Raw genomic sequence first — 107,763 nt, 5'->3', positions numbered from 1 at the left:
CCTCCCAGACTCCGTCTACTCTCCTCTCCACTCCCCGCCTACTCTTGTTCTTATCTGACTCTCGACGTTACTAACCAACCGGTGAGGCACAACGGTGCTTCCTTTTGAGTGCTTTATCATTCTTTTTTCGATATCGAAACACAGCTCTTGATAGCGACCAGCCTTGCTTGTCTGCCAACCTTGATTTTTGTAGTCTGTTTGCTGCGCCACTACCCTTAGCACGATTGGCTCACACGGGCTTGGCTTCACTCCTCATCAACAGGCCGCACCACCTCACAGTTCTCACCTGCATCACGGCTTATCACGCCCCTCGCTTTATCTGGACAAGCCCTCTCATTGTATAGTATCTTTTCGCCGGTATCTTTGACGGTTCAGCTGTCGTCCGACCTTGTCTGCTCTCGCCTATACGTCTACGCCGTGCAACTAGCATGGGCTGCATCGTTGAGCCCCTCCACACTTGCTGTTGAATTTTGTCTTTTGGTCTCCCTTGTCCTTGGCTCACCCGCGCGCAAGGGATGCCTTCAAGTCTCGAAAACTAACGGTATCGGCCAAAGGCTAATACATTGCCTGATATTTTCCATCAAACTCGCCGCCTGCCACCCTTGCGCCGTACTGATTCCAGTACCGAGGCAGAACCGCCATGTTTGACCATGATGCGGACAAAATCAGGGCGTCTGGATTCTCTCTCGATGCCTATGACAATATGCGGCAGCACAACTATTTTTCCTCGGGGGAGGATCTAGGGTCTATCGCTCCATCGCAGCTCGCCAAGATGCCTGACGATATGCATCATCGGATAGATTCGCATGCGATGGACTGGACGCCAACTCCAACAGGCCATGGCTCTCATTTCCGCAACCAAAACACATTTCACGACCAAGAAGACTTGATCGATTTTGACGAGATTCCCTCAGCTCATCCCGAAGCTAGCGGTGTAGGACGCCTGGTGGCTCAGTTCGAGCAAAAGGATTATGTGCCCCCTCTACCGCCGAGGCCAATCGTCAATACTGCCCCCAGCCCGGCGGAAACAGACCCGTCAATGACCAACTCATCTTTCTCCTCATATTTTAGCAGTTTGACCAGTGCAGCACACGCCAACCACGCACAAAGCCCTGTCGGTAGCCCTGTTGACTCACACTATGGCTCGTTCGGCGACGTACTCTCAAGGATCACAAGCCCACAGGATATCAACAGCATGGAGTCAAACTCGCCACTTCTTACCTTTGGAACGTTCCCAAACGCGCGGATTGCCAGTCCCCATATCAGTGCCATTCGGGCTCATGTTGCCCCAGGGATATCACACTTTTCGGGAGAGAGTGTGCGGACTCCCATGGTTGGAGAGCCTAAAACAATGCTGGACGCCGAAAGCATGAATACCGATTCCAATATGTTTGGCGATGTCGAGCGAAACATTCTCACTTTTTTGAAGTCGGAAATTGATCCCAACAACCGCCAGCAAAGCTTACAGCCCACACGGCAGGAAAACGAACAAATCCAGCATGGCACTCCTCAAATTTCTCAACAGGCCAGTTTTGCGGCAGCCCAACAAGTTCACCAGCAGCTCAGCCGACAATTGAGCAACAGAAAACAGCCGGCAGTACCTCAACCAGGCCAATTTAATCAGTCGATCCAGTCTACTCAGCTGGTCAAGCCAACTCAGCCCAACCAATCAACACAGCCAGCTCAACCGAGCCTACCTTCACAACCAAGCCAGCCAGCCGAGCCGGTCCATCAGCTTACCCGCCAGCTGAGTGCGGAAAGTAATAATCAGTCGGTCCAGCCGCAGAAAAGACCATTCAAAGGCTCATTTGGGAGCTCAATCGCTTCCGGAACTCCAGGTTTTTCCATCTGGCGGCCTCCATCCTCACCAAAGATAAAGCAAGAACCATCACCCGAGAGCCCTGTAACGTTCTCTAGGAATTTGTTCGAGAAGCCACCGATTCCGCCCAAGCCTAAGCCGAGCCAGGAAACACATCAGATAACGTTAGATTTTAACTCGCCCGCCAAGGACAAGGGAAAGGCCCCAATCAAACCGCCCAAGCCTCCGAAGCCGCCTCGCTCAAGGTTGCAGCCACCACCGAAACCTCCCCGTCCCCAGCTTGACACCAAAGCTCTCATCACCAGCCCTGGCAGCGAACAAGCACCACAGACGCCCGCAACCCCTTCCACGACTGCAGATGTGACTTCACCTGGGCCCTCGGTAAGATATCTGATAAAATAACCCTTCGAGTTAGGGCTAACATGCAGGAATAGTCCTTCAGGCAGGCAGTCTCCGCACTTCGAGGTCATGGTTTGCGTCCAGGCAGAGAGTTGGTACCTGCAGAGGTCTGGGAGCACCACAAACCAACCATTCGCTCCCTATATTTGGATGACCGCAAACCTCTCAAAGAAGTCATGTCCATAATGGCGGACAAGTACAGTTTCCAAGCGACGTGAGTAACACTCAAGGGCTGTAGAAGCAACTGGCTAATATACTGCTGTAGGCCGAAAATGTACAAGACACGATTCTCACAGTGGGGATTCGTCAAGAACAACACCGAGGACGAAGTAAAGAGACTCTTGTCAATGAAGTTCCAACGCGATGCCGAAGGCAAGATTTCCGAATTCGTACGCAATGGCCGGGTAGTGAACCTCGGCACCTATCTTAAGCGTAAAGGTGTCACAGAGTACGACCTCATCGACTTTGAACAGCCTATTGATCTGCCAGCGCATATCCGCTGTCGAACACCAACGCCGCCGCCGCCACCAATTTACTTCCACACCCCCGAGCTGGTCCGGGCTCAGGAAATCCTCGTTAGCAATATTCGGAAAGCCTTTCTTCAGTGCCGCCAATTTGAATCTGAGATTGGCACACAAGTTGGTTGGACCGTGGTCCAAACATGGGGCGCGTGGTCTTCTGAAATTCTGCTGGAAGCCAACTTCTTCTTCGAGGCTTTAGATACCGATACTGGCGGCCAGAGTCTCATGCGGGCATTCAAACAACTGGAAGAAGACCTGAAAACGCTTTCGCCCCTAGGAATCTTTGAGCTATTGACCGGCATGGCAAACCGTGACTTGGGTCTCGTCTCCTCGCTCTGCAAGTATCTCGCCGCGCACTCGACAACCAACCTGGATCGTAACCATCCTATGCGTCTCATTTTCAGTTGTTTATACGAGGTGCAACAGAATCATGGCGCCGCAGTTCTGTCAGAGTTGCTTTGGGGCTGCTCTCCGTTGTTTGCCAACGAGCTGGAGGCCATCTATGGAAGACGGCATCCGTACGTGGTCCGCGCCTGGCTCGATCTTGCGTACTTCAACAACCACGTAAACTTTGACCGGCTTCAGAAGATCTCTCTCGAGCTCCGCATTGTTCAAAAGCAGCTGGAACAGAAGAATGGCGAAACAGACCCCGAGGTATTAATCGTTCGCTATGCGCTCCTTCAACTAATGTACGCGACGGAGCCCAAGTCGGACAATACCAAGCATGCCACAACCGAGCTCTGGGTGACACTGAAGAGCATGAAGGTTCTTTGCAGGATTCGAGACTCCAAGTCGAATGCGTACTGCTACCACAGCCCAGTGCGACTGAGTCCATGGACGAAGCGCTGCCGTCGGCGCTACGATGCTGCTGTGGCCATCTTCGAGGACCACCTTGGTGTCAAGCTGCATCCGTATTTCGAAGAGGACCTTCATACATCGCTGCACGAGCTGGATTCTTCGGATTCTTGGGCTACAGCGCTCGAGCAATCAGGCGGCAGCAACCGATTGGGCTACATCTGAACCAGGCCTTGGATACTCAAAGGCTGTGCTCGTTGCCTTGTGCAGCCTGATATATACAATTTCCTTACTACCCTGACGTCGACTGCACTTCTCATCAGCATACTTGGTTGAAGCGTCTTCCTGTCAGGGGATTCCGTGTTTGATACGACTTGTTGATTTTGTTCTTCGTTTTGCTCTTCGCTTTCGAACGTTGCCTCTTTTTTTTTCTTCCTTTTTCTTTTCGCGCTGAATATTGATGGAATTGGTGTGGACGCAGTTACATCGCGACCCTCCTCATTTCACACTGTACAATTAGTCTTAACATTTGATCGCGAGCGTTCGAAATGAGAAACGATACCAACCTGGCGGCGGGCCAGCTTCACGAGCGACAGCATAGCTATTTCTTTCCAATATATTTTCTTGTCGGGGCAGCAGTGGGTGGACGGATAGCGGAAAGGGGAGCATTATTCGGAGATGGGGAGGCGACCAAAAATATCATGAGGCTTTGCTGTTTTCTTTTCTTTGCCGATTCGGCAATTTGGCACGTTACTAGCACCTGCCCACGTATGCACATAATAGTATCACGTGTTGATTTCTAAAAGAAACAATAAAATCATACAATAATTGCGAAAATCATGGCAGTGAAACAGCTTCATTGCTATTTCCATATCTGCCATCACATATGCTGTTCTCCTGTTCTCCTGTCCGAGGTCGTAGCTTGTGAGGAATCATTACTTAACTGCATTTTTTGGTGGTGGAGTGCCGACCATGGCAAAATTTGGGCATGCACCTTGGACCCCCTGGCAACACTGCGCCATCATGTTGACCACGCAGTCACGTCGTGCTTGCCCTAAATTAGTGATTCAAAGTACCTGCAAGAGGCTCTCTTCATCCTACAGGACGATCAAAGGTCAGTCTGGCCCCCCCGAAGGCTCCCTCTGTCGCGCAACTCCTCACCAAGAAGCCTAGAGTTCGACGTCCTCTTTCTCCGCCAGCAAGGGGTCAAGTTTCCGAAATGGCACCTCACAGCACCCATCAGACGTGACACCCGCGTCAAGCTGTCCTATGGCGCTTCTGTTTCTTCGTCGGACCTGATTGGCAAGCAGATCCTGGGCCGCACCGTGGACGACAAGGGCAATGTCGTCGCTATACATGAGCCTACACTGGCGAGCTACATTGTCAACAGCGACAGATCCGCCACGCCGGTTCGTTGCCAGACAGCCCCCTCCCCCTCCTCACTTGGTAACTTTTTACATTGACTTCTTTTCGCTTCTAGATTTACCCCAGCGACGCCGAGACAATCGTGTCGCTGCTTGACCTCAACCTGAACCGTCCCGGCGAGGACGGCGAGGACGGCGAGGAGGGGCAGGACGACGGCCCCTTTGAGGTCTTTGAAGCCGGCACCGGCATGGGCAGCCTGAGCCTGCACATTGCGCGCGCCCTGCACGCCGCCAACCCGCCCGTCCCGCCGGCGCTGCGGCACATCCTCCGCAGCAGCCCCCTGGCGCGCAACGTCGCGGCCGCGGGCGGGGTGCTCGAGCTCGCCGCCGGCGAGGCCGCCCTGCTGGCCGGCTACAAGGCCTCGCGGCGCGCCGTCCTGCAGACGCTCGACCGCAACGGCAAGCACACGCGCGCCGCGTACAAGATTGTCCGCAACTTTCGCCGCGCGCAGTACCTCGCCGACGTGGACTTTCACGTCGTCGACAGCGTGGACAGCTACGTCTCGGCGCGGCTCGCCGCCTCGGGCGGCCGGCCCGTCTTCTCCCGCGCCGTGCTCGACCTGCCGGCCGCCCAGCAGCACGCCGGCAGGCTCGTCCAGGCGCTGCACCGCAACGCCGTGCTCGTCCTGTTCAACCCCTCCGTCAGCCAGATCGCCGAGTTCCAGGCCTGGGCGCTCGAGAGCAAGGCCCCGCTGCGGCTGGAAAAGGTGCTCGAGCTCCCCACCACGTCGACGGCGGACGGGGTGCGCGACGGCGGCTGCGGCGGCAGACACTGGGATGTCAAGATCGTCAAGCCCAAGCCGGTGCCGAAGGAGGTGACGCATGTCGAAGATTTGGAGAACGAATCTGCCGCAGAGCAAGAACCAGTCGTGGTCATGCGGCCCAAGGTCGGCGGGCGGGTCGCTGGCGGTGGCTTCATTGCGGTGTATCGCAAGTGGCCGGCTGAAATGAGCACACCGACCGAAGAACCCGAAACGCAATCAGAAGCGTAGAGGGCCAAGAAGGCTTCAAGTTAGTCTTGTATTATACTCTGTATACCATCGAATGTAATAAATACACAGCCACATAGACAGTTGCATGATTAAGAGAGAGATTGGAAGAAGGGACTCAATGTCAAATGTAAATGACCGCCTGCTAATTATGCCAACGCTATCCAAGCAACAAAATAATGTGATGGGGGGGTATCTAAATGCATATAGGCCCAAACAAAAACCCATCTCGCCCAAAGAAATTGCCTGTTTTTAGCCGCTCCGTTTCATGCCATCATAACGACGTAAGTCCGACGATATACAGAGATGTATATATCCGCTGGCAAACAATATGCAACAAGAGAGAATTAGGAGCGAAGAAAAGAAAAGAAAAATAAATGAGAAGGAGCCAAAACAAGCGCAAAAAAAGAAAATAAAACCAAACGACAAAATCACACAAAAGTCGTCAAGCATCCAAGGGGCGTTGGCAAGAAAAGCACAATGCCCAGCACGGCTTCAAAAGCTGCGCCCCTCGGTGCTTGCTCGAAGCAGACATGCGTAGTAGCAAGCAAGCTCACGAGATTGGAGGGGCGCGCCAGGTACTGGCGGCACCTTGACTGAGGGGGAGAGGAAACCGGACCAAGCGGCTCTCTGCCAGGCAAGAATAGAGGGAGAAATGAGAAGAGAGAGAGAAAAAACGGATGGCGTGAGAGCGACATCCTCGTTCGGGCGTGAGCCCTTACCGCTCTGAGCGTGTAATTGGCAGAACTACTGCTGCCAAGGTCTTTTTTTGGGGTCAAGGTGTTGTAACAACAAGATGTCGCTGCCATTGGTAATCATGAGAACCAATGGAATAGCTTGCGCTTTTCCTGCGACATGTCTCTAAGAGAGAAGTGTAAGGGAACAAAAAAAAAAGGTAAGAAACTGTTACAGGCTAGTAACTCGGTCCGGTGCACGAGCGCAGCAGACAGTGAGCTTCAGGCTGGTTCCCAATTCTTGGCACTCATTCAGGAGTGCCTTGTCGTCCCATATGCTCTTTCGGCCTTCCCTGATGCCCGCTGCATTCTCGTAGCAGCGCGTGTACCACCAGCGGCCTACGCGGGTCACCATCTTGGTGATGTTGGCGTCTGCGGCTGGGCCATTCTCTTTCATCAGATCCGAGAGGCTAGCTGGGGCCTGTGGCTGCGGCTTTTTGCCCGATCCGCCGCTGCTTCTCGGCTGGATGATGGAGCTTGCCACGGGAACTCCAACCTTTGCTGCACGGATGCCCGAGAAGCCTCCGCTTCCAAGCAGCTTCACCAGGATGTCGGCGGCAGAGGCGAGGCTCGTCGCAGGCGACTGCTCATGAATCCTCTCCTTCAAGTGCCGCATTGTGCGACGACCTCTGTTGCCCATGTTGTTCAGGTCAAGATCGAGAATGGCCAGCTCCAAGTAGCCCCCAGCCTTGAGCACTCGCCGCGACTCGGCAATGATGTTGCGATAGTGTGACTCAGGTGCGGCGACTGGAAAGCGATACACAACCGAGTCAAAGCTTTGGGGTGCAAAAGGGAATTTGGACAGATGATCGAGATATTGGACCTGATGATGATTCGGCGGACTCAGGAGAGCATTCGATTCCCCCTTCTTAATATTCTCTCTCAGTGGAGCGCGGGGAGAGAGATTGTAAAAGTTGGCCTTGGGGTAGGTCTCGGCAACGTAAAAAGACCAGTCATCATTTCCAAGTCCGTCAATTACCAAGATTGAGTGGCGAGCCGCGTCAGAAGAAGAGTCTGACTTGTCTGCGATCAATTCATGGCGGATATCACTGAAAAGCACGTGCCCGAACGTAAGCCACTTGCTGACAGTCATTGAGCCAACACGAAGGTTGACTTGTGCCAAGGGTGAGCTATAGTCAAAAGAACTAGAGCTGCTACCTGAAAGTCGTGTCTTAGTAGAAGCAGAACTGTGGCGCCGCGATCCGCCAGACTCAGCACTCCTTCGATTCATCCAGAGACTTTCATCGCCAGCACCGAGAGAGGAGTGGTGTGGTTGAAACGCCGCTCTAAGCCTCTCAGTCATGTCGGCGCTGCAGTAGCTTGATCGCGACATCTCAGAGAGCATAGAAACCTTCCTCTCAGCAACAACAGGAGACTCCAGTTGGAATGCCTGGCCGAGCTTCTCTTGGTAGGTTTCCAGGTGGAAAGGCGTTCCCTTGGAAGACGTTGTCGATCGCCTGAGACGCCCTGAATCAACTCCCAGGAGATCATTGTATTCATCCCATATCTCATCTTCCACGGGTGGATCATCTGGTTTCGGAATAATGGCAGTAGCTCCTGCAAAGCCGCAGAGCCCAGATGATGTAGAGCTTGTGCAAGCCGTTCCGACTGAAAATTTTCTTGGTGAAAATGATAAGAACTCTCTCTGCGGTGTGTCGTCAATGATGCCACTGTTGGGATGAAGGTTTTGTGAAGTAGTCAGTGTAGCGGTACTGCCACCTGTTGAGTCCTCCGTAATGAGTCCAGAACTAGATGTTGAGAATAGCGGATCAAGACCACGCGCGATTGATGCGGGTTCCTTTGACTCTAGAGGATCAGGCTGCTGCTGCAAACTTGCTCTGAAGGGTCGAGAAAAACTTCTTGGGGAGGTGGGGTTGTGATAGCGCGTGGCAACTTTGGGAATGCGGCCAACTTGCTGAAGTCGACTCGGCCTGCGAGCTGGTATTGAGACATCTTCGTTGACAGCAAGTGCCAACGTAGCGGTAGTTGTGGTGCTGTCAATAATAGGCGAAGGGCGTCGAAGCTCAAAAGAATTGGATGCGATGTGCCGTGGAAGAACATTGGCAGCATACAAGACGTCGTGAACTTTGGGGTCCTCGGCGTCTCCATGCTCAGAAGAATCCATGATTGCATAATATGGAACTGAGCGTTTATCGACTTCCACTGTTGTTACAGTTGCGGCAACAGTAGCACCTAAAGTACTGTCAGGCTCTGGTGTATTCTTCGACCGTCCGAAGAAATTCCATTTGCGCGGCGAGCGTTGCTTCTTCTTCAATTTGCGGGGAGCTTGTTGCGAGAGGATAGAATTTTGAGAATAATCTCTGTGAAGTTCCAGATGAGAGTCATCCGATAGCACACTGGTATCAATGCTGGTAAGAGGCGATCCCGATACACCTGATGTATCGATCGGTTGCGGAAGCCGTAGTGGACTATCAGGCGCAGTTTGCAATCTCTGGACGGAGCGGCGCAAGGCCAAGGTCGGTCGTTCGATTCCGTCTTCTGAGTCACTGCTGTTATAGAAGCGATTCTCCCTGTAAGGTAGTAGAGATGGTTGAAGTTTAGTCGAATACGTGGTGAGCTCTCTGTCGACAGGTAGAGTATTGTTGTCTGTCGGTGACGATTCGGAGCTCTTGTTCTTGTTTTCTACTACTCCACCGCCCGAAATGATGACCGGGTGCATACGTTCAGCAAAGAATGAGTCTTCGCTCGCAATTGTTTCTTGCGACGCCTGCGGCCCAGCGAAATTGTAAGTGTGAGTCGCGCCACCACTTCGACGGCGCACAGCCCCAATCTTCCCATAGCCTTCATGGCCTGTACCAGCCGCGGGGCCTTTTCTTGCAAGTTTCCGTGCTTCCTTCTTTTCGTCTTGATCTTCGCTCGTCTTCCTGCGCCCAAAGAAGTTGAAGCGGCTGGTCGAGGATTTGGCGCTTGAAGTGGACTTCGCAGTGTGTGGCCTGGATGACGTCGCAGTCTCCTTTGCTGCTAGAAAACTACTGGTATCAATTGGGAGGTGAGATATCGATGCATTCTTTGGAGGTTTGATTGGGGAGGACGACTTCCGGGAGTGGCTAGTAGACGCACTGCCTCTTCTGTCACCTAAGCCGGGTCTGCTACCGCGCAAGTTGCTTTGAATGACTGGGACGGGGTCGAATAATTGAGATTTCAAGTCCGGAGTACCTTTACGGCTCGGACGAAGAGGTATTGGTGGTCGCTGAGGTGGGGACGTTGTCCCTTTTCCTTTGTTCCCGGTGTCGAATGTCTTTTCCGATTGCGTTGCGTCTTCCTTCGTCCTTCCAAACTTTTGGGACGACTTCCTAGGCGGTGGGTTAGGAGGCGCTGCCGCAGTTTTTCCTGAGCGTTTTTGGGGTGTGCTTCGCCCCCCATCCCTGACTGTTGAGCTTGATGACGAGGAGGTAACCGATTCTCGAACCGCCGCTAGACCCCGAGGATCTGGAGCTATCGTATCTGCGTCGGGAATGCTGCCAGCCCGTCGACGGGTAACAGGAGGCCTGGTGTTTGACGGGCTAAACTGCTTAGGTTTTGTGTAGTAGCTAGGACGGCTCGGTACAAGTAAGCCCGGTGATTGCGACGAAATTGAGGTCGGTGTAGTGTCGCGGCTGTACGGGCCTGGTCCAGGAGACGCGGAGAATTTAGTTGACGGGCTGGCACTGACCGTACTTAACTGCGAACTGCTTCCTGAAAATACTGCACTAGCAGGAGTAGGAGGTGGTAAATCATGCGTTGAAAGCTTGTACAGGCCATCGGTAGAAGGCTTGCGTGCCCCCAGTGAGCTTTGCTGTTCATGGTTGCGATAGCGGTCCAATTCCGGGTAGATGAATGGTGATTTTGGAGTTGCTGATCCTATATCTAGTGACTTCTTCGAGGTGACTGCGTCCAGCTTTGTCGGCTTCGAGCCAATGTCGAGATAGATATCAAGAGCTTCGTCAATCGATGCCATAGACTGTCTTTTCGGTGACGACGAAACTTGGCGGGCGTCCTCCATAATTGTGGCGTTGCGAGACGAAATCGATTTGCGCTTGATAGATTGCTCCCCAAGACTCTTCAAGCTACTTTCGTAAGACATGCCGGAGGAAGACGAGTCGAGGCTGCCTTGGGTGCGACTTCGCGAAGAGGCGGAACCAGACACGCTGATGGAGGGCATTCGTCTGGGTTCATGGCTCTGCGGCGGAGAAGTCGGAACTGGCAGTCCCGACTCGGATCTTCCTGCTACCCTGACCAACTTATTTGGAGCTCTCGACTGCTGTTGCCTGATCTTTTCCGGCTTGGTGAGAAATGCTTCACGGGTCGCATGGGAGTTGACCGGTCGGGGTAGACCTCCTGTGGTGAGGGTCTGCGTCCTCCGTGACCGAACGCCATCAGATGGATTAGCAGGCAGGCCGTATCCCCCAAACTCTCGCTTGAGAGATGCCATGGTGGTGGTGCATCAAGCAAGGAATTTCTAGCAAATTTGACTCATAGTCTGTGAGAGCCTGCTTCACACCACTGCGTATCACTGCGCGGTCCGAATAGTGGCGTAAGGAATGATTGACTATGACTTCCTTGATGGCTCGCAAGAGTAAAAGAGACACAGAGAGGTTCACTCCTAAAGGGTTGCTCTTTTGATGCAGGTCGTTTGTTGTTGGTTAACAGCGGTCATGGGACTGTAACCAGACCGTCAGTATCCAGTTGCTGGTAAAAGCTCTGTCAAAAGCCGCCAGCAGATATCCAAGTGGTGTATCTCAGACGGAAAGATGTTGTGAGAGACTGAGGATAGGACAAGTTGATTTTTTATTTAACTGAACTGGCACACCAACGGTGAATACGAAGGAGTCCTTAGGTGGAGGGGGAATCGGCGCGAGGTGGTGGGGAGCGAAAATCGACAGTGTGCGGGTAAGCTGACGGGGCCGGGGACAGGTTAAAATTCCCTTTTGGCCGCCTCGAAAAGGGAAACAAGGGTACTGAGGCTCCCAGCGTGGTGTAGAAGAATTTCGAGGTTGTGAATGACGGGAAATAGACGTGACAAAAAGAAATCAGTCTGTAGAGTAGTACCCGGAGACTTTGCTTGATCGTATTCAGGTAGCAAGTTTCGCATGTAGTCGACAACTTGCAACCCTAATGACAAGAAGAGAGGAAGAAATGACAACGGGATATCAAGGTGGTGTGGCGACCGGAAAAGCCATGGTATTTAGACGAGTATCAGGACTGCGGGAAAACAGTGATGTGGGCGAAGGCAAGAGGCCAGGCGTGGATGGACGTGACTGCACCTATACTTACACCTCTAGGATCTGGTGGCGGCACTTGAAAACACGTCCAGAGGTGTGCAGAACTTTGCTCTATTTTGGCACAAGGCCAGCACCCCTGGCCGCATTTCCCCAGGCAGAGCGCACCCCTCTATGGCTGGAGTCGCCGAACGCCATAGGACAAAGTGCCAACTTCGGCATAGTATCAGTATGAGCAAGCAAGACCACGACCTACAGAGAAATCTTGTTGGGTGGACGGGCGGGCCCCAAAGCAGCCACTTGACAGGCGAACTGCGCCGTGGTGTCGGTGGGATCCTGCCCATCGACCTGCATGGGCAACTTGTCCTATGGGAGGGCGATGGTGCCGGGATGGTGCTGTAATTGGGCATCAACACGATACGCCCCCCCCTGCAGGCTTGAGGGAGCGGGCCATTGTCTACCTGTTGCCTCTGGTGCTGAACGCGCAACCACCAACTAACATGCGGCGCCCATGGTGGGCCTTGGAACGAGGCACCAAGGAATTGGCACTGTTAATAGCCCTGTTGTATGACCAGAATATCCACGGCGGCTGTTTGTGGTCCCTGGCACCACGGCAGGGAAGGAATGGCCCGGCGGGCTGGCCCAGAACCTTAGCTTATTAGCCCAGTAGGGTCTTGTACTAAGTAATGGAGGCGTGCTTTAAAAACATCCTAGTTGTGGTGCTTTTGTGTGGTGTCATGGTCCATGGCGGCGCGTGGGTTGTGGCCAGTAGATGGTAGTTGTGTGGATATCACTTCCAAAAACCGGAGGAGTGATAACGTTAGCCGGACGCTAATAGACCGACTCCAGGACGGCCGACAGGCTCTGCGGCGCCCTGTAACGTACACTGATCCCGTCCTTCGAAACACAGTGGGTGACAAAAAGTATGCACGAGGCCTTCTCATACCTCTCATCCGTCCTTGACAGGAACCCCGGCGTTGCAATGATCGAAAAGATGATTTTTCGGCTTTGGACGACGCCCGCCAACTGCTTGCAATGAGTTGGATGCTGCCAAACGGTTAGCAGGATATGCGTGTCTCGGACATGCAGCTCTGTATGTCTCACTGATTGCCCTCCGACAGGACGATCTGGCAAGCGAACTGGGGAATGGCGCAGTTAGTAACTAGCGACTAGGGAAATGGCGCCCGCCACAAATGCTCGCCCGCTAACCGTCGCGCGTCAACTCGTTGTGGTGGTGTGCCGAGCACAATGGCATTGAAGTTGCAACTTACCACACTGTGGTTGACATCAGAGCGGTTGTGCAGCACTGACTAGAACCAATGGGTCAGCAAGCTACCATGGCGCCGACCAGCACGCGTTTGTCTACTGGTACAAAGCAGATGCGTGCAGCAATCGAGGTCGGCCATGCAATGCAGCCATATTGATCCGTATGGTTCCGTAATTGCACGGAGCCAGCCTCAAAGACATGCTGTGCCCTACTAGCGCAACACGGCTGCGGATTATATTGCTGCGAGCTTGGAGGCCGAAGACGGCCAAACGGCCGTACAGGGGGGCGGCTTGATTGTGCGATTGGTGTTGAAAAGCCTTCAGCTCGGGGCCAGAATCCACCAGAAACGGAGATGTTAGTTAGTGATCGTCGTGTGCTTCCAGTTTTGACCTGCATGGCCCGCACGATGACCTCGTCAACTCGTTACTCAGTACTTAGATTACCTGTCTCCGCCAATGTCAGTGAGAAGGGAAGAATGAATTCGAGAGTTTTGAAGGCACGTCATATATGATGAGGGAGTGTCAGATATCACACCCTCTATAACGCGGACTCGAAACCCCAGCTAAGTTGCACAATGCACAGGGAGCATCTCCCGTCCTACCCAAGGTGGTGGGAGAGGGAACAAACAGTGAAAAATCTGCGCACACATCACCCACTTTGCTTGTCTCCTTTTTCGTGACAGTCCCGCGCCATTTGGCTTGAATCTGGATAGCGGCAAGCAATTGGTTGAAAGTCTGGCAGTCCAGAAGTGTAGCGCCACTACGATTGGACAATAATTGTCCAATGGCACCGCAGTGCTCTGGCCTCTGATACCCCTGCAAGGCATTTAAGAGAATAGCAGTCGGCAGCCTTTCAAGTCCATACCAGTAATTCGTTTAGAGGAATCACTCGTGTTTCTTTGTCAGTAGCAAGAGTAAGCTGTTTCTGGGTCCAGATTGATGGCATCCTGTACCGCGGCAGTGGTTGTAGAGACACACCGGGGTATAACTCCCCACGGCGTCAATCACTGACTGCCAGATTTGTCTGAATTATTAGACATCAAGCTCATTCTCAGTGGCAAAAGTGCCACGCTGTCAGGCGTTTTTTACCGAGCTCGTGCAATTGGAAGATGTGTTGGCACTACGCCGTTGCTCAATGACGGGACTCGACGATACTATTCTTGGATGCCGCTGATATCGACCTGGTAAGCAAAATTTTGCAAGGCAGTGCTGCAGTAGATGCATCCCTGGGCGGAAATGGCTGCAGCCAGCCTGCCAAGCTGAAAAGCCTGCTAAGTTGTAAACCATGTAATACCGCTGCTTGCATCGTGGCAGCAGCTTGGTAGCCGCGGGCTAGCTAGTGCATCTGCGAGCCATATCGATGCCGTAAGACCTGCATACTTGCAGATATGTGAAAGCCTGACGGAAATGGAAGCACGGCGTTGGAATCTGTAGCTGGGTTGGGCATTAAGAGGCAGCCAGCTACTTACTTGCAAAATGCAGAAGCCAGCAGTTGGCTGCTTCGCCACACACTGCCACACACTGCCACACCCGCTGCCCCAGTGAGGCTAGTGACGTGGCAGGGTCAACGCCGCGAGACGTAAAAATGGCCACAGCGGGCTGGTCCGAAGCTACTGGCAACAGAACGTCGCAACGCCTGCGAACTAACAAGAGGCTAGTGAGGGATGGCAATTGGCGGCTCCAGAGGCCCATCACAGACAGAGACACGTTTCAATGGGTAATCGTAGATCTCTCGTCTCCACGTCTCGTGGGTCGTTGACGATGACGCCGAGCCAAGTACGAAGTCTTCCTCGCCGCCTACTCCTCGCCCGGCGCGAGGTCACCCGACGTCTCCGACCGCTCTTTACGGCGTCACAGCCAGTGGCCATATGACATCCGACCCGTCGGGGCCATGGCGGGGTCGCCTTGCCTGCCTTGTTGCCCACGTTGTGTCCTGGACCGAATGAGTATACCGACCAGTCGAGTAAGCCGACGCGAGACAAGGCAACCTGGCTACGGGCAATCCATCTTACGTTCTGTATCCCAAACCTCTGGGCCGCGCTGCCCTTTCAGCCAAATGCTTTCTGACGAATCGCGCCGTGCAGAATACGTTCCTACTACCGTTAGCGCCAGTCAATTACCGCGCCTAGAGCTTTTGTCAGGGACGCTGTCTGGAGGGCAAGTCCGTCCTGCAACGCCATTGGCTATCGAGAGAAGCTGGGCCAAACCCCGACAGGAGCCTCACGTTGCCCTCAGACATTGACTGGTCAGCATTTGTTACTCGCCTCTCCTCTTTGCCCCGTGCGTGCGAAATAGTCCACGTGCTAAACTGCCTTGTTTTGTGCAGGTCGGTTGGCTTGTTGAGGAGTGCACCCGTGATCGCCTCTGCTGACAATGATGAAGCTCGCCTACCAAAGGCTCACAATGCAAATGAAAGGTGTATGTTTCCTGCAGCGCGGTCCAACCCCTGCTCCATGAACCAGGGACTTCGAAAGACACCCGGTTACGATGCTTTCATATCTATCAATGTCTTGGCCACCACTCAGTACAACGCCTCTCACAAGCTAGGGCTTGCGTGCTTGGTCGATGATGGTCACCTGGCCACGCCTATCATCCATCGCAAAAGCGTGGACATGTCTTGCGCTGCCCTTGATTCATTACCCTATCGCACATTTATCACGCCTGTTTCATTTCCACTTGCAAGCTTTGGCCACTTTTATCTACACCATTTAGGACCCTCGAAGCTGACAGTGGTCTGGTTGGCTGTACCATTGACTACCTGGCGAGCCCTGGCAAGCGGCAAAAGAAGTCATATGACTGGTGTACACCGTCATAAGAACCCTACAGGCGATAACTGGCCACAAATTATAGTTCGCCAAGACTACTCGACTTCAGAGGTCGCCACGGTTTTGCGTTGACATATCGTTCGAAGCAACATAACCGTGATTGATGACTGCGAACTCGATACTGCGCCGAGTCTTGTTTTGGGCTACCCTCGGCGCGTACCGCTCGCATCTCATTTGCCGAAGGATCGACTCAGCTGGCTCCAGGAACGCTAAGCTACCGGAATCACATCGGGGGCTTGGATGGCACATCTGGTCGTCAAGGAGCGACCACCGTGGTCATTTTTTATTGTGCTCGGCTTCCATGTATGGCATGTGTGTGCCAAGACGTGATCGCTCGCAACACTAGCTGGGCAGATTTTGTAATGTAAATATACCGTTTGAAGGTTTGCACGGCACTCATTTGGGAACCCGTGGCGTGTCGCATTCAGCTCCATCTTAACTCCGATCCTTGCCCTGGTCACCGTAGTGGGTGGTGGGTAAGGCATGCAGCCATCCTGTGTAATGAAAATGGTATACGGTTTGACTTGCACGGTAGTAAGACAATCTATGCAGTTGATTAATTCTCATATTACACCGCATACAGCCGAGATGAGATGTAGGCCTCGATTGAGGACTGCTGGGAAAGTTGGGCACCAATGAGCCATGCAGTACGACTGAACTATTGGAAACGTATGCAGGTCTGCCCGAGATTTCATCGATTCTTTATCTCGTAAAAACCACTTGGGGAATGGTTTCCGTAAAAGTCTCGACCCTGGCGGAGGCTCTGCATTGCAGGGTGGTGACTGCAAAACCATATTTGTAGTTTGCAGATTACTATTCAAAAGTCATTGAACGCCCACCCTCCTAATTTATCAGTATTCCTTGGGCAGCAGCCAGGTTCCGACGGGCTCGAATCTTTACGACTATACAAACGTTGGCGCATTCAAAGCGCCGTTGCGAGAACGTAGACGCAGCTGAGATGGCAGGCGGATTCACTCGGTATATGGCCAAGCCCAGTGGCCAAATCCGAAATGGCTCAATTCGCATCATGTCGCTTTCACTGAAGATATCTTTGGCGAATTTTTACTTGTTTTTTGTGCTTTTCGAATCTATTCTCTCACTATTCTAGACAGTCGATTAAGCAGTAGCGAATCGAGCAGCGCGCTTCTCGGCCTTGGCCTTCTCACTCGGGTCATCCAGAATGCCCGAGCCCTTTGCTCGGGCGTCACCACGGCCGCCGCCGCCGCCGCCGCCACCCTGACGCCCGTTGCGGCCGTCGCGGCCGTCGCGGCGATCATTTCCTCTGCGATCTGTGCTCTGGCGTTTACCGGGACGCTGGCCGTCCTGTTGCTGGCCGCGCCCGCGTTTCATAGAACGCTCCGGCAGAGCGGCATCGAGGCCAGAGACGTCGTTGTCCTCGAGCCCGAACCGCTTGGTGCGTTCGGCACGCTTCTTAGCATCTTCGTCGTCCTCCTCGATGCCGAAGCGCTTCGCGCGGTCGGCGCGCTTCTTGGCTTCCTCTTCCGCGGTCGAGGAAGAGAGGCCCATGGCAAACGAGGGAGCGGGCGCCGCGGGCTCAGCGGCCGTAGCAGCACCGCCCTCAGCAGGTGCGGCTGCGTCCGCAGCAGCATCCTTGGGCGTGGCATCGGTGGCGGGGGCAGGCTCTGTCGTAGTAGCCGGGGCTGCGGCGGCAGGTTTCGCGCCTTCGTCGTCGCTATAGGTGATTTCATCATCTTTGCCAGCTGTATGAACATGTTAGTTCAGCATCACATTTGCGGCGCGAACGCGTCATGAGATGCCGTGATGGCGGCGCACAAGATCGACCGCCGGCCTGTAGCCGTTTTTTCTTTGGTGTATCGCGCGATCCAACGTACCAGGTTTGGCCTCAGGTTCGCCAGCAGGTTTGCTGTCCTCCTCTTGAAGACGAGCAATCAAATCAGCCTTGTTTCCCGTCAGGGGAAGCTTGCGCTCAGCCAAGAGCTTTTTCAACTCTGGCACCTTCATAGAAGCGTAGTCGGCCATGGCGACGATGATTGTCGATATGCTGTGGTTCGTGAAGAAGGGTGTTGCGGTCGCGAGACGAGGGAGCGCGCAGGCGCCGTTGGTGGAAAGCGGCGCTGGTCGGGTTGCGCGTGGCCGCCGGGATCAAGAAAATATCAGCTACTGCGAACGTGTGTGTATGCGCTTCGATGGATCGTGGAGTGAGCAACGCGCAGGTATGGATGATGCTGAGCAGGATTGGTGATGGGTTGAGATGGATCAAGATGTCGCGCGCGCGCGTTGCTATGAAGCTACCCCAGTCGCCCAGCGAGCTGACGCTGGCGGCGCTGGGTGGATACAAGCCGCCTCACGAAAATTAAGCCAATCAATAAGTACCTACCTGTCCGGCAGCGCGCCGATGCACAACAAAGTATGGACAAGTACTCCGTACACAAGCCTCATACCAATAAAAAAAACATTTCAAGAACGAGTATTCCGTTCTGTATTGGTTGTTGGTGTACGGATTACATTTACAAAGCTGCGCCCTCGTACAACAGGCAGCCATAAGCTCAACCAGACATTGCAGCTGAATCTGAAATATATACAATATGGTGACATTAAATACTGCCGACACCCCAAGCTAACAAGGCAACTGCTCCATTTCAAGGAGTTATAAGTGAATGTAGGTATTGGCGGATACGCTCGGAAATTTCACAAATACTCAGTAGCTCAATTCCGTGTTTCTGGAGGCACGATGCTGAAGCTCGAATATCAACCTCACTATAGCCCCTATATAGGGGCCATTGCCACCCCACCGTAGGTCGAATCTGGCCCAATGGAGCAGCCTCCTGTTTTTCTAAGGAGGTGGGAGGCTTGCGCTTGCGGGCTTGCGGTAGCCCGAAGGGTCCGTCCAAGTTACAACCTCGAAATTCCACGGCGCACGACTGAACCCGTTTCAACATCCCATCTCCCTGGCCACTCTCGCATTCTCTAATTTTTTCGCATTGTCATCGCTCGCTGCTCACCTCGTACAAACAACCGCTCCGACCTTGTGAGACGGACGTCTCTACCACGATGCTATAGTTGAGCTCGGACGCAGCCTATCAGTCCTTTCACACGAGATCGCCACCCGTAACGGCGTCTCGCGGCAATCGCATTTGCTGTACAGTGACGGCAATAGTGACGGCACATTTTCTTATTCCGCCTGCGTCTCAATATCGCAACTTCATCACAACATGACGCGGCGTATTGTGAGCCTTCCGCGCCCCATCGATACCCCCCGAAGCGTCAGCAACTGACTGTCCTCGACAGGTTCGCAATTTAATACAGCTGACCGCAGCGGCAGTGTTTACTGTCCTGGTTGTGCTCTTTCTCGACCGGAGCTACAGAGTCTTGCCGGCGTCGCTACACAACTACCTACCGACACACCACCCTGGCCATGTCGTCACCGACGTGACGCTGGTGACATGCTCGACTGTCAACCCGCTCTCGAAATGCGACCTCGACCCCAACAAGTGGCATCGCATCGACAAGGAGCTTTTCCTCGGCCGAGCGTGGACTACCAAAGCTTACCTTTTCGTTAGCCGCAAACACGAGGAGGAGTTGACGGAGAAGGACTACGTTGTCGTCGATTTAAAAGTCGGCCCGTTGAGGCCCGAAGACGAAAAGCCAGATTCGCATGCGGCCTGGGAGTCGCGACCCGGCGGGATCTGGGTCAAACGCACCTCGAAGAAAGTGTCAAGTGACTCGGATGAAGCCATTACAAATGTTGATGTCCTCTTTGGCGACGATGCTGTCGAGGCCCGCGACGGCTGGGCCATCCGAGGTACACCGCTTCAAATAGACTCGAGCGGCACCTTCCACTCTGCGCACGTCACCGTCCGTCGCGGTGCACCGGTTGAGCTAAAGAAACCGAAGCCTCGCATCCCGGACAGTGGTAAATTCAAGATTCTCCAGATTGCCGATCTCCACCTGAGCACAGGCGTTGGCCAGTGCCGCGACGTGTTTCCCGAGCTTGCCAAAGGCGAGAAGTGCGAGGCTGACCCCAGAACACTGGAATTCGTTGACAAGATGATTGATGAAGAAAAGCCCGACTTTGTAGTTCTCAGCGGTGATCAAGTCAACGGCGAAACGGCGCCTGATCCTCAATCCGTAAGTTCATTTGCACGTGTCAAGAGACAACATCAAGACTAAACAGCGAATGCTAGGCCATTTTCAAAATTGCACTTAAGCTAAAGGAACGTAAGCTTCCCTACGCTGCCATCTTTGGCAATCACGACGACGCGCAGGCCATGGGCCGCGAGGCGCAAATGGCCATCATGGAATCTCTCCCATACTCGCTCGCCACCGCTGGACCGGCCGAAGTTGACGGTGTCGGCAACTATTACATTGAAGTACTTGGCCGCGGAAGCACTGACCACTCTGCCATTACCATTTACTTTTTCGACACGCATTCCTACTCGCCCAATGAGAGGAAGTTCCCTGGCTACGACTGGGTCAAGCCCAGTCAGATTGAGTGGTTCAATAAGACTGCCGACCGTCTTGTCAAGCCTCACTCCGAGTACACCCATCAGCACATGGACATTGCCTTTATTCACATTCCCATCACCGAGTACGCCGACTTCAACCAGACCTGGGTCGGCCAGTGGCGCGAAGGTGTGACCGCACCTGTATACAACCCTGGCTTCGGCGATGCCCTCGTTGACAAGGGCATCCTCATGGTCAGTGCAGGGCAGTACGTATCCCCTTTCCGCTGCTCCCTTTCGCCGTCCTCCATGTAGCTTACATGCTTCCAGTGACCACTGCAACGACTACTGCATCCTTTCTACAAAGGGCGAGCGCCGCGACCCGGCCATGTGGATGTGCTACGCCGGCGGCGTCGGCTTCGGCGGCTACGCGGGCTACGGCGGTTACTTTCGCCGCGTGCGCCTATACGAGGTCGATGTCAACGCAGCCCGCATCCTCACATGGAAGCGTGTCGAGGCGGGCCCCAACATCACAGCCCGCATCGACCAGCAAATAATCGTCGATGCCGGAAGGGCCTACCCCGCGCCTCTGCCCCCGGCCCCTCCCCCGGCCGCCGAGACGGAGCGTCCGGTGGATATTGCCGGCTCATGACGTAGATGAGCAGAGAGAAAAAAAAAGAAGAGAAGAGAAATATAAAAAAAAACGACTTGAAAATTGCATTTGCAGTTGGAAGAGGCAGATTGGGTGAGCATAGTCAAGTTTGAACGTTGGTTCAGCCTTTTTCTCACCTATGGTTGAACCGGGAGTAGGATTGGCTTTTGAAAGCTGGTTTTGTATACATGACTGCGCTCTCTTTCTGATCCAGCCATTTCTTCTTCCTCTTTCTTCTTTCTCTGCCTTTTCCTTGTTCCAAAATCATTTCACAGGTATCGACGGCCAACAATTCCCCCTCTTGGTTTCTGACGGCGTTTTTTGGGATTTGTGATGACCTGGAGTTTTTTCTGTTTCTTTGTTATTCTTTCATCTTTTTTCCAGGATTTGCAGAGACAGATGAGGAAGATGGTTGGTGCATAACTCAAATTTCTACAGTTCCAGATTACATATCTACGTATATTCATGCCTGTCTGTGGCGACTGTGGTAAGTAGTAGTAGCATGGTCACATCTGCCTGCAGTGGAATGAGCAACACGGATGAGCAAGCAGCGATTTTTTTTTATACATCTTCTTCCCCTTCTCTTATTGCAGTGATTAAAAGTGTAGTGCCACCTTACTAGTGCTTGTCACCCAGAGCGTCATTTTCATTTAGGTCCTGCGTGCCTGCTAGAATGGAATCATGTGTCAAAACTCCCTCGCGGCTAGGTTTGCACGGTACCTCGTCGCCTGCTCTCGTGTAACAGGGCGGTCACAGCCGGAATCTTCTCTGCACGCTCCGCTTCGAAAAAGACATTCACCTCGTACATCTGGACCACGTCCGAGACCGTCATCATCAGGCTCTCCTCCGAGTACAAGTCTCGCGCCGCCTTTTTGATGCCCACCACTTCGAGGTACAGCCGTTCCGCATCCCGAAAGGCGCGCTGGCGCGTGGCGTCGTGCAGCACAGCTCCGCGCGCCTCGGCGGCGTGCTGCTCGGCGCTGGCATTATGGCTTGACCGCCGCCGCCGGCGTGATGGCAGCGAGCGCATCGTCGGCGACGACGACGACGACGATGACTTGGCCGCCGCGCGCAGGGAAGCGAGCCGCTCCTGGAGGAACCGGCCCTGCAGGTGCAGGCTGCGGGCCATGTTCTCCATGGTGAGGACACAGTCGGGGTGGGCGCGGCCAAGGGTGGGGGAGAGCATGTCGAGCGCCTTCTTGTACTTGGCCTGCGCGGCAGGGTACCGAGCTAGCAGGTCGTCAATCTCGGCGAGGCTCTGGATGGCGAGAGCTGTGCGCGGGTGCTTGAGGCCCAGGCAGCGGGTCTTGATGTCGATGGACTGCGTCAAGAGCGCCTCGGCCTCGTCAACGGCGAAGACCTCTCTCGACATCTCGGCCAGGTCGTCGAGCGAGCCGAGCGTCATGGGGTGACCGTGGCCAAAGATGTTTTGGTACGAAGTATACACGCGGCGGTAGAGGACGTGAGCGTCTTGCACCCTGCCCATGCGGCGCAAGGTGTGGGCGAGCATCTGGATGGTGCCGACAGTTTCGGCGTGGACCGGTCCGAGGGCTTCTTCCTGCTCGTGCTCGAGGACCTCAAACTGGTCCTCGGCCTCGCTGAACTCGCCGCGTGCGACATTCGCAGTGGCCTTGGCCAGGGCAACACGGAAGCTGAGTGCTTCGTCGACAGATTCCAAGTGAAGGGTGGTGAGAACTTTGATACTTTGATCCGTCTGGCCGCATTGTTCTAGCAGTTGACTCAGGGAAAGAGACGTCTGGATCTTCTCCAGGGGTTCCATAGAGTCGGCGTGTTGGAGGGCCAGCTTAAAGCAACCAATGGCTTGAGCAACAGCACCTTGCGTCATGCACACATTCCCAAGCACATGCCACGAAACGCTTTCTAGCTCAGGGCGCTCCTCCAAGGCAGGTGAGCAGTCATCAAAGCAGGCCTTTGCGTGTGGTGCCATGGCACGGCCAAATGTGTGTACCTCTCTCAGGGTAGATGATGCATCGCTCGCTTTGCGCACGCCATTGACACAGACATTGCAAGCAAGCCACGCATGCTCCGCTCTGTCATCTTCCGCGAGATTATTGCGCACAAATTCGCGAGCATCCGCGTCCATCATGAAGAATGTCGTCGACGTGGAGCTCGTTGACGTGGGTGAAGATGACGCATCAGACGCAGAAGAAGGTTGCGAAGAGTCACTAGTGTAGACAGGATACATAAATTGCTGCTCAATGAGATGTTCCAGCACATCATCAAGACGCTTCTCCGTTTGAAGCGCTTTTTCATAGTCAGTTCACGTACTCATTGTTAGGGATTCGCGTCAACTCACATTTAAGCTCTCCAGCTGATTTGTTGAAATGTGGAGGTATGCAATCAGCATCTTGTAGAGATCTGAGAAAAAGCGATGCGGGAATTGGAGATGACGAAAGCAAGGCGCTGATGCGCAAAATGAGGCTGCTCGCAGGGTGTTGGTCGATTGTAGAGCCGAAGACTCTCGGGTGTGGCGTGGTCGCATGGATACGCTCATAGTCCGAGACGAGTGTCTTCTTCATACGGAGAGTCGACGCAGCCTGCGCTATGCTGGCGGGGTGAAAGTCCAGCCTCTGGGTCAGTTTCTTGGCCGCTGCTAATTTCTCACCCTTCTCAAAGGTCAGACAACCAGTGCCAGTGCTGAGCAACTCCAGAGCTTGATTTTCACTCATAGGCTGTACAGCTACCTTGCTGCCCCAAGTACAGGCCTTCTCCTCTTTGGAAGTCAAGATCACTCGGCCAGACAGCGTGAGAGGGATGAAATCTTGCACATTATATATCGGCTCGACCCCATCAAAGACGATGAGCCACTGGCTGTTGTCTGGCTGCATGAGCCAGTCCTTGACGGCTTGCACGACAGACATGACGCGCTTCTTGTCAAGATGCAGAATACTTTTCGTGTAAACCATTTCAGAGACACCCATCAGACCAAGGCGTTCTTCGACCTTGTCACGCGACATTTTGCCCAAGTAGTACGTGACAATATTGTTGGCAAAGTCCAGATAACTGCCTGCGGCCGTCTCCCAGGATTCGGCCCACACCCAAAAGACAAAAGATATATCATTTCGATGAAGCTTGGTGTAGTGTTTTGCAAGGGTTGTCTTCCCAAACCCAGACTTGCCCCACAGATGGGCGAAGCGAAAGGAGACTGATCCTCGTTTCGGGCCGGGATTAAAAATGCTGTTTATGTTCTGCATGATGTCATCACGAGGGACGATGCATTCGGGTTCATTTGGCACTTGATAGGGCACCGAATAACCCAAATGGCGAAAGTCGATGAGCCGAACTTCGGGGGCATTAGCAGAGCGATCAGGTTACGAACCAACCTCTCACTTACGATTCGTCACATCAGCTGCCTTTCTCTTTGCGTCCATGAAGCCAGACTTGATGCCTGTGCTTACCATCTCGCGGAACCTGTCGATGAATGACGCGTAATTCGCATCGCGGCCCTCGAAGCCGATGAGGTCCGAATGCGAGGCGACCAGGCCGATCTGGGCGCCGTCCGAGCCCGTCATGGAATGCTTCTTCTCCACGACGAAGCTCCCGTCCGACGTCTTGGTCTCGTAGAAGGCGATCCTCGGCAAGTTGGCGGCGACGCATTTGAAGGCGCTCATCTGCCACTCGAGCCACTGGAGGTCGTCCGGGCGGACCCGCATCGGCGACGCGCCGTCTTTGTCGGGGCCCGACGTCCTGCGAATGACGTGCGCCAGCGGGGAGGGCGACGAGGGGCGGCCCGGGGCGATGGTGCCGAAGAAGGCGACGCCGCAGGTGGACAGCTCGACCTCGCGGAGGAGCGGGTCGGTGGCCTCGGCGGAGAGGATCAGGGCCCGCTTGACGAACCAGCCGCCGAGGCTGTGGGCGATGAAGAAGAGCGGGCGGCGCGAGGTGCCGTCGCGCCGGCGCAGGGCGCCGAGGCTCCCGTTCAGGCTCAGGGCGCCGCCGTCGAGCAGGTGGCAGACGATGTAGCGGTAGCCGCCGTCGCCGGCGGAGTAGTTGTACGTCATGATGCGGGCGCGGGGCATGTCCGCGCCGAGGAGCTCCTCGAGCCAGGGCCGGGACGAGCCGGACCTGGGATCCCGCGTGGTCCAGGCCCGGAAGCCCTGGTCGCCGAGGCCATGGACGGCAACGATGCTTTGCCGTCGCGGTCTGTGTTAGCGAGGTCGGGTTTCTCGGATAGCTACCGTGCCGCCGCCGGGGGGGGGGATGTCACACGGCCGTACTCACTCAATCTCGGCCTGCGAAGGATCCAGCACGACATGAAGGCCGGGTCTGTCGCCGCCACGGCGCCGTGAGACGGATCCTTTGACGCGGTGTATGAAGCCCCTCAGCGGTTCGAGGGCGTCCGCCATTTTTTGTAAGACGGTCCTATTCTCTGCTTGTTTCGATGGGGAGCGTGTGTCGACGACGACTTTGGTTCAGAGCAGGGTCCCAGCATCTAGATGTGCAAGGTGCGGCAGCGGTAGGAATGAAGCACCCCCGAGGAGACGTATAGGGCTGCAGGAATATATATATACATGGCATTTTTTTTTTCGGGGTGATTCACGAGCAGGCTGAGCAGAAGAGATCCCTCTCCTCCCCCCCCCCCCCCGGTAGGCCAGCTGGCTAGGGTGAAGAGAAAAGCCTGGCGCGTACTCCGTACAGTGGCTGCACCAGGTGGCCGCATGTGCATCCTGTCAGGCGGCACCAGCTCTAGGCCGGGCTGGTGGTATGTCGCGTTACTGGTCCGCTGGCAAAAGGTGGGTATTACACTTGGTAGTTGGTGAAGTATTTTGGTATATAGTATCCGTAGTTCGACATGATACAAGTAGGCGTGCGTCAAGGGTCAGTGTCAGTTGATGTGTTTCGCGAAGCGCCGGAGAATTTATTTATGGAAGTGCGCCTCGGTATCCAGGCAGAGTTTATTGCCACCTTGGACTTTATATTTTCTTTATCCGAATTGTTCTTGGTGCTCAGGACAAGACCCTTCGCGGGGGCCGTTTTGGTGCTGCAGGGTAAATGACTACACATGACGTTGCCCTTTGCAAGAAAAGAAGTCGTCGTCTTATTAATTATACAAGACTTTTTTTTTTGTTTTGACTCGTGTCAATGGTTGGTGTTAATAATAATTCGCTCTTCCTCAGTACTGCTACTACGTCCATCATCTTATTTCTGTTGTCCACTTGTTGTCGTCATTAACCTACTGAACTTGGTGAATCTGATGATGCCAATGATTCGTATAACCTCAGCACCATGTCTTTTTTTTTTTTTTTTTTTTTTTTTTTTTTTTCATCTTTTGTCATTGTATTCTATTCATTCCGGTTCCTCCCACGCTCTCACAAGTTCACAAGTATAAGAAATACAGACTCCAGGAAACTGCGTAACAATGCTCGCAAATAAATAATGCCACCAAGACAAAGAAACATGGTATCACGACTAATAATAAAGCAAACGCCTACATAGAAAGGGGGTGCCGCCCACCCACCCCACCAGCCGGTACACTCATGCCTCGCCACTCTACCCAACAACTTCAACATCAAAGTTGAGCTCCCGCACAATGGCCTCATCAAGCAGGGACCCAGTCGATCTCCGCGCCATCGAAGCGGTGTCCTGCTCCGACGCGGCCGCCATCATGGCGGCCGCGGGGACCGAGCCTAGGAAGGGCTCGACCTGACCGGGGACAGGCCCGTCCTTGATCTCGGGCCAGTAGTCGGAGCCGTCGTGCACGGAGAAGCCGTGCTTCTGGCCGAGGAGCATGGCGCGCAGCTTGGCGCGCTTGCCCGTCAGCTTCTCGAGGCGGACCAGGCGGTACCCTATGAAGACAATCATCTCCTCGTCGTACGTGACAGAGGAGCCCTTCTCGCGGGCGACGTGGAAGCTCGCCTCGGCGCCGACGTCGACGCCCACCAGGCTGGGGTCCAGGGGCACCTTGACCCCCGCGCCGGCGCCGGCGCCCCTCTCGCGGCTCTCCGTCGTCTCCAGGTTGGCGACGGTGACGATGTCGGTGACGAAGTAGCCCTGGTCGTGGTTGCTGCGCAGCAGCGCAAAGAGCTCGTCGTAGTACTGCTTGTTGCGGAGCAGCGCCTTGAACTTCTCGCCGGGCGAGTCCATGTGCCACATGCGCGCCACGGTCGCGACGTTGGCGGCCTTGTTGGCCTGCGCGCGCTGGGCAAAGAACTGCATGATGTCGTTGAACGAGGCCGACACGCGGGCGTCCTTGATGCGGTTCTGCCAAAAGGCGACGTTGCGCATGCGCACGGGCTTGGGGTCCAGGTCCATGACCATCTCCTTGGGGAGCTTCTCCGTCTGGTAGGGTATGTGTCGCTCGGTGGGCAGGTTGGGGTACTTGACGACGCTGCCGATGAGCTTGTCACGGTACTCGGCGGCGTCGAGTCGCGGCTGCACGAGCCAGAGGGGCTTGATGTCGTGCGACATGACGGATTGCTGCCTTGTCCGGGCTTTGCGTGTTGCTGTTGCTGCTGTTGCTGTTGTTGCTGTTCTTTTTTGATTTGCTGGGATTTGTACAATTCTTGTTTTGTGGTGATTTCCGTCGAGGATGCGCGAGCAGAGACCTTTTGTTATATAGTCTCAGCTGATTACTTTTTTTTGTTGTAATAGTTTGAAATTTTGCACAAAAGTGAGGGAAGCTCTAGTTGCCTAGAATATACAAGCTGTCTGTGAACAATGTGAGATTGAATGGGTGGCGCAAAGCGGCAACCAGTCATATGCGTGCTGCGCCACCAAATCTCGTCCCGTTTTGGCCTAGGAGATCAGCCTTGCGCAGCCCCCATGTGTGGCTTGGTCAGGGCGCTCGTTGCTCGAGATTTTGAATGACTACCCAGATTTCTTCACTGATTGACTCGGTATTGCCATTCTACTCTGTTCGAATTTCTGGCTTTTCTTATTTCTTCGAATGCTTATACGTCTTTCTTACACAAGCTTTCGTTAACCAATTAATGGTATCCGTGACAGGACCGTCTTCGGTACACCCCGACGGTCATCGCGGCCGTCAGAAATGAAGAATGAAGACGAGAAGATGAAGCAAAAGACCTGTACGGAGTAATGCTTGTGGATTCCACCATTCATGCATGAATTTGCACCCCTCTGCCCCTCTTCATGTAGATACGATGACGGAATTTATTCTCTTGGCATAATTGCCGTCCGAACATGTCCACCCCCGAAGCCTGGGTCTACGATACATGCCTTGACAAATTAATGTTGACGCTAAATTTGATAGATGTATGGCGCTGAGATGGTATGCTTGATTTTTAAACGGACATTTGAGCCTAAATGTTGCCTTGGCAGACTAGCAGTGACAGTCTTCAGTCTCGGCCCAAGGCCGTGGAGACGACACTTATGGCGGCATCGACTGAACTCTGGCATTGCGGCTGTGTGCTGTTTTGATCTTGTTGCACGTGGAAAGCATATCGGCCACTTGGTAGGTTATAATGTGCGCTAACAAGTGCTCAAACACAAGTTGACAGCGTATACCAGTATAAGTGCAGGCAGAGATGGGAGGGAGTGGAGCGTGATATGAATCAGTGGCGCTTTGGTGTCGGGCGGGTTCTGGGGCAAATGGGGCACAAGAGAGAAGTTTCTCGAGCTAACTACTGCCTTTGTTGGGTGTTGGTATGATGCGACGCGAGATGGATGGCTACCAACCGTCACAGTCTCGCCAAGGATATTTCAACAAGAGAATGACCGGTCGAGACTCGACTGCCACTCTCTTCCTAGTTAGTGGCGGGCATCATACTTGTCGCCGCTCTGTTCAAGTGCTCAAAAGTACCAAAGTACGGAGGCAAGCACCTACTTCCTGTTATCAGGTTATCCAAGGTACCTACTAAGCCAGGCTTGATACCTTAGGTACCTACTGTAGGCAGGAAGTACGAATAGCTTACCTGAGTAACCCTACCTGACGTGCCGACCTGGGTAGGTCCGGGTATTACAGCGCATCTTCCCAGTCTCGGGACCCCTAAAAACTAGCAAAACGCCCCAAAACAAGGCTCGTCTCCTCCCAAGCAGCCCCCAGGGCGTCTGCCCGCCCGCCAATGACATCAGCGCTGCCCCTCAATGCCACCCCGCCGGCCCGCCTCGTTAGGCAGGTACCCACATCACCCTAGCTTCGGTTGCCTGCAGAGACGGGGAGAAAAAAAAATTAGACCGGGGAAAAGAACGTACCAGTAAAAGAGGGAAAAAAAAAGTTGTTCACCGACTGCCACCTTTTCGACGCCGCAGGTGTAAAACTCGGCCCGCCAACCAGAGGCGTCCATATCCACTTGTTGTTTATGTCATGAAGAGGAGTAAAACAAGTCCCAAGGGAAAATTTTTATTCTGCTGCTTGGCTGGTGGCTTTTAAAAGTTGAGCGAGTCCGCTGTCTGCCCTCTCCTCCAATCTCTCTCCCCCTCCATCATCACACTTCTCTCTCTCTCTCTCTCTGTCTTTTTGTATACTCCAAACCCGCAGCATTCCTACACAATGTCGGACGACAAGATGGAAATTCCCGTCTCCTACAGCAAGCTCCAGGAGCTTGAGGATGACTTTGAGGAAGTCGAGGTTGAGCTTCGTACGTTTCCCCAACAAGCGAAATAATGATAATAATAAAGGTATAAATCACCATCGTCGACTAACACAACATACACACATAGTCCGCCACCAGGCCAAGCTCACTGGTGATCTCTATGAGAAGCGCGCCAAGGTCATTGCCGAAATCCCCAACTTCTGGCCCCTCGTCCTCGAGCAGTCCCCCTCGGACATTGACGAGTACATTCAGCCCACCGACTCGGCCGTGCTCCTCAACTCCCTCACCGATCTCTCCGTCGACCGCTTCGAGCTCGCCTCGGGCGGCGACCCCCGCAGCATCTCCATCACCTTTACCTTTTCCGAGAACGAGTACTTCTCCGACAAGACGCTCGAGAAGAAGTTTTGGTGGCGCTGCGCCAAGGACGGCTGGGCCGGCCTCGTCTCGGAGCCCGTCAAGATCAACTGGAAGTCCAAGGACAAGGACCTGACCCAGGGCATGCTCGACCTCGTCTGCCAGCTCCGCGCCGCCGAGCAGGCCGCCGGCAAGAAGCTCGACGACGACGCCGAGCCCAAGAAGTCCCTGATTGCCCAGATGGAGTCGAGCGGCGGCATCGGCGGCGTCTCCTTCTTCGCCTGGTTCGGCTTCTGCGGCCGCAACATCTCCGCCGAGGAGTCCAAGGAGGCCTTCAAGGAGGAGCAGGCCAAGCGCCAGAAGCGCAAGGCCGGCGAGGAGGTCCCCGAGGACGACGAGGACGAGGATGACGACGACGACGACGACGAGTACGAGACGGAAATCTTCCCCACCGCCGACGACGTCGCCGTCTGCATCGCCGAGGATGTCTGGCCCAACGCCATCAAGTACTTTAGTGAGTTTGCCACAATTTCTTTTTCGCCCCAAAGGCTCGAGCAACACGGGAGAAGGGAAAATAATGATGCTAACGGTCAGATCTTTTAGTCACCGCCATGGAGCAAGATGCCCTCTCCGACATTGACTTTGAAGAGTCTGACGAGGAGATGGAGGAGGCTGACGGCGAAGAGCACGCCTCCAAGAAGCGCAAGGCGTAGAGGATCTGCCGCGATTCTTGATTGCAAAAGGAAACGAGTATTTGCAACGCAAAATATAATGATGTTGGTTTAAAATTGATGCCCCTTTTTTTGTTTTGGTCAGATACCCGTGTGCTAGGACACACACACACACACGGTCCAAACACAGATAGAATAAAGAATACACGCTGCTGCTACGAATACAGTAATTGAGTGCGATTCCTGCAGTGTTGAAAAGACAAAGACGATGACTAAAGTGAGCAAAAAAAACCATCTCTAGATGAGTCTATATAAATGGAACATGGCTTCATTTACTCTGTTTCATTTAATACATACATTACGTCTCTCACGCACCCTAGGCCGCACCGGCCTTGGCCTTGAGCTCGTCCTGCGTCCGCTTGGCCGCTGACCAGTCGATCTTGCCGCGGCCCTGGAAGACGCCGAGGCGGTCGTACAGCGAGCGGGCGCGCAGGTACGGGTCGAGGTCCCAGAAGTTGTCCGCGAGCTGCTGGGCGACGGCGTCGCGCTCCTCCTGGACCCTGGCAACGGCCGCCTTGTCGCCGCCGGGTCCGGCGGCGCTGATCCACGCGCGCGTCTTGTCCTCGAAGACGGCGACGAGATCCCTGCGGCGCTGCTGCAGCGTGTCGCGCGTCGCCGTGTCCTCCATCTTGGCGTTCTCGCCGTCGGCGGGCGGGACGTACTCGTACTCCCACGGGTTGGTGCCGCCGAGGTCGCTCACCAGCTGCTCCGGCGCAATGTACTCGGCAATCTCCTTGGGCCCGTTGGTGAAGTGCACCTTGGAGGCGACGACGGGGTCTAGCCAGCGCTCGATGATGCGGTAGATGCCTGGAAGGGGGGGGGGCAGAGGTGATTAGTATATGAGAGAGGGGGAGACGGAGAAGAGATGTGAGAGATGTGAGAGATGATGACGTACCGCCGAATCCCCATGGTGCGTTGTGGACCAGGATGCAGCCCAGAGACTCTGGGTAGTTGGCCTCGAAGCACTGAACCAAAAACTTGACGGGAACATAGTCCATGTTGGACAGAGAAAAGCCCGTCAGGTCAAAAACAATTGTCTAAGAAGCCAAGTTTGTCAGTTTTTTTTTCTTTCTCAAATACACCTCAGACCCCCCGGATTTTCCTGCATCACTTACACCCATCTCCTGGGGCGCCTGCAGCGACAGCCGCGCCAGCTCGATGCTGTAGACGGTAAACTTTTCGAGGGCCTCGACGCTCTGGTCGGCGGCGCGGTGGCGCGCGGCGCGGATGTAGTTGACGGGCCGGCCGTCGCGGTCGACGCCGTGGAGGAAGCCCTTTGCCCAGCGCATCTGGTTGAGGAAGTCCTTGCCGAGGGCCTGCTCGCGGGAGCCGGCGGCGGCGTGGGCCTCGCGCTCGAGCGCGACGCCCTCGCCCTCGCGCATGAGGACGCGGTCGACCTGCATCGTCTCGGTGCGCCAGCGGAGCGACTTGGCGAGCATGACGACGGCGCGCATCACGTTCCACTTGCGCGCGCGCAGGAACCGCAGCGCCAGCGTGTCCGGGTGCTCGTGCTTGACCGACTCGACAATGAGCGTCCGCGCCGTCTCGGGCGTGTACACGTCCAGCGCCTCCACCACCACCTTGAGCAGCTCCTCCCGGTTCGGCTCGTCCTCGGGCACCAGCCTCTGCAGCTCCTTGACGCAGTTGGGGAACTTGGGGTGCGTCAGCTCCGCCGGCCCCTTCTTCTTGCCAAAGAAGCCCCAGCCGCCGCCGCCACCCCCGGCGGCCTTGGTGGGCGTTTCGGGGACGTCTTCGCCGTTGGCTTTTTTCTCCTCGTGGATGCGCGCCTCCGTCTCGTACAGCTCAAGCACTTGAAAGGCAAACGACCACAGCTGGCGCAGCTTGTCTTCCTGCTCGTCTGTCAGGTTGCCGAGATGACCCGGCGCGATCTGTTGGCCGTTTTGCGACATGGCTACTGTGTAGTTTTGTTTCCCTTTGGTGTTTGCTTGGGGATGTGGTAAAGGAGGGAGGGGAAGCGAGTTGGTTGTTGGCTGTGTGAGCCGGTTCTTGTCCAAGGTAAGCCGGGTTACCGCAAGCTGTATGCCAAGTCTATTTTCGCAAAAACTCGTATCAATTCAACAAAAGGCCAATTCGAAAAGGCAGTCTTGTGCTAGAACGAGGAGACAGGGAATACAAAGGGGAAGAAAAGTAAAAGGGCCAATGAGCAAGGTTTAATACCCGTATTAGATTACCTACCCTCCTCTCCGCGTCACATGTGGCTCGTGACAATGGCTTTCTTTAGCGAATAATGAGCACGTCACCAAAATTCCCACAAGGCTAAGCCTCTTTCCGGGTACAGAGCACGTTCATGCAAGCCCTGGTTATGCAGGTTGCTCCTCCGTGTCCGCTCAAACCTTACCCGGCCACGTATGGGCCATGTCACCTATGTGCCCGTGCCTAGGGACAACTTCTCGACCCCGCGTTCCAGCGCCGCACTAGAACATCATTTGGGTCAGGTTTACCCCGCATCATTGTTGGCCCTTTGGGAGTTTTTCTCAGTTTCCCCTGAAGTTGGCCGTGCCCCCTTGTTGTGGCTGCACTTTCGACAAACTTTCTCGACCAGTCCACATACGTGGGGGGAACAGGGCTTGGTAGGTTCGAGTCTTGCCACATGCAAACAGCAGCGGACGCGGAGTCATCAACGCCGCTGCTGGCGCTCTTGCTGCCGGTCCAAAATGTGCATTCGTTTCCTTCTCCAATGTGCCGATGTGTGGAGGCCGGTGCTGGTGCCCCTGCGCACGGGGGTGGCGTTGCCATGTGTTGACGCTGTGGTAACTATGCTGACGCTGTGGTTACTATGCGATAAGGAAAAAGGCCCCATAAGATCGAACTGTCCGGGGTTGCGCGCACAGTGATCGGCGTCTCGGACAGCCGGTTACCTCGGCACACTGGTCGTCCTGGCCGCACTACGGATTACAGGCTTTAAAAAAGTTGTTCCTTGTATTACCGCAGTAAGGGGGGACCTGCATCATTGCATAGACAGAGCCAGATGCGATTGAGACAACGCGCGTTCAGGGACAACAGGGAATAATATATGACAAAGAACTGCCGACGCTGAATTTCTTTCTACCGAGGCATCAAGTTCGAGAGACTGACTACGTTGCCGCATATGCGATACAAATTACTCCGTAGTGACTGAACCAACCAACGGGCGCGCCCAGTGTCTCACAAACCGTCGGTGACTTGGCCTATCTGATAAATCCCCCACCAACAGCGGTTGATAGGCCAAAAAGAGGGAGAAAATTGACTCGCAGACGAAAGGAGGCCTCTCCTATGAAGATGACTTTATATGTAATCATTTGCTCTACATTATAAACAACGTTAAATCATAGGCTCTCCAATTATAGCCTATCTCAGGTCGGCTATGGCTCATCTCAGCTTCGGCTGCAGGCCCTCGGCTGTCTGGCCCGAAGATGCTCACAACAGACCAATGTACTGCTACTACGCGCCCAAGAATCATGTTGTTTCGAGTATAACTCGAAAGAAAACCGGTTCGGCTTTATTTTGACCATACTCGTCGCATGAATGCCAAGTTTGGATGACAACCCTGGCCCAGCAAGAACGAATCAGCCAATCGAAGTTGGCGCATTTTAGTAGCTCACTGCAAAGTCTCAACCGTAAAAATAAACAAGTCATTTAACATCTTTATATCCGCAGTAGTCATAGACTTTCGAAATATTCCAAGGTTATTTTATTCTACGAAGCTTCACGCGATATTATGTACCTACTTTTGCTCCGTGACCTAAAATCACTTGTTATACGGTGAGAGAGCAAAAGTATAGTACATACTAAGTAGAGTGCGGTTCATACTTACCTCTCCATGTAAAATGAACCAGACCGACAGGATGAGGTTGTACCAAGAGTCCTCCAGCCTATAATAGCTGTTCCACTACAGGCAGAGAGATAGGGTAACTACATAGTTACGCGCTCTATTTCACACTCAAAATTGATATCTTGGAACGCTTAGTAGGGTAATAAAATATAACATCTTTAGATACTTATTCTCTTATAAATAAATCTATAATGAAATAATTGTTTATACATATTTATAGATAATTAACTAAGAAATACTCTTATATATGGGCAGTCTCCGTATTTTGGGCACGCTGAGGCCATCCTTTACAACGATATCGGTTAAATGCAGCGCCCCACCTGAGGGCCCAAAAAGACCCACCTGACCCCTCCAAAGCTTTACAACCATCAGACCCTCAAGCTCCGCGACAACACCATTCCTACTTCTACCCTTTCCCTCCAGCGTCGTCTGATATTCGAAGCTTCACGGCAAGAAATGGCTAAACTACAGATACCCTCACGTGAAGTCATCGAATCTCTTTTCACAGTGGATAGAACCAGTTCCCACGGCTTGGATTATAGCGACCAGATTTGGGTAAAGTACGGCTTGACAGTGAGGTTGACAGAAGCCGCGATGCAACAATACGTACATGAGCATGCCGATCCTCGCGTCGTCCGCGTTCCCAAAGTCTTTGATGCCTTTACAATAGCTCGGCCGAAAGGTGGATCTGTGACATACATTGTCATGGAGAATATCAAGGACGATGATTTTGCGGCATACGGCAAGTGGCATCCGCAGGTAGCGGAACAGGCATTAGAGCGAATCGCAGACGCAGTCCGTCATATCTGGAACATCCCGCTACCACCCAATGCCACCATCGGGCCGTTGGGACAGCAGAGACCAGTGGACAGATTCTTCTCTGATTGTGGGTCGGACCGCTGTTTCAACAATGTTATAGAACTAGAAGATTGGATAAACACCAAGTTGGAAAAGGGAAGCTACCCTGATCGCGTTATACTGCAAGGAGAGCGACTTTCCATATGCCATTGCGATCTTACCCAATTCAACATCAAGATGGGTGAGCCAATCGCTATTATTGACTGGGGCTTCGCCGGCATCTATCCTCGCGCTTTTGAAGAATTTGCTTTGCTTCACCAATTTAATCTCAGAGGCCGGAATTTTGCGAAAGCGTTACACAGACAACTTTTCGGACCAAAGCTGTCTAAACATATGCGGGCACTGGCTCTCGCGGCAAGATTTCACGCGTTCAGCTGCTAGTGAGTTCTGAAATCTGAGTAGGTCTGTCGGTAGACGACGCTGTTCGACTTGCCGACGAAGCTCAGTGGCGTCAGCATACTAGGTAATATATCCTCTTAATTCCGGCTGCAAGCCATGCGGCAATTCACCAACGTAGCCGCCCGAAATAGCTCCAGCTCTCGGGTATTTGAAGTCCACATAAATGCATATCAGGAAGACCTATGGACCGAATTGCCATTGCTTCAAGGGTGCAGTGGAGAAATTGACACAAACTACCCCAGACAGTACGAAGAGTCTACTCTAATAGTAGCTTTTCTGAATGCTACTCAGTCAGTCAGTATACTGGCACTGGTAGAATCAATCTGCTCTCCCGGGATTAGTAGGATCCGTCCAGCCCCTGCTAGCGCCTCGCCGCTTTGCGTGCCCTCTACTTGGAAGTAGTTGCCACACACCTGGTTTATCCGGACATGACGGCTTTGCGGGGCTTGACTCATTCGCCCGACTAAGTAATTGGTAGCCCTGCCAGACAACCCGTGCGCTCCAATTTGCATCCATCAACTTTCCATCGCCACATCTGGCTATACTGCATCACGCCCCCCTTCAAGGTCGATTGTGCGAGCATGAATTCTCTCTCCGCCCTCCGCCCCGCGGCCCGCCAGGCGCTCCGCACGCAGCAGCGCCGGACGCTGTCCGCCTGCGCGCGACGCTGCATGGCCACGCCGTCCGATGCTTACGGCAGCGCGCGAATGCCCCGGATGCAACCCGATGAGGAGCCCACGGGCGAGCTCGCGGTCGGTGAGCTGCAGGGCGCCAAGTTCCGCATCGAGCCGCTGCGACGTGTCGGCGAGACGGACACCACAAAGCGAGCGCGGTTACTCTGTATGTTGCCCCCGGACCCTAACCCCCACCCGCCTAGCCGACGAGTTTAGAACGAGAGAGAGAGAGAGTCAGAGTGAAAGAGAGAGAGAATGGTTTGTACTAATCAGAGCCGGCAAAAAATACAGACCAGTCCCGAAAGCGCGGCATCCTCGAGTCTGATCTCGTCCTGTCCACCTTTGCCGCTCAACACCTCCCCACCATGACGACGGCCCAGCTGACCGAGTACGACCTGTTCCTCGACGAAAACGACTGGGACATTTACTACTGGGCGACGCAGCACGAGCCTTCGTCCTCGACGAACCCGTCCGTCGCGACATCCTCGGCCTCTGCTGGCGCGGCCACGCCTGCCGAGGTCGAGGCCGCCGCCGCCGCCGCCGGCGAGCCCGGCCAGGAGAATGAGCAGGGCGTGGTGATGAAGCGCCACCCGGCGCAGGGCGAGTGGGCGCAGACGATTGGCACGTTCAAGCCCGCGTACAGGCCAGTACCGCAGCGCTGGAAGGACAGCGAGGTGCTGGCGCTGCTGCGCGCGCACGTCCGTGACAAGAGCGTCGACGGCGGTGACGGCAAGGGCATGGCTTTTATGCCGGCCCTGAAGGAGTCGGACTTTTCTTGAGGATGCGGGAAGGGTGTGGGACCTTTCACTGTTGAATTTGGGAGGTAAGGCTTCTCCTCCCAAGGGGGAAAATATGGACGACGGATGCAGACGAAAGCCTTGTATCATAAAAGAAAACGAATTTAGATGTATTACCATTAGACTTGAACTTTGTCAAGCGAATACCAAGACTCTCAAGCAAGTATTGCCACAGCAGATGTTATTTTTGCTACTGATCTGTCGGACATGCATTCGACTCGTGTTTCTCCTACAATCGCGCTCGCCGCTCGCCGCTCCTGCTCTTGCCTCCGTTCTTACGTGGGAACTAGTCTATGTGTGTCAATACTCACACCGCAAGACTCATTGGAGAAATCTGTGGATTCGGTGAGTCGATCTTAGCTACACGATTTGTTTAGAAATCAACGGCTATCGACCAGCCTCAAAAATTAACGCCGTGTCACTGGCACGTTGTCGATCTGTAGCCGAGCTCTTGGTAGGGCTGGAGTCTAGTCGGCACTCGGCCGCTTCATTGCCCGACCAGATGTCGGTCTCCGACCAGTGTGACGGCCGCCATTTCTAAGCATGCTTTCCTCATCATTGCAAAGCAAAAAAATATCTTGCCACCATCTTTCCACTAGTTCCTGTCTGCGGAACACAGGGCCACTTGGCCTCTTCTTTTCCCAGCATCGTGGCCTTACCACTTGTTCTTTTCGGCCACTGTGCGCGTGACGATGACGATGACATGCAACCACATCGGTATCTACACCGTTCGGCTCCGACAACAACAAGTCAGTCAGTCGATGCCAGGTATATTTGGAACGGGTATATGCATCCATGCAGTGGCTGTCGTCATGAGCCAATCCCCATCGCTCATTTTCCAATTCTAGCGTAATAGTGCTCCGCATCCCCCAAGCTCTCTGCGTTGCCGCTAGGAAGCTTCCCCAGTCCGAACGCTACACTGGCTCGCGAGAACAACACAAGTCGCCGTCTTGAATCATTGGTGCCTACCGGTCTTCTAGCCGTTCGAATCGGACAAGCCATTCTTTGCGCAAAGTAGCGCTCTCGACCGGTACCACTTACCCCGGAGCTGCCCTCTCGGCGCATCGCAGTCTCGGCGTCGCACTATCCCCGCGACCTCCGTCACGCTTGTAAGGGCTACCTAAGTACTCCGTAGCTAGCTACCCATCTGACTACACTAGGTAGGTAAAGAGAGAGGCCAGACGCCCAAGTAGCACACGTAGACTGCCTCGATGCGTTACGCGGGGTCACGTCCGCACATATAAAGATATCCATGCGTCGCTCCCTGCTGCGGGGAACAGTTGCAGAATCGCATCGTCTGCTCCCGCGCACAGCGAATCGCACTTTGTTACACGCATCCCCGGCAACGGCGAACCGCAGACAGCTCTACACCATGGGCTCCTCAGCAAACATTCAGATCCGCGCCGACGAGACGGGCCTGCTGGGTATCAAGCAGACGCCCGAAGCCGCGGCCCGGATCAGCGCCCTCCTGCAGGAGGACATGGAGGTGCGGGACAGCCAATCGCGGGCACGACGATGTGGGAGACTGGCAGCCTGCTAACGCTGGACGCGATAGAAACACAATGTCTTCTTCAACGAGAGAGGATACCACAACCATGTATGAAAAGCGGCGCTTCAGATGCTGGTCTGGCTGGATTCGCTAACAGGAAGAACCCAGATCGTCCACCACCTCCTGGCTCTTTATAGCACCGGCGCCACGGCAGAGGACATCCAGCGCGGCTACGACAACAACAAAACCTATCAACTGAAGCGAAACGAGCAGGGCGAAAAGGCCCTGCAGGCCTTGCGCGACAACTATGACGAAGCCACCAAGGAGTTCTTCGGACGCGGCCGCTACTATGGCGACTTCCTTCGCTTCTACCAAGGCGAAATCGACAAACTCGGGTGGCAGGAAACCGTACTCAAGTATCTCATCGGCAAGGAACAAAACTTTCGTCGCCTCTTTGCTGGTAAAGGCCGCTTCCCTCCTCCCCAATATCCTCTAGAGTAACTGTCCGCTTCCCGATTTTCCGTCTTCTGACACATACACGGCTAGGTCTTCTTCACCCCTACCTCCAGCTCATGTATGGCCTGGAATGGGCCCAGCCCGCGCTCGTCGCCGAGGGCCTCGCGCAGACCAGCATCCACCGAGACGCTTACGGCGAGCTCTTTGCCGCGGTGGACGAGAGGGCGGCCCGGCAGACGCCGCCCGCGGCGCCGCGTCACCTCGCGGACCTCTACGACACCATCGCCGCCGAGTACCCGCACCTCGTGGCCGAGCCGCGGTGGGAGGACGGCGACGGGAGCCAGACCGCCGTGCTGGACCGCATCCCGGACCAGGTTGCCGACTACCTCGCCGCCAACGTCGCCGTCAGCCTGGACAGTTTCGACGAGCAAGTCGACTCCATGGTGCACGCGTCGGCGTACTTTGCCGCGGCGTCCATCTTTCACCCGCCGCACAAGCCCAAGTTTGACTTTTTCATCATGCAAGTCCCCCCCCCCCCCCTCCTCCCTTCCCCTTCCTTTATCAACTGCCTCTTATCCGGCCCTCTCATCGCAAAGATTCCCGTTTCTTTATTCATTTTCTCTTCTTCCACTAACACGAAACCGCGGCGGGGCGGCGGTGCGCGCGACAGTCATCACAACAACCTCTCCCCGGCGTTCCTGTGGCTCAAGACGCAGGACTGGATCCCCGCCGCCGCCAAGGCCCGCCTGCTCGAGTGGAAGCTGCGCACCGGCATCCTGACGTACCTCTCCCGCGGCAGCCCGCGCCTCGACGTCGACGCGCTGCGCCGGTACGTCCCCAACGACATCCGGACGGGCCGGGCCGCGGCCATGGTCCGCACGCCTGAGGAGCTGCTGCCGCGCCTGCACGCGATCCCGGACGACGGGCACGCCGTCAAGGTCGCGCGCGCGTTCCTGCTCGCGCAGCGGGCCTCGCGGCCGTACCTCGAGGGCGGCGGCGGCGGCAGCGGCAGCGGCGCGGCGGCCGACCGGCCCCGCCCGTCGTGGATCCGCATCGCCGACGACGAGACGTGGCTGCGGGCGCACTATGCCTTGCTGGACAGCGTTGAGGGCGCCGACGTCGACAACGGCAAGGAGCCGCGTTGGGTCCGCTCGGTCGGATTCGACAACGCGTGGGACAACGTTCCCAAGCTGTAAGTGCAAACGCGTAACCCGTCGTATCCGTTGCATTTCGGGTCTCATCTCACCCCGCGATAGATCGTCCTCGGATTCGCGACTGTAGATGTGGCACACGATATGAAGGGCCTGTAACTGTTGGGTATTCAACTTTTTTTTGTATTGCATCAATAACGCCCCAAGATTGCTCTATGAATACGACTATGATTGTAAAAAAAAAACCAAGAAAAACAAAAACTCACCAGCCAAACAATAATAGCGTGATGAAAGTACATGTCAATAGATCTTGCCATCTACTCCAGTCCAATCCATTCATCCTCATCCTCGCTAGAGGCTTCTTGGTCGTCACCGTTCATGTCAACATCAATGCCAACCGCTTCATCGTTCTCGCCCCCCGTCGTCAGCGCCTTCTTGTCCGCGCCCTTGGTGCCAGCCTGTCCGAGCAGATAGTCGACCATGTAGACGTTTTCGTCCGCCAGACGCTTGATGTCGTCGCGCATGCGGTTGACGGCGCGGTTGACGACGCGTAGCTCGACGTCGACCTTGCCGCGGTTGGCCGTGAGCCACGCCCCGTGCTTATCGACGAGGGCCTTGATCCAGAGCAGGCAGAACTCCATGTGCGGCGACTCCTCCGTCTGGGCGGCGACGAAGCGCAGCAGACGCGGAACGTAGACCACGGGCAGCCCCGCGACGGCGAGGCCGACGTCGCCCGGGGGCACGGCCTGAAAGACGCGCCGGACGAGGGCGCCCTCGTTGAGTCGGAACGCCATGACCAACGCTTTGAGGTAGTCGCGCTCATTCTCGAGCACCGCGAGGGTCGATGCGGGCGTGATCTCCATGTTGAGGTCGAACGGGTCAAACTGTACCGTCGTGTCGAGGCTGTAGATGAGCAGGCCCTCGGTGGAGGCGGCGCAGAAGGAGGTGCCTGCGGGTGAGAATGCGATGCCGCTGACGCGTACCTCGGGAAAGCGTTTGCGGGCAGAGGGGTCACCGCCGCGCTTCGAGCCTGGCAGTCCCTCCGCGGCGCGTGCTGCCTCGCGGTCCGAGATTTCTTCGTCATCTATATCGGCCGCCGTGCCGGCCTCGGTGAGGAGCTTGCTGTTGAGGAACTCTTGCGTGCCCGAGAGCGAGAGGTTGACGCTGACGGTAAACTTTTTCAGGAGCACCATGGTAGTGACCGAGTACAGGCAGATATATTTGGAGTTGCCGCCGGCGAGGATGCAGCTGCCGTCGGTGCTGTACTTGATGGAGTTGTAAGCCTTGGTGCCGGCGACGTTGGCGGCTGTGCGGCGGTCGGTAATTTTACGACCCCCGGAGGCGTCGCGCCGTCCGTCGACACCGGCGACCTGCTCAGCCTCCATGTTCCAAAATGTGAGCTGGCCGTCCAGCGTGGAGATGGCGAGCTGCAGCGAGTCGGGGCGGACTGCAATGTCGAGGACGTCGGCCTGCAGCTGCAGCGGTTCACTGGTTTGCGTGCGACTAAAGATGGACCAGATGCGTGCGGTGCGATCCCAGCTGCCAGAGACGAGAGAGTCGCCGTTCGGCGCAAAGGCGAGCGACGAGACGGGCCCCTCATGCCCGGATAGCTGGTCGAGTAACTGGCCCGTCTGCACGGACCAGATGTGAATGTCAAACGAGTCAAGGGAGCCGGCGGCGACGACCTCCCCACTAGGATCAACGGCCATGCAGGAGAAGGAGAGCCGTGTAGGCGCCGTAAAGGTGCGGAAGTTTCGGTAGCGGATGAGGTCCCATGCGCGGATGGAGCCATCGAGACTAGATGTGAAGAGGACATTGCCCTTTTTAGCAAACTCACAGGCCGTTACTCCGGAGGTATGCTCCGTGAACGTGACAATGCAGAAGCCAGACTCGATATCCCAGACCTTGATTTTGCCGTCATCAGCTGTTGTAACGATCTTTGTGCCGTCGGGAGAGTAGACTAGCGAGTTCATCGAGTCAAAGTGACCTTGCTGCTTAAGAATATAGGATTCAGACTGCCACTCCCAGACAAGAAGCTGGCCGAGCTTAGAAGCGCCAAAGGCAAGCCACTCGCCGCTCTTGTTGATGGTGACAAAGTCAATGTCATTTTGTGAGATGCTCAGCTTGTGGATGTTGTTAAAGTCGGGCATTTCGTAGAGCCCAAAGAGGCCGTTGGAGAAGCCGGCGACGAGCAGGTTCGAATCGGGGTGGAACGAAGCGCAACGAACATGCGCGCTACCCTGCATAAAAAAGTGTTTCTGGACAATGCGCCAGTGCATATCGGAATCATCGTCATCGTCCATGTCCGCGTCATCGTCTTGGACGCGGTTGAGCGGCCTCACATATCGCCAGTCGAAAACAGCGCCATCCTTACTAACTGTGTAGATAATTTCCTGGTTTGCAGAGAACCAAGCGCCAATGACCGGTTGCTTGTGGCCTGACAGCACAGTAGGCGTGAAACCCTCCTCGGCGCCGACGCTCCATATCCTTGCCGTAAGATCCTTGGAGGCTGTGAGGAAGAAGCGCGAATCGCTAGACCACTCAATGTGTTGGACATCGTCAAAGTGCCCCGTATGCGTGTGGTGCTTTACAAACGGCGCAAACTCGAGTTCGCCGCCAGCGTTGGTGTCGGGCGTCGAGGGCACGTGCCAGACTTCGAGTTTGCGACCAATCCCGGCAGCAAAATAGCGACCGGACGGTGAAAAAGAGAGTGCCGTGATCTTCCCCTTGAAAGAGAAGTGGTATATCGATATTCTTCGGGGAACGTTTGTCAGAATAGCGTGCCCATCTTCGTCGACTGTGAGGAGGAGGTTGCCGCGCGGTGTGAGGCCGATGCGGGCAATATTTTTGCGATGCGCAAAAGGAAGGGTATATGATTTATTCCTGGGTCTGTTAGGTTCGCCAGCTCGATTTTCATGTGCGTGTGTACATACTCGACGAGGTTAAAGACAGTCACCCGGTTGCCGACAGGCGAAAAGAGGTGGGTGCCGTCGGGACTGTAGAGCAGATTGCCCTGACAGTACACCGTGCCCAGCAAATTTGAAAACTGCAAAAGGTGAGTAATTAGTTATAAGGATTCGTTCCAAGTGCTTCATGGCAGCATACCCTGAAATCGGTCTTCATTGTCGGTAATCGTCCATTATTCGCAAAAGTTACAACTGCGCGTCCAAAACTTTCCAAGCTGCGAAGCTTATCGATAGGCCACCAAAATTTTTGGAGGGACCGGCCATTAGTTATTCCAGGTGAGTGACTGGCGCCACCCACTTAAGTGCCTAGCCACTGGCAGAACTAGCCACAGCTGCGTCCAGATAGGCGGTGGGGCGCACTGACCGCTCTGCTGCGTGCCAGCGCCCAGCCGTTGCTAGGAAAGGGGGGCCGTCTTGTGCCTGCCTGGTGGACTATCGCACCGACCAGTGATGCCCGCAAGCCCCCCCGGGGACGCACCCAAGACCAGCAATTTGGTGGCCACGACCCCCTTGATGCCCCTGAACGCCCATCCAAGCTCCAAACCTCCTCCACCTTTGGACCATCCTCCCAAACGCACTTCCTGATCCAATCGATCTCAGCATTTGCTAGGCGGATATCTTGGGTTGTCGTCCTCCGCTGTTGTCACCTTATCATCTGGTCACACTTTTGACTTGTTTCCTACTTCTCTATTCACCTCCAAACAGTTCAACCCTCACCATTTCCAAGATGGCTCCAGCCAGCGCCGAGAGTGCATCGCCAATTGGCATTGCCAATCTGCCTAATCAGCGTCACAAGATTGTCGCCAAGCGTGGTGCCGGCTTCACCATTATGGTATGACAACATGTTTGCACGCACCCGTACCTCGATCTGCGGGTAGAGGTGCACCTTGACCGTTGGCCGTGTCATGCTAACACGTACGCCATCAGGTTGCTGGAGAGTCTGGCCTCGGAAAGACGACTTTCATCAACACGCTGTTCTCGACCACCATCAAGAACTATGCCGATCACAAGCGTCGTCATCAGAAGCAGGTCGACAAAACTGTCGAGATCGAAATCACCAAGGCCGAGCTTGAGGAGAAGTTCTTCAAGGGTACGTGCTTGCCTCCGCGGTAGCAGCCTCCGCGGTAGCAGCCTCCAAACGCTAACGAATTTATTTGTAGTCCGCCTGACCGTCATCGACACTCCTGGATTTGGAGACTACGTCAACAACCGTGACTCCTGGATGCCTATTATCGAGTTCCTCGACGACCAACACGAGTCCTACATGCTTCAGGAGCAACAGCCCCGCCGTCAGGACAAGATCGATCTCCGCGTCCACGCTTGCCTGTACTTCATCCGCCCTACCGGCCACACCCTCAAGCCTCTTGATATTGAGGTCATGAAGAGACTTTGCTCTCGTGTGAATCTGATCCCTGTCATTGCCAAGGCCGATACTCTCAGCCCTGCCGACTTGGCCAAGTTCAAGCAGCGCGTATGTTAGACATGAACGCGGATTATATTGCCGCTGCTAACTTGTCTAGATTGCCGCCGTCATCGAGGCGCAGAATATTAAGATTTATCAGCCCCCGGTTGAGGAGGACGACGATGCTGCTGCTCAGCATGCGCGTAGCCTCATGGCCGCCATGCCTTTTGCTGTGATTGGTTCTGAGAAGGACGTCAAGACTAACGATGGACGCATCGTCAAGGGTCGCCAGTACTCTTGGGGTGTCGCCGAGGTGGAGAACGAGGACCACTGCGACTTTAAGAAGCTTCGATCCATTCTGATCCGCACCCACATGCTCGATCTCATCCACACCACCGAGGAGCTTCACTACGAGGCCTACCGCGCTCAGCAGATGGAGACGCGTAAGTTTGGCGAGGCTCGCCCACGCAAGCTGGACAATCCCAAGTTCAAGGAGGAGGAGGAGGCTCTTCGCAAGCGTTTCACCGAGCAGGTCAAGATTGAGGAACAGCGCTTCCGCCAATGGGAGCAGAAGCTTATTTCCGAGCGCGATCGTCTCAACAAGGATCTCGAGCAGACTCATGCTCAGATCAAGCAGCTCGAGTCGGAGCTCGAGTCCATGCAGGGCAGTGCTGTCCGCAGCCACGGCCGCCGCTAAATTTGTGGCGGACGCTTCACGTCTTTCCTGCAGAGCTGCTCATGTGCAGTCAAGAGACTGCCTTTTTTCGACCCACGCTCTTGTTCTGGGCTAGTGGCTGAATAGGCCTCATAGTACCGACAGAGGAATAGAGGCATGGATATTATTGGCAGCTGGTTCCAGTCTTAGTGATATGGTGGTCTGCCCTTGATGAATGGCACCTTTTGATTGTGGAGGAACAGCGCTTACTTGCTCGCTGTTGGGCCTCCTTGTGGAATTGGCCATTCGGGGCCAAAAAATTAATATGTCCCTTAACGAGCAAGATTTGTTGTGGAAGTTTTGATAATGTAGCCTTATTTTATTCCCTTTACTGATTGAAATCTCGTATATTCAATTCGCGTTTGCTTGTGATGATGAACCAGAATTTGATGGCGGCGTTTGCCCCCGCGTAAATGCTACAAAATATACCGACAAAGACTCCCCGAATACCTCGAAATACAATGCAACATGACCAAAAGAAAGAAACTCCTTGCCTCGACTAAAATGAGAGAGAATGTGGGTAAAGAAAAAGTAGAAATCAAAAGAAGAAGGAATAGAAACCACCCAGCTACTCGATTCGAAAGGTACTTTGTTCCGAGGTGAAGCCTGAAGCCCATTTGGTCACCGGAGCAATTAGTTCACGCGATCTCTGCAGGCAAGAGAGACGGTGCCGTAAGCCAAATGGCCAAGCAGTGTGTGCGAGAACAAAGAACCAATACACAATGACATCCTACGACTCTAACAAGTCATGGCCGCCAAGCCGCCCACACAGGACATATATACACAAGACGTTGGCAGGGCCCAAGCGCGTTCCGGTCAGTTTCCCTTCATACGGCATCCATGCTGGCACGCGTCGTGAGCTGTTCATTCTTGTTACCGAGACGGGAGATTTGCAGGAAGGCATCGACGCCGTAGCCCTCGAGGCTGTGGACGTGCAGGCTGCCGGCCCAGTACTCGGCGTAGACGCGGCTGAGGGGCAGACCCATGCCGAGGCGCAGGTTAGGCGGGCGGCTGGTGAGGCTGGAGAGGGAGTTTTGCTGGGACGGCGTGTGCGGCGTGGCGGTGGTCAGGGGCTGTTCCTGGGGCGAGGGCGGCGGCGGCGGGGTCGGGTATGAGGGTGCCTTGAGGTCGGCGCGGCCGAGCTCGTCAATGTGCAGCTCCTGCATGGTGGCGGCCATGCGGGGCACCTGGCCGAGGTTCTCGAGGCGGTTGGCGGACTGGGGACCTTTGGAGAATGACCATAGGTAGGGCAGCTCCTCACGAGGGATGCCGCCGCCGCGGTCTGAGATGCGGATAATGACGTGCTCCTGGGCCTCGCAGATGGTGACTTCGATTGGCGGCGGCGGCTCGACTGTCGTAGGGTTTTCAGAGGCGGCTGCCTTTTCCCGAAGCTGGGCCTGGCGATCAATGACAGCCTGCACCGAGTTTCGGAGGAGCTCGCCGATGATGTACTCCAGATGACTGAGTATGTAGGGGAACGAGGCGCCGAGATGACCGTCGACGCGGATAGCAGGCACCTGCGCGTCGGGCCCGTTGGTAGACCGGGCAAGGGCGGTGACGGCGGCAGCGCAGCGATCTATGACCTCGCGAGCCTGGCACTTGATGAAAACTTCGCCGATAAAGTCACTCTCAGAAAGCTTCGCGCCAGGAGAGAAGTGCGGCGAGTGGTAGGTCTCGGTGAGGGAAAGGTGCTGTTCAGCAATGACGCGACGGGAGATGCGCTGCGGGATACTCGCATTAGCGCAGTCTCAGGACGGATATTTTCGAGAGAGGCTGAGAGGGGATGGGGGAAATGCCTGGGGAGCTTACCGATCGTAAAATAGTATTCATAAATTTGTCAAGGTCCTTGGCGTTCATCAGGCCGCCACACTCGAGGATGCCCATGGCGAGCTTTGGGATGACGGTCAGGTGGCCCTTAAGATTCTGGCTGATGACCTCGCAGAGATGGTCATTGTCTTCAAGAGTCTTGATTTCTTTGATTTTGCGAAATGTATCAAAGGCGTTGTAATAAAGGTTATAGACATCGTTGATGTGGGGGTTCGTGACGACGACGTAGGGGAGCTGTTGCATGTCGCGGAGGCGATGTGCGATTCTATGCACATGTTAGCTGCGGAGTGTTTCATGCCTCGAGCATTTGGCATAAAAGCGTACCTAGATGGTAATTCTGTCCGGACATAGTTGGCAGAGCTGATGAGGCGTGATTCTGTAAGCGAGCGGCCAAAGACCATGAGTTGGCGCAGGCTAATAGGGCGAGCCTCGCGAGCAACCCAGCTGCAGAGAGTTAGCGCAATTAATTAGAACTTTTGTATTCTTTCACAGCCACGAATCGTTCTTCTCGGCATGCAGCATAGGAATTGATGCAGACGTACTCGTCAAGGACAGCGACCGGGCGCCAGGCTCCGGCAGTCGTAGCAGCTCCGCGTCCGGCCGTCGGACACCGATACAACGACGCGGCGCCGGGTCGGATGGCAAGAGCAGTCCTCACAAGGGGGTCTTTGAACCACTTCCGCGGCCGCGTCTGGCGCATCGAACTCGACAGCATCACTACCGGGCCATGTAGGGGTTTGATTGTGTCGCGATCGAGGGAGGCGGTCCCTGGGTAGGGGTTGGAGCTGGTCGTGTGCGGCGGGATGGGAGTTGCTGGCTACCTACGCTGGTAAGCTAGCGTCGGACGGAGCTCCTAGGCGACGTTTGCGAGGGGCAGATGGCGTTGAAATGATACAAATTTGGAGCGGAAAAAAAGTCCGTGACGAATTCTGAAGAAAGCCGCGGAGGAGACAGACGACGAATTTCGAGGGAAGAAAGTGTCGCATGGGTGGAAATGGTAGAACTTCCTAGGCTTTTTTGGGTCGGCCGCGCGAAGCTTGGTGACTGGGCCTGGCAACCTGGACAGTGACAGCTTTAATTTTTTTGGGGGCTCTTTCCTGTCAGGATTTTACCCCACAGTGAAGCGGTATCGGCTCTCGATCAGGCCAAGCAAGAGCCAGACGGCGGCGCTGGAGACGGGAGATCGTGCACGGCTCACAAGGGCAAGAATGACGAGCAAATTTTACAAGACGGAAGGCGAATGGTGAGACAGAAGAAAAAAAAGGAATGGAAAAAGGCCTCAGTCCTCAGCTACGAAAACAGAAATAGGGATTTACCCCGGGGCTGCGAGCTTTCCCCTCATTTGGCAACCCGTTGTTCCCCGCGTTATAGGGTGAGCTGCGTGTCTCTTGGACTCTCGTCTGGCCATCTCGAGCTAATACTGCGGCCATCCGGTCTTGCTGCATGTCACTTCATGGCACGGCGTCTTTTGCTGCCCGATGCCAGGCATTTTGGTGGCGACTGAGTCTGGTTGTGGTAGCAGCTGCGAGAGCCAGCTAGGACAAAATGAGGTGCCTAATGCTACGGTAGTAATGAGGATGCTCTCTAGGTCCTTACCCTTCAGGCCCAGACTGTCTTGGGCATGAGACGGATTGACTTTGGCGATGCTGGCCACGAGAGGAACATTGTTGTGCAAATCTTCTGCATCGACTGTTTTTTTTATATAATTTCCGAAAGTTGGCCCGATGAAGTTTCGTTGTGTTTCTGGACCGGCTCGTTATGATGAACCCCTCGCTCAAATGCGGGCAGCGGGAGAGGCGATCGCCGCCACGTTTGTTCCCGGCTTGCCTTTCACATGTTGGCGGTGGCGCACGAGTGATTGGCGCGGGGGAAACCTCTTGGGGAGCAAGCTACTGATAGACAGAGCTTTGGCTGTGACGGGAGTACATCCTACGTGCCACACGAGGTTGACAGCCTGACAGCTCGGTTGGAGCTTGTGCAGGCTGTATACCTTATTCTGTCGCATGTGCGAGGACATGTGCTCCGTACTCGTACCCCGAATAGTGTAGTCAGACCGCGTCTGGAGCAGATGCAACGGTTTAGAGCCTGCGAAGCTGCTAATGCTGTTCCACCGGCGTAGACCTCGTGAGTGTTTGCAGGTAATGCACGACAATGTATCAACCAGAGCTGTATACGGCGAAAATATGGCTCGAAAAAGTGGCATCACTATGACGGCTGCTTCGTAGTGCAGAGTTGAAAGCTGATCATGATATATGTATATGGTGGTTTGGCCTTGTCAGTGCAAAATACAAACTTGTTGCAACGGCAGGCACCCGCCACACTGCAAGGACGAGGAAAAAAGAGTGCGGGGAACGCACTCTGTTAGCGAGGACTTGTGGATTGGCGGCACAGGCGCAGACAGCAAGGTACTGGGTTAACAGCATCTGCGTAATCCGCACTGCGAATGGCGGTGCGTTGTGGCTTCCAAGTACCGTTGACGGTGCACAAAGCTTCTCACTGGTCGACTGGGTGCCTGTGCAGCTGCCCTAGCTACCTATAAGAAAGCAAGGGACTGGGGACTCGGAACAGGTAGGTACCTAGGTAGGTAGGTACCTAAGTACCTGCTGCTCTCTATCAGTATGGGCAAGTAAGTACCTAAGTAAGTGCCTACTTGCATAAACAATGGCTAAGTAGGTAGGTACCTACCAAGTAAAAGCTCCAGCCAGAGGTTGCGTGTTGACCAAGGTACCCAACTAAAGGACAGTGTTGGTGCATGAACAAGGTACCAGGTGTCCCAGACCTACCAGAAACCGGTTGTGCCAGGGCCAGGGCTGCACCATCCTACCGACCTGCCCTACCTTAGTACTTAGCACGCAGACAGGCTCAGGAAGCCGCGCCTCTTTTAGATGCATCATCATAGACTGATTTTCTCATGTAATGCATGTAGCCGCATTCCCTGCTTCCGTTTCCTCTACTGACTGAACTATTGAAAGAGCAACACATCACTGCTAACGGCCTGCCCACATCTACCTAGCGTTGGAAAAACCCGTTGGTACCGCTGGCCTTCAGCAACTGCCACCTACCTACATACCTGCTACCGGCCTGCCTGCCTACCTACCTTACTTACCAGCTGCACCCCGCCACAGCCGTGACGTGACGCCTCATCCACCGACTTCATTCCGCCGCTCCTGCATCGACTCCGGAGCACCCTGCCCCCCAGACGGGCCTCTCTTTTCGTCATTTTACGGGATCCACGGTCTGAATCCGTAATTGGCAATCATGGTCAGTTTCTCCTCGCCTTCTTGTCGGCCTCGATTCCCCGTCGCCTGCCCTCTTACCCAGTCGTCGCTATCCCTGCACTTGCTGCCTCGCGATAATTTTTTCGCCTCCAGCTGTCGTGGTGACACCTTCTGCTCGCCCAGTCGGCGTCGCTCTCCAGGCGCTTCACCTCTATCCTTGATCTTCGTCTATCCGCATTACTTTGTCATTTCCCTTGCAGCAGTTTCGCTGCGCAGCCCAGGCCCATTCTCGACGCCCGGCCCGCCTGCCCAAGCTTAAGCATCAAATATCAGAGTCTTGCGCACCTCCTGATACCACTCTTGTTCATATTCTTTTCTTCATCCCCCCAATGGAAGTCTCGGCCGTTGCGTCGCCGCGCCTACGCGTTACTAACATCACCATCTCCACACAGAGTTACAACATTCCCTCCCCCAACGAGATGGATGTCGACGCCCCCGAGTACGTCGACGTCTCCAGCATCGCCGACCGCGATTCAATCGCCATCATAAATCCCGACAATGTCGACCAAGACGCCGAAACCCTCCAGGATCTTCCTTTGGCCAACGACTGTACGTTCCATGTCGCCAACGGCTTTGCCCGAGCATACTCCAAGCTCACGTACTAACCTTGTTTCCCTCTATCGCAGATGAGGCCATGAAGGAGATTGTTCTCCCCGCCCTACTCGATCAGCCCAAGATCCTCGAGGACTGTGTCAACACATGGACCGTTGAAAGCTGGCGGAGCCTTGGCAAGAAGGAGCATGGCCCCATCTTCCAGGCTGGCGGATTTCCCTGGTAGGTCACCCGACACACCTTTGCCCCAGGCTCTCGCCCAGTGTTGCTAATCTTTTCTCCAGGCGCATCCTGCTCTTTCCCCACGGGAACAACACCGATCACTGCTCCATATACCTTGAGCACGGATTCGAAGCTGACGCCGTACCAGACAACTGGAGCTGCTGTGTCCAGTTTGCTCTCGTCCTCTGGAACCCCAATGACCCCAGCTTATACACTAACCATGCCGCCCACCACCGTTTCACCAAAGAAGAGGGCGACTGGGGCTTCACACGATTTGTGGAAAGTAGAAGAATGTTCAATATTCCCTGGGAGAATAGCAGCAGACCTCTTCTCGAGAACGAGACAGCCAACATTACCGCCTACGTACGCCTGGTCGAAGATGAAACCGGCGTGCTGTGGCACAACTTCATCAATTACGACTCCAAAAAAGAAACCGGCTATGTCGGTCTCAAGAACCAAGGCGCCACATGCTACCTCAACTCCCTTCTCCAGTCACTATACTTTACCAACGCCTTCCGCAAGGTATGCTTCATCATCTGCTCATCACCGCTGGCGCTGACTCTTCTAGGCCGTCTACGAAATTCCCACCGAGAATGACGATAGTCTAACAAACTCTGCATACACCCTACAACGCCTATTCTACCAATTGCAAACTTCAGACCAGGCTGTCGGCACAAATGAATTAACAAAATCATTTGGCTGGGAAACGAGACACATATTTGAGCAGCAAGACGTTCAAGAACTATCGCGCAAGCTCATGGAGAGACTAGAGGAGAGAATGAAGGGCACCACGGCCGAAAATGTTCTCCCCGAAATGTTCAGTGGCAAGATCAAGACGTACATTTCTTGCATCAATGTCGACTATGAATCCAGTCGCGTTGAAGACTTTTGGGACATTCAACTCAACGTCAGCGGCAACAAGAGCCTGCTGGATAGCTTCCGCGACTATATCCAAGTCGAAAAAATGGACGGCGAGAACCAGTACTTTGCCGGCGATGAACACAAGCTGCAGGATGCAGACAAGGGTGTCATTTTTAACAGCTTTCCCGATGTCCTCCACCTGCAGCTCAAGCGTTTCGAGTACGACATCCAAAGGGATATGATGATGAAGATCAACGATCGATATGAATTTCCCGACGTTTTTGACGCGGCACCCTACCTCAACGACGATGCCGATAGATCCGAATCTTGGACGTATCAGCTACACGGCGTCCTTGTTCACAGCGGCGACCTCAATGCCGGCCACTACTACGCTTTCATCAAACCTAACAAGGACGGCTGGTTCTACAAGTACGATGACGACAAGGTCACCAAGGCTACCCTGCGAGAGGTTCTGGAGGAAAACTATGGCGGCGAGGAGCGCGTTCCTAACGGCTATACACGAGCCCCTATGCAGAAGAAGGCACCTACCGTCCGCCAGAACAGCGCTTACATGTTGGTTTATATTCGTCAAACTCGCGTTGACAAGATTCTCTGCCCTGTTGCGCAAAATGACATTCCCGCCCACCTGCAGCAGCGCTTCGAAGAGGAGAATGCTCTGAAGGAAGCACGCCGCAAGGAGCAACGTGAAGCTCACCTCTACATGATGGCTAAAGTCATCACCAACCAGACCTTTCGCAACTTTGGCGGGACCGACATGGGCCGCTTTGACAACAGCAACCCTGAGGATGAGTCGGCGCCGAGGTCGTATCGCATCAAGAAGGCAACTGTCATGGAAGACTTTGTGCAGCAGGTGGCCGAGGACATCGGCGAAGATCCTCGTAAGATCCGCCTCTGGCTCATGGTGAACCGCCAAAATAAAACGATCCGCCCCGATCAACCTGTCATGGATTTGCGCCTGACTGTGGAAGAGACTTATGCGCGCTCCGCCGCACACAGAGACTCGAGCCTTCGACTTTGGGCCGAGGTAGCAACCGAAGTTGACGACGACGGACTTGCCATCTGGCCCTCATACCAAGCCCCTGCTACCAACGGTGCCAAGGAAGATACAATTCTGCTCCTGCTCAAACACTTTGATGTGGATCAGCAGGAGTTGCGCGGCGTGGGTCACGTCTACATGCCCAAGGATAAGAGAATCGAGGACATGGTGCCTCTGATCCATGCAGCCATGGGCTGGGAGGCCAAGCTGGCCGACGACGAACGCCTTTTGCTATGGGAGGAGATCAAGCCTAACATGATTGAGCCCCTCAAGCCCAAGTTTACTCTTAAAATGGCTGAGTTGCAGGATGGTGATATTATCTGCTTCCAAAAGACATCGGAGCACAAGTTCCAAGCCCGCGTGTCAGACGCCCCGAGCAAAGAACAGGCTCCATCAAGTGATCGTATGGAGGATGCCAGAGAGTACTACGACTTTCTAGAGCACAAGAGAACTGTGAGGTTCCACGCGCATCCCTCTCGATGCGATCAGGAAAAGTATCCCGCTTTCGAGCTCGTCCTCAACTCCAAAATTAACTACGACACACTGTCCGAGAGCGTGGGAGCATACCTCAAGGTGGAACCAACACATATCCGTCTGTGGACTGTCAACGCGTCCACAAATAACCCCAAGGTGCCAGTGAGGCGAGGCACCAACCCAACTTTGCGACAGATTCTCAATCCTACTGGAGGAAGTCTAAATTCCAGTCAAAGAAACGATGCATTTTATTTTGAGGTGCTCGAGATGAGTCTAGCAGAATTGGATACCAAGAAGAGCATCAAGCTCACATGGCTTAGCGAGGGTCTGTCCAAGGAAGAGCAGTTTGATCTATTGGTGCCCAAGACCGGAACGATTGAGGATTTGATCCAAGCCCTGGTCAAAAAGGCCAAGATCGCGGATGAGGCTGAAGGTGGAAGGATACGCGTCTACGAAACGAGTTCTAACAAATTCTACCGCGAGCCTGTCCGCGACCACGCTGTGCAAAACCTGAGTGACTACACACAGATTTATGCAGAGCGTGTGCCCGCCGACGAGCAGGATGCCAACGAGGCCAATTATGTTCAGGTTTTCCATTTTCAGAACGAACCTAACCGCACGCATGGTGTGCCGTTTAAATTTCTTCTTCTTGAGGTATGTTGTCGGTGATGTTTGTTAGTTATTCTGTGTGGAGGGACTGACACGGCGCAGGGAGAGAAGTTTGCAGACACCAAGAAGCGCCTGGAAAAGAGAACAGGTCTCAAAGGCAAGAGTTTTGAAAAGATCAAGTTTGCCATTGTGCGCAGAAGCAACCCTTCGAAACCTCGTTACCTCGAAGATGGTGAGCATTATTTTTCCACCCTTGTCCTGCGGTGGCCGCTGCTAATAATTGCGTAGATGACGAGCTTTGGAATACGGTCACTTCTGAGGACGACTTTCTGGGCCTGGATCACCTCGATCGAACAAGATCTGTACGAAATGGATCGGAAGCATTATTCCTTCGCTGAGTTGGGCAGGCACCCTGTGAATCTGGCTTGTTGGCTAAGTGTATGATGTGCCGTGTGCTAAATAGCTAGGAGGCTGCATCCCACGATGCGCAGAAGAAACGTTGGCCAGCGTGGCAGGTTTCTTGGCGGTTTTTTTATGGAGGGGAGTTTGCTTATTATTTTACTTTTGTAGCACGACATTACAAGTATAAGAGTATCTGGCTGCTGTCAAAGCTGTGGCATAGGAAGCATCATGGTTTGAATGGTAACGGTACCGTGATACGCAGTGCAATTTGACTATGCCCTTGCGTTTTGTGCTCACTGGTACCTGGGCTGCCTCATTACGTTGAAATACTCGGTCGCGCGGATCTATGGCTTCATCTCGTAGTTTTCTTTGAAACTCAAAGTGTGCCAAGACTCTAACGGAATGAAGGAGACTCGTGAGCTGGCCGAGTGTCTTGGTTGGGCTGCACCAAAAGCTTCATGTAGGTGTTGGTACTTGCAAAGCAGAAGCAAGCTGAGGTTGGTTTCGGTAACAATGATGCTCAGAACAGATGATGAGTTGAAATCAAAGAGATAAGTCCCAAGAGAAGAGCTACAAGTACTTGCAACATGACGGCATATTCCTGTTTCTCGAGCCCCAATGCGACATGGCCTGAGCTACCGACCATTGGAACGTAGAAGCATGCCAATCTGTGTACATGGGTCACACAAGACCGTATCACAGTTTCGATTTTCTTTTCTTTCGACGATGATGAACTCGATATTGATTGTCTTCTTACTATCTACATATCGCCCAACCTTTATCGATACCGCCGCGTGTACACCTCCGTCTGTCCCCTAGACTGATCGGGTCGTTTGCGTGATCAAAGATGGCCTTTCACCGTGACCTTGAGTGCTGATGGCCAAAAAAAAAATGTAATAAAGAAGGAAAAGAATAGGTCTTTCAAATGGAAGCCTTTTTTTGGTGGGTTTTTCTTTTAATTCTCCTTGGGAGCCGTCTTCTCACACATGATGGCCTTGGCACGAACCGCCCACTTCAAAATCATGAGCAGGTCTAGAGCGCCGGGGGCTCCGATGTCGAGGTGGCTACCCTTGCAGCCGGCCTCACTGTAGCGTTTGCGCGTATACATGTCAGTCTTTTTTTTTTTTTACTGTTTTTCATTTACACGCCGAGTGTTCCCGAGGATCGGTGGTGGGAGGTAAAACGCACTCGTATAGGTGACAGACGATATCGCCACGAATTTGGACGGAGCCAACAGTCTTTAGCCTTTGATACATCATGTCAAAATCTTGTTTCTCCTTTCTTTTTGTTCTTCTTCTTCTCAGAATAAATGGAGATTGCCGTGTCTTACTTGGGAGCCTCGTCGGCAATGTCGTGACACTTGCTGTCGATGGGCCAGGTAATGACCTTGCCGCCGAAACCGGTTTCGGGAAAGATGGCCACCTGTTGGTCAAAAATAAGAAGAAGGAAAAAAAAGGTTGCGGGTTAGAAGTTAATGTCGCAATTATCCGCCAGCTTGTGATGGGATGGAACACACCGAGGAGTTGGTGGGCAGAGCGCTGGCAATGCCAGCAAGGAGGGCAGCAGGGGCAAGAATTTGGAAATGCATTGCGTGAACGATAGGAAAAATTTTGTAGATGAGTGGTTGTAGAAGGTCAAAGTATGGGATACAGCGTATTGTGTGATAAAGGAACGGATTGGTCAAAGGGAGTGACTCGGTCAGATGCTGATGAGGCGAGAACTGGGAAGGAACCAACCTGTCGTTTTGAACACTTTTCTGAGCATTCCCAGGAGATTGGATGCCGCAACAAGTCGCCAGGACAGGAAAGTATCAACACTGTCGTTCCGTTTCGTTTCCCTAGTCAGGTTGCAGATATCCTTTTTCCCTTGCTTAGTTCGTTACTGGGTTGGCAGAAGGCCATCACAGGTCATGCGGTGCCGGGACTGCCTGCAAAATGCTACGACACATTTGCCTAGTCCGTACGGGACCCCGGCCGGGACCGCTCCGAAAATAGGCCTAGGCATTGCTGATTACGTCCCAGGAGATGCCCCATCTGGCGGCACACCCCCGGCCATTGACCCGGTCCGGGTCAAACTTGTTAATATAAAACCGCCGGGCCCCTCGGCACGTTCACGCCAAAGAAAAAGGGCTGCGCTGTGGATACTGATGAGCGCCGCAACACCAAGGCAGAATCCCTGGCAAAATGGGGTCTCTAATAATTATGGTACTTCCATCCCATGTCTTCCGGGGGCGGGAAAGTACATCAAGAACCTCTCACGCAAGGTCGAGGATCACATGGTGCATTGCGATGATTCAAAACCAGGGGGAGAACTTGTGCAGTTGAGGTTCAAGAAAAAGTAATGAAGCGCGTGTAAATGAAGCAAGGCTCCATTATTAACTGATCACCAAAACTCTCTGAAAAGCCAGGCCATCTGATACGCTGTCATTGTCACCTAAAACAAGAAAAACTAGACAAGCAGACCCTATTACCTGATGTTATCTGACCATAATATCTATTGAAAGTATCTGGAAGCAATGAATATATCTTTGAGTATACACAGGTATTCATTTATCATGTTCCCATGCGAATGTTTCGCCAAATATCATGCACTTGATTCTCCAGCGTATACTCTCGGCGTGGGACACGCAATGACATCATTTACAATGTCGTGTTCTTCGAACTTACTCCCTTGACCATAGCTAACGATGGACAAATTCCACAGCTAGTGGCAAGATTGTTGCTTCGTCAAGTCAAATTCGCATTCTGCCATTATGATTTTTTTTTTCAAGGCAGAGAGGCATTCATGTTGCTCATCAAAGGGAAGCGCTAAACCCATCTATCCATCATGCGCAGCCGACTCATCCAGGCAACATGATTCGGAAACTCGTCCAGAAATTGGCCGACATGGCTGGGCCAGTCGTGCGTCCAGCCCCAATGAGCACAGATGGCAACGGCATATTCCCAGAATGCCGGATGCCATCCAGCTACATCCCAGTCCAGGATTGCAATACGCCCATTCGGCTGCAGCATGATGTTCCTGAGCTGCAAGTCAGGGTGGGTGAATACAGGCTCATTGTCACCCTTCAAGCAGTTGTGAAGCACGTTTCGATAGTATGCAGCCTTGTGCTGCAGCCGGTCAGGGCTCTCCGCTAGATATCTGTCCAACAAGCCGTCGACCAGGGCGACCTCTGTCTCGAACGGGGCGTCAACCGCCCGTCTCTATAGAGGGCACAGGCTCTGGGAGCCTGTCATCGGTCTCGATGAACAGTTTGTCGTACGATATTGGCGAGGTCTATGTGGCAACACTCTGTCTCGTCCATGCACACACCCCTGCTATGGTTGCAATTTTTTTTTAAAAAAAAAAATCCAGGATAGCTAATAAATTCTCGAAAAGCACTGAATTCATGCGCAGCTGAGCACGAACAAAAGCTCAACTTTGCGTACTTGCCGCGCTACCCAACACTACTCTAGCACTGTCTCGAACACGCTCATGAATCTGTTCAGCCACTCGTATTGTGAGTTTAATAATAGCACTCGTGTAACAGTCTACTCTACACCCCTTCATTTCCCCCTAGTCTGCTCTCATCATTTTTACTACTAGCCTTGATATAGATGGTCTTTGTTAGAATCTCTGACCGACTAAATCCCCGACTAGTAATATATCGATATAACTTGTAGAAGTAACTAGCCTCCTCTTATATATGAACGACCTGGAGAACCCCTCGATGAGAACATTGTATCATGTTGATGCTAAGAGTGCTTCTTCGCCGGCCTAGATTACAATTAGTTTGCTCAGACGGTTTTCGCACACAAATAGAACGTGCTGACCAAGTCTGGGCGTGTTGTTTGCGCTGTGTCACAGCTAGGTAGGGCATTTGAGACGGTGAATATTATGAGTTGCGCTGCACTGTGGGCCCTAGCAGCCTTGCTCAACCAACCCGCCTCCCTACACATACTTCTTTGCCGCCGCGTTCTCTGTCCAGGTATCATCGGTTGCATTAAACATTGCCATTCTATCCAAAACTACCTAGGCACGCTTCGATCGACGCCGATATCGCCAAGGAACCAGCCCGTTCCCACTAGCCAGACCTGGCGGCACTAGGCATCCGACTCTAGTTGTCAGGTACTGTAGCTTGCCCTCCTGTTCTCTTACTCGGGGCACTTTGCGAGACTGTCCTTTCCATTGCTATCTCGACCTTGTAAGACGCTTTGAATGAATCATGCTCTCTGCGATACGGTCCGCAAGATTTCTGCGCCGGTCGTGGAAACCACTTGATTTTGCCACCTCAAACTTTACTCGGATACCTGCGGCTCAAAAGATTGAAGAAGAGACTATCCCAGGTTATGTCGCTACTCGTTATTACCCAACTCGAATAGGAGAAATATTCCAGGATCGCTATCAAGTTGTGGGAAAGCTAGGCTATGGCGTCACTTCCACCGTTTGGCTGGCGCGAGACATGCAGTGGGTATCTCCAGATGTTGGACGGCAAGTCCTGCTACTTGGAGCGTGTGATTGACTGTAAAATAGGCAAAGACGCTATGTCACTCTCAAGATATACATACAGTCTGCTTCAATGGGTCAGGCCCTGGATGATGAACTTGGCATTTACGCGCGCATTAATGCCAGAACCACAAAGCACCCGGGTCGGTCCGCAGTCAGGTCTTTACTGGACTCATTTAACATTGAAGGGCCCGGGGACACGCATCAATGTCTTGTGCATATACCTCTATTCGAAAATGTGTGGGATTTTCTTCATCGGAACCCTATACGAAGGTTGCCACAACTGATCGTGTGCTTTATTCTCCAACGTGTACTCCTGGCGCTGGATTACCTGCACACAGAATGTCAGGTCATTCACACAGGTATGTTCGTTCCTCAGGCTCACTCTCCTACTACAGTTGAGTATTGATCACTTCCGCAGACATCAAGGCGGATAACATCATGTTTGAGTTCTCAGATGACTCAGCTCTCGTCGACTTTGAGCAGAAAGAACTTTTAAATCCCAGTCCCAGGAAGGAGATTGAAGGCAGATGCATCTATACGTCTCGAGATTTAATGAAGCCGAAGAATGTGGGCGCTCCTGTGCTTTGCGATTTTGGTTCCGCTGTATTCGGTGGCGTCGAACATTTGGAGGATGTACAACCAAACATCTATCGTGCGCCCGAGGTTATCATGGAGGGACCTTGGACATATAGCGTCGACATTTGGAACGTTGGCTGCATGGTGAGCAAAAAAAAAAAAAAACTATGAGTGCACCCGCTTGTCGACTCGTTGGATTGACGTTTTGGCCATATAGATCTGGGACCTTTTCGAGGGCCGGTCGCTGTTCACGGGCCAGGACCCAGAACTGCACAAGTACCGGAGCCGTGCGCACCTCGCGGAAATGATCAGTCTCTTGGGGCCCCCGCCACCGCATCTCGTCGCCCGGGGGCAGCTACGCCACACGTTCTTCGACGCAGATGGCGCCTTTTCCGTCCCAAGTATACTCCCAGAGCGAACTTCTCTAGAACAGAGGGAGGTGATACTCGATGGCGAGGAAAAGGCCGAGTTCATGCGGTTCGTTCAGCGAATGCTCCAGTGGGAACCTGAGAGTCGCGCGTCTGCAAAGAGCCTGGCGTATGATGACTGGATCTGCAGACATGTTACATGGAAATGAAAGAAAACGGTGGTGTGTGCGCAAGTTCGTTTGCGCCATCGTGAAAGCTTTATTAAACAGCAAACTACATGTAGAATCTGAGCCCATGTACCGAAACCCCGTCCAGCTTCGGAGCCGCGGCCATGAGTTGCACCACAGAGACAATAGAGCGGCGCTTGTCAATGTCCACAGCCGCTGATACTGTTCACTTCTGTCGGGTCTGGCGCGCTCTCCGATACGCATGGATATTGTACATTTTTATTGATGAAACCAGGGTCTTCACGGCCCTTCTATGATACAAATGCTAAATGAATCCGGGCTGCTTTCACGCATGCCAGTAACAAGCGTACACGTCTCGCTCTCCTTGCGCTCTGCTTGCGCTCACCCGTTCAAACGCCTCATCTCCGTGCGCGGGCCGGAGCACCACCGCGACCCGCCGGGACGGGCACCGCCTCGGCGGCCGCCCTCGTCTGCTCCTCCGCCAGCCTCTGCATCAGGTAGCCGTCAATCTTCTTCTGGCCGTCCACGACGCGGCCCTCCTCCAGCCGCTGCGCCTCGGCGCGGAGCGTCCGCGCGCGCTGCTCGGCCAGCTGCTTCTGGCGCTGCGGCGTCATGCGCCATCCGGAAGGGAATTTCGGTTTCGGCTTGGCGGCCTTGGTCGCGCGGTAGTAGTGGCGCGTGTCGAGGGCCACGTCCTCGAACGTGTCCTTGGGGTCCTTGGCCTCGGCGATGAGCGTGCCAATCAGCTGCTGCAGATACCGCTTGTTCTGCGCCTGGTGCTCGTAGCGGCCGCAGCTCATCTTGACCATGTCCGTCTCGGGGTCGAGGCGCGCGCCCACCAGCTTGCGCAGCTTGGACGTCTGCACGTCCGTCAGGCCCAGGTCTGGAGGCGTGAACTGCACCACGACCTTGCTCTCGGCCGGGTGCGCTTCGCCCATATATGTCGTATATCGCCACCGTAGAACCTGGTCAGCTTTAGGGAGCTCAAAGGGTTTCGCGAGTTCTGAGTTTTTGTTAGCCTAGTATTCATCGATTGGAAGGCTCTCGTGTAGCGTACTGGAGAGAAGTGGCATCTCCCAGACGGCCAATCTGGTATAGTGTCGCATCTCTCGGACCTCGTCCAGCTTGTTGTGTGCCATGGACATCATGTCGTCCTCGTTAAACTGGTCGTGCTCCTCGGTAAATGTGTCGGGGTCGTCTTCGTCGTACCAGAACGCCGAGCGGTCTAGCCTGCCGCCAGAGTCGTCCCTGGCCAGCTCGTCCGTGAGCAGTTTGTCTTGCGTCGAGAATCCCGGCGTGTAGCGCAGCTTGTCGTCGAGGTATGCCTCGATGCTGTTGTGGCCGTTGAGCTTGGCAAGCTGGTCGAGCTGCTGCAGGCCCTCGGGGGTGGCGCGGTCCAGGAAAGCCTTGTCGAGCTGCTTCAATTCGACAGGGGCGCTCTCGCCGCCTTCGTCGCCATCAAAGGCCCGCTCGGCCGCGCGCATCGAACTCGTGCTGAATGAGGCAGTGGCCCTCGTGCCGGCCATGGCCATCATTCGGTGGCGGGCTAATTGTGGTGCTGCGCGTCGGCAGGCGGCGGCGCATAGGCTCGCGACGCGGGGGGCGGAGGCCATCTTGACAGTACCAACTGTACGAATGGCAAATCCGGTCGTCTGTCGTGTTGCGCGTTGCGGAAGGAAAGTTGAGGCCTTCGATAAAAGCTTCGAAATTTCGGCGGAGCAATTTGGCTAAAAGCCCCTGGTACGGAAGGCCTACCGAAGTTCAGCCTTTGGCATGGGTGGGTAAATACCGGCTAACAGAAACACTGGTGTTTAGTGCTTGAAGCTGTTATGTCTTACCTCACTTACACCTGGTCCCAACCTACCCTCCTACAACTCAAGTCGAAAGAATAAATGAAATGGCTACGGGCGGGAGCACAAAAAGATACTGCCTCGTCACGGTTGGTGCAACGGTTGGCTTCAGGAAGCTGACGGCCGCAGTTCTCGAGCCTGACTTTTGGCGCCATCTGGCCGGCCATGGCTTCACAGAGCTGCGTGTCCAGTGCGGGCCGGACGAAGCATGGGCAGCCGCCAGAGTCGAAAGCCAAAAGGATCAAGTTCCCGAGTCCTTTTCAATTGAGACTTTTGCGTCGCGAAATAATCTCATGACGGAGGAGATGATTCTATGCAAAGCCTTGGGCACTGAGCGATCAAAGGGCCTCATCATTGGCCACGCTGGTAAGTCCCGGCCTGCAAGGCCACCCACCCGGCGGAAGCTAAACGGGCGTGTAGGTACGGGGACTATATTGGACGCCTGGAGGCTCGATGTGCCCATGATCGTCGTTCCAAACACGGAGCTTTTGGATGACCACCAGACCGAAATGGCCCAGCACTTGGCCGCGGAAGGCTACGCCACGCATGCCAAACCAGAGTATGCCCATGATCGCGCAGGCGGAGACATTGCATCTAACAAATTTCTCAGTCTTGCCGATCTCAAAGAGGCAGTCGATAAGTCGAAGCTGCTCGTGGAAGAGAGCAAGAGCCGCAATCCTCCTCACGCCGTCTCTTCCGAAAAGCAGCCAGCAATGCGGCTATGGGATATTGTCCCCGAAGAGGTGCAAAAAGAGCAGAATCAGCAAATGTCCGCCGACTAGAAGACCCAAGCGCATTTTCTGATGGCATATCTGCGAATACAACACGGCTCAAACATTACTTCAACTTGATACCCCGGGCATGAGTCCGATTCTTTTGGAATTTCATTGGCCTTTCATCTAGCTCTCGGTCTAGCTCATATTTTTTCGTCCATTGCTTCATTCTACTACAATCAAAACATTTCAGGGCAAATTTTGCACGTCCCAAATCTTGACGGTCGCATCGTGACCGGCGCTCGCAAGCCTGCCTCCCTCGATCCACGCCACGCCGCTGACGCCGTCCTTGTGGGCATTGGCCGCCTTGATGCGCTTGCCCTGGTTCTTCTTTTCCAGGCACCAGACAAAGACGTTTGTGTCCAGACTCCCGCTGGCGGCGTACGCGCCCGTGTCGTCCCACGTGATGCAGGTGATGCGGGCCGTGTGCGCCGACCAGCGGTCAGCGACGACTTCCCAGCTGCCCGATTTGTACACGTAGATCTTGCCGACGCTGTTGCCGGCGGCCAGATGCGTGCCGTCATGAGAAAAGGCAAGGGAAGAGATTGTGCCCGTCGAGTTGGCAAGGCTCTGGGCTTCTTGCAGCGCGCCACTGGACTCAGCCTTGTATATTTTGACCGAGTTTTGGTCGGCGCCGACGGCAACGAAGCCTGCGGTGGCTGCAATAGCGCCAGGCGTGTAGGCAGTGGGCGTCTCTTTGATCAACTTTCCGTTGTTATACGCAGCTACGCCCGATGTCGTGGCAACGTAGACGATACCATCCGCCGCAGCAACACCTTTGGGTTGGGCGGGCAGGTTGATACTGTCCCCGAGGAATGTTTTGGCAGCCTCGTCCACCGTTCGGAGTGTATCATCCCAACCAGCACTGTACGTTTTGCCAGAAGCGCCAACCAGCTGGGCAACCTGATTCGTGTGGGACTGGCCGTCGACAGTGGCGGCTGTGCCGGTTTTGATGTCCCAGTAGCAGATGCGGCCGTCGAAGCTGCCCGTCCACAACGCCGTACCTTTGTTGTCCGACGTGCGGATCATCGCAGTGATGCCCTTGTCGTGACCCTGGATCACTCTAACAGCCTGCTCCTTGCCCTCTTGCAGGTATGTAAGCTCGCCTCGCAGGTTCAGGCTAATGATCAGACCATCGCTACGGCCATGGGGGATGGCTACGCCCACTTGCTGGTCGCCAACGCTGACACCATCTCCAAACTTCCAGCTCTGAGTGATCTTGCCCGATTCCACATCCCACACCTTGACGCTCTGGTCCGCGCTCGCCGTGGCAATCTTCTTGCCATCCTGGGACCACGACACCGCAAAGATGGAGCCCGTGTGCTCGCCTTCGCCAATCTGCCTGACAGGCTCGCCCGTCTTGCCATCGTACAGCTGGATGCGCTTGTCCGCGCCCACCGTGACGAGAGCGCTGCCGTCGGGCGAGAACGCGGCGCCAAAGACGAAGCCCTTGTGCTGGGTGCTCTTGTCGTTGAACTTGTACGGCGCGCCGTGGTAGAAGACCATGTTGCCGTCGTCGCCGACGGTGGCGGCGCGAAAGGGGCGCTGGCTCCTCATGGCGACGGCGTTGACAGCCTTGCTGTGCCCGATGACCTCGCCGACCGAGTTCCCGCTGTCGGCCGTGATGCAGCGGCCAAACTGCTCGCGGCCGTCGCCGACGGCGATGATGCGCTGCGACTCGCCGTCCCACGCAATGTCGTTGAGGCGGCCCGAGATGATGCCGTACTCCTTGCCGGCATTGTCGATGCTCTCGGGCTCCCAGACGCGCAGGGTGCCCGCGGCGTCGCCGCTGGCGACCTTGAAGCCGTTGGGGGCGAAGCGGGCGACCGTCGTGGCGGCGGTATGGCCAGTGTATTCCTTGCAGTCGTCGGGCGAGTCGATGGATCGGACAAAGATGGATTTTCCAGACTAAATGAACCACGTCAGCGCCTTGTCCGATGCGTCTTCCGCGCCGCAGATAGCTCCGAGGGCAGTCCTTGGCTACTGACCGCGTAAGCTATACGCTGGCCCTTGCTGTCCGTCGACAGCTGCGTAGGCTGGCCACGGGTCGTGGCGGGAGCCGCAGCTAGGATTTTGTTAAGGGTAATGGCAGGAGAAGACATCTCTTGAGCGTCGTTTTTTTTTGTTCACAGGCAGAGCTGTAGACGTTGCGTTGTGCCTGAGGCGGGCTCGTGTTTGGGGAACGTGGGGATGAGCTTGGAGGGGCAACAGCCAAGAGGGGCAGGCGGATGACGTCTCAGCGGTCAAACAGGCTCGGTGTAAGTGAAGCCAGCCACGAGTCGACAGAATCAGAGGTCAATCTCGACAAAGAATTGAAACGTGTTTGAAAATTCATCTGATTAATTGAAATTTACAAAAAAAGGTAAATCCAACACACTCCGCTCCCCTTAACTAATACGACTGTTGAGCTGCTGCCTACTGGCACAGCAATAGCTGGATCCATCTATTGGTGCTCTGATCTACTAGTCAAGCTTCTGGCTTGATGCAGTCATTACACTACTTCTCATTTCAAGCACTCATATGCTTAATATTTTGGTCTTTTTTTCTTCTAATACGCGACTGCTTCTGCCATCTGATAGCGCTTTCTCACATTACGCGGCCGTTCCTCAACGCCCGAAACACAGTTGAAGACTAAAGACCATGGCGTTGGACTGCTGTTCAGAACATGTCGCATCACAGTACAGGGGCAAACAGCAACATATGTATTCTGAGACTAGATTTGAATATCGCTATCACCTTGTCGAATGAGCTCCGTCACTGACTGTGCGGGTTCAACCGCTCCGAAGAACGCTCAGCAGGGTGCTAGACGGGTCCATGTTGAGCGACCAGACCATCGCGCCAGCCAGTCCCTTGGACGCGGCATAGTCGACCTTGATTTTGAGACTCTTTGGGTCGTCGTACGAGATGAAGGCTTTGGTCTGAGGGTTGAAGACCCACGGCGTCTGCGACACATTGTCCCACTGCCGGACCCAGGGCGAGGCCGCCGTCGTCGGGCTGCTGAGCACGCGCTGGTCGATGAGGTGCTTCCACTGCCAGGTGCCCGAGTTGGCCGTCGCGCCCGCGCAGGCGTCGTACCAGGGGGCGTCCTCGTTGTCGCCGAGGGGCACCACGCTCGACTGCGGCTGGTACTGGTTGTTGGGGTCCTTGGTCATGTCCTGGAGCGCCGTGGTGGAGCGGCCGTAGAAGGCGTAGCCGGCGTTGAGCTGGCCGGCGGGCCAGCCGGCCTTGGTCCAGGCGTCAATGGCCGAGACAAAGGACACCTGCAGGCCCTTGCCGGGCTCAAAGTTGAAGGGCGTCATGGGCCCCGTGACGTTGTTCCAGCCGCCGTTGATGTCGAACTGCATGAGGCTGCCAAAGTCGACGACCTTGGCGTACTCGGAGACGTCGGCGATGGGGCCGTCGGGCCCGTCAAAGGGCTCCACGCGTAGCGCGAGCGTCAGGAGCTTGCCGCGGGGCCCAAAGGCCGCGTCCATCTGCTTGCGCAGCGCCTGCAGGAAGACGAGGTAGTTCTTGGCGTCGTTTTGCGGGTCAAAGGCGTTGCAGTTGTCGCCCAGGCGGCCCGGGTACTCCCAGTCGAGGTCGACGCCGTCCAGGTTGTTGCGCTTGATGTAGCTGATGATGTTGCGGATAAAGTTGGCGCTCGTCGTGGAGCTCTTCAGGATGGGGGAGAAGTAGTTGGAGCCGGTCCACCCGCCGATGGACATGACCGCCTTGACGCCCTTGCTGTGGAGGGTGTTGACGACGGACTGGAGGAACCATTCGCCCTCAAAGGAGAAGGATCCGTCCTGGGCGGGAATGGCAAAGGCAAAGTTGATCTGCGTGTACTGGCTCAGGTCCACAGAGTCGGCATACTGCTTCTTCCAGGACGGGTAATAGCCGACAATGTTCTTTCCCACCACGCCTGTGGTGGTGAATGCCAGCACGGCGGAGAGATATGAAATGAAGCGCATCTTGATTCTGATTCTTGCAAGGTCGGCGCTGGAATAGTTGGTCGATTCGGCTCATATGCGTGGCTGTAATGGCGATATATATCCCCCCAACGGCTCAGAGTCACTCGAAAGGCCGGCGTCTCGAAAAACCTGCCTCAGTTGCCGGCATCGTCACCAGACTCGGGGTAACGTTGACACGACTAATCATGGCGTTGACTTTTGCGCCGGACACTGCAACAGTGCGGTTGCAGTCTTTGCATTTATGAGGGTTTCTGTATACTGGTAGATTAATCACAATATAGGTTAATCTAAGGAAAGTTCAATAATAGGACGATGTAAACTAGCTAATTGCCGATCCCCCGCAGTTTGTAGCTCGCTTCAATGCAGCACAGCTCACGAACGGCCCCCATTGGCGGCACTACGGTTAAGGAAACATTACATTCGCCACAGAGTATAGAGGGTGCCACAAGATCAGCCACGGAGGCATCACTCAGCGATAGATCCCAGGTGCTTTATACTGTGTACTCGTGCGAAGTCGACTGGTCGTGTCACTCACTACATCACTTGCATAGCAAGAGTTCATCATGGCACACTCTTCAGCAACACGGTTCGGGCAAGTAAAAGATAGACGCATATTGACAGCCAATGTTTCCGTACATCTTCAATATATACAATGAAGCTTCTTCCCCCCTTCCGTGTCGTCGTGATCCAGCTCACAGCGAGCCACGAATCTGCTTCTGGTAGTTGCCGTTGTTGACGGCCAGCTGGGCCTCCCAGAGCATCGCGCCGCCGTAGTTGGGCAGGCCCAGGCCCTTGACGCCCTCGAGGGCCGAGGCAAAGGTGGCGGCGTCCACGTAGCCCTGGTCGCCGTCGGCGCCGCTGGCCAGGGCGCCGATGAAGAGCGTGGCGTTGCCGATGCCCTGGCTCCAGGTGGTCACGGCGTCGTCGAAGCCGGGCTGGGCAATGTTGCAGTCCCCGTTGTTGTAGAACTGCACCCACACGTAGTCGAGCAGGCGGACGACGTCGAGCGGCTCCGACGCGTCCGGGAAGGGGCACTGGGGCGCCGCCGTCAGCACGTACTGCTTGCTGGGGTCCGAGTTCATGAGGCTGCGGAATTTCTTGGTCATGGCGACGTAGCCCGTCGGGTTGGCGGATTCATTGTCTATACACACGCGCGCACACGCACACACCATCATGTTAGCTCCGGGTCATGATCATTGTGCATCATGGCAAGTTGTGGATTATTTCTCTTTTTCTTTTCTTTTGTTTGAGGGGGGGGGCAGGTTTCTCACCCAAATCGATGCCGTCAAGCTTGACGCTGCCAAAGGGACGAAGGTCCGCGTGGTTGGTGCCGCCCAGGAACAGATCCCAGATGGTCTGGGCAATCTGCTCGCCCTGCTGGTCGTTCTGCAGGGTGACGTCGGCGTACCCCTGGGCGCCGCCCATGCTGAGGATGACGCGCTTCCCGCTCTGCTGGCACTTCTGGATGGCGGGCACGAGCGGCGCGCCGTCCTGCAGCGACGTCGCGCCCGCGGCCCGCTGCGCCGGCGACGGGCCGTCGAGGGTGCTGATGCTGAGCTGGGGGTAGCCGCCGTCCTTGAAGAAGTAGCTCAGGAAGGCGAGGTTGACAATGTCGTACGAGCTGTCGCCGCAGACGTCGTCCAGGGTGGTGGACGAATCCTCGGCGCCCCAGTAGACGGTCAGCCGTCCGCCGCCGCCGCCGGAGCCGCCGCCGCTGCGGGACGAGACGCGCGCGGGAGCCGTCGAGACAAGGGCGCCAAAGGAGACCGCGGTGGCCAGCAAGGTCCGAAGGAACATGCTGGATCAACGGGTGCAAAAGACTGATCAAAGGACAATGGAAAGGGACAAGAGAGTGCACACCGAGACGGAATGGATTACACGCCAAGCAGCAGAAAATGAGTCAAGTATATAAAGTCGCTCGGAAGGCTTCCCGATCACAATATCAAAGTGTGGTAAAATGTCTATGCCGGGACAGATATACAGAGTCTACGGCACAGCAAGACATTCCGGTCCTAATATATTAATTGCTCTTCATCCAACACCGATACCCATCGACGGGGAAAAGTTTGGTTCGTTTCATCGTTTGGGGGGGGATTATCCATTGCAGATGGCGGTGCCGGTCGTCGTTATTGTTACATGAGCATGAGCCCGGCACTTCTCAACCCTCCACGGGCCATTGTATTCGGAGGGGGGCACAAAAACGTTACATGAGAAGGAATCCAGGGCAGCGATGATACGCCTCTCAACCTCAATCTGTTGCGCGCCACCACCGGGAGGTCTTGTTCTTTGTTTCTGCTTAGACAAAAGAGTATGCAACCAAGGGGGGGACGGGGGGGGCGGGCTGGTTTCTCTCCTTTGCCCCAACTAGGCAGGTAACGATCGTGGCTGTCAGCCTCTCGGGTCAGAGATGCCGCACTCGGTGGGGGAAGAAGGGCAAGTGTCAGCAAACGGCAAACTCCCCTACGCACATTGCTCAGTTGGGTATATTAGAGATGAACCTGGGGTACTTTGAGGGGTTGTGTGCCGCATGCAGGGCAGGTCAGCGAGTCCTGCGCGAGCACACCGCTGAGAGTAATATCAAGAGCGCCAGGACGGGAAACATGGGGGACTTTCACGGCAAAGTGTCATGCCGCAGTAGGATGTGGTCCATTCCATTCCACCTTGATCCTTCAAGTTTCGGTCATGTGTGTGTATATGGATGGGGTACATCAGATATCAGGCCCAGGGTAAACGACCAAGTAAGCACCGCTGTACCATCATGGAATGCCATGTCGCTTTTTTGCGATTCGGACAATAACGCGTTCAAGTCCTCGCTGGCCGACAATTCTGTCTGGGCCTTGTTTACAAACCCCCGGTGAAAAGAAAAAAAAACGTACTTGTGCGCTCATTTTGACCGTGTCGCTATTTTTCATACTAACAATGGCAGGATACTTGGAACCTGGGTAGCCGTCCGAATAGTTGTAGGTTACTACTGGATTGCTATCAAGTGTGTCCTATTTATATGTAGAGCATCTCTGGGCCACAGTCTTCTTTCATCTCTCTCAAGTTCATTGTCATTGACCATCGCAAGCGTATCAACTAGCGAAGAATAGAATATATACACGGTAGGCACTGCTTCGGGGGAAGAATGGCAGCAAAAGCGCAACGCCAGCCACAACCATCACGCAACATCGATGGATCATTCCCTGGTTGGGATCTCTCTCTCTCTCTCTCTCTCTCTCTCTCTCTCTTTCTCTCCCAGACCTATTCCCATCCACGTGAAATTCATGTTTTCAAACAGGACCAATAAAAAAACGCCAAAAATGCACAATCAAGACCAAGAGGTAAAGGGAGAGAGGCCCTCCTCTTTGTATTTGGCACCGTTTTTTACTCCCAGTTCCTTCCCGAGCTTTTGCCTCCCAAAAAGATGACAAAGAGGAAGAAATGAAGAAGAAGAAAAAAGACTCCGCCTGTATATGCTCTTCATGAAAAATAAAATGAAAAAGCGCCCCCCTTAAAAAAAGACATCAAGTTGCAAAACACAAAATACAACGCTGAATCCCATGCCCATTGATTTCTCCCAGAGGGGTATATAACAACAAAACCGAAAAAAAAGAAAGGACGAAAGGACGAAGCAAAAAAGCGCCAAAACCCCGCAAGTTTCATTCTTCTCATTTCCCCCAATTTTTCGAGCAGACGCAACACAAAAAAAAGGAAAACGGGGAGAAAGTCCCAGATGGAAAAAAAAGCAAAGAAAAGAGACAGCTCGCTATAAGCCGGAACCGCCGCCCCGTTCGGGTAGCAAGCTGCCCAGGCTCCGTAGGATTTCCATGACGGGCATCTCGCGCGTGCCGGCGCTCCGCCTCTCCCGGTCCTCCCTGCGCTTGAGGCGCTCGGCCGCCATGCGCAGCACCGCGTCCGCCTGCCGCCCGGCGACGCGCACGCGCTGCTCGAGCTTGTGCACGCTGTCGGCCAGCTGGTCCGTTTCCCACTCGAGCGTCGCCTGGACGGCCTGCAAACGGGCCCGGGCACGCGTCCGCGCCACGGCCAGCGGCTCGAGCTCGGCGGCGAGATACCTGTGGATGCGGCCCTCATCGGCGTCGAGGAGGTCGATGGCAGGGAGCGCGGGGTGCTTCCGCGAGGCGGCGTTGTCGTTGTCGTCGTTTTCCGGGGGGAACAGTTGGGGTTGGTCGGCAGGTGGCTTTTGTAGAGCTAACCACGCGTTCTTTTCCTCTTGTAATCTGTAGCTCGTGTCAGTCCAGGCCTGTTCCGCACGTGAATCCAGATTATAGAGGTTATATAATCTACCTTTGTATTCGTGCTTCCAGAGCGATCCTCTTTTTATCGAGCTCCATGTTTCGCGGGTTCGGCTTCAGCACCCTCGCTACCGGCGCAACGCTCTCGTCCCGCCCGAGCCAGTTGGAGAACTCGGGCCTCGTCGAAAACTCCTTTAATAAGTCGTTCAGAATGGCGCGCGCTGTCAGGAATTTAGTTAGCATCATCTTTGTCTGACACAAAAAACGACAAGATTTGATTCGTCTTGTGCGCATGACATACCTCCCAACGTGGGATCCGTGCTCGGCACGCCCTGCTTGGGCTTCTCCGGCAGCGCCCTCGCGCTGCACCACGTCAGCAGCTGCTTCATGCGCAGCGGCTCCAGCAGCCCGTCCGAGGGGATGTGCTTGTAAAAATCCTTCGCATCCAGGTCGGCGTGCGGGGTCGCCGTCTGCCCGTTTTCGATGAGCGTGCTCGCTCTGCGGCCTCGCGTGCCCAGCGAGCTGCGCCGATGGTTGCTACTGCTGCTGCTGCTGCCGCCGCCACCTCTGGATGACGACGACGACGTTGACGACGTTGGGACGCCTTCGGCGGCCTTTTTGCGCATCTCCTTGTTGCGGGCCATGACTGGCGTGTCGCTCGTCGGCAGCACAATTGTTGTCGTGCCGCGCGGTGGTGACTGGAAATTGTTTGCAGATCGTCCCGCGTTCTCGTTGTCGCCGCCGTCGCGTCGGCTCGTCTTGTCCGTCTTACGGTCGTGTTTGGCGGCGCGCCCGGCACTGGCCTCCCTCCTTCTGCGTTCCGCATCGCGCAAAGGTGACGCTGCACCCGTCCTCCTCTGTGATGTTGTTGTCCTTGTAGTTGTTGCTGTGGTGGTGGTGGTAGTAGTGGCGGTTCTCTCTGCGGCGGCAGGCTTGTTTCGTGGCGACCGCCTCACCGGCACGGCCGTTGCCGCCACTTCGTCTGTCCTCGGCTTCTTTGGTTTGCGCGTAAATTCAAATCCATCGTCATTTTCAAAATCATACGCGGCTGTGTTTTTTCACCATTAGTATCGCCCTTTTTGACGCGCAGGTGCCGGGGGAGGAGGGGGGCGGAAATGCTCACCCGCTAGACGCTTGCCCGTCCGGCGGTCGGATTGGTTGCTCATGCTCGAATCAAGCGGCGATGTGCGAATAGCCACAAGTGTCGTCATGGAGAAAATATATAGAAATTCCGTCTTTGTATTATGACAGCTGCATGTGGACTTCGGTGGGCGCTGGCCGCCCGCTGTGCGCGGTTTGCGAATTCGCTTTCTTCGAGACGAGCCTGGTCGCGTTTTCGGCCCGGCGCGTGTCGATGTAAAAAGTCCACGCAAATTGGCCCACCCTTCACGTCGCACAAGGAGTATACACGGGCTCGCAATGGCTCAGTGTCAAAATTGACGTGTGCAAAGGGAAATAACGGGCGTTTTGCAGATTTTAGCCTGGCGGCCGATGGATCGCGAAACAGTTACTGTTCAAAGTGGTGGTGGCAGGCGGCGGCGTTGTTGTTTATACCTTTGAAGGTGAAGGACGATTCCACTCGGTGCGCTAGTCCGTTTTAGGTCCAGCCCCGCTACCGACCATCGCAGGTTTTAACAGCCTTTTCTGTTCCTTGAACTATATAATTCATTTTAATACAGCGGCATCGCGTCGAGTTCATGCACATGCATAGATCAAGATACTTGATATCTAATGTAGCGTGTTACCTAGCTACTATTCGTGTACTGCCTGCCAAGTCTTTTACAGCTTGCCCGAAGGCTCAAGGCAAAAATTCCCCAACGCCGAGGCCAGAACCACCCGGCCAACTCCTTTTAATGCGACCTCATCCGGGTCGCCAAAGGATGAAATAGAACGAATTATGTACGTACAAGAAAATTTGCGACGACAATGTCGCCTCCAGCAGAAAAGGACCCAAATCCGACACATCAGTGGATAGGTGCCCGATTAAACACGCCGCCAGCTGACAGTGTACGCATCATCCAAGAGAAAAAATGCCAAAAAAAAAAAAGATAAGAAAAAAAAAGTCATCCGTCTCTTCATCATATAACATGTAATACAGGGGGAAGGGAGCTGCAGAGCAGAAAGAATAAAAGAGTAGGGCTGTCAGGATGCAGATTTGTGTATTCGTGGCCGGCGGGCGTTGCCCGTTTTGCGCAGACGACGCGATTTGGCCGCCGTATACCGGGGGCGGCCCCTGACGACTGAGGAGGCGACGAGACTTCCTGACAGCCCCCTCAGGACGAGCAGCCATCGCTATTCTGGCATGGCCCCGACTAGGAGAAACGGCGCTGAACGCCCTGGCCGGCCATGACCTGCTGCTGGTTAGACATGGGCCCAGCCATGCCGTAGGGGTTCATCTGAGGGTTCTGGAAGGGTTCCATAACCGGCTGCATGTACGCTCCCTGAAGGCCCTGCTGCTGAGTAACAGGGCAGTCCTTGTGGGCGAGCAGAAGTGTTTTCAGGTTCACCACCTCCTCGCGGAGTTGAGTGATCTGAGCTGTCAGAGCATCATTCTCGCTGCTAAACATCTCGACCTTGGCCTGTAGATTCGCCAACCATTGCTTCTTACGTTGACGGCATTTTAGCGCAGCAACACTGTGATTCGTTAGCAGTGTGAGATTGTGACGCTGTAGCGGTGGGCAACTTACCGATTGCGTTCTAGGAAGTTTTTGCGCTTCTCCTCGTCTGTCATCTTGGACCGGGCAGGATCACCATCATCTTCGTCTTCTGAGACGTCGGACGGTTCACTAGGAGGAGGAGCGGAACCCTTGGTCTTCTTGGCCGGTGGGGCCTTGGCAGGAGGCTCGTCGGCCTTTCTGCGGTTATTGGCCTGTGTCTTCTTACCCTTGCCACGCGCAGGCTTGGTCTCTTCATTTTCCTCGGAGCCGTTGGTGGCCTCGCTAACGCCGCGAGTGTGCTTGGCCGCGCTGCCGTTAACCTTGGGGGCGCTAGCAGGAGCAGGCGGCGCTTGGGTGGCAGAGGCGCTGGGTCCCTGGGGGCCGTTTCTACCTTGCGCAAGCATGTACAGGCCATTGGCAGCATCGTTATCGTGGCCATCGAATGGACCCGAGGACGGCTTGGCCTCGACCTTGGTTGTAGTGCCGTTAGGCATGTCTTGAGACTGTGTGGCGGCCGGCAACTGAGTCGGGGCTTGCGGCTGTGTTTGTGCGGCCTGCTGTTGATTCAGCGGCTGATTCTGCTGCTGTTGCTGCTGCTGCTGTTCGCGCTTGGCAGCCGCGCTCAGGGCGGTACGGTGAAAGTCGAGCGTGTTGGGTGTTGCGCCGCCGCTGGCGAGCTGGGCAAAGAGAGCTTGAGAGTTGGGACTCGGGGCAGGGAACATGGAACCACTGCCGCCGGGAGTCAGACCAGAGCGCAACGACGACTCGTTGGGGGTGGGAAAGCCGCCGCGAAGGTGGCCCTCGGTGAAGTAATCGGTAGCCGGGCCGGAGAGCATGGCAGGGCTCAGGGGACCGGTGCGCAGAGAACCTCCGCCCCAGTTGAACGGCGTTGAGCCGGTTCCGGGCAACAGCGAAGAGGGAGAGGTCAAGGCAGCGACGGAGGGCAGCTTTGTGCCTCCTGGCGTTTCGGGACCACCACCGCCTCCGAAGGACTGCTCGAAGGGATTAGGCTCCAGGCTGAGAGAGCCGCCGGGTTGGGGCGCAAAGTAGTCTGGCGTGTTGGTTCCTTGTTGACCGGGTCGGGGAGGAGGCGCAAGAGGTTTCGCGGGTGCCGCATTGGACACGGGGTCGGGCTTGGATGTCGAGTCGGACTTGACGTCTATGGCGGAGGAAGAGTCAGCACGGATGGTGAAGGAGGTTGAGTATGGTCGCAGACGACCGCGATGGTGTTTTGGCGCGGGGAGGCAGTGAGGTGCAGGCTATGACGTCGTGGCCGCGAATGACGAGATGCAATGCGACTCAGGGCAAAGACGTTGCGATCTGGTGGATGCAAACGCGCAGGGGGGGAGGGAAGGCAGGACGGATAAGTGCAAAGGTAAGAATGGTGACGGTACTGACCTTGGCGCGGCGGCGAAGAGTTCTTGGTGCGCACCGGGGATTTGGACTCAACACGAGTTGAGGCGTCGGGGGCAGAAGTCCCCATGTCGATTGATTGATGATGACGATGATGTATTATATTGTGGGCTTGGACGAGAGAAGAGGGTGTGTGTGTGGGGAAGACTTGGGACCTTGACCAGAAGCCGCAAGGAAAAGTATGTCGCGGGAATAGAGGACGAGGTTGGATTGATGAGGTCAGAGGGGGGACAGGAAGAGGCAGCGGTGCAGAGTGTAAAAAAGGACCAAAAGTGGCTGCGGTTTGCACACAGTGTCGCAGAACGCGGCGCAGAGAGGATTTAGCAGGGCGCTAAATCTATAGTAATTTTTTGATGGCGTTTTTTTTTTTCTTCCTTCTTTGCTTTTGTGTTTAAAAAATTCCAGGTTGTGGCTGTGATTTTTCTTTTTTGTCTTTTTCGTTCGTGTCTCCCTGCACACACTCAAAGCACCAAGATGACTGACTGGGCGGGTAGAGAGGGAGAGAAGGGTAAAAAAAAATCAGCCCAGTCGACGAAAAAAAGGCGGCTGGCGGTCGGCAGAACCAGAACGCGCCTGCAGAGAGAATAAGATAGAAAAGATAAGGGAAAAAAAGAAAAAAAACCAACGCGGCTAAATCAATATTGTACACATGAACAGAACCGGCGTGCAGAGCAATCGCAGCTGGGGTCGCACTGCTGTGTTTTGGCGGGCTCGGGGCTGTTCTGGATGTGCAAAAGGTTGGAAGCAAAAGAGAGTTGGTCTGGCTGGGGTGAAGACGTCAGAGATGACGTTGTGAGGCAGGGCGGAAAAGGGAAAAGGAAGAAGGAACAAGAAAAATTGCAGAGTGGGTCCGTCCGTCTATTCAGTAAGTACCAAGTATCTGTCGGCCATATCAGTACATCCACACGCCCCCCCTCCCCTTCAATTGCCTCCCCGAAAAGGACCAGAGACGCCATGCTGATACAGCAAGGTACGGCAATCTGTACTCGGAACTGGACTACATCCATGTACAAATTATCACAACAGTATCACAAAATACACACACACAAATACTTGATCATCTCATCCTGTATCCCTCATCATCTCCTTGTTCCGTGGCGCGAGCCGCCCATCATTCCAAACAAGAAAGAAACCCTTCAAGTCCTTCAACGTCCTCCCCCCTCGTACGCATACAGTCTCGATGAATAATGCTATCGATGGCGCGACTCGCCACTCACCTCGCGCCGCTCTGTCTGTTCTGTCTAGCTTACAAACCATCCCCCCGCACTGTGTGGGGACCGCCAATCCATCTCCAAGATGTGCCCAACCATCAACTTGGCCAGAAGAAATCCTCCAACCGCGCGCTCGCACGCGATGCTGTGTAATCGCCAACAGACAACCAAAAAAAGCAAGAAAGAAAGAAAGAAAGAAAACAAGTCAGGAAATACATTCTTTTGTCTGCTTGAAGTCAAAAAGCCCAAAGACCTTTTTCTACGTCAACCAACTCTTTTTTCCCGCCATTTCGCCAGTCTCTGTCATCGCCGCCACCCTTGCAGCGGGCCGTTTGCTCCTAGAGCGCCACACTCCCAGTGCGAGCTTGTACTGATACTGGTAACAAGGGTGCCCTTTTCGCGCCCCCCCCCCCCCCCCCCCCCCCCCTCCCCACACCTCACTCACCTCTCCTCCCCCTTCTATTCCCCCCAATCACCCAATCACCCCAACTGAGAAGCCACAAGGCAAACAAAACCACAAGATGAAAGTTTTGCAGACCTAGAAAGAAGAATGAAATAATCAAGTACAACGGTTATAATTTGGGGTCGTCCTCTAAATTTCCTCCGAACACAAAGCTGGAGACGCAACAAGCACCTGAACACATCCTTCAAGTTCCAAGTCACGACACCCGACATTAAGTACTGAGGTACACAGTGCCCAAAACGACCATCCCGGCCCACCCTCTTCACTTACCCGGCCCCTGTAACCCGGCTGCTCAGGCTACCTGCTGCAACAAATGACCAAGCTACCAAACGCTGCGTAGATGATGAAACTGAGGGCGAGAGCAGCAACACGATGGAGAGAGAGAAAAAAAAAAGGAAGAAGAAAAAGGCAAGAAGAAAATCATGCTTCTTTTTTTATTTTATCTCGTTTTTTATTTCATTTTATCTCGTTCAAAATAAATCGCAGCCGGAAACACACCAAGAGTAGGTATCTACCTCCGTATGCTTACTTTAATGAGCTTTTCCCCCCTTAAGTATATTATTGCTTGGTACCTCGCTGGAACTTGGCTCACCACGCACGGCATTCCCGCCTTGTCCTTCCGTGCCCGGCTCCTTTTCTTTTCTTTTTTTTCTTTTTTGTTTTTTTGGCTGGACCGCCGCCTCCTCCAGCCCGCCTCCTCCTCCTCCTCCTCCACGGACGGGGCTTCTGGGCGACAGTGTGCAAAGATGAAAGCAAAAAAAAAAAAAAAAAGAAAGGGGAAAGCAAGAAAAGATATATGCCATAAATTTTCGCATCTATTCCCATATACCGCCATATTTGCTGTTTCTGGCCCGGTGCGTAGGGCAGTATTTACTTGTCATACCGCCTTAAGCATCTTCCAGAAGGAGGAGAAACCAGTTTCCCGACACCACCCACTGCCGAGCCCGTTACCAGATGAGCAAGCAAGGCAAGGTAAGGTAAGTACATGCTTAGCACTGTATGTCCTTGTTGTACACCGCCCGTCTGGGGCCCTTCTCCAAGCTGGAGCGCCCGCAGGTGACTCCTCGCTGTAAGCAGGAACCTTACCAGGCAGGTAGATGGTGACTGGGTACCCCAGCCAGCCCACATCCTAGGTACCTAACTTATCTACGGATACGGAGTGGCCAAGTATCAATTTTCTCAGCATTCAATTGACCCTCGCAGTTGGTGCTTCGCTACGCCATCAGTCAAATTCATGGGGAAAAATCATTCAAAATCGGCAAGCTCTCTACGGATAGTTGGTAAGCGTACCGGTGCCGCCCCTCCCCCAGCCCCCCCTTCTTCGAACGCGGCACCAAAGTCTGCATCTCCGGCATCCCCCAACTCCCTCTCCCATGATCTTCTTACAAAGTGCCTGGTGACGTCAGCATACGGGACCTCTTTCCCACTAATCCACCTCCCAGCGCCACCATGTGACGATCGCGCCCCCCAAGTACCTAATCTTGGCTCTCTTGGTCTTTCCAACCTGGGCTGCCTGGCCGCCCCGGACGAATGTGCCAGTTGTCTCACTTTGGACTCCCTGGCTCTACATACTGGTAGTTCTCACACGACCTAAATTACGGATAGCTATCGGTAAGTAAGGCTGTGTGCTCCTCGTGTGTAAGTAGTCGACAGCATAAAATGGTCCCACCAAAAAAATCTAGATAATGTAATCTGTACAGATCACTTTCCATGACATAGCTCAAATCAGTGAGGAAAATTATCAGTGTTTTGGAAGATAGAGAAAGATGCAAAAAAAAAAAAAAGGGCATCCGAAAAACCACGAGGGTATCACAAAATAAGAAAGACACAAAAGAACATTCCATGTACTCCTCGCCAGTGGCAGACATGGCGCGTTGCTAACGCGTTCGAGTCTGCCATCACGCGAGATGCGCTGTCACGTAATCTGTGCTGTCATGTTGATTCCTCGGCTTTTGCATTGCGGCTAACTACCAATACTGGAGCAAATACTTTTTCCTCATGAGAACAATGCTCTTCGTTTTCTGCAACGTGATCGTGTTGATCTACCAGGCGTCGCCAACCGTACCACTGCCGCCACCGTTGGTGCCATAATCCTGCGATTGTCCACCACCATTGTCCCAGCCGCCTCCGGCTCCAAAATTATCACCACCAGCGTTTCCATCGAAGCCGCCGCCATGGTCATGCTCAGCCTGATCAGCAGGGGGCTGTTTGCACCGAACCTTGGTGTGTCCAAACTCTTGACAGTTCGAGCATTTGACCTTGGACCCTGCACCTCACCGTTAGCTTCCGAAATTTGCACAGTAACTCGATTTGCTCACAATCTTTTGGTTCCGGACAGTCACGGCTGAAATGTCCAGTCTTCTCGCAGTTACGACACTGCACGTTGTCAAGGTTAGGCGGCTGGTCACATTCGGCCGCGAAGTGGCCCTCTTGGCCGCAATTTCTGCAGCCACGGCCACCGCCTTTGGGGCAATCCTTTGCAAAGTGTCCCGCTGGTTCAAATCAGTCATGTTGTACAAGTCTTGCCTTGGGTAGTTTGCTTACTCTCTTCGCACTTGCGGCATGTAACGTTGTCAAGATTTGGCTCCTCTTCACAGTCCGCGGCCTTGTGTCCGGATTTTCTATCACCGGGTGATTAGCATCGCCCTCACAATTCGATAGCAGATGAACTTACCCGCAGTTTTTGCATGCGAAACGATCTTTTCGGGGCTCGGTACAATCACGGATTCGATGGCCCTCTGCACCGCAGTTGTAACAAGAAAGGCCCTTGACTTCGCGAACAACCTTTTCTTGAGTGCACTGCTTTGCGATGTGACCAATCTCGTCGCAATTGGTACATTTAGGCTTTCCGCTGTCGACAATATCGCCAGCATCATCCAAGCGAGACAGGATCTCGTCAATCCCTTTTGGCCAGCCCTCAATCTCTCTGGGCCTTTGAGGCTGATCGGAAAATCTGTACGACACTGTGTACTTCTTTCCCATGTTGCCTTGCAAATCCATGTTCGTGAATATATCAATCAACGTTCTCTCCGTAGCGATGAGCCACAGGTTAATACTGTTCTCGATGAAGGCCTGCTGCAGCTGACGGAATGTGATTTGCCCATTCATAGCCTTGACGTAGGCCTGGATGCCATCTTTCGCGTCATCCGCATCCTGCTCAGATGCTGCTCGCCTGATCATCTCCCACGCAGCTTCTGCGGCCATGTCAGCAATGCCACTCCGATCAATTCTCCTGGCATTGGTGCAATCCTTGCGCATATGGCCTTTTTAAAGTTAGCAACTGGACTATCATTGCATTGGTATCAACGTCATACCTTCTTCGCCACAGTTTCCGCAACTCATAGGGGGTTTGGTAGGACATTCCTTGGCCATGTGTCCTGGATTTTTGCAGTAATTGCAGGTCATTTGAGGTCCGTTAGGGCATTCGAATTTCCGGTGTCTGGGATTTGGTCAGAAAGAAGAGCGGATATGGGATTTGCAAAAGGACTTGCCCTTCTTCGCCGCACGCAAAACATTTGTCGTCCCGGACCGGTTCCTCTTGACCGTTGTAACTGCCCGTGTTAGTGGGAACATGGCAGGACAAGAAATACAGACTAACCCATTGTTTCCGCCATTACCATGAGCATCACTGCTGTCCGTTAGAACGAATGCCGAGTACCCAAACAAGATACTCACACGTCAGCTCCATTGCCGTACCGGTTGCTTGTCATTCCGTTAGCTAGCGACAGTGAAAACCAAACACAATCAGCTTACCCGTCAGTGGCATAGTCATTTCCACCGAAACCATGGCCGTTAGATTGGCCATTCCAGCCATCGTTGTTGCTTGGCCACTGATTGTCGACCTGGGTAGGGTCATTGCTCCAGCCTGACATTTTGGACTGGTGCTATTGGTCGGCGAACGGAGGTGCGCCTGAGGGAATCCGGGCGTTCTAGTCCTAAATGAATAATAATCCTGGAATAGGGCCAGTGATTGCTGTTGCAAAAGGGGAGGCCGGCTGCTTGTGAAGTAAGAGGGGATCTGAATATTGAGATTGTGAAGGAGGAACCTGGTGCTTTGAAGAAGGAGAAACTTGACGACGTTGAAAGTGAGATGATATATATTATTGTGAGCAAACACAGCCGCCAGCTGGCATCAGCTGGCAAGAGCTGGCAAAGAATGGCAGATGGAGCTGCCGGGCCGGCGAACTGCAACAGTGTTTGAATTTCATGACTTAAAAGCAAGGGCTTTCGAAATCAATCACAATTTCTGATGAACAGAGAGTTGTTTCCAAAGACGAGCTTTATCAACAGAGGCATCTTGCCACAGCTTACTTCTCCTTGACTAGCTCGGTCTAGAGGAGTCGATGCGGATGTTCACATAGACCCCTGTCGACAGACATAACTAGATCTCGACAAAAATGACACCAGGAACCCCACCTCCAATTCAAATAGAGGAAATAGAGGAATGAAAGAAAATTATACTGCGTGGATGTCGTCTCTTAGCGAGGTTGGGTCATCCGCGACCTTTTGTGTCCAGCGCTTTCCACATTTAGGGTAAGCGGCCAAGTTGCACACGACGCACCGAGGCGACATAATGGGATGCCCGCAGCGCCTCCACTGTCTTCTGAAAAAACAGGTGATCGATAAAAATCAACCCCAGAACCAACTCTCAATGAAAACACGAGGAACTTGCTGAGGAGCCCCAATTACATGTGTCTTGGTAATGCTCTCACTAGTATAGGTCAGCTGGCTGAGGACCTGACCGGGCCGCTTTCGGAGGGCGGCTCATAAAGCGCCGCCGCCGTTGAGGGGTCCGGAGTTGCCTGAAAAAAGCCCCAGTATTAAATGGCATGTGAGGGTCGCAACCTGCACTGTGCGGCTCCCTGGCAGACACCGCCCCGCCTACAGTGCCGAAAAAAAAACTGCACACCCCGCCATCCCACCATGGGACTGGGCTGGCTTTATCTTTGGTCCGGCTACGATTTCTTTCGTTAGCCTTACAAATACATTTCTCAAGAGGGGACGCCCGGACTTTGCCGTACTCTCCCTTGCCCTCGTGTTTTAAAGACGAAGAAACAAAGACCTTGTTATCCCAGCGCCAGAGGCCTATTGTTCCCCTATCGTTCACGGTACAGCCCTTGGTTTTTTTTCGCCACCACACTTTACACCGGCACAATGGCCCCCTTGATTGCCACCATCGACCCCAACGACGACGCCGTCTTCAGCAGCATCACCACCACCAAGACGACACCCAAGACTTTGAGCGCCCAACGCGCTCTGCTGCTTGCTCCGCCATCCCTCGCTTCCCACGCCGACGCCCTCGCGAACGTTCTCACACAATATGATCGCAGCATCACCGATCTGCAGATGCTCGACCGCCTGGCCGCCGGCGTCGTCAAGCTGCCCAGCGACCAGTATGACCTGATTCTCGTCCTGTCAGACGCTGCCGCCACGCTCAGCGAGTCCCTCGGCCTGCTGAACCGTGCCGTCGTCGGCGCTGTTGCCGAGTCGCTCAAGCCCAAGGGCCAGCTGCGTGCGGAAAAGGCTTCCGAGAACATCGAGACAACGTCTCTCGCCAAGGAGGCTGTCCTTGCTGGCTTGGTCGGCAGCGGCGCCGGTGGCTTCTCTAAGCCTGACTATGGCGACAACGATGGTGCTGTGTCGCTCAAGCTGGGCTTCCGCAAGAAGAAGGCGGATACGCCTGCCGCGGCTCCGGCTCCGGCGCCGGCTGTTGGCAGTACCATCCTCAATGGCCATAGCAATGGCTCGAAGCCTGCTGTCCCTGCTGGCGTCGGCTTTGACTTTGGCGATGACCTCGACGACGATATCATCGACGAAGAGACCCTCATGACCGAAGAGGACCTGAAGCGCCCCATCAACATCCGTACGTTGCCCCTCATCGATCGTGACCCTCCTCCCCCACTCTTTACTGACAAGATACGTCACACAGCCCTCGAGTGCCAGCCCAAGCCCGGCAAGCGCCGTCGTGCGTGCAAGGACTGCTCGTGCGGACTCGCCGAGCGCCTCGAGGCCGAGGACGCTGCTAAGCGCGCCGAGACTGAAAAGACGCTCGCCAGCTTCAAGCTCGCCGCCGACGACCTGACCGAGGTGGATTTTACCGTACAGGGCAAGGTTGGCTCGTGCGGCAACTGCGCACTGGGCGACGCGTTCCGCTGCGACGGCTGCCCCTACATTGGCCTGCCGCCCTTCAAGCCCGGCGAGGAGGTTCGCCTACTGAACAACGACGTGCAGTTGTAAAGGGCGACTCGAGAAGCATGTTACCGGCGTTTTGTTTGCTACTTACGGGCGGCGTTCCTTGCATTGATGCCACACTGGGCTTGTTTTGTTGGGATTTAAATGGGTTTCTCGTCGTGCCTGATGAGAACAAGGTTTGGGATCGACATAAATGGGGTTTTCAAAGATATACACCGGGGCGTTGGTACGTCCCCAGCAAAATGGGCGTTGCATGGCGAAATGAGTGATAGAATACCAACGCGAGATTTGCTTTATTTACAAATGTGCTGCCATTTTTGATCATATGTAACCAAGAAAATGCCATGTGCTGACCTCGTCCGCTATTCTATGCGGTGCCGGTCTGCAGGAACCCCCAAAAAACAAAAGTAGAATATATAGCCTGGCATAAGGAAAGGTGGTTAATTTCCATCATGAGACCTGCTTGCCTGCTTGCCCTTTTCGCCGTCCTTTGCCGGCCTCGGCTCGTCGTCCTCGCTGTCGTCGCCTACGGAGTACTTGTCGGTGGGCAGGATGTTGCTCTGCAGGGCGATGCCCTCCTCCTGCGCCTCGACGTCATCGGCGGCCGCCGCGTGGCGGCGGGAGCCCATGGGTTCCTCGGAGCGGAGGGCGCTGTAGGCGGCGCCCTTGCGGCGCTGGCGCCAGACGAAGAAGACGAAGCCCAGCGCGCCGAGCACGACAAAGACGAGGACGACCTCGCCGGAGCGCTGGTAGGCGGCCCACTTGGCCTCCTTGAGCTTCTTCTTGACGGCTTCCTCGCTCTCCTTGGGGTTCACGGAGCCGCCGACGGTAGTCTCCACAATCTTCTCGCCGTCGATGCGGCTGTCGGTCGGGTCGCCGCCGATGCTGCTGATATCGACACCCATGAACCGGTCCAGCATGTCGCGCGAGCGACGAGGATAGTCAAAGGGAACCATGTGAGAGGCTTCGTTGAACAAAACGTAGGTGAGGTTGCGGGCGCTCTGCCAGAAACCGGCGTCCTTACCCTCAAAGGTCCAGTTGCGACGCGGCGCCCAGTTGCCGGGTGTCACCTCGAAGCCCTTGCCGCCGTTCCAGTCCAGATTTTCAATCAGGTCCTCCGTGCCAATGTGGTTGCAAATGAGATCTTCCGCGCCAGAGAATATGAGCACGGGAATCTCGGATAGAAGACCGGGCATGAGTTCGACCGAGGGCTTCGACGTCTTGGGACGGAAGGCCGAACTAACGCCGCCATTGCACTCTTGCCATCCAGTCTTCTTCTCGGAGTTGATATTCAACGCACTTACGACGTCGGCGCGTCGCAAGTAGGGCGTGACGGCACTCAGGTCTGGAGGCCAGTTCATCCCACAGCTAGGGTACGAGTCTTTGAGACGAACGTCGTACATATTGATACATTCCTGATCGCCGCCGCCGCTTTTCCTAGTTGCGTGAAGAAGCTCCGTCAGGATCCCTTCGCATTCCATGTAGCTCACCTTGCCAGGGTCGCTGGCCATCATAGTGTGACAGGTTCGCTCCATGCCTTTGAGCTGCTTGCCCGTGTCCGAATCCTTATCAACCAACCCCTTCTCAAAAGCAAATTTAAGATAAGAGTCGTACTGCTCGTTGGGAGACATCCACGGGTTTCCGAGCAAAATGCCCTGCAAACCCCATTTATCCGGCCTCTCGTGGTTTCGGTCCAGGATTGCTCGCGCAATGTGGGGGATATACTGTCCAGCATAAGACTCTCCAGCAATGTAAATCTAAATCTTGTTAGCTTAGTGAGCCGCAATCTCTATCTGGTACTCACATCATCTCGGCTATACTCGGGAAAGATGGCAAAGAACTTTTCTAGAAACTGGACAAACTGGCTCGCCATCTCAGTGAGTTCGTGTACGTAGCTATCGGTATTGGCGTAGCTGAATCCCGTCCCGACAGGGTTATCGACAAAGAGGAGGTTGGCGAACTCGTTCCATGATCCGTTATTCACAACAAGCGTGTTCTCGTCCTTCAGGCGGTAGGGGCCGATTTCCATCATGGCGCCGTCTTCGGAGCTGCACCCCGGTCCGCCATTGACCCAGATGACTGTTCTTTGTTTATTCGCAATGTGTTTGTTCTGGAAGTGCCAAAAGAAGAGGTTGCCGTTGCTGTCGGGGTTGATTTCGATGTGTCTGCGATATGGCCTTGCGTCAGCGCCTGTTTCAAGAGTCCAGCTCCAGCTCAAGCTGTGTGCGACTCACCCTGCATGCATCTTGACTGGCGCTTGGTCATTCGGGACGCCGGGGAGGTTGCGAACATAGTAATCCGCGGCCGACTTGTCCGCCAGGGCTGCCAGAGGGCCGAGGGCCAGGGCTGCCGCGGCGAGCCATCGTCGCGGCCCGGGGGTGGAAGCGACGGGAGCCATCGGCCACGTGGCGTTGCGACGGCGCCGGTTTAAATCTGAATTATCCAACTAGTGTTGCGGCGCACGATTGATTGTGATAGCTGGGAGTTTGGGAGCGTCGTGTGATGATGTTGATGGTAGACGCACCAGCTGAATCTGGCAACAGGCGAGGTGGCATTGTCCTCCACGTCGGCCTACCCCGTTTTGGGCGGCGTCTCTGCGGGCGGCCATGGCGTAGGAGCCGCCTACCGCGCAACGGCTCCAGCACTCGATTAGAAAGAGGCCAAAAACCTGTTTGGCTTCCAAAAGAAGTACTTATAATACGTCGGATTATTTTTGCAGGTCTGCTCCCCTGTCTCTAATCGTCCAACTACTTTAAGCCGCCCACATCAGCTCCCTGACAGTGACACTCGACATTGAGACCGATCGGTGACGGGCTCCACCAGCCGCGAAGTCTCTTTTTAGTGTGCCCAGATTTGCGCCGGATTTCGTTCTACTCAAACCGCCAATCTCAGACTCAAAGTCCGACTGTACGGAAGGATATACATCTACACAGATCCATAAAGGCCATAGAAATTTTCCCGCCTTGAAACTACAAGATGGCATCCACCGCAAAGACTATCATTGTCGAACATCTCGATCCAGAGCTCGGACCTTGGTCCGAACTTGAATACAAGTGCATCGCCAAGGAAAGTCATGAAAGAAACAGTGACTTCATTCTTTCTTGCCTGCCCGATGGATTCAAGGTCCCGGAAGCTCTGGCCAACAGCCCTGCGTTCACGGCTGAACACCGCGGTGTCGAGGAGCTGTATGCTAACAGTCGAAACCGAGTCTGCCTGCTGGACCCTGCGGCTGCTAAGGACTTGTCCCCCGAGGACGGCGATACCTTTGACGTGTTTCTCTTTGGCGGAATTCTAGGTAAGAATGCATGGCTCGAAGAATAGCGCACGTCCTTGCACCAGCGACAGCTAACATGCCACAGGCGATGATCCGCCAAGAGGTGCGTCACGACCTAGTTCCGTAAGCTTATGCCCGTACTGACAAATGTAGATCGCACGTCGGAGCTCAGAAAAAAAGGGTTTGAGGGACGTCGTCTGGGCCCCAAGCAAATGACTACCGATACCGCCGTTCGTGTGACGAGGATTGTAGTTCAGGACAAAAGTAAGGCATTTTGAATGTTGAGCTGTATCGCATTAGCTAACAAGTGCAGTCGCCCTTGACAAGATCGATTACCTCGACTTTCCCGAACTAAAGTTCAACAAATACGAAAGTACAGAGATGCCATTCCGCTATGTCAAGGGCTCAGATGGAGAGCCTATCATGCCAGAGGTTGTTAACCCCGCGACCTATTCAGATTATTACTAACGTATCAGCAGGGCATGAAGGAGTTGATACGAAAGGATGCTGATAAAGCGGTAAATGATTTGATTTGAGTGTTCACTTCAGTAGCCGAATGAAATGCAAGTTGTTACCCGCAATGTGCCCGGTGAGGGATCTCCCGTTACACCCGGCATATGACCTCCCGTTGCTTCACAGGATATATACCCTCCATCTCGATAGGCACACTGCCACCTATGATGCTACCTACCGGTGCCTTTTACCTACTTTCCGCCCCTCGAGCCGTGAGGCTGGCTCGGCTCGTGCCTCGGATAGTGACATAGCCGAGAGTAGTCTGTCCAGTATGCAATATTTGAGTGGCAAAGGAAGACGCCAGCGTTTCTGTGTCGCTCGTGCTTCTTATTGTAGAACCATACAGACCGGTGAGCCTTCCGAAACGAGCCGTTGACCAGTTGGGTCGCAAGGAGCAATGCCAATTCAATGATCCGGCGATCCAGAGTGCGGGGGGAATGTTTCGATCACATCTGATGTCGGGAGATCCTCATTCCGTGATGGATACGGGCCTACGGGAAGTATGCACCCGGTCAGTGTCTCAGCTGAAGAGTCGGGCTCCAGGTGGCTTTTTATTGCTTTTTCCCCCCAAATTCTCTTGTCGAAGGCCCATATTCTTTTGGCCTGCACCCTTGCTCTGGAAAGGGGCTGAGCTGAAGACCATCTCACGTCGAAATTGATTGACCGGTCTCAGGATGACATTCTGCATGAATGGCATTGTCTGCGATAAAGTGGTGGGTGGCTTACCCTGGAGACGCTGGTCGGCCAAGCCGCATGCAACGGAACAGGGTCATGGCGTTAGAATGCAAATACCCGTTGCACATGGGTAATGATTCACAAGTATACCAACCCGTGAAATGATGAAGGCGACACGAGATTATCTGGAGCATCTTTGAGTCCAGATCTGATCTATGGAGAATTCCAAAGGCTCTAGGGAAGTGGGTAACTAGAGGAATCTCGTGGGAGTCGAAGACCCAACTTTGACGTTTAGCCAATAAAGAAGAGATGCCGTAATTATTGTGCTACGCAAATGAAATACATTGCACTTGATTAGACACAAAAAGACTTGACTCTTCGTCCCACTTGTAGCACAGTCTAAACGCCACAAGCGCCTGGTCGTTCGACCCTACATGGCGGGCTTCCGTAGCACATGTACACCGCTCACGACGTACGGAGTGCTAGAAAACATCGGCTTGGCTCTTGTTCCAGGATCCCACCAGTGATGGAGTTGGTTGTTTGATCACCTAAGACGTGCCATGTGGTCACTAGGCGATGGCCGGAACCCTTTCCTTTCCGTACCCACGCCCGAATGAGCAGCTTGACGCGTTGCCAAAGACGGAAACAAATACGTAGCACTGTTGCGTGCGGATCTCGCACGCTCTGGTAGGGACAGTCCCGGAGCGGCATAACGATGGGTTCCGCAATGATTCCCAGTACAAGGACATCACCATCGTCATCGCCCAGAGCGGAATTGCACGTTTCTCGGGTCAGGCGGAGTCGGCGTTGAACCATTGGTATCGGTGCTGCCCGGGAAACTCCTATCATCGAGTCACAAACTACGCTGTGACGTTTCACTTGCATGTTCGTCCGAGCAATGCCGGTCCTGCTAGGGCCATGAGACGAGTCAAGACATGATGGGGGAAGTAAAGACTTGGCAAAGGCTATGCAGGACAGCTAAAGCTGACTCTCTTTTTAAGAGCAGGCCCGTCAACGTTCAAGGGGCTGGAGTGTGCCATAGTCACTGAGAGTATTTTTTTTGTCCCTGGCCTTTTGGGTACATAGTAGAAGACCAGGTACAATCAATCAGTCCCTGAATCTAAAAACGGGCCCAAAATCACACAGGTCTCTTTTGAGGAGAGTTTCTTATAACACTTGAGGGGGAAGGGGGGTTTGTTTCAAATGTTGCTTCTCAGGTGTTGTCAAGGCGTGCCAGCGCCCCTGTTAAACCATAAATTGAAACGCTGGGGGGAAAGAATAAGACAATGCCAACCGTTAGAGTCTTTCCCATCGGGCCTCTGGTCATTGCGGCTCGAAATTTCTAGTTGCGTGGTGAGCTCCCTCCCAAACCAGAAGGGAAACTTACACAAGGAATGCCTCCATCGTTGTCATGACATGGCAAAGGCGTAATCGCCGTGGTACTCAGTAATTCCTGCTTGTTCGCATCGCGATGACACGTCCTGTGTTGGGGCACCGCTGAAGTGGTCTCATTTCTCTTGGTGTGCACTGCGCCGCGAGTCAGGGACTTGTTTCATTCCCCGAAGGCTGGAATTTTAGCGGCGCCCCCAACCAGCTACGGAGCTGGGGTTCTTTATTACAGGTCTGTTTTCAGTATCCCGTAATATGATCGTCTTCGTCTGTTCACATGAATTAACCAGTGTGGAGTTTGTCGCCCTTCATCGGCTGGACCAAGGCTGGGAGTATAACGGGCGCCGGATATTACGAGATCGTCATTTGGCTATTAATATCTTGTATTTCAGGATCGGAATAGACTTCCCTGGAGTATTGTCATTCTTTCTGTTGGCACTATTTTCATAAGAGAAGAGTTCCCCCGGGTCTACCGGCAAGATGTCGCAACACAAACACAGCCGAGAACCAGTCGGTTGAGTCATTACCCCGCGGGGTTGAAGAGTCAGGTTTTCGGCGAGGTTGCAGGTATGAGCCTCGGGAGTAACAGGCGATGGAAGCTGGCACATGTGTATTGCACATATGACACAAGACAGTAGCAAGAGGTGAAAGCGAGGCGCCGAAAAGCCTTCAAGTCGTGTGAGCAAATGTTTCAAACAGGACAATCGCGATTGGCTTCTATAAAAGGTTTCACCGGCACGCCGTATTTGCCAATCAGCGCAAGAGAGGGAAATTGGAGGGGCATGTCAAAGCACGTAAGTAACCGGGAGGGATCAAGCGAGCAGCGGGCAAGCGGAGAGCACATGCAATACATGACTTCAGATTGAGGTTTTGGCAGCAGCGTCGGGAAGTATTGAAGATGAGGATCGAATGTCAGCGTCGCTGTGCCGAGGTGTGATGGCCGAACCCCTCTTTCCTGTCTGATTAAACAGCCAAAGCATGGATGAATAGCCGGGAAGGAGGGACAGCACGTCGACGCTAAGGAGCAAGACATGCAGCCGCCTTTTTGCCCGTTTGGGACTCGTCTGATGGGATAGCACAGCGGCGACGGGCCAGCAAGGGTACATCAAATTGAGGCTGGCGTGGCGGACAGGGAAGGTCTAAGCAGGACGGAAGACTTCAACGCCTGGGCAGTGGAGATGGTCATCCATCCTTCCTCTGACCGAGGCCCACCACGCAAGAGTGAGTTTGGCGCCGAAGGAAACCTAGACGAACGAGGCTGAAAGAAAACGACAGAAAAAGTGACAAATGAATGACGGGTAAGATTTCAGGAGTCAAGTCTGAGCACAAGAATTGCAAATTTGGTCACAGCCAGGGACTTGAGATGAAACCTGGGCGAGCTTGCGATTTCCTGTCAGAGACCGGACAGGGATGGCATCTTGAGTTGTAGAACTAGATAATAAGGGATCTCCGCAAGGACCCAAAACCAAGCGCGCCGGGGGCTGTCGTCCCCCACTTGGAGCAGAAATGGCTTGGGTAGATTCCCTGTCCGGAGCGTTGCATCCCACACCACCTTCACATCACGATATGAAAAAGGGATTGTCTGCTGTGTTTGAGTGAGACAGCAGCTATCAGCAGCAGAAAAAGAAGCCGAACAATGGGTATCTGCCAGGCACATGGGCACAACGCAGTGCTCAACACGGAAGCGGCTTGCCATCCGCCTGTCGAAACTTTTACCTAGGATGAACAAGGGTATCGGGAGAGGCCCAGTGTTTTGGTCCTCTGACCTTTCCATCTGCTTGTCGTTGAGCAACTGCCGATGGAAGGGTCGTGTCTGTGATGCCGAGTGCGGCCGTGAATGGATGATGTTTGGACGGTTAGGCTGCAAAGAGACGCCAAATGGATTGAGGGTGCCCAACGCTAACGCTGAGATCTCGAGTCTGGCTCTTGCACCAGCAGGGGGGTGGATGCGGCGAAAAGGGGGCAAATCGGGCGTCAGATTGATCATGACAGATGAGCGCGAACATGGAAGTGCTCGACACTTCTGGCGTGCGGCGACAAATGTATTGTTAGCGAGGCTAGCCAAGGACGGTTCTTTGAATATGCGATGTGGCACGAGGGTCGCGCTGGTCCCTGCATGTCAATGCTTAAGTTTATTGCAATACAATTTGTAGAGAGGAAGAGCTCATCGCATCGCATCGCCGTTGGTTGATTGCAGGTAAGTAGATTGCGTATCCAGTAAGCAAGGCTACTCCCGGAAACGGAGCCACTTTCCTTCCGGGGCACCGCTCCAAAGCTGCGCTGGTCGCTACTCGCTAGTCGGCTCCGAAGAGGCGGCACACGTCAACAACCCTCGTCAACAACCCTCGTCAACAACCCTCTCTCACGCAGCTTAGCGTGGGCGACCCGTGGCCACACGCAGGGCCGCCGCTGATAACTCGGAAAGCCAATACCGTTTCTCGTGGCCTGAGTTGCCAAAGACAAGGCGGAAATTACTGACACCATCATCGGCAGTGTCGATCGGCGAACGTGGAGGTGGCAAACATGGGTTCCGACAGCATGAAGCAGCGGCGCGGCGCATAAGAGGCATATTTCTTGTTTCTTCTGTACTTGCGCTACGCTCCGCCATCGAACCAAGAAAAGGAAAAATAGAAAAAAAGCCCAGGCCACGCAGCGGCAAGCTCCCGCCGCGCCATCCAGCTCCGGGGGGTGGGTGATCCGGACTTGCGTGCTGTCCCGCCAGCCCGCTCAATCAATTTCCGCCAGCCCACCGCGAGTCATCGACCACAAGAGACCGGACAAGAGGGCGGGCTGCTGGTCCGCTGCGTGCCTCCCTTCTGGATTAACATGCCAACACGTCTCCCCAGCAAAGTGACGTTGGGCTCGAGCCGCCCGCTAGGCTCGTCCGAGAAAAGCGCCATGCAGCTACCGGAACTCTATTTTGGCCCATCTGACTCCAGCCTGGCCGCGACACACCCAAGACGGGTTTATACACGCCCGCTGCTGTGCCAGGCCACCCCTCCAAAACCTCCCCCCTCCCGTAGGCCCCCATTCACTCTCGCACAACCGTGCTCTGACAAGGTTGCCTGGGCCTCTGCTACATGGGTACGGAGCACAATCTCATCCATTGACTCAAACTTCGGGGCCGGGAACCTCGAATCGGCTATCTTGTGTAGCCTTGCTGACTTCTTCGGCCCACTGAAGCACCCGTCACCTGTTCCCGGCTTGATGCGGCTACTTGCTCTTGGTCCACTGTCGATGTTGGCTTGGGCCTTATTGCTTCTCTGTGCTGTGCCTTGTGGTGGCCATAGTCTTCGCCGTGGTTGCGATTGTCACGGTGGCGCCGAGACAATTTCAGGGCGAAATTCCCCGTTCGGCGATCTATGAAACATCACTTCGACACGCCGACAAAACGTTTTACGACCTGGCGCTTTCAGGTTCACTTGGTGTTGCGTTTGTGGCTTATCAGAACAACTGGAGCGAGGAGCTGCAGTGAGCAACTGGAGAAATGCAAGTCGCTAATAAGCTATCCACTTGCTCCCACACGAAAAAAAAGTGTTGCTCGTGTTGCCACGCGAGGGGCTATCGGACCCAGATGGGCTGAACTATTTACTCTGCAGCTTGCTAGATCAAACTCAACTTTAAAGGGCCACCATGCAGGTTCCATTGCTGGACTGCCCAGAACACTGAGCTCGTTGCGATTCACAATTAAGCTTCGAGTACGAGAATGTGGCGGACAATGCAATACAGCGCCTGGCACGCTCATTCCTACCAACTAATACGACCCTGCGTGGAAGCCGCATGGTTGTAGATTTTACGGTTCAGCGCATCCTGAACCCGGCCGTGCAACACAGTCTTGCTCGCCCAAGCCCGAAGAGCCCGAAGAGTCAGTCCAGATACCAAAGCGACAATCGCACCAGGCCCCTAGCGAGTTGCTTGGATGGGTTTGAAACTGTAGTTGGGGTTCTCTTCGTGCTAGCCTCGATTCACATGCATCTATCAAAATGGGGCTGCACTTTCGACAAGGCCGAGTGACGTTTCCCCTTGGCGGCGCCTTCGGGGACCAACTTACAGATGGATGCCGACCACAGCTGCTTTTTCATCACCTAGTCTGGTCTAAATGGACACCCAGCTACTCCGTACTGGCCGTGGGTAAGGGTGTCTGGAGAGGGACTCGGGACACGCCTCGACATCCTTAGTACAGCCCATAAGCCATGGTTCCTGGTCCCACACATTTCCGACTGTACCAGTAGACTTGTTGCTCAACGTCTCTCCCTTCCCACCTGGCCCAGCCGTATGGTGCGATTTCCTGGCTAGTCTGCTGTGGTAACCCGCTTGGCTCAACTTCTTCCCGCCTCGGCCACGTCCAATCTGCAAGTATTGGCAGTCCGGTGGGTCTGCTCGTGAGATTGACCGATAGCTTGCACCATCTTGCCGTACAGTTTTCGGAGGAGTACAATGGGCAAGAGGCATAATTACCCAAGGTTCATCTCTCCTCCCTTTGGCTCCGCCTCCGATGGGAACACATTCGCCGCCACGGCGTGGCTTGTGGTGATAAGGCCATTTCTGTACAATCATTACCCCTTTCAGCGACCGTCCCCAAAGTGTCGAACGTTTCTCCGGGGTTTGGGTGTTTCTTGATCTGTATGCTCATGATTCGCTTACCTGCATCATCCCAGCTTTGCTCCTGCACTTACAGCTCTAACAGGAGCAGCTCCTCGTCGCATAATGTTGCAGGAGACCGTGGAAAGTTCCAAGAGTCCGTGCTCTTCACAAATCACACCAACCCCAGCACCACTATCAAGTCACAAATGATCCACACTACTGATGTTTTGCTGGGATATCCCCTGCTCCCGGAACTGCCGACTACCGCGAGTCATCGCTAGAATGCCCCGCTGCATGCTTGTGATGTGGCAGCAAGCTTGCAAGCTGGCTGGCAACTGGCAAGTTGGGACAAGAGCATTCTGAGATGGGGGTGAAAACTAGTGCTGTCAAAGTGTCGCCATGCTCCTTGTCTTCCGCTATGCGCCCACCCTCCCGCCGGTACTCGTTCGTCCGTCACCTATGTTGTTGGCATTACACATAGGCCTTCCCCGTTGCCCACCCCCCCTGCTCAAGTCAGAGCAACTCTCGCAACAACCATGTAGCTCACCGCCGTCCTTGCAATCAGACGTTGAATGGGTGAGAGTACCAACTCTGGCCCACTCTGTTGCGTTTCTCTGTCCACTACTCCACGAAGTTTACTATCGAAACTTCATCATTCCACTCGTCCTTATGCGAGGCTGACCCAAGGTTGTACCGTTCTCCCCAAACAGGGATATACTCTGTACCATTCCTCAGCCTCCCTCGCCGATATTGTTTTCGTTTTGTTCTCGGACACTTCGCTTCTTTACCCCATTGTCCACGGACGCTTGTCTATTGTTCTGTTGCATCTCGACGCGACAATCCTGTCTCAGGGTGCCTGAGACTCCTGGCCCCCCTCCCCATACTATATCTTGCTGTTGATAAAAATAGCCTTCACGGGGGCGTCTATTCCCTTCTTCCACTCCTTCCACTTCATCTACAGACCCTTGTCACGCATAGCCACTTTCTACTGTTTCAAGACCTTGGTGGCCCAAGCTGTGGAGAGCCATTGCCCGTCTTGTTTCGCTCGGTCCTGCAAAGAACTGGGCCCGCAGGGAAAATAATAATACACGTGTAGGGCGACGGAAACCTTTGCGCCCTTGTCGTGTCCTAGACGTTTTGCTGCATAAGCGGTCGGCTTGTTTCGATCTCTTCTGGGACCATTTAGCAGTCAGTGCGTGAGATCTCCTGGGCACACGTCGATCGCATCAAATACGTCGGATAACCCGTTTCTGACTTGAGCATCGATGGTCCATCTTGGTCTTTCGAAGTATTGATCTGGTCTTTTGCTGGCTCCCTTCAGTTCATAGTCAGCCTGGTGGATTATCAACCTCAGCTTCTGCCACTACGCCCTCCTACTTTTTCGCTTTATTCTCTTTATTCTTATTCCCATCAACCTCCCATCCAAGCTGAAAACGGCATTCAGCTTCGGGCTTGACCAGGATTGCAATACAGATACCCGACGCAGCGCCTGAAATCTTCACCTGGGTCTTGAACCGACGGATCCTCCTCAACCACAGTGCTCGGCCCAGCGTCGAAATGGACGTTACTTCGCTCCTCAACACAGCAGCCTCTGGTGGTTCGTCAAAACCACCAAGAGCATCTGCCTCGCCAGCCATTACGGAAAGTGGTCATACAGTTCCTTCTTCAGCGCTTCCAACACCATCCCCAGAGCGGACTCTAGGACCTGCAGAATATGACGGAAGCCCTCGCCAAAATCCGTCGATTTGGGGAGGACGAGGCTACTCGCTGCAGCTAGCCCTCGACACAAAACCGCGATCGAGCTCCGTGTACTCGTATCAGGCTGACGGGCGCGCCGAAACGGAGAGCGAGGATGGCCTATACAATAGTTCGAGAAATGACTCGGTCTGCTCTGGAGAAGTCTCCGCCTCGTCACAGTCCCCCCGCACCCTCCATGCTCGCACCTTATTGTATGTACATGACCCAAAACTGCAGCATGCCTTCTAACAAGAAATAGATCACCCCGATGCAAAACGTCGCTCCCTAGCAAAACAGTACTCAAGTATGTATGAGCAGTCTGACAATAGAATCATCGAGCTAACAAGCCCAGGCCTTTCATTTCCCCGGAACAAAGTGATGGTGAGCATGGACAAATGGAGCCGCAAAATTCAGCTCCGACTCGCCGTAGAAGTCAGCCCGCTCATACCTCTGCAGCTTCAAGACCACATTCGCGATTATCTTCGGTTACGACAAGCGCTTTGCAATCCGGAAGAGAAGCAATGCTGCACGGCAGGGGAACCTCGCTCGATCGTATGGCGAGTCAAAGGGATTCGCAGTCTGCCACGCAAACAGACGAGGAGTCGTAAGTATTTTCCACCCCTCATAGCACTGAACTGGCAAGTGCCAATCAATACAAGGATGCCAAAATTTGGCAGAGAATGCTTCAAGATCTGAATTATGCAGCAAGATCTATCACAGCCAGGTGGCACTGATCGATCGCTAAACCGTCGTTCCTAATCCGACGTTTCAACTGCTCCAGTATTTGTTTCTAACGTGATTAGTCGATCATTACAAATCAATGGCAGCTCGGCCGGCAAGATGCACAAGCGAACCATGTCGGCACCGGATATCGCTCAGTGTTCCGTAGCCAGAATGCCACGCCATGCTCCGCAGCCCATCATCTCGGAAAATACGACTTCACGACCTGCTGACGAGCAGCCAACCGAAGACTCACGTCGTAGTTCTCGGGCGACGGAAACCGGCACTTCGATGAAGCAGGAACAAGAAGCTTACTGCATGTTTGTCAAGGACTGTGATACGGGCTCGCAGCTCCGTAAAGCCATCTCCCACCTCTTCGGCCGTAACAAGGCATGCACCCTGCGCATTCCAAAGCATGTCTGGGTATACTACTGTCGCAAGCACTACCAACGAATCCGGTACCGCAACGCAAAGACATATCCCCTCAACCAGATGGAGCTTGTGAAGTTGCAAATTCTGCGTCTGCAGGCGTGGAGCGAGGAGAACAGGAAGCAGAACAACGGTGCCTATATTCGCATGTGGACACTCTCTCTGCGCAAGCGCGAACAGAGCCGTATCGAAAATGGCGGCGGCGCGGTCGAGGAAACGGCCATTCATGACCCCCGCAGCATCGCAGGGACAGCTGTACCGGAGTGGCTTATTCAACGCGTCGCTTCTGGTTACACGACTGAGGCTATTCTTGACGTGGCTGAGCGCTTGCATAAAGAGATCAAGGACGGCCAACTCGCCCAGGTACCGGAGATTGAGTTTCTTCCGGACATTGTCGAGGCTGATTCGGGCGCCGGCTCAAAGTCGTCACGCAACGGACGTCGCCAGAGCCGCATCTCGAGCAGCAGTAGCGGCATCAAAACCCCCAAGCGCAAGGCGCCAGAGTCGCTCGACTTTGGCCACCGTGACTCGGTCTACCCAGACGGCCGTGCAGGGGAGTACTATCCTGCGCCACCGCAACAGCACCTCCACCACCATCACGGTCACTATCCTCCGCCGGGTGAACAAAGCTACGGCGTGGTCAGTCCCTCGGGCAAGCGTGCTCGTCTCGTCCGCGGCCCTCACTCGTACGGACCTCCACATCCAGACTCGGCACAGCTGCCTCCGCTGGCGTCTGCGCTGTCATACAGCGAGATGCAGCCTCCACTGCCGCAGGCCGCACGCGCGCCCAATGTTGTCGTGCCGAGGATCCAGCCGCCCGCGTACCGCCGCGGCAGCCACAACTACGGGACAGCCTCGCCACCGGATTCATACTATCCCGGGCAGCCGTTGCCTAGTGGACCGCAGCGCTGGGACGGCTACGAGTCGTCGCCGCACTCGGCTCGCAGCGACAGTGCCTACGCTCTCAGCAACGGCGAGTTCAGACAGGGAGGGCCACCACCCCCTCACCCCGGGCAGCATGGGCAGCAGCCGCTGCCACCCATCAGCGCACAGCTCGAGGGCCGGTTCCCGCGTGCCCCCGCCGAGACCCGTGGCCGGCCTCATCACTGGCGGTCCGCGAGCGCTTACGTTCCTGGTGACCACCGCGGTGCGTCGATGCCGTCTGGGCGGCCGTTGAGTTCCGGCCACGACGCGCCCCAGCATCTGCCGCCTCCGCTTCCGTCAGGTTATAGCCGTGAGTATGAGCAAGTTCCGCCCCATCACTATGGGCCGGAGCGTGAGCAGTACGCATACGCATGGCCGCGGGGACATGCCGGCAGCCAGCCGCCGCCTCATGCGCCTCGCCACGCGGGCCCTCCTGGTCCGCCGCCGCCACCTGGGCTGGGCGAGGAGTCTTGGAGCCGCGAGGGACGAGTCGTTTACGGACGACCATGATTTATCTCCGTTTTTGCCCAAGGTGATGATGATTTGCCCAGCATCTGCAGGGCGACTGGTACAATTTTATACATTTTTATACATTCTTTACTGTTTTCCTAATCTACAGGGGGGGTGGTTGCTCTATTATTTCGGAGTTGGGTTGTTAAGCGCGTTTGCCAGGGGGGAATAACCAAAAGAACTGCCTCGCGGCTTTGATGGCTTTGGTCATGTTGTCTCATTTTGTGATTTCTTTTTTGATGGCTCATCATTTTCAAGTACTGCATTTGGTCATGCTTTCCTTATTAGTCATAGATATGTCTTCTGCCACCTCTACGTGCGCAAATTCTTAGATGATGTATAAGTAATAGACGACCACTGAGTCATTTCAGCTTACGATTTCGAAAACTTGCTTGCGTGACGTGTTTGCAGTAACACGCTGGCATAAGTAGTCTGCAGCCGCATCCAGTCACGCGTAGGGTGTACGCAGCATTGAAGTCAGTTCAAGTTGAACATGAGCGAGCCAATATTCGGTGAACATTTCGTTTTTTATTTTTCTTACCTTTCTTTGAATACTCTAGCTTCTATGAGCTTACATGAACAAAATAGTTTGCCCAGTCCTATCCGAGACAGGTTCCTAATGCCACTAATGCCACTTTCTAGACAAGAGAGACACTTGAAAGAAAAAAAAGGTGATACGTATGGGCCATGAATTCCACGGCAGACTTGAAGCCAGCAAGATGGAAAACGCAGACCGAGGGGGTGAGGTATGGGCACCAATTGCTTTCGATTCTGAAAATCAACGTAGCTATTCCGAATCATGACGCATAGTGCTCTATGACATGTGAGGCTCTCTGCTCTACATGACGGGTTTTGCTTCCATTCATGTTACAAACTTGGTGGCAGGTATACAGGGGACCGGCTCGATACCTCGCTGCGCCGGGTTATAGAAAAACAAAGGAAGGGAAAAAAAAGAGAGAAGAGAAACTTGTCTTGTTGCCCGGGTTGGTTCCATTTTTGATACCGGTTCATTGTTCGCCGAGCGTCCCGTCTTCAGGCGTGCTTGCTCATGCCTCGAGTTCGGAAACGGGATGGAAACAAATCCTCGGCACCCATAATTTCGGCGATTACTTGTGACATGGCGAGAAGCAAAAACAGAAACAGAGAAAACAAAAAGATGGATTTCTGAAACAGACGGTGCATGGCGTCTTTTGTTTCTCTGTTCAATAGTTTACTACGTCTCTTTGACCCCCTTGAGGGCACTATTTCTGGCGTCCCGTTTCCTCAGCATATGTTCCACGGTCTCTTCTGGCGTCAGTGTTGATGAACGGCAACTTTTGATAATTCGATTCACGCCAATGTTGGCCAAGAAATAACGAGCCTGACGTGCAAACCACACTATACTGAACCTCGGCACCTTTGAATGGGAAAATCTGATTTATTCTTTTCTGTATTTTTCCCTCCTCCTCCTTCTTCTTCTTCTTCTTCGGTTGAACAAAGTTTCTATGCATAAATTCCCTCCATGACACAGGATGGTGCGTCATATACTCTACATGCGAACCGGACTCTCAACTATCAAACAAGCACAAAACATCATTATCCTCCATTGCCCGACGGGTTGTCGCGCATGTCTATCGAGACTTTGGCAAGCAATTCGGTTTTCTGACGGCAGATTGCGCACATCATCTCACGCTTCCGCCGCCTCCTCCCCCTCCCCTTCTCTCTCCACGAAGGGGGGCGGCCTCTTTTCAAGGCCTGTCGGTCACGCCGTGCAGCCCCCTAAACATGACGGCGCCGCCGTTCCACGCGCTCAGCGGCCCCGTGTTGGAGTCCATGACCTTGACAAAGCCCAGCTTCCTGTACAGTCCCTCTGTGCCCTTTCTCGCCGTCAGCCACACGGCCGGGCCTCCCATCTCCTCCACCTGCTGGTCCTTTTCTTTTCCATTTTCCTCTGCTGCTGCTGCTGCTGCTGCTGCTGGCTCCTCCTCTTCATTTTCCCGTCCCTTGTCCGCGCCGTCCGTCCCGTCATCGTTGGGGGTGCGGAGGGGCTGGCGCGCGCCGGCGGCCTCGACGTGGGCCAGCGCGGCGCGCAGCATGCCGACGCCGAGCCCGCGGCCCTGGAGCGCGGGGTCGACGGCCACGACGGAGAGGTACCAGGCGGCGCGGCGGCGCGGCGAGCAGCGCACGCGCGGCTCGACGAGGGCAAAGGCGCGCGGGAAGGCGCCGGCCCTGCGCAGGTCCAGGACGGTGCGGGGGCGGCGGAGCAGAGTGCCGAGGGCGTGGAGGCCTGTGTAGAGTGTGTGCAGCCACGTCTCTAACGAGAACCAAGGTGGTTTTTTTTTGTCAGTAAGAACCCCCAAGGACCAAGAAGAAGGAGAAGAAGAAGAAGCAGAAGAACATGGAAAAGGTAGGCTAGATAGTAATTACAACGGTCCGCGTCGAGCGAAGCGAAGAAAAAAAAAAGAAAAAAAAAAGAAAAGAAAAGAAAAGAAAAGAAAAGAAAAGAAAAGAAAAGAAAAGAATAGGATTTCCTGTAATCACCACGGCCCACGTCGAGCGAAGCGAGGGGGAAAAAAAGAAAAAAAAAACATACGGGGTGAGAGCCAGCGCTCATAAAAAGTCACTTCACTCTCCGGACGCTTCACGCACACGAAACCGACCACATTGTCATCGTCGGCGTCGGCGTTTCCGTCTCCGGTGCCTTTATCGACGACTAGGGCGCTCAGGCGATACTGCAAGCTCCAGAGGCGCGGGGCGAGGATGGCGGCGAGGGCGGCCTCCACGTCTGGCCTGCGGTCGCGGTAGTCGGGGCCGAAGAGGACGTCGAGGAAGTTGTCCGCGGCCGCGGCCGCGGACGGTCGCGGGTCGGAGAAGGCGGCGTAGTAGGTGCGGGCAAAGGCGGCAACGTCGCGGAGACGGCCGGGGCGGAGGGTGAATGTGGTGGTGGTGTCGTCGTTTTCGGAGGTTGTCGTCGGGGAGCGGGGACGGAGGGTGGTGGTGGGGATCATGATTGACCGGGAGACCCGCGGGGCCGGGGGGGAGAAGGAATGATTTTGGGCAAAAGAGAGGAGAAAGGAAAAAAAAAAAAAGAGGCAAAAAGGAGAAAAGGCAAGGAACTTTGTAGCAAGGCGAGTTTTGCGAAAAGCCTCGTTGGTTTTTTCTTGTAAGCTCGGCCGAGTGAGTCAGAACCAAACAAGGCTGCTGCCCCCCTAAAAAAAAGGAGCGTATCCGGCCGGCCCGGCGCCGGGTGGGGTTTCGACCGGCGGCTGCGTCATCCACGCCTCCGATTTCAATCAAAAGTTGCCTGGCCCTCTTTGCCGTGTGTGGAATTTGGAAAGTGAGGTCTCTGGTCCGGGGGGAATTGATACTGACCGGAAATCGTGGCAAAAAAGAAATATAAAAGAAGATGCAAAATACTGATTCCAAGAATCATCAATAGAGGTTGTGGCTTGCATCTTTGTTGTTACGAGACATGATATCTTTCTTTCTCCTTGTTCGTTTCTGTTCCCCCCCTGCTGCACCTTTGGGCAAGGGCAGGTGAAACATGATAATTGAGAGAGAGAGAGTTGGTTGGTTGGTTGGTTGTGTTTCTAGAACGTTTACATGTCGCCCGAAGCAGCCACAGATCTACAAGTTTGACGGGCGGGCTGCAAAAGAAGAAAAGAAGAAAAGAAGAAGAAAAAGCGAATGATTGAATGAGGAATATTGCCTATAGAAGGTCGATCAATTTATTCAACTGGCCTGATGCCGTTTTGTCTGTTTCTCTGTTTCAAAAAAACAAACAAATCCGTAAAGAAAAGGCTAGGGGACATGTAAACTCCTCGCGGAGAGAATCTCGTCTGCAAAATCCAATTCCAATTCCAATTGCCTCATGTCCCTTTTTCTTTTTTGTTTCTTTTGCCAACGTATCCAAAACAACGTCTTGTAGCGTATCAACACAATGTGACGTTTCCAAAAAAGAAAGAAAACATGTTATTGTGTTTTCAGAGAAGACGAAAGAAAAAAGATTCATGACCCATAACAAAACCCAAATTGCAGGCCCTCGACAGAAATGATTTCATCAATTCGAGGCAAACCTCCTCCACACACCCCGGGAAAGGAAAAAAAAAAAACAAGAAGATAAACGCCAGCTAAATGAAGAGATGAAAGAGAAAACAAGAGCCAAAAAATACTGACGCTCCAGGATATATCAACCAAAAAATTCAAACACAAAAACACTATTGTTCCCCATGGTCCATTTCATGGGAGATGCGTGATGCCAATATACTCGTAATCAAGGGCGGAAAGAGAAGAGGAGAAAATCACGGGGTATAATCAGCAGAAAATACTGCTGAAATGAAACCAGCAGAACAAACACTGCTGCTGAAAATGAGCCCCCTCGGCAATTTGAAAAGAAAAAGCCAGCAAAGGAACAAGGAAATGTCATCAAAACATGTCAAGCGTAACAGTACAAGACGAAAAAGAAGAAAAAAAGACAATGCAGTATGGGCACAACGTGATCGAGGCCAAAAAAAAAAAATTGGGTTTCCCACCATGACGTCTCATACTGCCCAATGGGTGCGCGCGCGTCCACAAACTTTTTTTACGGGGTGTTGCCGACGACGAGGATGAGGAGCATGCCGTTGATCAGGCACGAGGCGGTAAAGGACAGCCAGACGGCGAGGCGGGCGGGGAGGGAGGGCGTGTGGCGGCGGTAGAGGGTCATGCCGAGGCCGGCGCAGGAGCAAAAGAGGCTGACCATGACGCCGACGGTGACGCCGACGTCGACCTCGACGCGCAGCCTGCGCTTGCCGGCGGAGATGAGGAGGGCGGCGACGCCCATGAGGACGTAGGCGGCGGCAAAGGCGGCGACGGTGCCCCAGACGAGGACGCGCTCGCGGTAACGGCGCATGTGCTGCTCGTCGATGCTGGGCAGGGCGGCGGCGTAGTGGGTGGCGTAGCCCTCGGTGGGGATGCCGTCGGAGCTCGAGTAGCCGGCCTCTTCGTCCGAGTCGGTGTGGGCGGTCGAGGAATAATAGCCCCCGCTGCCGCTGCCGCCGCAGGCGGAGGGCAAGCGGTCGTCGCCGAGGAGCGGGCGGCGCTCGCGCTGGTCCCGGAGCTTGAACCAGCCGCGAATCTTTTCGTACGGCATGGTGACGATGGCGTTGACGTAGCCCATGCCGGGAAAGGAGGTGTCCTGGTCGGGGTTGATGTAGATGGCGTAACCCTCGTCGCCGGCTTCGCTGCCGTCGTCGTACTCGTTCCAGTACTTGGGCTGTTGCTGCTGCTGCGGCGCCGCGGCGGCGGCTGCGGCGGGGGCGGCGGCCGGGGGAAGGGGATCAAAGCTGACGCGCGAGACGTGAACGGCGGTGCTGGCGGGGGACGGGGGCAGCTCGACCGAGGACGGGGAGCTGGGTTCGCTGATGGCCGGGGCGGCATGGCGCAGGCCGGCGAGGATTTCGGAGTGGCGGTGGCGGAGGGGGGCAAAGTCGCGGCGGGTGAAGCTCTTGAAGCTGCTGAGGACCTGATCGTTGAATCGGGCATGGAGGGCGGTTGAACCGGTCCATTTCTGGAAGGGTCGGAGTCAGCGGGAGGTGGGAAAGAGAATGGGAAATGGGCATGGAAACTGGGACGTGGCTTGCAAAAGGGTGAGGGTGGTTTGCGGGCGCATACTCTGTATTTTTTGAGAATCTTGCGAAAGGCCGTGACCTGGGCCTTGGAGAAGCGCTCGAGGGCGTAAATGTCGTCGCCGCAATGGAGGAGCTCGCGCTCGTACTTTGCGAAACGACGCTGGCGCTTCAAGGCGAGGGTATGTGAGGGGGGTTCTTGGTCGTATTTCTGGATCCATCGGTTGGTGTTGGTTTCGAGGTGTTCTGTTGGTGTGGTGTGGGGGGTTAACAAGGAGAAGAGAGAAGAGAGAAGAGAGGGGGGGAGTAGAAGAAGAAGGGGAATGGTGACGGGAGAGACAAAGACATACCCATGCGACGAAAAATCTCGTCGGCTTTGCTGCTCACAAAGAGGTCGACACGGTCGTGCTGGCGGCAAAGCTCGGCAAACAGGGCGTTTTCAAACTTTGCGAGGGCGGGATCCTCGTAGCCGGGGATGACCATGGCGGTGGCCTGGTCGCGGGTGGTGTGCATTTTAATCTCATGCTTGAGCGAGTTGTAATCGAGGTTGTCTGTTTTTTTTTTTTTTCGGGTTAGGATTGGGAGTTTTGAGTGGCTTTCAACGACGTGTAGATGGATGACGGATGAGACTTTGGGGGGGGTAGGTTGGTGGTGGTAGACGTACGGAGACTCCATTGGGGCGCAGACTCGCGCTCAAGCTGCTCGCCGTACTTCATGTCGGCGGCAGCACGAGGGGCAATGTGTTGGTGAGATGAGAGGACCAATGCTTGATGGACGAGGTATGATTCTGTCGTCGTTTGTCGTCGTCGTCGTCAAGCGGCGGGTCGGAGAGGAGCCGATTACAAGTTGAATCGGTTACGGCTCAATGGCGTTGCTAGCTAACGGTATGACGACGTCACAAAGTGGGCTCGGCGAACAGGGGCTATCATTCAGGTTCTGGACGCAAGCTGATCGTTGTCTAAATGATGGGTGGTAAAGGGAGTGAGGCAAAAAATGATGGAGAATAATGATGGTGTCCAAGAGGCTCAAGTAGATCCAGGCGGGGAAATAAAGTTATGAAATAAGAGAAAAGATGTGTCTTGGTTGGGCGACGTGGCGAGGGCGAGGCGATGCACCGAGGGGGGGGCGTTGGTCGAAAGCCGGTAACTGATTAGTGGGTTTGCCGGCGGCGGCGGCGGCGGCCTCACGGGGCGGGATGAGGAGGAGCAGGCCAGACCAAGACCGAGACAGAGAAAGGCGAGGTTAGAGGGCGTCTGGGGAAGCCCGAAGCGGCAGGATAATAAATAAGATTCTTGTTCGGTAGCAGCGAAGAAAAGCAGACAAAGGCTGAGACAAGCTGGTAGCGGCGCGAGCGAGGATGTGTGAGACACAACGAGGCGGAAGAAGGGAGGGAGGGGAGGGGGGGAATGCTGAGGATTGTTGCTTTTTCTTCTTCTTCTTCTTCTTCTTCTTCTTCTTCTTCTTCTTCTTCTTCTTCTTCTTCTTCTTTGCACACAAGACACTGGCCGGAAAGAGGAATTGCGTCAAAAGAGCTTAATGACAAAGAGATGAAAGGGGGGGTGCCAAAAGGAATTGGAAGGGGGGGAGGGCCAATTGAATGGCAAAGGCGTCGAATGTTTGGATGGAATGCCAAGGAGGATGGAAGAATGGGAAAAGATGACAAGGCGAGAAGACGAGAAGACGAGAGGAGAGGGAGAAGAAGTGCAGAAGAAGGAGAAGAAGAAGAAGAAAAAGAGCAAACGAAGCTATTGGTAAAAGATTTGGGAATGTTTTGCCAATTCAAGTCGCCATAGTGCACAGTGGAGGGATACCTTGCCTACCTCACCTAGAGAGCTACCTAGTAGTACCAGTAGAGAGAGGAGGGAGGGGACCCTTGGAGGTGGCGCTATAGCGGGCTGCAGTGGAGGGGGGTGTACAGGCAAGGTACTGAAGCAGCACTGAGTAAACTGACCACTTACAGGGCGTGGCTGTTGAGAGGAGTCTGTCGACAGTTGAGGGTGTGTGCAGCGGGTGGGGTCCATCGGGATTCAGATGTTTTTTCTTTTGTTTTATTTCGTTTCGGATGGAGTATACTGATATCTGTACGGATACATGGTTATGGTATGAGTGACTGCCCAATGCTATGTGGTTTTTCTCTCTCTATTTCTATTGTTTCTTTTCCTTTCTTTTTTTTGGTTTTCTTTTTTTTTATCCGGATTTCAGTACAGAGTACTTTTGCTGCTTTGGACAAAAGTAGTGTGGTAGCACTAAGCAGATACCGGGTTCTTGGATAAACAGGCACTACCTACCAGTAACTAACCTCCTTACGGCTACTATCAGTAGGTGCTGGTCGGTCGTGCTACCAGTATCAGTTGGAGTGGGGGCGGCCTACCTAGGCATTCTGGCGAAAAATAAAAAACGATAATGGCGACCAGGACGGCACGACGGTTGCGACAACGGCATGGCATGGCATGACATTGGACAGGGAAGTGGGAGAGAGACACGTCTCCGAGTTTTTTTTTTTCTTTCTCTCTCATTACTACCTAGTACGCACAGGCATAGACCAGCAGGCTGTAATCTATACTTTGCACTCGTCCACTGCTATCCGTAGTTGGTGTCTGGTCCTTGATACTGATAGTGTGTGTGTGTGCGCACGCAGAGAGAGACAGCGTGGACCAGGGATCAGCCTGCGCCAAAACAGACTTTATCTTGGGCCCCCCTCCCCGCCCGTTTTTTTTTCCCTGGTTCCAAGAACTCGGACCAGGATCAATTTAGTTTCTTGGGCGTTGCGAGTTATCGTGTTTACGTATTTTTTGATTCGTCGTCGTTTTGCCCTTGAAGCTACTGAGTAGTTATCTAGGTAGTAAAAAAAGACGCTCAATTGCGCAAGGTCGGTCGGTCGATCGGTCGGTTAGTAGGTTTTTACAATTACTTGTCTGGGCGGTCTATGCTACAAACGGATGCAACGAGAACACGTTGCTTCTTCTTCCCTCTTTCTCTTTTTTTCCCTCCTCTTTTTCTTCTTCTTGCTCTCCCCTCCCCATGGCGGGCAATTTGGGAGTCAATCCCCGAGACATATTAATGGAAAAAAGAAGTTGTACGAGGGGGCCAAACATGTGCGTGTTGTACAGATTAAGCTGCAAGTACAAATGACAGAGTACGTAAATACATGGACTGAATTGAAAAAAAAAAAAAAAGTCTCGCCCTTTGCCTCTCTCGTAATTCTACTACATCCAACGACGCCAGGTGGAGTGGTTCCTTGAGGGCCTGGGCCTACGCTCTTTTGGGGGTGAAGAATGAAAAGAATGAAAACAAAACTGATTACAGTACGCAGGCCCATGGGTTTACCTTGATTGACATTTTTTATTTTTATTTTTATTTTCTGACAGACTGCAAAAATACTGGCCGACAAAAGAGAGATTTCTAGAAAAGGAATAAAAAAACGGCATGACCAAACCGAAAAGAAAAAAGAAGCAGTGCAGAGTACAGTTTAGCTGGTCGAGTCCAGGCTGCCCAGTAGATGGCGCTAAGCAAGGATCTTTAGCGACCTGGCTGCAAGTGGACTTTTTTTCTTTCCTTGGATGGGGCCACTACTTACCACAGTCTAGCAGTATCAGTACTAATACATACGCAGCGGCATCCCAGGAGGGGGTGCTGATTGGAATGGGACAAGCTCCAGGCCGTTTTCGCTCGTCATTGGTCGCCCTGGAATGGCCGATACGGGTGGTGGTGGTTGGCTGGGCAGGCAGGCGGGCAAGCAGGCGGGCGGGCAGTGAGTTACCCAGTATTGCAGACAGTGCAGAGACCTGATAATGACCGCTTATTCACCCAACTAGGCAACTTTATATTACTGCAGCCATGTACCAGTATCCTCGCTTCTGTACTCTGTCCAAGCTAGGCGTTTCTTCCCCTGCGTCCAGACAAAAAAAAGAAAAGAAAAGAAGAAAGAAAGCCTGTGATTTTAATACAACTGACTGACTGACTGGCAGTGATACATTGCCTCCCTAATACATTCTTCTGGTTATTTTTGTTTATACAACGACTAGCCCATTTATTACTCTGCACACATATAAGTCGTAATAGATGTCATTTACCTGCAGCACACTAACAAACGGGAAATGAATTAAAATATATTTCATCTGTACAGATTACTCAAACGACCATTGTTGCCCAAGTTGGCCGACGCCATTTTCAAGGAACCAATCTATGCCGGCATTTGTTACCCGTCCCTCCCTCCCTCTCTCTCTTAATATTCCCAGTACACATTTTTACTCGCGGCCTTGTCCATGAAATCAATACTTTTTTCTTTCTTTTTCTTTTCTCACAAACAACACTCTCTTGACCCTCTCTACCGATGAATGGATTTTTTTTTAACATCTCATACCATACCAGTATAA

General features: G+C 54.1%; 33 protein-coding genes across 33 annotated transcripts; 14 read left to right on the top strand and 19 right to left on the bottom strand.

Moving 5' to 3' along the window:
* Positions 1-640: 640 nt before the first annotated feature.
* Positions 641-3,759, top strand: V2A60_004371 (Clr5 domain-containing protein; the record flags this gene model as incomplete). Its single annotated transcript, XM_083255691.1, has 3 exons — positions 641-2,200; positions 2,254-2,432; positions 2,484-3,759. 3 exons carry the CDS (start codon positions 641-643, stop codon positions 3,757-3,759), a joined length of 3,015 nt encoding a protein of 1,004 aa, XP_083111817.1.
* A 798-nt stretch (positions 3,760-4,557) lies between these two features.
* Positions 4,558-5,950, top strand: V2A60_004370 (S-adenosyl-L-methionine-dependent methyltransferase; the record flags this gene model as incomplete). The annotated part of the gene is made up of 3 exons (XM_083255690.1): positions 4,558-4,648; positions 4,708-4,943; positions 5,015-5,950. 3 exons carry the CDS (start codon positions 4,558-4,560, stop codon positions 5,948-5,950), a joined length of 1,263 nt encoding a protein of 420 aa, XP_083111816.1.
* A 903-nt stretch (positions 5,951-6,853) lies between these two features.
* On the bottom strand, positions 6,854-8,806 carry V2A60_004369 (uncharacterized protein; the record flags this gene model as incomplete). The annotated part of the gene is made up of 1 exon (XM_083255689.1): positions 6,854-8,806. The coding sequence occupies one exon, from the start codon at positions 8,804-8,806 to the stop codon at positions 6,854-6,856; it is 1,953 nt and encodes a 650-aa protein (XP_083111815.1).
* A 1,054-nt stretch (positions 8,807-9,860) lies between these two features.
* Positions 9,861-11,113, bottom strand: V2A60_004368 (uncharacterized protein; the record flags this gene model as incomplete). Its single annotated transcript, XM_083255688.1, has 2 exons — positions 9,861-9,995; positions 10,112-11,113. 2 exons carry the CDS (start codon positions 11,111-11,113, stop codon positions 9,861-9,863), a joined length of 1,137 nt encoding a protein of 378 aa, XP_083111814.1.
* A 5,994-nt stretch (positions 11,114-17,107) lies between these two features.
* Positions 17,108-17,992, bottom strand: V2A60_004367 (SAP domain-containing protein; the record flags this gene model as incomplete). Its single annotated transcript, XM_083255687.1, has 2 exons — positions 17,108-17,712; positions 17,845-17,992. 2 exons carry the CDS (start codon positions 17,990-17,992, stop codon positions 17,108-17,110), a joined length of 753 nt encoding a protein of 250 aa, XP_083111813.1.
* A 1,193-nt stretch (positions 17,993-19,185) lies between these two features.
* Positions 19,186-21,067, top strand: V2A60_004366 (Metallo-dependent phosphatase-like protein; the record flags this gene model as incomplete). Its single annotated transcript, XM_083255686.1, has 4 exons — positions 19,186-19,200; positions 19,262-20,101; positions 20,158-20,684; positions 20,746-21,067. The coding sequence occupies 4 exons, from the start codon at positions 19,186-19,188 to the stop codon at positions 21,065-21,067; spliced, it is 1,704 nt and encodes a 567-aa protein (XP_083111812.1).
* Positions 21,068-21,770: 703 nt separating this feature from the next.
* On the bottom strand, positions 21,771-25,434 carry V2A60_004365 (uncharacterized protein; the record flags this gene model as incomplete). Its single annotated transcript, XM_083255685.1, has 4 exons — positions 21,771-23,332; positions 23,385-24,371; positions 24,423-25,231; positions 25,310-25,434. The coding sequence occupies 4 exons, from the start codon at positions 25,432-25,434 to the stop codon at positions 21,771-21,773; spliced, it is 3,483 nt and encodes a 1,160-aa protein (XP_083111811.1).
* A 1,144-nt stretch (positions 25,435-26,578) lies between these two features.
* Positions 26,579-27,496, bottom strand: V2A60_004364 (uncharacterized protein; the record flags this gene model as incomplete). The annotated part of the gene is made up of 1 exon (XM_083255684.1): positions 26,579-27,496. One exon carries the CDS (start codon positions 27,494-27,496, stop codon positions 26,579-26,581), a length of 918 nt encoding a protein of 305 aa, XP_083111810.1.
* Positions 27,497-29,537: 2,041 nt separating this feature from the next.
* Positions 29,538-30,647, top strand: V2A60_004363 (nucleosome assembly protein; the record flags this gene model as incomplete). The annotated part of the gene is made up of 3 exons (XM_083255683.1): positions 29,538-29,625; positions 29,708-30,448; positions 30,538-30,647. 3 exons carry the CDS (start codon positions 29,538-29,540, stop codon positions 30,645-30,647), a joined length of 939 nt encoding a protein of 312 aa, XP_083111809.1.
* Positions 30,648-30,981: 334 nt separating this feature from the next.
* Positions 30,982-32,575, bottom strand: V2A60_004362 (CRAL-TRIO domain-containing protein; the record flags this gene model as incomplete). The annotated part of the gene is made up of 3 exons (XM_083255682.1): positions 30,982-31,472; positions 31,561-31,702; positions 31,781-32,575. 3 exons carry the CDS (start codon positions 32,573-32,575, stop codon positions 30,982-30,984), a joined length of 1,428 nt encoding a protein of 475 aa, XP_083111808.1.
* Positions 32,576-34,953: 2,378 nt separating this feature from the next.
* Positions 34,954-35,736, top strand: V2A60_004361 (uncharacterized protein; the record flags this gene model as incomplete). Its single annotated transcript, XM_083255681.1, has 1 exon — positions 34,954-35,736. The coding sequence occupies one exon, from the start codon at positions 34,954-34,956 to the stop codon at positions 35,734-35,736; it is 783 nt and encodes a 260-aa protein (XP_083111807.1).
* A 599-nt stretch (positions 35,737-36,335) lies between these two features.
* V2A60_004360 (succinate dehydrogenase assembly factor SDH5) lies at positions 36,336-37,207 on the top strand (the record flags this gene model as incomplete). Its single annotated transcript, XM_083255680.1, has 2 exons — positions 36,336-36,594; positions 36,720-37,207. 2 exons carry the CDS (start codon positions 36,336-36,338, stop codon positions 37,205-37,207), a joined length of 747 nt encoding a protein of 248 aa, XP_083111806.1.
* A 1,390-nt stretch (positions 37,208-38,597) lies between these two features.
* On the top strand, positions 38,598-40,366 carry V2A60_004359 (questin oxidase family protein; the record flags this gene model as incomplete). Its single annotated transcript, XM_083255679.1, has 5 exons — positions 38,598-38,711; positions 38,781-38,822; positions 38,883-39,174; positions 39,261-39,690; positions 39,841-40,366. 5 exons carry the CDS (start codon positions 38,598-38,600, stop codon positions 40,364-40,366), a joined length of 1,404 nt encoding a protein of 467 aa, XP_083111805.1.
* Positions 40,367-40,638: 272 nt separating this feature from the next.
* Positions 40,639-43,444, bottom strand: V2A60_004358 (snoRNA-binding rRNA-processing protein PWP2; the record flags this gene model as incomplete). Its single annotated transcript, XM_083255678.1, has 3 exons — positions 40,639-43,204; positions 43,255-43,367; positions 43,427-43,444. 3 exons carry the CDS (start codon positions 43,442-43,444, stop codon positions 40,639-40,641), a joined length of 2,697 nt encoding a protein of 898 aa, XP_083111804.1.
* A 570-nt stretch (positions 43,445-44,014) lies between these two features.
* V2A60_004357 (septin CDC12) lies at positions 44,015-45,386 on the top strand (the record flags this gene model as incomplete). Its single annotated transcript, XM_083255677.1, has 4 exons — positions 44,015-44,119; positions 44,215-44,377; positions 44,448-44,758; positions 44,808-45,386. The coding sequence occupies 4 exons, from the start codon at positions 44,015-44,017 to the stop codon at positions 45,384-45,386; spliced, it is 1,158 nt and encodes a 385-aa protein (XP_083111803.1).
* An 845-nt stretch (positions 45,387-46,231) lies between these two features.
* V2A60_004356 (protein kinase PKP2) lies at positions 46,232-47,946 on the bottom strand (the record flags this gene model as incomplete). Its single annotated transcript, XM_083255676.1, has 4 exons — positions 46,232-47,125; positions 47,214-47,496; positions 47,556-47,675; positions 47,774-47,946. 4 exons carry the CDS (start codon positions 47,944-47,946, stop codon positions 46,232-46,234), a joined length of 1,470 nt encoding a protein of 489 aa, XP_083111802.1.
* A 2,892-nt stretch (positions 47,947-50,838) lies between these two features.
* On the top strand, positions 50,839-54,682 carry V2A60_004355 (ubiquitin-specific protease UBP15; the record flags this gene model as incomplete). The annotated part of the gene is made up of 6 exons (XM_083255675.1): positions 50,839-51,058; positions 51,136-51,283; positions 51,346-51,805; positions 51,852-54,329; positions 54,387-54,516; positions 54,573-54,682. 6 exons carry the CDS (start codon positions 50,839-50,841, stop codon positions 54,680-54,682), a joined length of 3,546 nt encoding a protein of 1,181 aa, XP_083111801.1.
* A 959-nt stretch (positions 54,683-55,641) lies between these two features.
* V2A60_004354 (uncharacterized protein) lies at positions 55,642-56,274 on the bottom strand (the record flags this gene model as incomplete). The annotated part of the gene is made up of 3 exons (XM_083255674.1): positions 55,642-55,771; positions 56,017-56,108; positions 56,203-56,274. 3 exons carry the CDS (start codon positions 56,272-56,274, stop codon positions 55,642-55,644), a joined length of 294 nt encoding a protein of 97 aa, XP_083111800.1.
* A 2,967-nt stretch (positions 56,275-59,241) lies between these two features.
* Positions 59,242-60,324, top strand: V2A60_004353 (kinase-like domain-containing protein; the record flags this gene model as incomplete). Its single annotated transcript, XM_083255673.1, has 3 exons — positions 59,242-59,530; positions 59,590-59,891; positions 59,965-60,324. The coding sequence occupies 3 exons, from the start codon at positions 59,242-59,244 to the stop codon at positions 60,322-60,324; spliced, it is 951 nt and encodes a 316-aa protein (XP_083111799.1).
* A 377-nt stretch (positions 60,325-60,701) lies between these two features.
* Positions 60,702-61,916, bottom strand: V2A60_004352 (mitochondrial 37S ribosomal protein mS35; the record flags this gene model as incomplete). Its single annotated transcript, XM_083255672.1, has 2 exons — positions 60,702-61,306; positions 61,361-61,916. 2 exons carry the CDS (start codon positions 61,914-61,916, stop codon positions 60,702-60,704), a joined length of 1,161 nt encoding a protein of 386 aa, XP_083111798.1.
* A 284-nt stretch (positions 61,917-62,200) lies between these two features.
* On the top strand, positions 62,201-62,935 carry V2A60_004351 (N-acetylglucosaminyldiphosphodolichol N-acetylglucosaminyltransferase catalytic subunit ALG13; the record flags this gene model as incomplete). Its single annotated transcript, XM_083255671.1, has 3 exons — positions 62,201-62,519; positions 62,574-62,712; positions 62,764-62,935. The coding sequence occupies 3 exons, from the start codon at positions 62,201-62,203 to the stop codon at positions 62,933-62,935; spliced, it is 630 nt and encodes a 209-aa protein (XP_083111797.1).
* Positions 62,936-63,115: 180 nt separating this feature from the next.
* On the bottom strand, positions 63,116-65,028 carry V2A60_004350 (WD40-repeat-containing domain protein; the record flags this gene model as incomplete). The annotated part of the gene is made up of 2 exons (XM_083255670.1): positions 63,116-64,834; positions 64,915-65,028. 2 exons carry the CDS (start codon positions 65,026-65,028, stop codon positions 63,116-63,118), a joined length of 1,833 nt encoding a protein of 610 aa, XP_083111796.1.
* A 669-nt stretch (positions 65,029-65,697) lies between these two features.
* On the bottom strand, positions 65,698-66,876 carry V2A60_004349 (glycoside hydrolase superfamily; the record flags this gene model as incomplete). Its single annotated transcript, XM_083255669.1, has 1 exon — positions 65,698-66,876. One exon carries the CDS (start codon positions 66,874-66,876, stop codon positions 65,698-65,700), a length of 1,179 nt encoding a protein of 392 aa, XP_083111795.1.
* Positions 66,877-67,568: 692 nt separating this feature from the next.
* Positions 67,569-68,673, bottom strand: V2A60_004348 (uncharacterized protein; the record flags this gene model as incomplete). Its single annotated transcript, XM_083255668.1, has 2 exons — positions 67,569-68,017; positions 68,148-68,673. 2 exons carry the CDS (start codon positions 68,671-68,673, stop codon positions 67,569-67,571), a joined length of 975 nt encoding a protein of 324 aa, XP_083111794.1.
* Positions 68,674-70,624: 1,951 nt separating this feature from the next.
* On the bottom strand, positions 70,625-72,322 carry V2A60_004347 (Mis12-Mtw1 protein family-domain-containing protein; the record flags this gene model as incomplete). Its single annotated transcript, XM_083255667.1, has 4 exons — positions 70,625-71,096; positions 71,164-71,332; positions 71,413-72,159; positions 72,235-72,322. 4 exons carry the CDS (start codon positions 72,320-72,322, stop codon positions 70,625-70,627), a joined length of 1,476 nt encoding a protein of 491 aa, XP_083111793.1.
* A 1,101-nt stretch (positions 72,323-73,423) lies between these two features.
* On the bottom strand, positions 73,424-75,251 carry V2A60_004346 (Aft1 HRA domain-containing protein; the record flags this gene model as incomplete). The annotated part of the gene is made up of 3 exons (XM_083255666.1): positions 73,424-73,745; positions 73,799-74,927; positions 75,167-75,251. The coding sequence occupies 3 exons, from the start codon at positions 75,249-75,251 to the stop codon at positions 73,424-73,426; spliced, it is 1,536 nt and encodes a 511-aa protein (XP_083111792.1).
* A 3,646-nt stretch (positions 75,252-78,897) lies between these two features.
* V2A60_004345 (uncharacterized protein) lies at positions 78,898-80,727 on the bottom strand (the record flags this gene model as incomplete). Its single annotated transcript, XM_083255665.1, has 9 exons — positions 78,898-79,121; positions 79,174-79,347; positions 79,400-79,476; positions 79,530-80,118; positions 80,170-80,294; positions 80,362-80,406; positions 80,454-80,483; positions 80,531-80,557; positions 80,609-80,727. 9 exons carry the CDS (start codon positions 80,725-80,727, stop codon positions 78,898-78,900), a joined length of 1,410 nt encoding a protein of 469 aa, XP_083111791.1.
* Positions 80,728-82,009: 1,282 nt separating this feature from the next.
* Positions 82,010-83,092, top strand: V2A60_004344 (electron carrier DRE2; the record flags this gene model as incomplete). The annotated part of the gene is made up of 2 exons (XM_083255664.1): positions 82,010-82,718; positions 82,785-83,092. 2 exons carry the CDS (start codon positions 82,010-82,012, stop codon positions 83,090-83,092), a joined length of 1,017 nt encoding a protein of 338 aa, XP_083111790.1.
* A 395-nt stretch (positions 83,093-83,487) lies between these two features.
* On the bottom strand, positions 83,488-85,445 carry V2A60_004343 (serine-type carboxypeptidase kexA; the record flags this gene model as incomplete). Its single annotated transcript, XM_083255663.1, has 3 exons — positions 83,488-84,804; positions 84,852-85,212; positions 85,282-85,445. The coding sequence occupies 3 exons, from the start codon at positions 85,443-85,445 to the stop codon at positions 83,488-83,490; spliced, it is 1,842 nt and encodes a 613-aa protein (XP_083111789.1).
* Positions 85,446-86,023: 578 nt separating this feature from the next.
* On the top strand, positions 86,024-86,857 carry V2A60_004342 (protein-arginine N-methyltransferase SFM1; the record flags this gene model as incomplete). Its single annotated transcript, XM_083255662.1, has 5 exons — positions 86,024-86,342; positions 86,407-86,424; positions 86,475-86,585; positions 86,635-86,753; positions 86,801-86,857. The coding sequence occupies 5 exons, from the start codon at positions 86,024-86,026 to the stop codon at positions 86,855-86,857; spliced, it is 624 nt and encodes a 207-aa protein (XP_083111788.1).
* A 9,256-nt stretch (positions 86,858-96,113) lies between these two features.
* Positions 96,114-97,802, top strand: V2A60_004341 (uncharacterized protein; the record flags this gene model as incomplete). The annotated part of the gene is made up of 1 exon (XM_083255661.1): positions 96,114-97,802. One exon carries the CDS (start codon positions 96,114-96,116, stop codon positions 97,800-97,802), a length of 1,689 nt encoding a protein of 562 aa, XP_083111787.1.
* A 1,727-nt stretch (positions 97,803-99,529) lies between these two features.
* Positions 99,530-100,789, bottom strand: V2A60_004340 (acyl-CoA N-acyltransferase; the record flags this gene model as incomplete). Its single annotated transcript, XM_083255660.1, has 2 exons — positions 99,530-100,095; positions 100,375-100,789. 2 exons carry the CDS (start codon positions 100,787-100,789, stop codon positions 99,530-99,532), a joined length of 981 nt encoding a protein of 326 aa, XP_083111786.1.
* Positions 100,790-102,363: 1,574 nt separating this feature from the next.
* Positions 102,364-104,103, bottom strand: V2A60_004339 (SPX domain-containing protein; the record flags this gene model as incomplete). The annotated part of the gene is made up of 4 exons (XM_083255659.1): positions 102,364-103,329; positions 103,434-103,633; positions 103,738-103,938; positions 104,052-104,103. 4 exons carry the CDS (start codon positions 104,101-104,103, stop codon positions 102,364-102,366), a joined length of 1,419 nt encoding a protein of 472 aa, XP_083111785.1.
* Between the last annotated feature and the right edge of the window lie 3,660 nt (positions 104,104-107,763).

Source organism: Cordyceps javanica, chromosome 3 (assembly GCF_051103115.1).
Source record: "Cordyceps javanica chromosome 3, complete sequence".
NCBI classification, from domain to species: Eukaryota; Fungi; Ascomycota; class Sordariomycetes; order Hypocreales; family Cordycipitaceae; genus Cordyceps; species Cordyceps javanica.
This window is presented reverse-complemented; position numbering and strand designations above follow the sequence as displayed.